This window comes from Tinamus guttatus, unplaced genomic scaffold (assembly GCF_059628265.1).
Source record: "Tinamus guttatus ecotype Peru unplaced genomic scaffold, ASM5962826v1 Tinamus_guttatus_pri_ptg000423l, whole genome shotgun sequence".
In the NCBI taxonomy this organism is placed as follows: Eukaryota; Metazoa; Chordata; class Aves; order Tinamiformes; family Tinamidae; genus Tinamus; species Tinamus guttatus.
In genome coordinates, this window is record NW_028288957.1 from 2,015,243 (window position 1) to 2,143,809 (window position 128,567).

Sequence of the window (128,567 nt, forward strand, 5' to 3'; positions counted from 1 at the left end):
CCGCCTCAGCCGCCGGGCGCGCGCGGCTCCTCCTCCGCGGCGCCCGCCCTGGCGCGGCCGCCGGGTGAGCGGGGCCGGGCCGAGCCGGGCCGAGCCGAGCCGAGCCGAGCCGGGCCGCTTCCCCGCGGGGTCCCGGCGCCGCCCCTGGGGCGGGCGAAGCGCGGGAGGGCCGCGGCTGGGGCAGCAGTGGGGCCGGCGGGGGCACTCGTGCAGCCCCAGGGCTCTCCCTGAGGTAAAAGCGCCGCGGAGCTGCAGCTGCTGCCTCACACGGTGCTGCATGGCTGCGTTTTCACCGCAGCTCCGCAACCCTCCACGAGGCAGCGGCGGAGACACCACAGAGCTGCGGCGTTTACCGGGCGGGCAGGGGGTGCCGATGTCTGTTTTGACAGACGCGTTTCAAATAAAGGGCCCCAAACAGAGAGAAAAAGGAATTCCCAGGAACCGAAGGCTAGGAAAAGGTGCAACTACATTTCTAACAGAAACCAAGACAGTAGATTAGTAAGAAACCTTGTTTGCATCATAATAATCTTGTATTTTTTCTTTCAGATTATAAATAAATAATCTTGTCTAATGAGACAAATTGCCCAAAATATGTGTGTTTTCCAACAGAGATGGACAGATTCAAAAACTCTATAGCCATATAGCCCATATAATATGTCACAACATGGCTTTTTGGACCAGTGAGAATTTAACGCCTATTTTGGAGAAGTGCAGGAGCAGACTTACTGTAGGAAAAAAAAAAAAAAAGTATTTTCATACACAAATTCTACATGATTTACGCACAAGAACAACTGGCCAAGCTAGTCCAGTAAAGCAAAAGGTTAACTGGAATTCAGTCAAGATATCTGGAGAAGTCTTTCCCCCGCCACCAAGTATTCCACACGTATTCCAGGCAAAGAAATGCAAGTGAATAAAACATTTGCTGACTTGTGAGAAGAGGCCACCTGCATTCAGGGATATCCTCCCCCTTAACCTTATCGCGAGCTGACAGTAAACAAACTTGGTTGAAAAAAAAGAAATTATAACCACATCATCTGGTGCCTCAAATAACATTGTGAGGATGTGTCAGCAGAATTTTGTTACATGTTTCTGCTATATCCAAAGGGCGCTCTAGGCTGTACGCTGCTACTGCTTAAATCCCAGGGAAATATAAAGACAAATAGCTACATATTAATACTGATATTAATAGTATTATTATATTAATAATGTTCATGCATTTAAGCACAGTGAGGAAATGTGTGACTACTGTTAATAAAATAAAAAACCACCGGTTTTATTATGAGACCATATTTTACCTTACCTACCCTTCCTTGGCAAGCTTCATTTCTGATGCCTCCAACTTATGATGCGTGGTTGTGTCATGAAAAAATAAAAAGCAAAACTGACATTTGTTAATTGTTTTATAGCTGTAAAATCAGCCTTGCCACAGCAGCTGTCAGGAGCTTGTAGTGACTTTTTAGCTTGAATTCCCATTGCCTGTGAGCCCTAAGTAACTGCCAGCTTACCAGGCTCACAGGGGGGTCTACAGTTTACTAGGACTCCTAATAAGCTGTAAACCTACTGAAGGTGATGGCACATGCTTAAAAGCAGCTTGAGCTCTTTGACACATTAAAGGGTTAAACACAGCAACTTCATCTAAAAGCTGGTTCAAATTTGCTACTGAATTTTCATACACACAAGCAAGGCATAATAATATTACTTAAAGTAAAAGATGTGCTTTCCTGCCATTACACAAGGACACACGCAAGACTTGTAAATTTTAGTCAAGTGCCTCTGCTCAAGCTCTGGAATCAAAAGAAAGGAATTTTATCTTCAAATATGTTGTGCGTTCCTAAGGAGATCATTAGTATGGAAACAAAAAAAGTAACAACAGAAATACTGGAAGCGCTGACTCTGAGAAGCCCGATTGCCATAAATATTATTTTGCTATCTTCTTCCTTTCCTACGTGAAGAGGTATTTTCAGCATGACTCACATCAGACCGTGAGAGAATTCCCTCGGTGTTCACCCATGCACACACACACGAATGCTGAGAGATTTTCTTCCAAGTCATACCGGGTCCTGCAGACAGATCTTTAGACGTAAGACATTTCTGCACACAGTAGAAAAACTGCACGCACAGAAGCGATTTCCACATTATTCTCTGCTTCATGCAGCTTCCTGTGGATCCTCTTCATTTACTTATGTGGATTTCCAGAAATGTTACCAAGTGGATAGATCTCCTGAATTTTCACTTAAACAGACTGTCATAGAGCACGTACTTACCTCCTTAATCACCTTTTCCGATTCCTTGGCATAGCCGAGGGAATCTCACAGGCCCCTCTATCTAGGAAAACATTAGATTAACACGTTGACCTAGGCCTGGGCTTGTGGCTCCTACTGTCAAGCACCATGTGAAAATAGCAGCATTTAGGAGATAACGAAAGCAAATCACCACCACAAGGTCTCCGATGGCAAGTAGCAAGACACTAGAGCTGTCTGGGATAAACAGGAAACCCCTTTTGGGAACAAGATGTGCAGATGTTAAAGAGCTGGGTGCAGTGAGGGGTCTTCTCTTTACTGCAGAAAGCAGCAGATGGTAACTAAGAGTCTGCGAGGGTTCACAAGAGAATCAGATAGTTATGTGGATGAGAACATCTGTAATGAAATACTAGATGTGAGGTAGCAGCAGCTAACAGGCTGCAATACAGTTGGAAACAGGGAAAGAAACGAGGTCTAGAAGAAATTGCCTCTGCCTGCTACCTGTTGTGCACATGGCCCTCCACCTCGTTGCAAGGCTTCTCCCTGCGGCCCTTTCACGAGGGACTCAGCAAAACAGAGCACAAAACGGAGATGATTCACATGAAATCAAGATGGATAAAACAAATGGTGGACAAATTCAGTTTTTTTTTTTTTTCCCAATTTCTGTCAATTTAGTATTATTTGGCTTGTCTAGATAGCAAAGGGTACCACTGCTAGAGGTTCTTAAAGCAGAGCAAGGCAGCTTTGTCAGGGCAAGGATAAATCCATTCCGAACAGGCTAATTTCTCAAGCTAACAGGAGTTGTAAGATCAGCATTAACAAAGGGATGAGGAATATACAAAACCTCCTGCCTGCTGCTGTTCTTTGATGGACTTTGAAAGACCAATGCCAAGAATAAGAGTGAAAGCAAATAAGAAGGAAGGGAAAAAGAACTTCCTCATGTCTATCCTACCTTAGAAAGAATCGAGCTTGGCACCCAAAAAAAAGGGGGGGGGGTGGAAAACAGTAAAACTAGGGTAAGGCCTGAGGAAGAAAGATTAGAGTGTGTTTTTCATTCGAACATTTCTAACTGCAGAAATTTGAGATACAGAAACCAGCTGCTCAACTTGTGAGAAGACAGCAGGACCAGCAAAGCAGCAGAGCCCCAACAGAGAAAGAAATCAGATGATTATATTTAGACACTGCATGCACTGAAAGTGGGCTCTGAGCTTGACCTGACTTGGATCTCCTTTTCATACCCAGCCTAGTCTTTATACATACATATATCCATACACATACAAGTATGACTGGGCTGGCAATGCCTGAGTAACCCTTTGCTTACCTGTCTGTGCATGTAGGATGTTTATGGCACCATCCTTCCCAAGTCCCTAGTTGTCAATTCTCACCTTTCCTATCCCTCCCGTGGCCTCCTTATCTTCTGAGTAAGCACTTTAGGCATGATCTATCACCACGGGCAGCTTTCTGAACAACGGGCACCTGATGCGGCCAATGTAATACAAATTAAGGCAATTTATCAAATCAGTTAATTCCTCAGACTTCTGCTGGGACAGATGCAGTCCCCAGACAGAAGCCGTGACATCTTAAAACTCTCTAAAGGAGATAAATATTCCTTTAGCAGGATTTATTTCCTAGCAACAGCAGAACTACCTTATTACCAGCTATTCAATAGGTAAAAGTCTGTGGAAGAGCTGTAAAATACAACATTTAGTATTATCTCTGTATCCTAGGAAATTTTATGTCTAAATTCAGACAGTGGTGTTAAAATGTGAATTCAGTGCTAACTGCTGTCTCAAAGGTGCTTTTGTCAACATTATCTAAATGCTGATAGTGTGATAATCCCAAATGCTGATAGTGTGATAATCCCTTTTCTTAATTTGAAGTTAGAATTTGAAGTCTCAGCCAGTTGTCCAGCAGGTGTGTTTGACAGGAGTATAATTTTGGCAGCAACCTTTTAACTGCCCTAACTCAAAGGAAAATCCCCAATATCAAATCTCTCATGCTCAGAGAGGATGGGAAAAGGAAGGGTGCCCTCCAGATCAAAATGCTCAAAATGTCTTTCATGCCTAGCAGTGCCATGGCTGTGCTCCATGGCTGCAGGCTGGTTTGCTGTGCCCGACACATCGGAATTGCTGCATCAATCCTCCAGTCAATCCTCTAGTTCATCTTGATTCAACTAGTTGCCAGTGGCAGCTGATTCAGAGGAAACTTGAAGAAACCCTCAAAGAGCTATTTTAGAATCAATAGCTGCTCCCTGGCTCCGCATTAACCCTTGGTTTGTGCTCTGCTGCACTGTCGCTCCATCCAGGATTTCACTTGCTCCTCCAAGCCAGACAACTCTGTGCTCCACGAATCCCAGCAAAAGCCAATTCCACCCTGGCAACCCAAGGGAAAGGGGCAGGTTTACAGTGGAGACATGCTCCTGCTGCCAAAAGTCTCATCCCAGAAAACAGCTCTTCTCTCAGGCCTTCTCATAACAGTGGGATATCAGGCACGGGGCAGGGAATGGGTGCCAGGACATGCTGCTCACTGTATGGCAGAGATCTAGCACTGCGATTCAAAACCCATCAATGCGGAGTGTGCATCAAGAGGAATTACACAGCTCTCCTTCTAGAGCCTCAAGCTGAATCAGCAGTGATTCCTCCTGCAACCCTGCCCTCTCTACTTGACATTCATGTGACACACTGCAAGCTGTTAAGAAAAGAAATCCATTAAAACGGCCTCATCTGCAACTTGCATGGAGTGATGACTTCCTGAAGAGAAACACTCATGGCACCCAGCTCACAGAGAACACTAGTAACCAGCTGAAGTTAAAGCTGCAGCAGCATTTTTCTCTCCTAACAAGAAATAAGAGAAACTCAGCAAGTCCTAAAATAAAGACAAAGTCACCAGGTTCAGTGTGTGCCCTTCTGTTCTTTAATGTATTCATAAACATCCACGTCCAAGATGCTATATATGGATGTATGGAAACTAGGGGACAGCATCACAAAGGTAAGCCCATGAACTATTTTCCACGCTGCCTGTAAAACTAACATTCAAGAGGACAGATGCCAATGAGCAGCCGGATGTTCAATTTATTATCTCTGAAATCTTGCAGAAGTTAAAGCTGAACTCATCTGGGGACAGGTCATAGTTTTGCTACGTTTGTAATAAACACAAAACAAAATTTGAGAAGGTAAACACTCACAGTCCAGCATTCTGATTTCTAAAACATCTTAAATGACTTTGAGGACAAGCGGATGATGTTGTTTTTAAAAGGGATATTGGCAAAACGCCACTTCCCACGTTGTCACAGACACAGGGAGGTGGCGAAGCCCTTCCCATCCTGTGTGTTCTCCAGTTAGCTCAGGCTTCCCACTTCCTCTCCTGACACCAAGTTTCTTCCCTTTCCTTCTTTTATATAGGAAGAAAGAGCCAAGAAATCCAAGTTCCTTCACCGTGGGATGGAAGGTGAGAGGGATGAGGTGGCAGACGCTTGTGTACACGCCGGTGTCATATCCTCCCTGCTGCCCCTCGCCGTTCACCCTCCAGCAAAGCAAGACAAGCTAACAGGTGGCTGCTCTTTCCTGAAGGTTCACACTGGATGCCCTGTTCCCAAACATGGGCCCTGACTTGGTGTTTGCAAGCGCTGCCTCAGCTGCACTGCTCTCCCCTGGGTTCCTGTACATTTGTTTTGGGGTAAGAAGAAAGCCCATGCTGCTTCTTGACACAGTGACACAGACACAGTTAACTGAACAAATCCCAAACTAACACAGCACTGACTAGGTGCAAGTCACCGATTCAAGCATTTCCTCACTTGCTTGCTTGGGCATTTCTGCACAAATTGACTTGTGCAGTTCAATGCTCAATTCACCTGCCAGTACATGGTCTTTTTTACATCCAAGGTTTACACCACAACTTGATCTCTGGAAAGTTGATATGATAAAAGGGAACCCTATGCCAAATTCCTCTTTGGGGTGGCTTTCAATTACATGAAAGAAACAGCACTTGAAGTTTGGTCTCATACAGCGCAGCTTGGCTGGAAGGAGTCCTGGTATGTTAGGCGATGAACCGGTCTCCGGAGGAATACTGGCTTAATGCTCTGCAACCCAACAAAAGTAATAAAACCAATAAATGTAATAAAAACACTACTTCAAATGAATTAGTAGAATAGTCCATGCCTTCCTTTTCATTAACTGTTTACATAATGAAGTGAACAGTCTGGCTTGCAGCCTTTTCCATGGGATATTAGTAGTCTGACTTATGCAACGGGCTCAAACTCCTGCTGCGCAGAACCCGATGTCCCCTGTGCGTCTTCTGAATGAGCAACAAGCTCTGGATATTTTAACCAAAACACAGAGCTCAAACGGTTTCCTTTCTGGGCTCAGTTTAATACATAGCTGATTACAGAGCAGTTTATCTTCAGTAGTCCTGGTCCAAGAAGAGACCGAGTCGCACCCAACAGCACTGACTGCCGAGGCAAAACCGCACGTTCATCTCCAGCTTCGACACAAAGGAGCCCTTGCCCTCTCTAAGATCAGAGACATCCTACCTATTGCCCAGCTGCTTTCCATCTAGCCCTTTTAACAGCCTCCAGTGTCTGTGAAAGTAAAAGCAGATATTGAAACCCATTTCAAAGTGTTTAACTCCGTTTTAAGATTTTCTATCTTTTTAGCTTTGAAGTTCCTGTCCTCTTCTGAAGGACACAGTGCTGTTGCACTGCCTCATGCTGAACGATGGAGTGAAAGGCAGAAAGCGAGAGATCCTTCACCGTGCTAGTATATTTTAAAATCTCCACATGTATTTCTCCACAGAATTTATCCCCAAATGTTTCTTACAGTTAGCAACAGTTGTGGCCTGTGCTTCACAGTCTCTCCCCCTCCCATAACCTTAAGGAATTACTTTAGAAAAAGCAAGGTACGCACTGTACCATTTTGATTATAGCTACCAAATTATTTTACCTTCTTTCTTTTGGGGAAATCCTGCTGTTCGCGAAATACCAGCAGAGGGAAGTAATGCTTCTGCCTACAGTGCTGTTTTTGCTCTCCTCGTTATGTAAATGCTCCACTTCATCGCGTGACCTTTTGCAAACGCACTTACTTGGAGAGATGCTTCTACCAGGCGGGTGCTCGGGAGCAGAGACCCCTTCCTGCAATGAGCTGTCTCCATGAGGGGAACATTTCCCAGCTGTGCCCCTGGCCCAACGACACCGACCTTCACAGCTGTGAGGGCTACATCCAGGTGGGAGTTCTAGTCCAGAGCAGTGGAGAAAATGAGGTGACTCTTGTCAACATGCTTTAGAGCAATGCAGTGCAAAGCTCTCTGGCCCTTAGGTTTAAGATTTTCATGTGTGTAGGTGTGTGGTCTGCGTGTAGTGATACATATATAGTGCTTCATGGCTGCCACTTTTACTTACCTTTGCTTAATTGCCTTGGGTTTCACAATGCTCATTCACCTGGCAGGGTGAGGTTCCGGAACACTAATGGCATCACCGGGGCTGCACTTGGGCACGTGCAACACACTGCCCCAAGCCTCTGGAAGAGAGAGCTTTCTTCCTGCGTGCTTAGAGCAGTGCTCCATCCCCTTGGGGCCTCTGAAGCAAACCCCATAGCTGCAATAACAATGCATTGATTTGTATCTCAAAATGTGCAAACGCAGAGACGATGGGATGTCCCATTTGCTTCCCAGTTTACTGTTGGCATAGCCACAGCCATTCCACCAAGAGGTAACGCGTGTTCCAGCATAAACCTACATGACATTAGATACCTCTCCCAAGTAGCTGACAAGGCAGCGCTCGGTGCCAGAGTGTTTGCGGTGAGTACAGAGACCTTGAACTGCAACAGGAAGCCCTTTACAAGAGATATAGCATAAAAATGAGAGCTAAATACAAAAACTGCATATCCATGTACTTACTATTCCTTCACCTGTGAATCCCTGGCATGAGGAGCTTGAGCCCTGCTACCTCTAAGGAAGATTAGCACCTCACCACCAGCCATGTGGAAATAGTCAAATCTCAAGCAAACTTTTCTGTGCCGACTGAAAGCTATAAAGCTAAAGACACCTGTTATGGGGAAAAGACAGGATTTGTGTCAAGTGGAAAATGCCACCACCAGCATTTAAAACACAACTTTTATCACATTCTGTCTTAAGAACTAGCTCATCCTTCTGAAAGCATCCAGGGACAAGCAGAGCCCCTGAGTGACTGCACAGCAAGCAGAGAAATTTTGGCAAGGGATCTCAGGCAGACTTGGGACTTCTGTGATCCTCGTTGCCAGAGCACAAAGGGTCTGACTGCATGAAACACTGGTCTCCTTCTCTCCTGCCCTGGCCACGCAGCTGCAGCAGGTGTCAGAGAACAACCATTCAGGTTGGTCTCCATCAGCAAGCATTTTCCCCCGCTTCCATGAGACCACTGCCTAGTAATGTGAGACAAAGACCTCTTTGAGTAGTTGTCAGCAGCTCCCGAGAGACATGCAAGGACACCCACGTATGGGCTTGCTTTATGCTTCCCCCCACTTTACAATCAGATGTATTCTGGACGGGGCAATAAGCGTGTCTGCAGCCAGCACTGCTGTCTGAATGATGTTTCTGGAGCGCAGAGAAACACTGTGTGATGATCTGTTAGTCTAGGAACAAGCAGAAAGTTCCCCAGATTTGGTTGTGTGCAGATGAATCACGAGCTGTGCTAGAATGAGGTACTGATTCCCTTGTTGTTTACCCAGTGAAGAGGTCAAATGTTAATTTAGGAAAGCTTTTATGAACTGTTTGCCTCTTGGTTAGTCATCAGCCTAGGTGGACCCCTGGGTGTCAAGCAGGCTGGGATTAACTCTGTGTTTTGTCTCTAGAGGTTTCTCTTCACCTTTGAACTCAACCAGAACACTTACTCTAACTTATTACTTGCACTCGGCTTATTATTCCACTTACTCAAATTTATCCTAAACGTGAGTTAACAAAGATTTAACAACACCAAAATACTTGCTCCAATGCAGCTCCATTTCTAAGCCGTTGCACTGAATCTCATATATTATTCTGTAGCATGGTGGCTCTTTCGTGACAACTTCTCCTTTGGTCAAAATGATTTCAAGTATTCAGAAGGCATTATATTTTCTAAACAATAAACCCTTTAAATGATTCAACCATCAATCTCCTGACTCTTTAAAATAACAATTAATCCAAGACTTGAATTTACCCTAGCTATGGATGCAAAATGAAAATGGACAGCAGACGTCTGCAGAAAAAATACATGTGACAAATGAAAAAACAGATCCATTCTACTATTTGGAAAATAATAATAATAACAGAGCTATTTTTTCACTTACAAACATTTCTCCAAATGCTCTCAAGACCAGTGCCATGAAAAGGCAGGGCAACAAATGGATTTGATCTTAAGGAGCCTCAGGAAACACTCCTTCAATCTCTTTGAGTGAGTTTTCCTATTTTTTTTTCTCTTCTCCACTACCTAAACTAAGCATGAGCTTAAAAAGAGCCCGATCCAACCCACTGGACTTAGAAGAAAGGATTTCCATTGACTCTCCTAGTCTTTCATCAGGCCCAAAAGTCACTTTTCCTTTTACGTGTATGGAAAATAAGAGCAAATTTGAAAAAAAAAAAAAAAAAAAAAAAAAAAAAGGATCTGAATGTTTGTGCATTCTCCACAATCAAGTAATTAAACCCCAAAATTAAGTAAATTGCAGGCTGAATCAGGGCTTCCTAGCTAATACAAACTCCTTTTGCAGGTGGCCACTGTGAAAGAGAAGATACTTCAGCCTTCACCACATCTACAAGGAGAGACCTTCATTGGGGCAGACCATGGACTACAATTTACACAGAAAGAGGACAGTCGAGTCTGCCTTCCAGTCTAGCTGCTACCACGTGTAAGGGCTCTGCGCCTCCACGCGGGGCAGCACAGAGTGGGTCTGCAGTCTACACTAGTCCATTCATTGCTATTTATTAAGTGACCATGACTTAAATGTGCTAAGCACTATCCAAACACAGCACAGGTAACAGAGCATGCCAACCCCTACTGCTTTTCCAGTCACCCGGCTGAAATCCATCCTCAGAAAGTACCAAGGCACCTAATCTCAAAGCAGTTGAGCTTAAGAACACGGACTGAGGATCCCCACGCCCCAGTTCCCTGTATTACAAAATGAGGATTGTAGCAAAGGCAAAGGCAGGGTCACTGGAGCCAGTCCACCAAAAATCACTGCCAACAAGCAAGTGTGTTCAGGAAATACCTAAATTGACAGTGGCCCTAAGGGAAACATAACAGTGTCCAAGATGTTTATTAAGGCATATCAACCCATTTTCTCTGAGTCCCCAAGTGCCTAAATGAGCTGCAACTGCAGGCACTCGTGCACGTAAATAATTTAGTTCCCCTAAATCTTGCCTTAGAGCTCCTAGAAATGGAGCCAGAAAGATAACAGAAAAGATAAATAAGAAAATTCTTTTGCTTCCCAGAGTATAACATAGCAACGCAAAAGGCTTTAGTGTCTAAGGCCTGAATTGCAGCTCTATTTCTCTGTTTTTTGTTCTGTTTTCTACTAATTTGGATATGAAGAGATTGGACTTGGACTCATTTTACTGTTATATGGGCCTTACTGAGCTCTTCTCTGCCAAGGAAACACATCTGGAAAAGATAAACCAGAATAGTGCATCATCTGGAATCACTGTGAACCCAGAACACGCTCAAAACACTATTCATAGGCTGTGAAGACTCCCCACAGTTTGTGCCCTCATTTCCGATCTCTCCCTTGTGCTTGAAATGCCACAGACACGACCCTCCGGAATTCGCTTTGCTGCCGAGGCGTTTACCCTATGAGCTGGAAAAGCCCGGAGTGACCGTTCGCCCGGACATCCTCATACGTCGCATTTTCGCCCTGCAGCCAGCCGGTACTGTCGAGAAGGGAGCGATGCCACCAAGAGAAGGTATCGTCTGCTTCCTGGGGAAGCTCGGTGCCATTCTGAGGGGCAGCTAATGCAGTAATACCTTACACCTGGCACAATACATCTGAGGTGCCATATTCAAGAAAGAGAAGGCCAACTAGGCTCTACTCTGCTCTCAAAATTTGAAAAAAAGCAAAAAAAAAAAATGCATACAGCCAGGAAGAAATTGCTACTTTGATTGCCTAGTGCAGTAATGATATAAATTTGTTTAATATTCAGGGTTTTACTTATTATACATGGTTCTCTCTTCCAAAACAACTCAAAAAAAAATCACTGCTTATCTGTTAAGATCTGAATTCAGTTCAAAATTCCAAATCCTCACTCTGCCAGGTGATAAGCCCCTTTTGAGGTCAAAAATAGTGTTTTCTTTCACATCTTGTTGATTTTAGGAGATTACACCTGAGCTCCCAGGCCTACAGCACTGACTTCTGCAGTCTTGGAACACTCACCTGCCACATATAAATGTGGATATTAGTAATTTGCTGATGTGGTATCTGCAGAGTCAGTTACTTGATGTTGAAACAAAACGTGATAAATGGAAAACATAGCAAAAGGGAGGTTTTCCATTAGAAAATCTCAAAGTGCTACCAACAAAATCTATTTGTCATCAGTATTTTACAATAAGGAAATGCAATGCAATTATATGACCTGTTAAAAGCTAGATTAGGGTGCAGGTCTTGTCCAATCCCATCAGAGAGACACTAGAGGAATCAAATAGAAACGTGGATATGATCCTGAAGAGCAAGTATCTGCACCTGCCTTAATTAACATGCTCGATTCCCAGTCATGCAAGCTCAAGGCCACAATCAGATCAGGTGTGCAGGCACATCCCAGTTCTCTCCCACTCCAAGCCTGAAGGCTGAGCTAAGCCCTGGCAGGTATGAGCACCACTTATGAATGCCCTTCCACTGGAAATAAGGAGCAGGCAATCTGTCTTGTCAGACTGATATTTCTGGGGAATTTCCTTTATAACCATTAAATCACTAGCTCTTTCTATGGGGCAGAGGTAAAGCCAAGACAGCTGATTTTGAGCTGGACAATTTTCTAGCTCAAAACTCCTGCCACAATAACTTAAATGACTTCCCATTTTTAGCTGTAATTACTGCAAGAGCAAAAAGTAATCCCACTTCCTCAAATCACATAATAAAACACTGACTTTATTTTGGGCTGAACTTTTAGAAAGCACATTCTTTTCATAAACAAATAGTTTTAACTTATGAGAGCAGCAGCTCCTAAAAAGAATTTCAGATCCCCCATCACTCTTATCAGGATTAATGGAGTCAGACTCCAGAATATAAATGCGAATAGCTGTATTGCTTCCCACGGAATTTACAACGTAGCTTTCAGATGAAGTGGGTCTAATATTGACAGCATTGACGTAAACCAGTGTCTTACTTTGACTAAGTACTTCGACTTTATTGACTAAAAATAATACCCTTATCCTTGAGCCTAAAGAGAAATTGTTTGCAATGCTAAGCTGCCAATTATAATCTGATTTGAGCAGGTTTACTTTTCTCTTTTTTTTCCTTATAGCCATAGAAGCTGAAAGGATTTCTGAATTGAAAAGATTAGCCAAAATTGCATTGCAGAAGGAGCTTGCCCAGCAAACCGCATCCGCTCTACGAGGAACAGCAACGGGCGCAAGGCGACACCGGCCTCCCTCTGAGCACAGGCTGGGCCCAAACCCTTGAAATTGTCTCTGCAGCAGCACCAGAGCCCCACGCAGGCCTCTTGGTGGCTTACCTGGTGGCTCCACACTCAGCAGCGTCGCCCAGACTTGGCCTTGACAGGATAATCCTGCTCTGCACGGGGACATTGGAACCTACAACCTTGGCTGCTTGACCTCTTCCCACACAACACTGGGCATACACAGCTGCTTGAAAGATTAAGGCAAGAGCTAGACAAGAGGAGGAAACCTTTAGCAGGAAATAAATGTTACTCTCAGAGCAGCTCCTTCATAGGCATTATGTTTTTGTTATAATTGCTTGGCACACTTACCTTGCAGGTGCTTCTCTTAGAAGAATACATCAATGCACGATAAATGAACCAACGTGTTCACACAGAAGGGCTGAAGTTACAAGGCACCCATGGAGGTCATCTGGACAGACTCACTTGTTCACGAAATTATCATAAAAACATGAAAATCAAATTGCATTGTTACTTACACCCAGATGAAGTGAGCAAATTCACTCACTTAAAGCAGCATTTCCTTAATGAAAATCCCTTTCTATTGAAGTGATTTGGTCTTTGGCAAAATACTTCTTTTATACTAGTTTAAGTGCAAAACATTTTCATTATTTCCTAGGAATTAATTACAGCTGAGGAGCTAGGTCGTCTGTTCAGCTGCCATGGTCCTATTTGGAAAGCTTTCCTTTTACTTTTGGTTTTTCATAACATGAAGAGCTGAGGCAAAACTACTGGCACAAGCAGCAGCTTCTTGTCCTCTTCCTTACATTACAACTATGATTATCAGCACCTAAAGCACAGCCTGGAGAGACTAGGAGAAGGCATAGCAGCAACAAGCATCTTGCCCACTTCTCCCCAGCGAGCTCTCTTATGGACTCAGCAACTTTCACCTCTTCTAACATCATGGAAATGCAGTGGCAGAGACACCTTCAGCTCTGCACCTATTTCTTGACTTCTCACTTCCAGAACAGTTTCAAAGGGGAGAATTAAAAAGACACAGGAAACTATGGGCTGCTCCAGCCATTCATGTGTACGCACGAGCCATGACAGAGGTGGGAAGTAGAACAGACCAGGAAAAAAGAGATTGCAGCTTTGAGGCAGTTTTGCTTGTATTGCTGACCGTGACACTGACAAAAACACTGAATTAAATGGATATGGCCTTACTCTGTGGTTTCATTTATTGCAGGTGGACCTGCACTCTGCTCATACCACAACTGCTACAGTGCTACTGGACTCCTAACTCCTGACCACTCATAGCCAGAGTATTTTTTAAACCCACAATTGTTTGAATAGGTATTGCAGACCGGCTGTATGAGCTATTTATCTCCTTGACAAGCATCAATAGCTGTGGGGAAAGTAATGCCATCACACAGTGGATAAGCGAGCGCTCTTCTGCTTTATTCCCTAGCTCCGAGAGGCTCCTGCTGGCTTGCTCAGCACATCTAAGCCACCCCACACAGACAGAGGGTCCTGCTCTAAGCCAAATGCTGCAAGGGCTCAGTTCTGACTTCAGCCATTTGGCACAAATGCCTAACAGAGCTGGAACCAAATTCAGGTTCTGTTACTAAAGCTTCAAGTTCAAGTTGTGTTGAGATTTCAAGGCAAAAGCCTTTAAGTGCTTTAAGCTTCAACTGATCTTTAGCAACAAAAAAAGTGTTTTCTGACTCAACTGCTCGATTAGAGAGTGCATCAAACTCCTTAAAGAATTCTTTGCAAATCAGTTATTACATTCTGCAGTTGTTATTAACCACTTGCCCCCTGCACTGCAATCTGCTGCTTAGCTGGAGGCAGAATCACAGCTAAGATCACAGACAGATACATTACCAGGGAAAGGGGAAAGCAGAATGCCTGAACTCCAAATATACCTTCTATGATTAAGCATATAAACTAAGCTTTTTGTTTGTTTGCAAAACAGTCTTCTAGTTCTGGAAAAGGTAGCTGCTGGACCAAAGACTAATCTCAATACTGTGGGATTCACTTATTATCAAAGGCACAAGCCATGTTCTAGGAGTTGGAGACTTGTAGCTGAAGGAGGGAGGAAAAAGAGAGAGAAAGGCATGCAGAGCTATCTGAATGTCTTCTGCCTTTGGGCTCACAGCTAGTGCAGGTAGTTGGAAGTGCATTATTTGTCAGAGATCCTTAGAAGCACAAAAGTACCTTAGTCACAGTGAAGTGCATTAGAATGATGCTACCACATGAGATCGACAGCGGCAGCACCAGGACACTGAGACAGAAAGACAGTGTGGCCATTACAGGCCCCTTTTATTTCACCAGGCAAGAGCCGGTGCCTGAGTTCAGGCACTTTAGGGGCAGACTGGTACAGCTTTGTCCACGGTTTTATAGTTAGACTTAGAGCAGCAACAAAGTTTATTGCTTATAACAGCAACAAACCATTGGATCTTCGCCCTTCTGGGTATGTTCTGACTTGTCTATCAGCAGATGCCACAGCCAACAAATTGAGACTTGCAGCTTGATAACAACTCGCCCTTCTTTAATGTTAGCAAAGCACAGCCCACTCATCCAACGCAACGCGGTCCCGGGCTCTTGGGCTTCTGCCTTGCCCCAAGTATTAGAGAAAAGACAACATTATATATTTTAAGAAGAGGTTTGCTTATGTCATTAGTAGTGAAAAGACACAATCCAAGACCATGTTAGCATACTGAAAGGGCCAAGCTGCTTCGGCTTCCTCACAGGGAAGTATTTCTGAACGTGGAGAAAGTCAGAAGCATTTACAGACGTGAGCATTTTGCTGCCTCTAAGTCACCTTTTCTTCCAGCCTCCTAAGCTTTGGTGACAATGCTGTCCTGCATGGGTTACCCTGCATCATCACCCTGCTCCAGCTGCTCCATTGCTCCATGGTTTGCAAGGCACATTTAAGCTGGCTTATGGCACATGAGAAGAGTCACTACAACCTCCCTACAATGCAGTTCTTCCTACAGAAAGGCTTTAGTAACCAGCCTTCCAGATTCTCCTGCAGATTCCTGGATACCTGATGAAGGAAAGCATCCCATACACAAAGTAAGCTTTTCAATCATTCCCAAGCACTTTTTCTGCCCTCCCCCCGTCAGGTAGCCATTAAGACGGGTTTAAAAGGAAGTAGGAACAAGCTGCTCGGAAGCATTCAAGTAACAAGAGTAATTAATCTTCAAAATAGTCTCCAAGGAGCAACTGATATTACTTCGTTGTAGGCTGCTGCCTTGCTTTTGCACAGGCAAATAGCATCAAGAAAAAAAAAAATCGTACAGTGAAATTAATGGCACAGGGCTGAAGCAAAGCATATATACTTCTGCTAGCTAATTCTGACTTGATTAGCTAGAAAAAATGAGCCATCCTCTTTTTAACAGGTTTCCCAGCTGACTTCCTGCAGATGGGGGGGTCAGGATGGAGGTCAATAGTATATCTAAACACTAGCAAAGTAAGTGTCTCGTAATAGATGTGTCTATTTATTCACTAAGAGCATGCTTACTTTGGTAGGGTAGTAATCCAAGAAACTGAAAAGGTTGTTTCAGAGTAATTTGTTTGTTTGCTTTTAATTTTCCGGGAGATAAGATTAGGTCAAGCTAATTATCTTCAACTTTTCTATGCCCACCATTAAAAGGAGAGGAGGTACTACAGAGCCCAGGACCTCTGGGTTAATTATCCTCTCAGATAATTAGACCAGGTAAATTTGACCTTGAGGAACCTGAAGAATATCCATCTAACCAGGCTATACTGTAGATCTTCGTATTTGTTAGGATACAAAGCAAATTTTGGAATCTGATACTGATGTAAACTCCCCACCGGCTTTTATCTGCTGCAAAAACGTTTGCACAACACCAAGCTAGACTATGCCAAAATCAGGTCCTGGTTGTACATTTTTGTTTGTCATGAAACTCTACAGGGAAGAATTTAACTGTCTTTACCTTACTATCTAGATTTTTTTTTAATTTCTAAAGAGCAGACAAATGCATTCACTATTTATATTCAAGAAGTAGCAGTAAAGTATCAGACTGTGATTACTTACTTTGCCTGTTGACAACTGTAGTCCTGAAAATCTTCTCTTCTCTTTCAAGCTCCTTCATCCAGAGGTACCATGACATGGCTAGTCAATCTGCCTCTGCATCTCTATCTATCCAGAATTCCTTTTCCTTCACCAAACTACACTGCTCTGAATATGGCATAACTTTCCAGCTGTGCTGGCATGCTAGAGGGAATATCAAAACAGATTTGCTGTGATTTGTTGCTATAAAATATAATTACAAATAAGATAATATTAATGTGACAAGTGAAAAAAAAATCTTTTCCTTTTTTAACTCAGGCTATTGCTACCTAGAATACTATAAAATGAAGATGAGTGAGAGTTTCAGTTTTGGGATAGCAGAAGACTGCAGGCTAATACTTTGAAGACTGTTCAGTCTTGAAAAATCACAAGTCTCTGAACTTATTTCTTCCTTTGAAATGCAGAATGCTACAAAATCTCCATTCCCGTACACTTCCTGATAGCACAAGTCAGAGGATGGCGTGAGCTTCAGCTCTGGAAGGGACATGAATCCTTCCTGTCAGCTGGGACAGGAACATTGCTCAAACCAGGAATGGCCCTGGGCTGCCGGGTTGCAACTAATGGTTCCCATACAGCATGAAATGAAGATTTCATTTCAGAATAAACTGTTGCTATTATTAGCAAAACACTGGGACAGAATCTCATATTCTATCTCCTGCCTGAAACTTGGTTGATTTAAGCAGAGTAGATGACACGACTGTCACCTTGCGGCCACAGCACCCAAATACAAACAGAGCGGTAAAAAACATGATTCAGCCCAATTATGCCCCAAAACAAAGAGGGAATAGCAAATATCCTCTTCTTTTCATCCCAGTGTAGAAGCTCTCCTGAAAGGAACTCAACAGTTCTGCAGCTTTTCTCCAATCAACATAGTAGCACAGCAGGACACAGAAAAATTGAAGATACCCAGGCCCTCGTATAGCAAATTATCAGATGCACAACACCATAGTGAACGATACCCTGGGAGGCCAGTGACAAGGCCTCTGAAAAATCAGTGACAAGGACACAAAAATATCCAGACCCTTCGATCAATATATTTTAAGTGTATTTTTATTTACAGAGTGGAGATGCCTAATCAATTATAAGTTTAGACACCTAACAATTCAGCTTTTTATTTTTCTGTAGAAGGATATAAATATATACATGAAACACTACCAAGTAAACATAAACTGCAGTACTTCCAGTAAAAATTCACTACCTTTCTTATACTAACAGGCATCTTTTAAAATGTAAACACTGTTTTAAAAGATAGACCTTCTATAAAATATCCCTAACGGTACTGAAATGCTGAAAAATTCTGTGCCATAAACAAGCTTTAAAAATATACTAATAAAATATCTTTGCAATAAAGTTCGCCAGGATAAAATACTGCTTTGTATCCTTGCACCCCAAAACTTACCCAAAGCAGTTGCAAAACTGCAGGAGTCATTACAAGAGTTTTTTTTTCTTTTTTTTCTTTTTTTTTTTTAATTAAAATATCTTTATTTCAGTACTTTATCACAGGTTAAGAAAGCTGCAAAAAATGCAACTTTATTAAATATTATTTACTGTTATACAAACTCTCACATATGAGTCCATTGGCTGAAGATAATAGTGGTACTGTATGAGTTAGACCTTTTCCATACACCCCATATATTCCATATACTATATACCTTCACTGGAACGATGGATAGACTGTATAGCAAAGACACTTGACAGCAACTGAAGATAACGACTGGAACAGTATTTGGCAGAACAATCACAACATGCAAGAGCCTCTCGATTTCCTCATTTCCTTATTTTAAAAGCACTCAGGATCAGTATTTTATTTCCCTCTCTGTTGTTCTTCAGCTTGGAGGTGATTCAGGACATACAGGACAACTTGATAGCAGAAAATGTACTGATCCTGCAAGGGAAAGGAAATCACAGGGCACATCAAACCAATGGTTACACTAAGCAACTCACTGTCATCTGTTCTTCATGGGTGTACAGCGCTTGGCTTCAATACTGTTTTGGAAGTTAAACAAAATAAAACACACAATAGAGAGATGTGCAATGTCAGCTTCAGAAAATATGGGCCCTTGAGATGTCCAAACCTGAGGTAGGGTTAACTAGATCTATATCATTTCTAAATAATCATAATAATAATAATCACTTAACTTGTGCTGAAACACCTGCCTAAAGGAGGTTTCTCTAACACTTCCTTTGCAGACTAGAGCTCTCATTCCTTAGCAGAACAGATCAAGAGAGCAGAGTACATAAAAAACTGCTCATAGATGTAATTGTTAAATACAGACCAACATGCATCAGTTTGCATCCAATTTAATTCTTACAACACCAGCATTGGATTAGATGACACCAAGATAATCATTATGTGATTTTAATAAGTTTCCCGGCACATCAGAAATGTGATTCCAGGTTCCTTCCTGCAGTGTGGATCTGGAGAAGCCAGACTCACCTCTGTCTGAACCATCCCGTGTCGCTGCAGACGCATGGTGCGCACGAGGTCTGAGATGTCAAACTGCCAAGACAAACAGCAGCAAATGAAACGTCCCCAAGAGACACACACCCAGGCACACACAGCAAACATGCCCAGCACTGCACCAAAGAATCCGACTGAGTATATTCAACATGCAGTAGTGGAACAAATTAAAATTCATTAAACCCTGTAAGCATTTGGCAGGTTACCAGCATGAGCCCCATGTCCCCCATGTTGAAAGCATGCAGCCCCCCTTCATTAAAATACTCTCCTTCTCTTTCTTCCATATTTCCCCTGGCTCTCCAGCTTCTTTTTAAGAGTCGATTGTGCAAAAAATTGAGGTCCTTGGCGCAGTCTAGTAAAATGCTTTTAATTTCCCCAGGAGTATGTCTAGAACTTAAGGAAGTGCTTAGAGGCCCTACTGTGCTAAGTGTAGCATGGTAGTTTACTTGCTCTGAAAATCCACAAAGGGTTTTTTGCCATGTCAGCTTCCTGAAAGACACAGGCATAAGAAAAGCAGCACCCTCTTGTGGATCACAGAAAATGCATCTTCAGTTGTGCTAGAAAATTATTCGGTTAGGCCACTGTTTTAGGCTGAAGTATTTGCACGCCTTGAGTCTCTGACAACCTGCTTTAAACACAGAAGTAACCTTGTCACTGAGGCTGGGATTCAGCTCTTTAAATAACTGAATACCTCCCCGGAACGCAGCTCAGTCAAGCCCAAAGCATGGCTTAGTCCCTCCCCTCAGGCACTCACATCAAGATCTCTGCTGATGAGCCCTAGGACAACGTCTATGCAGATGAGGGTCCCCGACCGCCCGATGCCCGCGCTGCAGTGCGTCACGATGGGTCCCGCTCGGTGAACATGCCGCATGTAGGAGATGAACGTGAGCAGCTCGTCCGGTTGCGAAGGGGTGTCGTGGTCAGGCCAGGCGACGAAGTTGAGGTGCGAGATGTGCCGTACCTGCCCTGTCTGAGGTTTAAGAACACAATGACACCAAAATGTCACACCCAAAGGAAGAAAGGGAACGGGTAAACTCCTAAAAGAAACAGTCACAGGAGAGAGGATTTGCCCAGATCAAATTACAGGCATTCTGAATGACAATAAAAAAACGGAAACAACCAGCTACACTGAAAGAAATAAGCAGGTAATTAAATAGTATGAGACTCACTGTGTAAACTGCGCTAATCTCATAAAGTAATGAACCGTCCAATGTAAATTATTAGATATCTTTCTGTTCCTATGGCCAAAGGCATCTAGGGAACCACATTTAATGTCTTATTAACATCACTAAAACACCTCCTGGACCAAGGGCCTTCTCTTGTACACATCACACGGCAGCACAAGCTCTAACGTGGAAGTTTTGCCTAATAGTAATCACCAGATAGGGAGAACCACCCCCAAGCTACAGCTCACTGTAGACATGGGGACTGAAAGCAGGCAAGGGAGAAAGGGGAAGGCAAAAATGTGAGCTCTCAAAATAAATTCTGTGCATGCACAAGAAATTGATTCACTTACTTGGATGTCCTCAAGCTTCAGCACTCTGACCACAAAGCCCTTCAGCTGCTGGAGTCTTACAAGTGCAAGACGGAGTCTATCATTTATCATGATAGTTTTATTGAGCACATCTGGCCAATAGCGCTGGCATTTGATCTTTTCCCCTTCAACCTCTTGAGTCATCATGGCAATCACAGTACAGTTTTGCTCCCAAACCATTTGCCAGAAGTCTGCTACAGTCGTAGGCAGGGGTCCTTGACACGCAATGTAAACAAACTCTTCGGTCCCTACCGGCATGCGAACGAAGCTGGCATTGATGTATCCCCCATCGATGCCGAGAGGTACCCTAGTGGTATCATCTGCAAACCCAACACAAACAGAATCAGCTGAGGCAGATGCAGTTTTGATGCAGAAAGATTACTGACAATAGTGTATATATCTGTTCTACCAAATTTACATGGGTAAAGTGGAAGAAAGCTGTCTGGCTCCAGACATTCGCATGTATCTCATCCTGTTTCAAGTAGGATGTGCTCAAACAACTGAAAAAAAAATCTTTAAATATCCATCTCTACTTAGTACATTAGTCTTTTGTTTGTTGTTCTTGAAATCTTTATGAATGTTCACTTTGCATGTTTAGAAAATGAGCAGCAGACACACTTTTTTTTGGGGGGGCGGGAGGAGGGCAACACAGCAACAGAACTAGAACTGAGAATCAAAATGTGTTTTTCAGATCCAATCCCTCAGGCCCTATGGATGGAGACAAAACAATGGCATTGAACATCAGATTGGGACTTACATGGAAGTATGTTTTTATATCTGTTTTTTCTCCTATTCTCTTTTGCTTGCCCGATCAAACACTGATCCAAAGGTTTTAACTCTTGAAGATTCTGTAAACAAGAAATTACATATTTAGTAAAATGTGCTGAACAAGAACAAACGTTATGAGCAGTTATATAACCCAGTCTCAAAATGGCAAAAAACAGGAAAAACACTAATGTGGTTATGCAAAATAACAGAACTCACAGAACAAATCTCATTGCACATAGCTAGGAAAACCCAGCATGCGGGGGAATGCTGGGAGCAGTGAGGGAGAGGGAACTGTTATCCAGTAAATACTTCAGCTCCTTCTCCCCCCAGAACAGGTGCTTTAAAGTGGCTGTTAACATCTTTAAAACAAACAAACGAAAAACACCCACTGTTTTCACATTCTCCTGTGCTGCAGCTGGGTTTTGTAGTGGCTATTTCATCTTCTCTATGTCTGTTAGCTTCATACTCATTTAAGGATTTTCCAGAAATAATAAAATGTAACACACTTCTGAATTGAGATGCAGCTCAACCTAATCGTATGTCTGAGCTGCTGGCATAGGAAGGGAGACACATTTGGAAAATAAGATTTTTCACTCCTTTGAAGAGCTGCGGTGCTTAAAGCAGTGATGAATTAACCATTCAGTTCTAACTGCTTCATATAGTTAAAAACCAAAACTTTAGAAAAAGAAAAGGACTTAAAAGGACAGACTGTTACTTACTTCAATCTCTTTGGAAGGGACACCTTGTTCCAGCAATCCTCGCAACATCCTGATGACCGACTTTAACCTGGCCCCTGTATACTTGCCTCCAGGAACCACTTTCACAGTAGGGAGTGCAGAGATGTCTTCATTTGTCACTAAAGGGCAATCTGGAAGAAGAGCAAGACTGATTGCCATGTTCACATAAATAGCTACACTTCAGAAATGTCAAGAGCAGTGCAGTGTTACCATTTCTTTGTCATGCTCTATATGGTTTTCTTGTCAGGCATGCCCAACTCATATACCATTATTACACTTTTTATAAGAAGCCATGACTGATAAAGCACCCTTGAGGAAAACTATCCTTTTGCCACTTTCTGCTGCCTCCTACCTCGAGGATCCATCTATATACCCTAGGCACTACACAGATGACCCATTTGTTCAACATGCAAAAATAAATAAAGCAAAATCAGTACATAAGTAAAATCAGCTTTGGTCACTCCAGGAAATAAAAAGGGTACTTACTGAAAGTTCCAATAAAAACATTGAAACAAACACATCAAGCTTAATCCTTTGTGTAATTATAACAGACAATTTGGATAAATATACACAAGGATGAATTCAGAACACTGCACTTAACTGCATGGCCTGTGACTCTCTTTAGCAGTTCATGTCAAAATGTATTTTAAGTGATAATTGTACTAACTGCCATGTTTTCCAATAAAATTTGGTTATATCAAAGCAAATGTCCTTCAGTGTTCCTCCAAAACACAACAGAATTGATAAACCAAAAGTCTCTGTGGTACTGTAATTCAAAGTGCCCTAAACCTGCTGACTTAGCCAAAAGACTATTTTTTTCTTCATTTAACAGTACAGACACAAATCCATTGCGTAAGAATTTCAAGAGATGAAATTTCTGTTTCAAGAAGTAAAGGCTAAATTCTGCCAAACACATCAAATAGAGCAGTATTTCACTCTGCCAAACTGAAAAACAATGGAAATCATGAGGCTAAGCATAAAGGAAAAATATCGTGTCCCGAGGATGGAGTATCTGATAGGTCAAGCATGTATCAGATATTGACCTGATCACAAACACCACAAATGATCTCATGTTGTTAGAGCTGTTGTCAAGTAAATAGTATGGAAGAATAGACAATACAGAAGAAAATCTCACAGTTGGCTTCAACTCTAACTGCACATCCAACAGTGCCAACACTTGTTCCTATAAACTGTCATAAACTGAACATAAACTGGTTTAGGCTCAGCTGTAGATATCCTTTCTAGTGGGTTGTTGAGCCGTTTTATTTCCCATTGTAGTTATCAGAATTAGACCCTCAAAGCATATCCAAGACATTTTTAAATGCATTTCTGACATTCTGTGTATTTAATGTGATCCTCAATTTTGCACAGATTATTTATTGAAGCTCTTGCCTTTATGTATATGTTCTGGGTTTATGGATTCAATTGGCAGTTCATCACTTCCCCATGTGATTTCATCTTCATCTGCTTGGCTCAAAGGAGCTTGTGGAGGTGACCTAAAAAGACAAGAAATGGAAGTAAAAGAGAGTATCTGGAGATATCCAACACATTTGGAATCCAAAGCATTGCCAGAAAGTAAGTTATAATTGGAAGTGTTCTGGACTGGATGCATACAGGTGATCTTGAGAGTCTGGAAAAAGATAACAGCAGGGGAACAGCTGGGAAGATATGGACCTTTCATTGCAACTATGTTTCTAAGTCAAAGCAGCCAAACTGCATCCTAAAACACAACTGCACCTTTCCCAAATTCACTACCTATGCATTAGAAGATCTACCTTCAATAGCAAATTTTCTAGGATTGTTGAACGTGATGGTGATCATATCAAATATTTACTTATTATAATGACATTTTTCATGCCAAGATTTTAACCAAGCTTCCCCAAGATTTAATCAAAAGGAGAAAAGGTATATGCACCTTGTCTGAAGCATTACTTAAGACTGAGAATTAGAAATACCTAGCACAGAGACAAGAATTTCAAAGACTGAAATAGCTGGCTCGAAGGAATAGATAATCACTTGGCCAGGTTTATCCTTGGTTTTCCTTATAAAAAGCCTCTAAACACTATTTGGAACAGATGGATCAATAGACTATGGGGGCACTGTGCTCCACAACCAGGAAAAAAAAACACATGAAGGAGAAGGAAGCTTGTTAAGATGAAAAATTAAGACCATATTCATGAGAACTTTTCTTCTTTTTCCTCAAATCAAAGTTCCAATTAACATTGTACTAATTAAGTTCTCTAAAATTATCCGTACACATTTCCCAGTTATTTGTTACAAACACGTGCCTAAGGAATAGATTCAGGCAGGGTACAGTAAATCATACAATAACTGACTAATATTCAGGCAAATTATGACTTTTTGGATAACAAGAGTGGACAGAAAGCAATTCAGAAAGACACTGCACAGATATTTTATGGTTTGTTTGTATTATGATATATCCCTCTTCAGAGCTTCCACATTGTATGCATTTGCTTTCAACCAGCACCAGAAAGAAAGCCTTACCTCTCTGGGGTAGCTTGTACTTCACATTGTACTTCACAATGTTCTTCACAACCATTTATGTGTGTTGGCTAGGGGAAGAAATAGTTCAAAGCACAGTAAGATGAATACAACGCTCATCCACACTATTAAACTATGTGAACAAATACAGAACAGAGTATTTCAAGGGGACCAAGCTCACTCAGCCAAAAAAAAAAAAAAGGGCAGCTCTTGGTTCATACATTAGAAATAGCTTGAACTAATTCTCTGCTTAGTTCTTGCATAGTTAATTTATCACAGAGTAATTAGACATTACCTCAAAAATAAATTTATGTATGGTGTTGACAGCTACCACGGACAAAGACAGTTTCATCAACAATGCACATAAGATTATTTCAACAAGTTCTTTGCAAATAAAGAAAATAATAATTTGAAAGGAAGTGTCCAAGAAAGGGTAATCAGCAGACAAAGGCCTACCAGCTTCTTGCCATCTCACCTCTGAAAAGTCTTCAGGTAAAGATGATCCATCACAGTCTGTGTCTTCATACTTGTCCTCCATCAGCTTCCCATTCATCTCTGAGAGAAACAAAACCAGAAGATACAGAAATATATTGTTAGGTGAAGGTTTCTAAAAGACAAGGCTTCTTTCTGCCTCCTTTCCATTCAGAAAGGGTGCATCTTTCCAGTGCTCACATAACCACAAAAACAGAAAGTGCAGGAAGGCCTCAGATGCACATTCACCCTTAAGAATGAAACATGAACAGAAGAAGGTGCTGAGCGCTTTGATGCTTATGTAAGAGATGGCACAACTTGACACACGGCTTGGTTTTGGGGAAATCTCCATGCATTTCCAGTGCAATCTGCAGTTTTCAGACAGTGAAAACTTAAGAGGCCCGGCTGCTTATGCAAAACCAAGCATCTAGACATTCATCTTGCTCACAAAAGTGAGCTACAACAGGATGCATTTTTCCCAGATTACTGAAAGCAAAATCCAGATTTACCAAATGAACTTCTCTTCTGAGCTGCATCCACACTTCACTGGATGGAGCAAACATTCATCTGAGTTCTCATTGGGAAACCCTCACCTCACTAAGCTAAATGCTTACTCAGCATCTTGTTTCAGGAGGTGTTTTGTTGCTATTGACCTCTTTTTTCCATGGCTCTCAGTACCTGGCAGATGACCATCTGATGCAGCATTCCTGAGATGCAGGAGGGTCTGGGCCTCTGATGTGGCATTATTGCGATTTAAAAGGTTCTGGGCTTCCTCATCTACAACATCCAACAGATACTGAACGACTTCATTGTGGTCATCCTCATCATAATACTCATCATCTGGAATCTCTGTCCCTAAAAGGAAATGGCATGAAACAAGAAGTTTTTACAACAGAGAACGGGGCGGGGGAGGGAGGGAAGAGGGCAGACACCAAGAAGAACTCCAAGATCTTCTTTTTAAGGCATAAATTCCATCTGTTACTATCTTCTTCCTTCACTTCCCTCCTATAGGGGATCTCATTTCTGGTGTCTACTTCCAATATCAAATAATCTTTCTCCAGCAGAGCACAGCACCTGGAGATGAGCTGCTAAAACTGACTGTCAGCCTAACATCAACTCCATTGAGCCTATTCAGCAGTGCTACTGCCTTCCTTCTCTTGTACTGTGAATTAAAAACTGAATAATGCTGCCTTGGGCACATCTCTTCTTACCTGACTTGTCACTGTGCTTAGGCAAATCTGATATCTGATTGGTAAAGCCAAGGGAAGGGACATCTCTACACCCTGTGAGATTCATTAATCCTTTTGTTTGATGAATATTAGTTTCCGTATTTGCAGGAGACACTTCAAGGATGCCATTGCCATTTACCTAACAGAGCAAAGCACAGTAAATAATAACTTTTTAGGAGATTGCCATTTTATTTTAGTAACAAGCAACCCTTAACAAACACAGGACTACTTATCAAACAATAAAAAAGAATCATAGTAATTTCATATCTGAGACAGCTTGGCTGGAAAGGGCAGAATTCCACCTACAATTATGTAGTTTTTAGGTGCATTACAACTTTTACATGAAACTGAGAAAAACAAAATTGAAGATCTAAAACACACCCGATGGAGATGAATAAGCAACTACTACCAGAGAACACATTATAGCATCTCACTTGTTATTATATATCCTCTATAAAACATACAGCATTCAGGTTTCAATGCTCTTCTTCCCCATCCCACCTGTTCTTAGAAAAGTCTGAAGAGAAAATGAAATGCAACACACTGGTGAGTGTAAAATATAAATCATCTGCAGCAACTGGGAAGAATTTTTTCTGAATCCCTGTCCTGCATCTTTCTCATAAGGACATAGTATTTCTATAGTGCAGCTCCAAGCAAAGGGAAGGTCAGTTCCAAAGACTTGTGTATTTACATCGACCACATTGGTGACTTGTACATACTGACAGTGAGAATTTGCACATTTGAAGTAATGCAACATGAGGTTTCTTTTGTTTGCCTTTTTCCTATCTTCAACTTGTACGCAGTATCTTTTCTCTGGGCAGTGGAATTGCACACAATAGAACAACACCTACCTTGGGCCCATAAGCATCAGTTGCTGTTTCTGTTTTACCACAGTGATCGCCACGGGAGCAGCCTAGACAAAAGTGGGGGGTGGTGGAAAGGTGGTGGGGGAAATCAGGAGGGAAGAAAGAGACAACAACTCAACAGCGATATTTTCACAGTAATTAAATTATCCCCATCGATTATTTTTATTAAAGAAACAAGATGTTTATATTGTGAAATGAGTTACATTTTGGTCTGGTTGCTGGGCACTGCCACTGACTAAATACTAATAGCTGGATATTAGAGAAAAATTTTGAACAACAAGAAATGAGGAATCCCAAATGACTATGGAATGACTGTAGAATGTGTTTTAGTGGAGCTTTTAGAGAAAGCTCCAGGCAATAGGTGCTGGAGCTGACCTTGGTATGCAGAGTTTGAGCACAGCAACCAGACTAGGTTGAAATCTTAAGGCCCCTACCAGTTCCTTGAATCTCAACTAACATACAAGTGCCACTTGAAATAGGTGACTAAGCAATCCTTACCGTTAGCTTTCAGTGACCATGAATTTGAGCTATCAGGGCTTTTGGATTTTGGAAGCACAGGGTGACCATCTCTACGAAAAGAAATGTTTACAGACAATTTTATATTAAAAATATAAATAAATAAAACCATGTTAGCCAGACATGCACACATCAGTGTCTGACAGTAAGACACCTAAGCGCTATTTCTAACATGAGTTTTCTGGAGTGTTTAGAACATGCAGTGTTGGAGGCAGTGAGTAGTTAGGTTCTTATTTCCAAAAGTTTAGAAGATTTCGTAAGAGTCTACTTCATGCTAGACTCTGACAAGATTTAATCTCACAGTTTTAGGATCGAGCTCAAAACCTACAACTCTCAGAACTTTGCATTTGAAAATGGAGCCTCCTCCTTGTCTCAAAACTGAGCACACATCCAGAGCACTACGACTACTTTACTAAACGGTCTTGGTGATAACTATTTCAATGTACACAGTGTGGAGTGGGGAAAAAAAAAGGAACAAGCAAAAGCAAAATGCAGAGTGTTTTAAAGGAAAGGATAATTTCACCAGTTGAATTCAAAATGTGTAAGCTCCACAAACCATGGAAGGGAAAGTACAAAAACTGAGAATGCATGGCCTTTACAGTGTCAGCCCTGAAGAATATGTCTGTTACCACCACTCTGGTGGATCAGCTATCATGCCAGCAACATGCTTTATCCATATATTCATGCAAACATGCAAGAAAAACAAAGTCACAGGCAAGCATTTACTGCCAAAATATACCTGGTCACTTTGAGCACCACTTTAGGAAAAGAGGTTTCCAACATCCTTTTGGCTTCTTTCAGAGTCATCCCCTGTGTGCTTACTCCATTAATATAATGGATAATATCTAATGCATGGAGACTCTCATCTCTGGCAGCAACTGATTTGGGGAGAATGTCACTAATATACACAACTTGGTAAAGGCTATCATGCCCTCCTGATAAAGACAGACCTGTGCAGGAAGAAAAACAAGAGAAATTATGTTCTTTCTTTGCAACTAACTTGTTTTTTGTTTCTTTCAAAACCAGACCCAGAAAAACATTCTGCATTAGAGCCAAAAGTAATATAATTTGGTATTACCCAGCTCCTCCTTATGGCATGTCAGCGTAATATCAGGCAGTAAGTGAGGCAGCACTGGCATCTTGGGCAGCTCCAAAACACGTCCCAGCACTAGTCTGACAGTCTTTGGGGCGGCTCGGAGGAAATTCACTGCATCTGTGTGACTCATGTTAGTGACATCCATGTCATTAACCTGTCAAGATACAAACACCGGAAATCTCCTAGTTACGCTCCAAGCAGTACAGTTAGTGTTATTGAGGAAATAGACTTGCTATCACTCCTACTGATGGCATTTCACATTAAACGACAAAACAACAGATTCCCCATATGACAACAGCTGTAGCTCAATGTAGTTATCCTGAGAGACAGGACACATGTGTGTAACTCAAGTGTCACAAATGAGGAAAGTAGTTCACAATCCAAATGTTAAGCATATTCAAAAGGCATATAATTTGTTCCTATTAACAAAACAAAACAAAAAAAACAAAAAACAACAACAAAAAAAGAGATGCTATCCCTTTTTAAGCTCTGAAAGCCTGACTCAGAACCTAATCCAACCTAGTAGATATTTGTCCAAGTTTAAGAAAAAAGTCTTCAAGACTTCCAAGAAAAAGTTTTTCAAAGCCCTGATTTAGCAATGACTCAAAGCCATGCCCTATGTTACGCTCATCATGAGGACTACTTGCAGTGTCTAGCAGCTCCTATGCAAATTTGCACTGCATTAGAAACTAATACTATAATTAAGAACACCTCTATTACATAATATAACTAGCTGTTCAACTCAACAGTGGGTTTTTTTTTTCCACATTTGCTTCCTAACAATACGTTAGCCAAGAAGATTCTTTTGAATCTTCCAAATTTTCCTTTTCATGCAATGCCCTGATCTGGAAATGCTACTTCTCTCACTTTTATAAGGCGGTCTCCTGGTCGCAGTCTCCCATCACTTTTGGCAGGATCCTGAACAATATCATGAATGTAGCAGCCAATGTTATCATTTCCTTTGGTCACTGTGAAGCCCAGACTGCCCTTTTCTGACTTGGTCATGGTAACTTGGAGCTCGACTTCCTAAGGGAAGAAAATAGCGCTTTACAATGTAGACAAATTGAAACAACCTGAACACTTTAAAGAAACGAAGACAGCTAGAATGATCTTCAAATAACAACAGAGAAGCTTAACAAGGATTAAAGAAGAGCCCAGTATCTAAGCTGAGTTCGATAATGTTGTCAAGGTGCTGAGGCATTTAATGCCAAGTTCCAGATGGAAGCAGCACACACAAAACAGATGTGTGTGCATCGACAAGCACATGGATGAACCCGCACGCAAAGGAACTCATTATGTAACTAATTCCAACACGCTCCAATTCTGCATGTACAATTAAAGTCAGATTTAGCCTTGACAGGCTGGGAGTTCATATTTAATGGAAATAGTGATGCCACATAAACCCCACAAGGCTGGCCAGAAAATATTTGCAAACACTTGTATGAACAGTTATAGTCCAGTGTTTACAGCTGGCACACTGTAAAGGATGTGAATGCTGTTGGTGAGAACTGCATCCTGCTCCCATTTAGAGCAAATATAACCTCCAACGATTCCATCTGCAAATCAATACACATGGCTTCTATTAAGTTGCTCCCAATAACATCCAGCCACAGCAATAAGTACGCTCACATTGCTGCAAGATAGGAATAGGAAATTACCGGTTCATATTCTTCAGTACTTTTTTCCAGCTGACTCAACAAGGTCATTCCTCCCAGGTGTGGAGTCAGCTCAGGAACAGGACTCCCATATGAGTCATTTATTAAAATCGATGTGGTTACATCAGGAACAGTTCTACAGGTTGGGATCAATGGCAACTCCAGTGGCAGATTGCTACGGGAAAAGAAAAAAAACACAATAAAAAATTTGCAATGCTTTTAGTATTACTGGACAGTCTTACAATATGGTTGTTACTAATAAAAGAATGTTTGAATCATTGTTGACTTTAGCGTAGAAAAAAAATAAATAAAAAAGAAGCCTTTGAATTTCCATGAGTAGGTCCAATAAAATGTTTTTAGCAAACACCCCCTGCAACTCCCCCCAGGGATCACTCTGAGCAACATACCTGTCCTCAGACTCCAATTTGCTAGGAGTCTCATGAGCAGAATACAGGATGGTACGAACGGCCTCTTCATGGCCGCTGCGCGTCTCGTACGGGCCGGGTGCTTGTGTCACAGCTTCATCAGAGCTTTGGCAGAGGGCAGGACTCCGACTCCAGCCAGGGCCCATCTGTGCTGGGGAATCTACCACCTCCTCTTCACCGCTCCCACTGCTGTCACTGTAGCTGTCTCTCCTAGAAGGAGATTTTAGCATTTTCTTGCTCGGATCAGTAGTTTCATTTTCATCTGAGCTGTCGCCTTGTTCTCCATTTGATGGACCAGTAACTTCTTTGCTGACATCTGGAAATACTTGCTGGGGTGAATGGATGGGTGTCTACAGAGAAGAAGGACATTTAATGCATCAGACTGTGGTTTTCATGGTAGGAAAAAAAATGCAAAGGCTGAATAAAATTACTAAACCCAGTTAATCAATGGCTTCTTCCATTCTGATGTTGCCTCAATTATGTGAACGCATCATAGCGGTTTCACCGAGCTCAGGACAAATTCGCCATGACAAGCATGCAGAACTTAAAAGCGTATGCTGCTAAGCAACTGCAAAATCATGGAAGGAAAACAAATATATCCTTGGCTTGACTCTTGGGAAGCCTGCTGGCAGTCCTGACACTGCCCAGTAGCCCTCTCAGCAATTACCCCAAAATCCTTTGCAGCCAAAGTACACTGAGGATGATTGTGGTGGAGCTGAAGTCAAAATAAACTCATGCAGAAGTCAAGCAGGCAACATTTTAAGCCAAAAGTTTAACAGACAACAAAAACTAACCTAATTTACGCAGACTGGGGAGCGTTCAGCCAAATGGTGATGTACAGTTAAATTGAGGACAATTTTGTCAGTAATCCCATAAACCTCAAAAGATGCATCATTTAAAAAACTGCAAAGTTCTAGAGCATCATTTATGATTCTACTCATCAAATTCTCATGCTTGTGTATTCACCAGTCTGTGACACTTAAGCAAAACTGTTTATTTTTTTTACTATATCTACTACTTCATTAAAATAATTCTTGACTACAAACAGTTCATTATAGAATTAGTCTTTTGTATCAGTGTTTTATGCATGTGCATATCTCCTTTTCTTGCTATATTTTAAAGTTTGTATTTGTAAATTTAAGTTTCTGTGACCATACTTCAACTCTTAAAAAAATGAACCAAAATAGCTTCACAAATTGAAGACTATTTTCCATATTATACTTTCTTTCTTTTATTAAGGAAACCCCACTTGACAGATGTGAACTCCTCTCTAAATTCTATCCCAATTCTCTTTTGCTAAAATACATACATACACACATAGATGCACAAATATATATATAAATGGCCATGGTTTAAAATACTCTAAAATTGTTTTAAATACATCTCTTTACATGTGTTACAGAAAAACCTAATTTCTATTTGAGAGAGACTCCTTTTCACATCCCTATAAAATCTACCAGACACTCTCGAGGGATTTAGCACAGGAACCAGTTTTGAGCCCCGCTTCCAACCCATCTTTCCACCTCAAGATGGATTTCATTGACGAATCCCCCAGACCAAGTATTTAAAAAAAAGACTTACCAACAAAGAGGGATCAATGTCTGGTAGTATCCCAGGTGGGGGCCGACAAAGGAGAAGCGAAACTTCTGGAGATGTTCCTCTCAGAGCGGAGATGACCTCCTACGGATGCAGATTCAGTATTAGAGACAGGCCCCAGAACTTGCAGAATTCATACAGCAAGAGTTCCACTAGCCAGATCAACAGTAGACAGCACAAACCTGCTGGGATAAACCCTTTAGCGATGCCCCGTTCACTTTCAAAATGACATCCCCAATTTCTATTTGCCCGCTTTCCGCAGCAGGCTGTCCTGGGAAGAGCTTTTTCACCCTCACAATTGTCGAGCCCAGTTGTTCGGGGGTGAGGTTGTCTTCACGGCAGAAACTGAACCCGAGGCCTGAGCTGTTCTTCAGCAACTTGACCTCAAATGTGTTCTCTGCAAGAGGAACAGGAACGGATCATTTCCTACAGCACAGTGGCTGTCACGTTTTTTATCTGTTCTCATCGAGACAGGAACAGCAGGATGTGGAAGTCCCTCAAACTCCTTTCAGCATCTCTCTCGAATAGCACCAAAGCTAGCACCTCTTACTGCAGCCTTGCTACAGCCCTGTCCTGCAAGAAAGGCGAAGCATCCTCTAGAGAAGCATTTTTCTGGAGAAACTGGGAAGCATCAAACAGCAGCGAAAGAGGAAACAGTTAACAGTAACTGAGTTACTGAAATCTGAAAAGAAATTCTGAAAACAATGCAACAGCACAAGGACAGAGACTGTATTATGTGCAGGAGTTTGGAAAAAAAATTCTAGCTCCTCTGTCTCCCGTTTTTCTTTCTACTCCACAGAAGATAACCAAGGGAAGAATTACCAAGTCTAGAAGACGCTTTTAAAGCATCACACAATTTTCCTACACAATCTGACCTGCAGTGACGAAGCTGTAGTCTTTGGCACTTGCAGCTTTGGCTGCTGGTTTCTCGTGGGGCTCGCACTGCCCCAGCTCATGCGGCGGCGTGCACTGCGGCGTTACTGGAGCGTGGACTTTGGCTGCTGAGAGCTGCCCCTTTTCCAGCAGCAGATGTACCACCTAAAGAAACGAAACATTCTCTTGTTAACTTGCACTGCTCATGGAAATGGTACCAACTAGAGTACACACTTGTTTCTAACCTGCCAGGGTCCTAAATTGTATAGTATTCTATTAACTTCCCAGATACCTCCCTCACATATCACAGAATCACAGAATCATTAAGGTTGGATATCCTTATATTGTTCATCATTTTAAAGGCTGTGAGAAGTTCCACCATGCAGAGACTGACTTGTGAGATATTTGCCAACGGCAAGTCAGAAAAGGGTTTCTTCAAATAAGGCCATGAGGGGTTAAGGGCCCAAGATGTTGGCACTGAGTTGCTCACCTGCCCAGTGTTTCTCAGTGTTTCCACCGCTTGCTTATGGGTAGCACCTTCCAAACTAATCCCATTGACTGAGAGCACGCGGTCACCTAGGAATAAATGACAAATAACTGAGGACAAATTAAGCAGAACACACTCTATAAAACATTTATGGCACACAAACACCTTCAGTTACAGACGGAAATCCTCCCAGCTCCCCACACTCTGAGGAAAGAGCAGAACTTTATAACTGAAGTGCTTTGAGACAACTCCATGTCAAAGATGGTGATCTCTATCAAAGCGATGTTTTGTAAAGTAACATAGAATCTTTAATAAAAACAAGTCTTAGCCCAATACTGGGAATCTACACGTCACTAAGGCATGGGGGCTGCCTTACAAACAAGCAAAGCCGTAGCAACTGCCCCCATTTTCTGTATCAAGTTACCCAGCAGGGCATCAAGAAGGCCACAAACAATACAAAGCCCTTCTCTCTTAACAGCTGGCACTGAGCAGCGCTCTCCATTAACACAGGTTGCACTAAAAAATAAATTCCTGTAATATATTAAGTATTTTTTTCTCCAAAATTGCAGGAGTTTTCTGTTGGCTCTGCAGTCGCTTTGTATTTTGGGTTAATATTTTCTCTTCTTCAGCTGCGGAATCAGCTACCAAGTCTCTAGCACTTAGCATTTGCTCCAAGGCTCTGTGAATTGCTCATTATTGTTGCACTCCAGGGAGACAATATTTCAAATGACACATGCAAACGCAGTGACAATGACTAAGCAAATGGGGCCAAAAAGAGTTTTGAGCTTCTAGGCCACAGTGTATCCCTTCCAGTTCCCCACAGAATTAGTCAAATTCACTCCTCTGTTTTTCACATTGAGAATGCCCACCAAGAGAACTAAAACAGTACCTTTTTCTATTCTGCCATCCGCTTCAGCTGCTCCCTTGGGAATGACTGCTTTCACATAAATGCCTCCATGCCGAATACTAGTATTTACACCACCCTAGACGGAGAGCAAGAACATGATTTGTCAGCCTTTTTGCAGCTCGAGGGCTTAGTCCTTAAACACAGTGGCACACGAGGAAAGCTATACTGAGGAAGCACTCTGGTTACTGGCGTGTACAGGCAACAGCCAAACTGTCCAAAACTAAGCGTTACACAAGGCGTGTTCTCCCATCCATGGGTCTTGCTACAAAAGAAAGATGGGGCAGGAAGGCTGTAGGAACACATTGCACCACAGTGCGGCTGTCCCCCTGACAAATCAGTGTCCTTGAGGGACAGAAATGTGTTGACACTCTGCTGCAATCTGCATGCTTGCATGCACGTGGAAGCTCGGGGATGCACGTGAGCACAGCATGCAGCAACAGCCACAGCAGAAGGCGCACACCCATGCAGTGTCCTACTCCAACTTGCCCTCTCTGATGCAACATCCAACTAAAGAGCACGGCTTTCTCTCAGATCTGAGAAGTTGGAAGGTCTGAGCTGCAAAACAACTGCTCTAGCTCAAACAGCACTGCTCTTGGAGGCTCTTAGTTTTCCTGGCTCTCAGACAGCTACCACTGCGCTACTGCTGCTTCCCCATAAACGTGGGAGGAAAGAGGAGCCCAACAACGTGTGAACATGTGCTGCCAGAGTGCACTGTGTTACATGGGAAATCGTAAAACACAGAGCTGCTCTTTTCCTCCCTGTACAGGACGGCCAAGGGTCAGAGAGGAGGCTGAAAAAGGAAAGGACAAGGGAAACAACATTTGGTCATCCCCTGTGGGAAGCCTTGGCAACTGCTGGCACTCGCTAACGTTTTCTACAAAGCCAATGAATGAGTGCAGCTGGTTGGCTGCTATTTAGGAGCTAACACCTCCTGCATCATTATGCCTCCAGCCATCGGCAACTTTAAGCTCTGCTCCAAAACATTATCAGCACTTTTAAAATTCTTCTAAGTAAATTTTTCTTATTTACAGTAAGTAATAGGCAATGACCCAGCCTACGGACCCCAGATTTCTGTATGGTAGTCCAAATTTTCTTACCAAATATTGCAAATGTCTTGCCTTCTTCCTCTGCCATACAGAAAACATTTTGTCTGATGGGACAAAGCAAAATGACTTTGGATAGACTGGGGTGCTCAAAGGAGAGAGTTGCATTTTGCTCCTCTCAGATCCAAGAAATTACATGTCACTCATGCTCCTATCTGGGTGGTCACACAGGGGAAAAGGCTGGTGTTGTTTTAGTTATAAAGCACAAAACCCACCAGCTTTGAACTACAATTAATAACTGCTCCTTGTTGTAATTGTTGGTGGTGGTGGTATTTTTTTGGTCAAATTACTGTGTATTTTGCTCATCAATCACCTAGAGATGAACTTAACTTTCTGCTTTTTATCTAGCAGAGGGAGAACTCAGAACATGGCATTCATGGAAGTGCACAGGTACCCTCAGGTAATAACTGGCACATCATGGCCTCCAAAGCCTACCAGTAAAGGTCTAATCTCTCTGTACTACTCCCTTGCAAATTCGCTACTTCTGGTTATTTGGGAACAAGGGACAAGGACTGTCCTTTCTATTTGCACTTGTTAAGTGGCTTCTGCAGGGCCTCCACAGTAAATCGACAAGCAAAAAGGGTTTCTTATTGGGGAGATAACAAAAACGGATTTCTATTAATGTTTTTCAAATTTTGTAAGAGGGATTATTCAACAGTAAAACTACACACTGAACAGTGGCGCTATAAAATACTTTGCTTCCTCGTAGCTTAGGAATTTAACAGGATGCTGGGAGTAGAGAAAAAGAGAAAACATCTCAAAACCTTGTCAAACAGTACCGTGACACTTATTCCCAAGCCGTTATCTTTTTTGGCTAGTTCAACCTCAAAGATATCTCCAGGTTTAAGAAGCGTTGCAGCAATCTTTTTAGAATTTGTTTTCTTCGCTGTATTCCCTGGAGAAGATTCCTTTATAAAAAAAAATAAATAAAAGAAACAACAAAAACGGGATTTTCTGTTAGAAAGAACTTAAAGGATGTGCTTGAAATACTAAGCTAATCCCAGAAGATATGAGAAGGTAAAAAAAAATTTCCATAGAGATAGTAACTGGACTATGACCATATTGGACAAGTTACAAGCTTGTAACTCATTATCATTATCTATAGATTCATTATCTATAGAATCAACACGAGGTTGTTAAGCTGAAAGCATCTCATTCGGGACACTCTTCTTATGAGGCCATTTTAAATTCTTTGGAAACCACAGACATGATTTTTCTGCTTTTACTTTTACACAAAAACATCAATTTATAAGGAAAAAAAGAACAGTGCATGACTTGATTCTTGTGAGCCAATTACTGCCATTTCAGTTCTTTGGTAATTCAAAGCTGTATCTTTTCCTCATTCCAAGGACTTGAAGCCCTAGCTTTTGGAAACACGTACTCAACAGTAACACTCAGAGGATTTGTGACCAGGGCTAAACTGGTGACTAAGTTATCTTCACTCCCAGCCCCTTCTCCTTACTCGCACAGCCGGCCAGCTAATTTCAGTATCCTGTGACACTTGTGGGAAGCGTTCATATGAAATACACTCTGCCTTTTTAGCTGCCTGTTGCTCCTGACTGCTGGAATACGTTGCTTCATCCATGTCAGAATCCCCCCGGTCAGAATATTCCACAGACTCTACCGCCCCAGGCCTTTTCGTTTTGGCTCGGGTACTGTCAGACGAGGATCTTCTCTTCTCGTTGGCTCTGGCGAGCCCGGGCAGGGGATCGCTGTACAGCTGAGCGTCCTGCTGGCCTCTACCGCTCGCGCGCTTGCCAAAGCAGCCCGCTGCCTGGCTCTGAGACAGGCTGGCACTCTCAGTCCTTGAGTCCTGGGAGCTCAGGCTTCCGTCCCGCTTGCCTGACAAGCCGGACAAGCTCCCCGAGAGGGGCCTCTGGTGACCTCGTGGGTGGCCGGGCTCTTCTGAAGAGGACTCTGCCTCGTTGTCCTGCACCGACGACGGCCGCCTTGAGTAACCTCTGGTTCCATTGGGAAGGTGCACGGGGTTAGACGATGCTGTGGAGCAGGAGACAAGACAGCCAACAGTAAATGTAAACATCTGCTGTAGGACAAATTCCTCAGCTCTTTGAACAGCCACACAAGGATTATCAGTTCATAACAGGCGGAGCACTTGTCAAATAAGGTACAATCAGCGTGTCCTCACCAACGTTGACTTTAACACGCTGAGTTCATTCCCAGTACCCCGTTTCAAGCAGATACAAGCTGGCATCACCTGTAGAGGTGACGAGTAAGCATGGTGTTTTCAAGCTAATGCAATTGCTTAGATAAATGCTTCCCAGAACAAGTGCTTTACAAAAGGTGTTAGAGAAGGCAGAGCACTCAAGCTCAAGGCCATCTGTAACAGTAAGGAATATTTCCCTCCATACCTTTGGGAAGCTTGTCCTTGGGCTGAGAGATAACAAGCGTCACTTCTTCAGGTGCGTTCTCTAAAATTTCTAATGCTGCATGGTGGCTCACACCCTCCAAACTCGTGCTATTCACAGATATTAGTCGGTGGCCTGAGCAAAAAGATTTATTCAGAACCCAGCAAGACAACATTTACATTTGCAGCCTTCAGTGAGGATGTGAAAGCACAAGTCTGAAAAATCTCTACACACAAGGCAAAGAATAAATAATACTGCTGCTAGAAAAAGGAACTCTAATAATTAGAAAAAAAAATGAATACTTCTTCTTCTTAAATCCAACAAGTTTTTTCCATATTACAATGTTTTTTGTGACTTTCATCACACATTTCTATCTTCTGACTTATGAAGAGAAAATACAAAAGTAAAAATCAGAAGTGAAATAAAAAACTATGGTATGAAGGTTTAAAAATTAGATTTTCAAAGCGTCCATCAAGAGATAATAGCAAACAACAACTTTTCTTTGGAGGTAATTTTAATCTTTGTTTCTTCAATTATTGATTTTTGTTTAATTCAAACAAAAACTTTTATTTTCGAAGAGTCTAACAAAGAACTATCACCATTCTTCTACAGCTATCAAGAAGATAACTAAAGGCTGGTATTTTTAAATGACACTTGCAGCCATAGATGAAAATGGCACTAAAAAAATACCTTTCCTCCCTCCTCCCAACCTTTCACATGTACACCTCTCCTTATTTACACTATTCACCTGGTTTGAGAGATCCTTCCAAATCAGCTGGCCCTCCAGGAATAATTGAATGAATAAATATTCCCAGATCAAGTTTCCCTGTCTTCTCTCCACCAATTATGTGAAAGCCTATTAAAAAGAGAAGCAAAGTATGGAAATACATCAGTTATCAGAATCTTTAATTAACACGGGACAAGTATCTCAGATAAGACAAAAATTTAGCTGGTCTAATAAGTGTAAAGTAAAAGAAAACCAAACACCTTGAAGTCCACCTGAAAGTAAATGATAAATCAAGAATTAAAATGCAGAAGTCATTTGAAAAATTGTTTTGCTCAAATCTGACAATGTTTTTTTTTTGTGCAGTCCAGGTTTTGTATAATTGCCTTTTGCTAGTTTCCAGCAAAGGCTAGAGAAGACAGCTGTGACAACAGAAACAAACATATAAACATGTGATGTTATAGGTAAATTTGCAGAAGAAATACACTTTCTGTTATAGAAAATAAAAAACAAAAAACATATTTTCTCAATTGTTCACTGCTTAAATGTCTGGCTTCGGTTTTGAGAACACAGTTTTACAAACCCTATTTTCTGTATTAAAAATTTAAACACTTGTCCTTTACAGCTGAGGCTCCCAGACAACTTCTACAAATTCTACTAGGTAAACCTGGGGAAGAATGTCCGTAATAAAAAATAATAATAAAAACTGAACTACTCAAAGCAGCAAAATAATACGGATTGTGCACTGAAGAAAAAAGGGGTGTAGATGCATTTCTCTCATCTTTGCTCAAGTCTAAGATATATACTATGATTGTGTAGATTTCTCTCATTATTTCAATTAGAAAATTGTCCTATTTTGAGTCACAGAACAAACTCCTAAGGGACATTTCAAAGAGCTTCCCTGCAGTGAAACTGATATCGAATTATTCGTTACTCATACAGAGAAAAATTGTGTGGGTTTATGACAAAAACAAGTTAGTGGTAGGAGGAAAAAAAAAAAAAAAAAAAGAATGCAATCCAAATATCTTGTCTTCCAGGTTCTTTTTAACCTCAAATTAATGTTCCATACAGTGATATTTTGAGAATAAGAACAAAAATGTACTGAGTGCCTATTGGCTTCAGAATGTTATTTGGTCTCTAAGGCCTCAAAGCTGTTGCAGCTGTGTGGTGCGCACAGGGACACAAACCCTATATCTGAAGCAGGGAAGAAAAAAAGAAAAAAAAATCAAGGACCCAACTTTAGGATGATAGTTTCATGCTGTAAATATCTCCTTTAATTTATATATGAAAAAAGTAGGAGACAGCCTTGTTTAACACCACTCAGCAAGTGAGTAAGGAGATGTGAGCAAGAAAATCTGGGCTTCAACATCCTAAATTAACATCTTGGAAAACCAGCTGCTGTCTGTACTGCTTTCTTCAGTTCTACAATAAACACCAGAAGTAACAGGAAAGTCTATTTTACTTTTGGCTTCCTTGTGCAAGACTTAATAATAATAACAGAAATAATTTTAAGGCAACTTACCTAAACCCATTTTTTCATCCTTTTTCAAGTTCACCAAAGTGATTTCTCTTTCTGGTGTCGAAACTCTGCTCTGCACCGCTTGCAGCATGTCACCTGAAAAGCCAAAATTTCACCATCAGACTCTAGCTCAGTGCATTCATGAGGTTTTAGGTTTATGCTTAAGTTCTACTCCTCAAATTGAACTACTACTCTGAGCAGCAGGTTCAAGTTTAATCTTCCCAGGCCATATCCAATTTTAACATCGTTGTAACAAAAATTTCACAGATGCAAAGTCTCTCCGCAAAAGCAATGCAGAACAAGTGAATTTTGTGTTTAAGGGAAGGTCCTGTCCTACAGCTAGGAGAGGAACCTGATTTAAGACTACCTAAGAAATAAACGAAATTGGTGGAACACGGGAGCACTGTCTTAAGTACCAATTAAAACATACTGACTGAAGTACTTAAATAGATGATTTATCAACTTACCATTGTCTTTTAACGGTGTTGATGATGGAAGATTTCCAGAACTATTCATGCTCACGCCTGGGATATGAATGCAAATATTAGACACTGCTAGTAACACTTCTTATTTGTTTCTATTTAAATGAAAAGTATCGAGAAGTATTTCAGGCTTTACACAGAATATATATGAGCTAATTCTTAATACTACGCTCCTTATTTGTTTAACAATGAAGTAAATACCAAAGTAACTTTGCTTTAGCAAATCCTTATTATTCTTGGACTCCAAACAGAGCTGCAAGTCTAGATGGATGCTAGCTCATACAAAAGGCAAAGAAATAAATCAAAGGCAAAGACTTGGCTTTTATGACCACTCAACTTCAGATAAAATTAATGGAGTCTTAAGAAACCAGATAAATCAAAGACTGACATGACTGGATGAATACACCTGATTTAATGAACCAACATCAAAGGTAGCCTTGCAAGACCTTTTGCAGTAATAAATAAGTTTGTACAGTAACAAGAAATTTGCATTAAATATCTCTACTCCGTTTAGTTTGTATAGAGGACAGAATTTTCTTTATCATCACCAATGCCAAGGAAATATGTCTGTATGTTAAAGAAGATGAAATAACTAATGTAACAAATCATGGAAATAAATGAGGTAAAATACTTCAAGAGTCTTAGCAAAGCAGTCATGGACTTCTCAAGCCCTGATGCTCACCTCTAAATCTTCCATCTGCCCAGGAGATTAGGGCTAAGTGTGTAAGACCGCTAATTCCAAACCTAAATGCACAGGATAAATGGCTACAAGCAGTCGCTACAGAGACTGCGTTCTTCATCTCACTTCTGAGTGGCTTATGCCCTTCATGCTGAAAAAACACAGGCCTCAAGTCAGCATCTGATTCACAGGTCGTTTGGGGCCAGTGGAAATTGCAGCAGGAGCTTGTAGGCCACTGTGTGTAGTTATTCCTTTAAACTCATGTCTTGCACTAAGTTTTTCTCACATTTCATAATTATTCAGTATTATGATTTTCAACACACAAATAGCAAACTGAGATTCCAGTCCAAGGTTCTCATTTCTGGAACAAGTATATAATCAGAGAATCTCCTATATAACCAGAGAACTAAGGCATACAAACATTAAAAATAACATACAGGAATTGAACAAGTTAATTTAAGCGTTGCTAGCTACTCTGGAGTGTGTGTATTGGTGTGTATATGTATGTGAATACTGTGTGTGCTTACTTAGACCATCTGTGTCCAAGCTAAGAATATTAAGAGAATGATCATTTTTTTCAGTGCTTTACAGAGTGTTCTTGTGAAAGATGTGATGCACTGCAAAACTCATACCCAATTCATTACATCCAGGTAAGAGCAAACCCAAGAGCACAGTGGCAATTCCGCTCAAAGCAAACAGGCAGTAGCTGCTTTATGCCAAATGTCCAAAAATCAACTCCACTCCCTGTCAAAATTGACAATTTCATAGCAAACTAAATAGGAAGACAGGCAAATGATTAGGAAATTCTTACAATAAAATGACACCTCTAAGTGCCAAAACGGAACATGTTTTGTGGAGCAACCTTTTCTGGGTGAGGTGCTGATACTTTCAATTCTTGTGTACTGACTACTTTGTTGCTCTGAAGGAGGATTTTCTGATTCATTGAAGCATTTTTTTCAGTAACCACAAGCAATTTGCTTGGATTACTTTAGCATGTGATATTTGGTTTCCTTTGTTAAGTCAAAATATTACCATCAGTTAGGAACTATATTAAAGTATTACAAAGGAAGCAGTTTTTGAGTGTTAGTTAGTAAACACAGTATTTTTTGCATGCTGACCTACAACATAGGCTTGACCGGTGTCTTCAAGGGATGATGAGTCTGATTCATTTTTCTTTTTTTCAGGGCTTCTACTTAAACCTGCATGAGATTTTGAACTTAAAGGGGAGAAGAAAAGAAGGAAAGCCAGACAGAGCGAGAGAGAGACGGGAGAGGGAAAGGAAGGATCAATGTAATAAAATAATGGTACAAATTACAAAAAAAAAAAAAAAAAAGATGCAAAATGTACATCAGCTGTACACAGATACTTCAGAGTGTTTAGAAAGACTCTTACTTGTTCAATTTTAACGCTCCTGCTGCTGATCCAGTGTCAAATTTTGGCATTTGCTGAAAGACTCTTCCCATTATGTCCTCTATTTTTTGGGAGGAGGAGTCCAAAGCGGTGATCATATTTTTCCGTGGAGGATGAACGGAGATGTGGCTCTGAGTGAGATCATGAAACGACTTGCTCATGACCCTGGGCCTTTCCTCCCATGAGCTCTTCTCGTTCTTCTCCTTCGAAGAGCCGGGAAGCGGTTGGAAGAGGGAGAGCTCGGAGCAGGAGAGCCTCTTCAGAATCTCTGCTTGCACGGAGAGAGGCCGCACGGCCAGCCGGTTCAGGGTGCTGCTCGCCAGGCTACCCGTGCTGATCGCTCGGCCCATGTTAAAACTTTTGACAGACTCAGCCTGAAGGTTGAGGCTCCTAAACGAAGCTCTTTCTGCAGAATTATTAAAAAACAAAAGAAAACCCACAGAGATAAGTTATACAGCACTCTAATGTGATCTTTATATAAAGCATGCATTTTCAATAAGCAGCTCACACAGTGTGCATTTTACCTCAATCATAATGCTCAAGAGTATGAACCATCATCAGAACACAGTTTGCTTAGGAGGCAAAGTGCAGGTTTAATGACAGGACACTAACTAGACCATCTGCTCTCTTTAAGTCCATAAATGCCAAACAGTTATCCCACTGGGAGTGCAAAGATTGCTGTTCCCTGCTACGCCTTTACAGACAGACATCACCTCTTTCTGCAAAAGAAATCATATCCCTACTCCCACTCAAATGGAAGAGACCTGGAAGGCTGCTGCTCTTTCAGGTTACTCTTCTAAATCTTCTCCAGATTTCTCCAACAAATAGCACACTCACTCTGTTGCTCTTGGGGACTGCCAGAAACATCCTAAAGGTTTTAGCACAGAGCTGACCGAGCTGCATTGACAGGGGACTGCCAGACTTTCTGACTTCCCAACTCGCAACCCCATAAGGAGCAGAAACAAACAGGTTTGGGACTGCAATTCAACTGCTCCGCCAGTCGAAGCGTGGGAACAGTCTGGGTGAATGTTCTTGGCTGAAAGCAAATGCAAGATAATAAAACTTGGTCTAACGCTTTCTCATTGAGAGTGGAGCTGAGCAGTGCTCATTTCTATGAGCCTAACTGCCTCCCCAGGCTAGCAGTGCAGGACCTTGGCTCCCACGCAGCAACCTTTATCAGACTGTGGGGCAACTTGTTTGTTGGTTAGAGCCTTTAAAGGCAATCAGGGTATCTGAAGCCTTCATAAACATGGAAGTTTTGGAGCAAGGTCCTAGGGAAGACTGAGGAAAAGCAATCTCAAACCTTCTATATGTTTCTGACTGAAGGTTACCTGGTGTTGTTTGTTTTGTGCTAGCCTTAGAGACAGAGAAGATTGAAGGTTTGGAAGGCATTTTTGATGCTTTTAAAGGTGAATCAACAAACAACTACTATCTTCTTGAAGACATCAAATAGCAAAAATACTACCAAAACAAACCTCTCATTTGTACTGTTTATACTTTTAGTGATCAAGCCTCAGGGAACAGCCCAAAATATGACTCGTTTAACTTCTACTTTCCAGTGATTGCTGAATGCCGAGAGCTCTTAACTGAAAGAAAATTGTATTGCACAGAAGCAAACTCTTGTTTTCCAGGATCTCACCGCATAACATATCCTTCATATATAACATCCTCCAAATTTGCCTGAAAAAGAAAGCTTTCTGTGCACTGCTTTGCTTTTCGGGATAAGCTGATGCTAAGTGAGAATACAGTAGGAGCACCTCAAGTCACCTGGTCCTATCTCCTTGGGTTAAGTCAATTTGGCCTGGCAGAATATGGCAGAATAGAAAGGGTAAATAAATGTCACAAGCTTTTTTTTTTTTTTTTTTTAATATACAATTAGAGATCACAAGCTCCACAGTGATGGGCTCAGACTCTAATCGCAGCTGCGCTAGCGGAAATCTGGATTAACAGCAACTGGAATGCAGACAGATAAACACACAGAACAAAGGAATAATGAGCAGGCAGGCTGACCAAAATAGCACTTTTGGGTCTGCGCTGAGGGTCAGCCAGGCAAGTGGGGAACCAATCAGCACAGAGACCTTTTTTTTCCTCCCCAAACACTGCTCTCTTCAGAAAATATTTTGTGCTGAAAAACTCCGTTGTATTTTAAATTGTACATACAAATTAGTTGGCAGTTCCTATCACAAAGGAAAATGCCTAGCCTCAATTTTGGTAATTTGCTAGGTCCATCAAACCTTTTAAGTAGAATAGCTATCCCAAAACTTTACATATGCCCTAGCCCGATTTCTCCATTTTATCTGTAATTCTGAATTATTGAATGAACTCATTCGCATTTATCAACAAGCAAGGTGATATTAGAAAGTTATCCTTGAGGTTTCTTCTGAAAATAAAATCACAAGCAAATAATAAAAATACAAATTTATTGCTACTGAAATCCAAACATAACAGTCATTACCAATGTCCTGAGTGTCTTGGTTGCTCTGCCTGGTTCTCATCTGCAGCTGGAACTTATGCTGGGAAGAGCAGAGATGCAGAAGGTATTGGCAAGTCTTACTAGTGTCAGTCTGAAATGAGTGCTTGATACCATCTGAGGTGTTCTGCAAAGTAATTTTCTTCTTCTACGGGAAAAGAAAAGGTAAAGATAGTGATTTCTTTTAGCCTACAAAGAATTTTGCATTTTCTTGAACACAACAATTGCAGCATTCAAAATCTCCTGAAACAAAATGCATTAATGAGAGATTTCTGTCTAATATATCAGCTCAAAGTAACCTGAGATTTATAAAGTACCACTTCAAAAGTACTTCTAGCTAGCTGAGAAGGTCATCAGTTATTATCATTTAACAGTCTCCGTTACTGTTACTGCTGAATAACAACTGCAAGCCCTGATAGAGTTTGGAGAATGAAGATTTCTAAAGCCTCCAAGGAAATTACAGTTCCTAAAATCCAAACAAATATGAAACAGGCTCTGGCTTTCTAGTTATCAGGGAGACTAAGAAGTATCATTTGCACTATGTGTATTAGAGCAAGCATTTGAATTTCAGCACCTGGTTCAACACTGACACATGACCACGGGCTTCAGGCATACCCATTAAGTTGGCTGGCACTGCCCAGATCAAATGCCAGCCCCTGCCATCCATTCTCACTTGGCTTAACTACTCTTGCAATTATCAGAGCTCAAAGACAACACAGGTGTGTCTCCTAACTGCACCAAGTAGCAGCATCCATGTCCCATATGCCCTTTTGGCCAAGTGACCCGAAATGCAGAGTGTTTACAGACCTCCTCTTCATGCTCAGAGGACACTCTGACCTGCCTCTGTACGAACGCTCTCCTTAGAGGGCAGGGAAGCCAGAGGTCAGAGCACCACAGATTAGTGTACTGTGCAAAGTGTACACTAGTACACTAGTGCAAAGTGTATTTCAATATGCAGGGGCTAAAATCTTTTCTGAAGCCGAAAACACAGCAGCATGGTGTCTATGCTAGCAAAAAAACCCAAACAAGAACAAGTTTTTAAAACATCAACATTTCCAATATTATCTCATAACACAAGACGACTTGGCCACACAAGAGGTGGTCACAAGTTATGCTGGAAAACATCACCTTAAATCTGCAGATGTAACGCACACAAAGAAACTGTCACGAGATAAATATAGGCTCATACACATAGAGGGAGGGAAAGAAACAGACTGACTTACACTAAAAGATATTTTCTTCGTCTCTCTCCATGGAAAACGTAGTACAGGTGAGCGGACCCCATTGTGCACTTCAAAAACAACAACTCCTTTGGAACATACGCCCAGCAGGATGCCAGTTTGGGATTTCTTCTCAGGCAGCACATGATGAAGATGAACACCGTATTCTGTGAGCCTCTGACACATCTGTACATACGAGTGCAACAAAGCTTCTATGAGAGCCTGAAGCTGAGAGCAAGTCCTCACAATATGCATGGAATTTAGAAAAAAAGATTGATTTGTGCCATTTATACAGGATATCAATACTGTGACAGCAGAGACAGAAGCTACAAGTGTAGATAGCTATAGGTCTTGGCAATTTCTCTTGATGTGTCCAACTCTAAAGCAAATTAATAAAGCACTTATGAAATTGAACAACAAAACTATGAATAATAGAGATCTAAAAACAAATCCAAAGCTTTCCACAAACCAAGTGCTAGCAATGAAGTGATACCAGTCAGATGCATTTGTTAACACATTTCATAACAAAGAGTTAGATTCACACCTTAATTCTGAGATCACTTTATCCTACCACAACTGCCAAAAGAAGCAGTATCATGCGCTTTGAACTTCCAGTCATTCATTCTTGCTGTCTCTTCTGCACAGGGTTTGATGTCAAGAATCAAATGAGGGGATCTAATTGTTCCCCCCTTCCACAGTCTATCCCCAGTCAGGTTAGGTTTAACCAGCATTGCGTCTCCCCATCTTGTTCAGCATGACTCCTTTATGTGAGAAAACTCTGCCAAATGAGCAAGAGTCTTGGAATGGGAACAGGCAGTCTCAGTGCAGCTGTGGCACTAGGGTGCAATAGCTATCTAGGGTCTCAGTGGCTAACTCTCACCTAGGAATTCATTTTCAGACACTGTATCAAGGCAGGACTTCTTCATTATCTCATGGGAAACCGCAGCAAAACCGATCATTATGTATCTTAGTGTGTACTTTTGAAATAATCCGAATACACATATGATTATACTTTCCCTATCATCTTACTCTGGTATCTGCAAAGGCAAGTCTGCTTGGTGGTATTTGCAGCTTGCTTCACACGCAATGTCCCAAACAGCATAAACAGCATTAAGTCTAACAGAACTTTTCATTATTTAAATTCTTGGTTCACAACAGAAAGAAGATTCAGGGAATGAAGGGTGTACTGGATCATAATCACAGCTTCCTTCAGAACAAGCACAGACACCAATGGTTGCTCACAACCATTTGTGTTTGAGTCAAGCAAAAAGACAACTCATGGCAAAAAAATTGCCTTCCTCCCCACCTATTACAATTTCTTTCCACTTTGCATGATGCATCTTTTCAGAAGATCTTTCCAGATTTCTTCTTCTGTTTTCATTTGAAATCCAAATATTTCTATGCAGCTAGTACTCTCCCAAAGAATTTGAGAGCACGGCACACTAAGGATGTGAACCACTACCACTTACCTTCAAAAATTCTAACTCTGTCTCCTTTTCAGAAGCACCCACATAAGTGCTATGCAATTTGGGCAGCTCTTCTTTGACGTAGGACAGATCCAGTTTCTCCATCACCCTTGCTGGGAGGTAGTGCTCTAGTCTGAAATAGGACATGCCGTGTACCTACAACGTGAAACAGGTTTGCGGCAGTGTCACCATTTTAAACTCTTTTGAACCAAATTATACATCCCAAAGTATTATACATCCCAAAGTATAAGTAAGCCAAGTAAGCAATAGTATTCAGAATCTCAGCCCGGAACCAGAGCCAAACTTCATGTAGGTTTTCCTATTCAAGCCTAGATGTACTTCTGCTACATAAAGAGGGTTCAATACCCATATCTTCAAATTGATTTTGCAACAGCCCTGTTACTATTCTCTCTCTGTCAGACTATAAGCTGCAAGAGCGCATTAGCTCAGCTTCCAAACCACACCAGGACTGTCAGGCATGTAGGGCATCTTGAGAGTCCCGTCAGTCACTGAGTGCAAAGAACAGAGTTTCCTGGGGGTGAAATTTGTGCTGTACCTCTGCCTGGTAATCTCCATACTCAGCTTGGAGGGCTAGGGATGCTAATAATAAGGCTGTCTCGTCATCACAGTGCATCCTGTCTTCCAGGATGTCCTTCCGCAACTGCAGATAATACTGGTGACAGGTCAAAGTATGCCTAGGGGGGAGAAAAAAATCATTATGATTATTCCACCTCTAGTACCTGTCCATTTAGCAAGTACAGAGTGTTTAAATTAACATCCAACTTCTGTTCATAAATTTAGGGCTTAAGAGGTTAAAAAAGTGGTCATACACTCACTGTATAAGACTGACATCATCCACAAAAAACTTGATGCGAAAGAAGAGAACAAAGTTGACGGGGGGCTTGTTCTTTTTCTTTGATTCCTCTTTCCATCCTTCTGGAGCTACTTTACTTAGCTTTATGTCAGGATCAACAAAGAAAAATTCATGGTCTGCCATCAAGTGAAAGGAAAGCACATGGATTAAAAATAATAATAATAATAATAGTAATTAAAAAAATTATTCTAGCTAGAGGATTTCCAATTCTTTGATTTGGTTTTGAGCAGCAAGTTTTTTTAATGACTCACAGAGGCTTATTATCGGAATGGCTATTAAACAGAACATTCAATAACAGCAGAAGAAATAGTTTTCCATTAATCCCAAAGGAATAGTCCTGAGGAAGACATTTGGCCTTGGTACAAAGGAGTGTTTCACCAGCGCCAAGCAGTCTCTGCTTATCTAGTCCCAACACCATGCAGTTAATTTTCAGTATTCTGCACATCATCAGCTCTAACAACTCAGTGTTCTTGCCTCTTAATGTAGCCAATCCAAACAAGTGGTGCTCCACCAAGCCAATATGGGCAACGACCATATCGAAGACGTCTTTACATATCGTTTTGGTGTCACAGGTCAGCTCCAGTTTCTGCCCGCTGAGAAGCATGACATTAACTTTTCGTCTGGTATCATCGTTCTTCCCTTTCTTTGTCTGCATTTTGTGAAATAAAGCATCACGACATTTAAGGTCATGGTAAAGATGCATTTGTTGGTTTAATGTGTTTCCCCTGCTATTAATCACGGAACAGTTCCTTTCTTACCAAGATAGACTTTGGTAGATCCAAGGAGATGAATGGCTCAATAGTCATTTTCACAAACTCCGGGCCAAAGAAATTCTGCAAATGATAAGAGTTAGGAATGAAGACTAAAACAACACACAGAGGGACAGTTGCACAGAACCTCATTTTGCCAGCATGCCAAACAAGACAAATTGATTGGCTAGATCACTGATCACATCACTACATACTGTATGTTTTCCTTTTCCAGGTGTATTCATCATCTTCCCTTAAAATGCAGGACATGGGCTGGCTACTGGGGTTATCTCACTAATGAACAGCCAGGCACTGGTAAGGCCTACTGCCAATGCCACCTTTACAAATCTCTGATAGTGACACACAAGTTTTGTCACCTAAATGAAATGTTTTGCCGCTTCTTTAGGAAGAGGCTCTGGATTGGCCTCCTAAGGGGAAAAAAAAAAAAAAAAAAAAAAGGCAGTGGTCGCAGCGTACTACCTAGGGTGGGCACTGGAAATAATGCACTAGATATGCAAGCCTCCTAGGGAAAAAAGACCAGCTGGTTAGGGCCTGTGTGAATGAGGTGAGTGCTATGGATTGGAGGGAAATACAAGAAATATTACATTGGATTAGGGTAGGGAAAAAAAAGTACAGCAAACAGAGGGGAACAAGCTGTCACCTCTCCAAAACATCAGCTACTGCATTGATGTATTTCTCTGTCTCCATGTTTCTCCGTAAACTTTCTCTACACATCATGATGGCTGGTAAAGGAAAGAGGAGTTTGGAAAGTGATCCACTGACGTGGATTAGGAACTAGCTGGATGGCAGAGCTCAGAGGGTGGTTATCAGCAGTGCAAAGTGTAGCTGGAGGCCTGTAGCTAGCGGGGTCCCCCAGGGGTCAGTCCTTGGTCCAGTCCTGTTCAATTTATTCATCCATGACCTGGATGAAGGCACAGAGTGCTCCCTCAGCAAGTTTGCTGATGACACGAAACTGGGAGGAGTAGCCGATACCCCAGAGGGCTGCGCTGCCATCCAGAGGGACCTGGACAGACTGGACAACTGGGCGGTGAGAAATCTCATGCAATTCAACAAGGCCAAGTGCAAGGTCCTGCACCTGGGGAGGAATAACCCCAGACACCAGTACAGGCTGGGGACCGACCTTCTGGAGAGCAGCTCTGCAGAGAGGGACCTGGGTGTCATGGTGGGTGACAAGTTGACCATGAGGCAGCAGTGTGCCCTCGTGGCCAAGAAGGCCAATGGAATCCTGGGCTGCGTTAAGAAGAGCGTCTCCAGCAGGTCGAGGGAGGTGATCCTGCCCCTCTACTCAGCCCTGGTGAGGCCACATCTGGAGTATTGTGTCCAGTTCTGGGCCCCACAGTACAAGAGGGATGTGGAGCTGCTGGAGAGAGTCCAGCGCAGGGTCACAAGGATGATCAGGGGCCTGGAACATCTGCCCTATGAGGAGAGGCTGAGGGAGCTGGGCCTGTTCAGCCTGGTGAAGAGAAGGCTGACAGGGGACCTGAGCAGTGTCTAGAAGTACCTCAAGGGAGGCAGCGAGGAGGATGGTGCTGGTCTCTTTTCAGTGATGGCCACTGACAGAACTAGAGGTAATGGCCACAAACTGAAGCATCAAAGTTCCACAGGAACTTAAGGAAAAATTTCTTGACAGTGAGGGTGTCGGGGCACTGGAACAGGTTGCCCAGAGAGGTGGTAGAGTCTCCTTCTCTGGAGATCTTCTAAACCCGCTTGGACACAGTCCTGTGCCACGTGCTCTAGGTGACCCTGGGTGAGCAGAGGGGGTTGGACTAGATGAGCTCTAGAGGTCCCTTCCAACCTTAAGCATTCTATCATTCAGACACATCTCTATCTTAATCACAGAGGAACAAATGCGAATGGAAATGTTTGAAAACACAGACTTGAAGATAAAAATGCATCCTAATGAAGTGAGGGTGCTATACGGTTTGAGAAGGAAGTGGCTGAGAGAAGCAACTTGGAGTCATGACTTGCTCTCTAATTTTTGTCTTTGGATATTACCTTAGGCTACACAGCCACTAATGCCACAAAACCTCAGAAATCTACTGCGTGAGATTAGGTCTTTGCTATCAAGACAACACCAACCACCTAGTACTTAACTTGTTAATGAGTATTTACTAGAGAACTCAGCTTTAAAATACCACAAATTTGAATTTCAGTTGAGACATGGCTCTGTCTGAAAGGAAAGGAGAGTTCACATGAGGTCAGAGCTTTACCCTCAGTTTTCTTTGGGTCATGGCCGTTTCCAGGGCAATTTCTCTCAGCGGATCTCTGGTGATGTCAAGTATTGAGGACCTGATTGCATCTCCCGGGTAGAGGTTAGGTCGGGACTGCCTGAGAGCCATTCTGGCTTGCAGTTGCAGCATTTCTTCTTCCTGACGCTTTAGCATCACTTCTTGGCTTATTAGATTGCCTTCAAATGGTGCCTCCTGCTGCCTGTCGTGGAGTTAGGGAGGATGAAAGACATTACTGGCATGCCAAAGAGGCTCTTCTGCATTAAAATATTATGGTTGAAGGAGGAGTTATAATAACTTATTTAAGTGGAAACCCAAGAAACAAAAATTATCCAACATAACATACTACTTGAAACAGCAACCAGGGAGTGTTTCGATTACCACACTCTACAAGCCATGCATCAATATGGAAAACAAGTGGACCATGCCAAGTTTCCACAACTGCTGGTCATTTATTTCTCTGAAAATAAACCCTCAACTGCAGTCCGAAAAAAAAAAAAAGACACTACAAAACTAGTGAATCAGTACAGAACTAGCAAATCTACAGCAGGAAGAAAATGCTGCTCTAAAATGCTGAAATTTCTCTGTTCACACAGAGACTGAGACACAAATGCGCTTCAAAAGCTGGCATTTAAAAAACAAAAACAAATAAAAGTTTGTCCTTTATATAGGCACATATTGCTTCAATTACTTCTTCTACAGCATTTTTTCATCAACTTCTTGTCCAGCACCAGGAAAGAAATCCATGCCCAATTTTGGACAGCAAAAGCAAGAACAAAAGACACTGTTTTTTAAACCTAAAAATTGGAAGTTAGGAAAAATATAAAAATAAATAAAACTACCACTTTGCTTCTCTTCCTCTTCTCTCTCTCTCTCTCTCCTCTGTACTTATGGAAAATGACTTCTAAACCAATCGAATCATTCATCTAAACACACATTTGGTACTTCTAAGCTAAGCGTTAACTTTTGACAGTACATTAGAATAATGAAAAACATGAAAGAGGAAAGAAAAAGTATTTGAAATCTTGCATGACATACCACAAACATGCTGGAATGTGCAGAAAGTCCTGACATAGCCATTCATACTGAAAGCTCACTTACAGACTTTTAAGGACATAACAATCTATATACTTAAGTTTTTTTAAAAAAAAAAAAAAAAAAAGAAAAGAAAAATCAGTTACAAACCAAGAGAAAATGCACCTGTCCAGACCACGCTACTTGTGTGCATGATTTATTTCCACTGTTTCACACCCAAGTTTCTAACAAATGCCAACTGTATGAGCAGTGCACTGCATTGCCTTAAAATTTCTGACATTTAAGTAGGTTCTATTGGCTAGCATACAAAAAAAAAAAAAACCTCTTCAAATAAGAAGAGTGAACGAGCCCAAATGACAACATACCATTAACGTGTCAAGACCTGAGCAAAATTTCCCTGAGGTTCCTCCAACATAATTTCAAGGAAGACAGACTGTAGTTCCAGGAAAATCTATTCACATTGCCCATGGTGCTTTCTGCTGCACTGGGCTTCCAGAGCACTGCTCCCCTTCTCCCTCTCTGCAACAGTCTTAATGATGTGCACACAAAAGGACAAAATAATTAGAAAAGGTCTTGGACTTGCCAAGGCTTGTGCACGTTTGAGCTTTTCACAGAGCAGAGGCTCATTAAATATCGGCGTATGTGGGCATATTCACAGGGAACTACGTTAAATACGCCCATGAGCGCTCTTAAGATCAAGGTCTGAGGATGGGCTCTTAAGCAAAACAAAACAAACAAACAAAAAAAACTTTCTGAACATAAATGTCTATGAATTAGCAAAGGAGATATGGAGAAGACACAGTGCAACTGGCCATACCTGGAAACACTTGCTTATCTGAAAAGGCCTAATGATGAAAAAATTGCCTTTTTACTAACAAGCAGAAAGATGTGTGCAATGGAGGCAATCATAAATTGTGTATTTTTGTGTAAAATGCTATCACACAGCTGGTTTATCTTCTTAGCTCACCTGTGTCAGCTTTTCTGAGAAGATTCTTGATTGCTCACCAGAATCTCACAGATACTAATTAACCCACAGAGGGCAGGTGAGCCACCAAGTGGGAACACTGACTCCTGTGAAAGCAGCAAGCAAATTAACTCCTCGCCTAATGTACTTACCGAGAAACCACCACGCATTGGAGCGGAGAAGGAAGTTGGAGGAAGGGAAGTAGCAAACACCACAGTGCAGGGGAAGACCAGGAAGAGGCTAAGAAAAAAAGGGATTTTTTTGGTAGGGGAAGAGAGATATAAATAGCATCCAGTGGATAACGGAAAGGAAAAGGAAACACAAGGAAGGAATCCATGTCAGCTGCTGCTCCTAGAGAGAAAAAGGAAGAAGCAGTAAAGGAGGAAAAGAAAACCAACAGGACGAAAAATAAGAACTGCAAGAAGCAAAAGAGGAAAAACAGGCACAAGCATCCATTACCATGATGAAAAGCATGCCAAGAAGCCTAAAGTACAGCAGTCGCAGAACACGAAAAGGGTTTGAGCATGCTGTTAAACTACTGAAAGAAAATCAAAATGAACTAAAAATAAAAATCAATGGCTTCTGCTAGTTTAAGAGTAAGCTAGTCTACCTCAACAGTTCTGTAGCTGATAAATCTCAACAGCCTTACCCATCTTTTAACACTGGCTGCCAATTCCTGGAAATGGGAATGGGACCCCTGGGTCCACAGCTCACTTCACAGCTAATTAAGCAGACTCCATCTAAAGACATGACCAAAGAGCACTATATTTAAAATGATTTTATGTACAGATGGTATCTCTAAATAGAGGGAAAATAATCTATATATCTATATTGCTATATATTTATATGTCTAAAGCATCATCACTAAAAGATGCTCCCAAGCGCTCAAGGGATCCTACTTATGCATTTAGTCACAGATGCTTTCCCAAACCCTGACATCAAATGACTCTTCTTTCAGTAAAAGCAGAGGGGAGCACAAGCCAAAATTCAGATTGAAACTACTGAACTTTGGAGTAGGACTGTAGAGAACAACATACAGCTTGTTCCATTGCTAAGCAGAACAGGCGATTCCTCGCTGCACTTGCATATACAAATTACTGCCATTGGAAGGAAACAGTCTTAATACGTTAATAAAAAATGAGACAATATGAGACAAATCACAGGAAACTCTGTTCTCACAGGTTTCCCGAGGCATTTTCACTTGCCTAATAGGCCTGATTCGTTTACACCACTGTGCCTTGTTTACAGACCGCGTTCTTCTTTCCAGTTTCCCAACAACTCAAAAATAGAAAGGGAACTTCATTATCAGCACCCACCAGTGACTACTGTTTTGCCCAGCATAGCTAAGGTGTTGAATTGCTGAACTGCTTTCTGCCCTAAAAGCCCAAATCCCCTTGTGTTTGGATGGCTAAGACTGCCTGCACACTGCAGCAAAATGCTGCTCTACAAATTGCCACAGTACCCAAAGCAGGAGGATTCCCACCTGGCCCATTCTGCAACACACAAACATCCTAAAACACAGAGCACAGCAGCAATCCTTCTCCTGATCTCCCCCAGCCAAGGCAAAAAGTTGCTGAGAAATGGTTTTGCTGTTGTAAGGGGGTGAAGAGAAGAGAAAAGGGGGAAACAGATACGTGTATTTTTTTCTGCTCTTTTATTATGCAAGAGCTGTTCCAATCATTCTGGTCAAGCATTCCAAGGTGATTCAGCAATGGGCAGAGATTAAAAGAAGAAAATTTTCCACCTAAAAGGTCAGCCTTCATAAAAATTCTCAAGCATTTATAACACAGTCACTCAGGTATCACTAGAGCAGTTACCACTACACACGCAACTGCTAAAAGATTAGGCAAAAAGCACAACCTGTTTCCAAAGAGCATGCTGACCAACAGCACAGCAGGTTTATGAAGAAAAAAAATAGAAAAAAAATACTTGTAATATTCAAATACATGGCATGAAAAAATATATTTCAGAAAGCATAAATCAGTAAAGTGGCCTACCTGATCAGTGTGGAGCTTTTACATGAAGGGGGAAAAAAAAAATCCAAAACCACAGCAATGTCAACGCGAATATTTGCCAGAATAAGCAACCAAATGTAGGGCTTTTGGCTTATTTCAAAGCAATTGCATGTTTTCATTTCCCTTTAAAAATGAATATGTTTCAAAACAATCCTTTCTAATACCAACACTTTCCAAAACACTCCCTTAAAAGACTATTGACTACACAGAAGTTGGAATCATAGTGAAAAACTTCTTGCAGATCTAGAATAACTTCTGCTAGAGAGACAGTGCACTTTAAAGAAGTGTGGCTTCCATGTGGCTTACCTTGCCCGCTGAGAATTAGCTTGACTCGATGTGGAGATATCATCAGCGCCTGGTAAAGCACCACTGGCATCATCTCTCTTGAAACCTTCATTTCTTCTCACTAGCAAATGAAAAGACAGATTAATACTTGACCAAGCTAGAAAACATCGACAGAAAACCATTCCACAAGGTAATAACAAATCCAATTGTCAAGAGGGGAGTTAAGAAGCCACTAAAATGCTGAGCTCCTGTGTCTAATTGATCCTTTGATTTATCAGATAGAGACTACTACTACTTTTTGTAGTTAACATGTGCTATCCTGCTCATTACCGTCCTCTCCTTGCCTCATATGCTTTCCTGCAACGACACCTGCCATGTTGCACACAAAGCTCATTTTTCCCAAATATTCACTTGGATCTCTTACTGTCCCAAGGTCAGTGCACAAAGAACCCGGATGATTATCCACGTGACAGCAATGGAAGAGGGCAAACTGCTTCCTGCACTGTACAAAAGGATCTATCTACCCTCTCTCCTTTCACCATTTTAGTACTTCTTAAGAATTAGAAATAAAAAACAAGAAGCAACGGCAAAAAAGCTCCCAGCATCTTCTTCCAGGCTGTGCTCCCATCCCATGTGAAGAAAATCCTTCTTGTCTTATAACCAGCCACCAAAGCATCACACCACCTCCTTCAAAGTCACTAATTCTGGAGAACCTTCTTCAAATTCATGTCACTAGTAACTTGCTCTATTTACTTGTTTGCATTATGCTTATATCTTGGGAAATTTTTGGCTTATGTATTATCAGTGTTTTGATCCTTGCAGCAATGTTTGCGGAAATCAAAAGAATCAAGCCATAGAACATTTCACATGAAGCTTTTGCATTGTAACATAAACAGACTTCGTCAAAAATTTATTCATTTTTGTGCCTCTGGAGGTTGCACAAGGCATTTAAATCAAGCGCTCCAGTAGCAAGTCAACCATTTCCAGCTTTTCCTCCCAAGCTTTTTTGGGAGATAAATGTTGAACTTGCTTCTGAGCAGATTGCCAATTATGGTGACCTCCACACATACTGTAATTACATGAGATCAGCTTACAGCTTCATATTACTGGTAATTATCCAGTCTCTGACTAAAGATTTAACTGCCTTCTTGTTTCACACATCTATTTTTAACCTTCTATTTCTTTTTTTTTCTGTTTTTAAGAACTATTAAACACAGGTCTTACCTTGTCTGAAATCTGGTTCTGAAGAAATAATAGACGGACTTTCACTCGAGGTGCTATAGACATCACTGTGGTAAGATTTGTATCGTCTCAAAGGCTCTGAAAGGTTAAAGAGGGGGAGAAGAAGAGTCAAAGAGAAGCATTTCTAGGACAAAAATCAAACACAGTGGGACACTGGAAATCTGATGCTTTCAGCATATTTAAGCATTTTTTGCCTAACTTTGAGTAGAGGAAGCCTGTGAGCAGACACTGTGCAGTCCCATGCGGTCTCTGCAGCCTGTTGCTCTGCAAGTGGCCACCCTCTCTAGGCTGTGCTAACAGATCCACTTCCCTCTCCTGAGGCAGGGGCCACAAACCAACAGCTGAAAAATACAAGAGCTAACACATTTGGTCCTTACCTCACTTGCAAAAAATATCAGGGCTCAGTCCCTGCTTCCTTCACTTTGAAGTAGCTAAAATCCCTAGAGAGGTAAAGACCTGGTAAATTAAAATTCATTCAGCTTGACTTTGACATCTATACTGGTTAACTTTGATGAACCAGAACAGTTCAAATGGTTTTCATAAAAGCTGTAGATGCTATAGATGAGACTGCAGGAGAACAGGATAAAAACAACCAAACCTATGTGATCAATGAATAGACTTGATAAATAAACAAAACTAACTATAAACGATTCTGTAAAGACAAGAAAAAAAAATAAAACCTGCAGCCAGGAACCCCCGTGGCAGAACAGATACAGCTTATTTTCTACTCAAACCAGAGCGGCTGAGGACACGGCTAGAGAACTAAGGTCACTTCAGTCACAGGCAGCGTCTGCTGCACAGACGAGTCTCACAACTTTGCTTCCCCTCTGCAGAAGGAAGCTGTAAAACCAAAGGGTAGGAAGCTCATACAACCTAATCCACGAGTAACAGTTCCATATAACAGCTCTGCAGGCTCTGCAGCAGGACAGGTCTTCTCCTTGCACAATGACAGCCTGCATTGGAAAACATATTTGCCTTTCTAGCCCGTTAGTTGTGGGGACTTGAAGGAATTGTTAGGAACTGCAGCATGCTAAAACCTGCAGGATCTGAACAGTTTTCAGCTTACTTTTATCAAGAAACATGTTTTAAGTTAATAAGTGACTTGCCCAAAACTATTCTCTGAATAGTTTAAACTATGGAGTTTAAACCCCATCTATCTCAATTTTTACAAACGATTTCAGGCACCGCAAAAAGAAAATCAGAGCTTATATCTTCCGAGTACCAGGAAACAAAAGCACCCAATGGAAACTTCTGTAGAGCAATAACAGCAATAAAAAGTGTGAGATAAGTGGTCAGAGTTCAGGCAGCTGACAATACTACTTGCTTAGACTTCTTAGAGGAGCAAGGAAAACTTTAAATAGGAAAAAAGGCAGGAGAAGAGATTATATGATGCTATAGACCAAGACTAAAGGCAAGTTCAGATCAACTTTGGAATATGTGTTTCCAAAAGCTCCTTCCAGAAAAAGAGCCATTTTGGTTTTTGCATTTCTACCAGCTTACTTGGACAGCACTGCTCTCTGCTGCCCCAGGAAATACAGCAAGATTCAGTGTGGAAGCTCTTAAAAGCAAGCCAAGCAAAGAACCAAAAAACCCTCCAGGCTGCGTGGCTGGGAAGGAACTGAAAGACGAGATGCACAGAAGCTAATGCAGATGAACAACTTCTCTTCCAAATTTCCCCATTCTGCATGAGATTTCTGGATAGTCTGGATATTTTTTAATTTATGGCGACTGAAGAGACTTCAGAATTGACTTGCTTTCTTATAGTAGTATCAAGAATGTCGTAGTAAAATTTGTTCAACCCATTACCCTTCTCACACATTACAGTGTTTAGATCTCAGCATCTTACAGGAATATTTCAAATTATTCTCTATGTCAGTAAAATAACCTGAGTTGAAATGCTTCGCAATTTTAGCCTACAACTAAAACTTACAAATAAATCTTGTAACAAAGATGTAAATTAATGTTAACCACAAACACAGAGCTGAAGGAAATACCACAGCTTGACGAAGCCGTGGTCATACCGCTCAGCGCTGCCCTGATGCTCTTGCAGACTCCCTGTCAACGCCAGCCGAGCACAACTCGAGAGGCACCGAAGGCAGCGCACAATAACCAAACTCACTGTTTACACCAGGCAGCAGATGCAAGCCCAGGCAGGTCACTCGGAGAAGGCGTCAGCCCAGCCAACTTCAACAGAAATTGGAGAAGGGTGTTTAGCTCCGAGTTTCATTAGCCTCAGCACGACCTAAAGCATGGTTTTCAAATGCACGTTATTACAGAAATCCCTGGCTGTACAGAGCAGGGAAAGGACAGAGAGGGAGGGAAGGAGCTCAAGCTTGTCCCTTGGGGCTTCTTCTTGTTTATTTTAAGATGTGTCTGTTACTTAAGAGTTTGATTAAAATACCATTTAGAAGACATTACAGATCTTCCAAAAGGGACTGGGACGTGCTTCTTTCAGAATAGTTTAACCAGTAGCTTGGAGTCGTGCTTACTCCTTCCTTTTCATCTTGTAAAACTGAATTACCGTATATGAAGTAGTGCAGGGATAAGTACATAAGTAGCATATGCAATTAAGAACCAAAATAATAGCGGCCGATGCCACGGAATTTGTGCTTCATTGAAACCTCACAAATAGCACTCGCATCCTCCTTGAAAAGCCTACTTCTACCATCTCAGTAAAATTAATGATTGGAAGTTTTCCATCTAACTGGCAAAACAAAACCATTCTTTTTTCTCACCTTTCTGCTTCAGGAATTTGAACCCTAAACCCCGTCCTAGCTGAACCTTTCCCATACCAGACATACCAACCGCGTGACAACTCGTTTCCCTACCACTGCATCCAAGTCATAGTGGAGCCCGGCGACCATAGGGCATGTGTAAACAGGGTTGAAATTTGCTTCCACATGCAAACAGTCTCCATCCTAGTATATGACTCGCACTTCCTCTGCTTAAGCTACACAGAAATTCAGGGCATATAATTCAGCTGAAAAAAGAATGCACGCGTTTCATGGAAATTGCAGAGAGAAATCCATTAAGCAGATGTTTCCCTTTTACCCTGAACCCACCTCTCCAGCAGCTCCTGAATTAAAACCTCAGGGGCTTCATTTACCAGAACACATTCAGTATTAGGAGCCAGCTGCTTATCTAGAGAAATTTCTGCTTCTTGGAAAATGCAACTTCAAACAAAGACAGCCTTTAGAAGCTGGACGTTTAGAGCATCCCAAATCAGCTGCCCACCTAAACACTTGCAGCTGTGACATGCAAGTTATACAGCTTCCACGGGGTCGAGACGGGCTTTTAGGCTCACTGATGAATTAACATCATTTTCTGAGAGAAATACATGCAGAATTTAGGAGGCAGGGGCTGACCTCACTGAACACAAGTTCTTGCTGACTGTCTCAAGCAGACGAACAGGGAAAGAAGACAGAGGACCTCATCTTTGGGTTGCAAGCTGAAAAATCAATTCACTAAATTCACTTTTCATTAGACATACACTCACAACAGGGATGAAAAGCTGCCAACACAAATAAAGAGCAGAGTTTTGCACAAAACTGCCATGGGACAGCAGTGGGCCACACTAACGCACCATGGGAGGGTAGGCCCGACATGTAAAAAATCAAGTCTGTTTCTGCTTCGTAACTCTCAGAGACAAAGAACAACAAAAATAAAACAAATCAGCCCACTCGGCACAGAAAAAGCGCTTGGTCTTAGCAGGTTATAACTTCCCAGCTGTAATCAATGTGGCCAAAGATCACAGAACAACACAACAAAACCAAGAGTGAATAATAACAGTGGAGATGCAGAACTTGCTCTTCCATCTCTTGGCAAAATTAAAGCCCATTTTTGGAGCCTGCTCTTAGTGCTCCAACCTGGCTCCCGGACACCTGAGCCCCAGGAGCATCTCTGCCTTGGCCCACGGACTGTGACCCCGACTTCCTTCACTATGCAGCACATAAACAACCACAACTCTGAAAGAAGCCAGTGGAAAAACATACAAGACAGCGAGTTCATGAGCAAGGCACTTAAAATGACAGCGTCTTTGGAAGCCTTCAGAGGCTAAATTTGAGCCCTTCCGAAAGGGGATTATAATGCAGTTTGGATGGTCTGTAGTTTATTACCAACTACCCCATTACAGTACAGCTGTAATTAAAGCTCTGTCATTCTTTCCACTATAAACCCTACTTCTCATGAGTTTATAATTTGGGTTGTAAAAATCTGTTCCGAGTGAAAGTGTGGCATGCCAGAGCCTCTGTGTGGGACATTTTCCAAGACAGTCAACTCCTTAAGGTTTTAGGAATAACAGGACAGTTTGCCAGTTTAACCCAAACTAAGTTCAAGTCGAAATAAGCCCCCTGTCACTCAAGTTCCTCTGCAGTATGCAGAGAGGCCAATGCCATTTCACAATTTAAAAAAAAAAAAAAACACAAGCAGTAAATAGTTGAAAGCAGATTAGTGCAGCTAATGTGTAACCTAGACCCGCATTCCACTGAATTTAAGGAACCTCCAAGCCTACCAACAGGGAAGACAGATGTTCTCTACCAAGCCCCACAATCCGCCTTGTTCCCACAAGTCCTTGTCCATTCTCCCAGCCCAATCTGAACAGAACTCTTACTTCTGAGCAGAGCAGCTCTCAAAACACCTTCTTCTCCCCCAAAACACTAGCACTGAGGAAAAGGAAGAAGTCACATGAAGCAGCAGAGTTGATGTATTAGATATTTTTTTGATTTTGCTCCTTAAGGTGGAATAAGAAACTTTCAATCAAGTTTCTCAAGAAATCTCAAAGTTTCACAGGACACTGATGAATTCTTCTGCGAAAAAGCATTCCCCATCTTACTAATAGTCCTTAGAACTGGCTCTCATTAACGACTGACAGTCACAACCACATTTCAGCCCCAAACTTTTAATTAGTTAGCTGACAAATAAATGGGAAAACCAAAATAAATGGGAAAACCAAAACAAATGGCAGAGAGCATTGCCTCCAGCTTCTAAGAAAGCATGGAACGTACCTCCTTCCTCGAGGAGAACTCAAAAAAGGCCCGAACATCACAGCCCAGCTCTCTGTAGAGAAAGTATCTTAGTATTTTGCACAAGCAACTCCTGCAAATCGAGGAGGCAGGGCTGTGAGTCACCAACCATTGCCTAAGTCTTGTCTAACAGACTCTTCACTGAGCTGCTGTACCTCTGAGGCCCCGCTTCCTGCTTTACTTGAAGTGCACTTTCACCCATCCCTTACAGGAACCCAGGAGTCTCACCCAGCTCAAGTATCTCAGCTTGCAGGGCACAGGCACGTTAGGCTTTCTGCAGCCTCCCCATCTCTGTGAGTGGGAATGATAAAGCCTTGCTCATCGGTGAGCCTGGCCAAACCTTTGCTTCTGCTGTTGTGCAACATAAGCCAGCACGAAGTAGCTCTCCTCAACAAGGCTGTTTATCTTTCCCAATGCAGGGAGTGGCTGTCTTTGTGAGCTGCCTATGTCCAAAGATCCACATTGACTCATATTCTTGATATGGTCCCCTCCAATTTCAGACTCCCAAAGCACAAAAAAACAAAAAACAAACAAACAAACAAAAAAAACTTCACCCTACCCCATCAGACCCCTCAGTAGGTAATTACAGGCTCTTGATAAACCCTTTTTGATAAACCATGCTTATATTCCCATCTACCTTCATTCCTTCACTTGATAATGTCACACTCATCAGAAGGTGCTCATTTCATAGCACAGAACAATCCCAGCTTTCTTTTCTGTACAACTGGCACAGGAATAACAGCACCTTTTCAATATGTGACATGCCATTTCAGTGCCATGCCTGCTTCCTGCAATAAAAGGATTGCATCAGCAGGAGACCAAGAACATAATTCCCATGACTATTTCAATGTAGGAATTTCTGGATGGCCACAAGAGTCATAAACAGAATGACTTTTCAAACCCAAACACTGATAAAAGGCTTTAATAACTCTCCCTAATATTGCCAAGGAGATGCTTAAGCTTTAGGAAAACTAGATGGAATCTGAAATTTCACGCAGCCTGTCACACAACAGCCAGACAACAATGAGTTTTCACAAGCATGGCTTGGAAACACATACAGACAAATGACCCAGATAGGTCTTCTGGCATAGATCTTAGAGGAGTGATTCAATCACTTGCCCTAAAAATACAAGACGAAGTGAAGACCTCAGCACTGACACAAGTTTCTACAAGAGAACTTAAAATTCCTGAGGAGAAATCTGTTTAACAACTGGAGTTACCAGAACATCCAAAAACTTTACTCACCTTCTACATTCATGGCTTCCCGCAGAAGTTGCAACTTCTTCTGTCTCTCTCTTATCCTGTCAAAGGCACTGGATATTGCTGCAGAAGTTGATGTCTCAGGCCCATGACGTGTTTGGTCTAGTTTTTGAGGTCCAAAGACATCCATTGCTATGCTCCCATCAGAATACCTTGCTTCCTTGTTTCTGGTAGGAGCAGAAGTCCGTACCATAAATGTCTCACACTGATGACTGTGCCTGTGGGAGTCTCCAGCATGGTCTCTCTCAGCTGCCTTGTCACTTGTGCAAAGCAAGTCTGTGGAGGAAGCCCAGATTTTCCGCTTGGGAGTAGCATCTGTATGAAGGTGACCTTTTTTTTCAAAATCACTGGTTTTACATCGATGAGGACAGAAAGTATCTTCCTGTCCCGCCTTGTAATCTGTGGAAATACCTTGGAAAAACTCCTCCTCGCGTTGCGTTCCTCTAATGGACAGAAATCCCATAGATTTGCTAAGCCCTTTGTTAAGTGTGATCTGTTGGGAGAAATGAGGCTTGTGTCCATCGGATGCATCGACCATCAGGTTTTTTCCTAGAACAAGAAGAAATTATCACATATGTAATTTTGCAAGACATATACAGCTGTGCAACAGAGGTTACTAACTTTTTCAAGTGAATGTTGAGCACACATTTCAGCACTGACTTTGCCACTCAAAATATTGGGATGGTTGCTTGAAGGGAAGCCTCAGTCAAAAAAGACTAACCCTAAATATTTATATCTGACAGGCAGTTTATTTCTGAAGTGCTCAGGAAACAATTTATGGTCTAGTGTAATTCAGCATTAACATGAGAAAGCTCACATACATGTTGGAAGTTGTTTGCTCATTAGTTTAATTTTACTCAGTCTGGACTATCACCAAAAGTACTGCTTAATGATTAATTTCAAATTAATCCATTCACCCATTCCTTTCACCTCTCATACCAGAAGCACAACCCACATTTTTTATTGTCTTATGACAAGTCCATGTTTGCTCTCCAGACTCAGATGCCCCACAGTAGGGTGAAGGATGACTGCACAGCAAGGAATTTTTAAAATCCTGAGTCTTGGTGCAACAACTATTTCTGAGGATGACAGAATGACTCTGAGACAAAGGCTGACAAAGCTTCCAAGGTCAAGGTGATTCCATGAGCCTGTTTATTTCATGTCTGCATCTGCCCAAACTGAGGATCTATACCTACATCTATATCTACATCTCTCTCTCCCTCTCCCTGCCTCCTGAGGTGAAATCACTTTCGGGATAAAAGAAACAGGTGGAGGTAGTAAAATACTAAGGAAATACGTGCTCTGAACAAGATTGTATCGCTGTCACTGGAAGAAAATTGATGCTAATGCAAGTCTTGGGATAAAACTTTCTCAAAGCATTAGCCCCATTGTGCCTTTAAGACCCTCGAGAAACACAAGCCTTAAAAATAGCCACGCACCATAAAGCTCCTGTTTCCTATTCGATGCAGTGTGCTAACAGCAATTCTGTAAACACAAACTTCACATTCATACACATATGTATCAGGGGCAGGTATTTTTAAGCAAGATTTTCGACTCAGGCAATAAAGATGGGGATAAAAGCAGCAGTAGCTAGACTAGCCCAAGGGCCAGTGCGTCCCATTAGGGCAGAGGCTGGGAAGACCTGAGCTCCATGCCCCAGCTTGCAAGGGATGCCTTCTGTTCCCCAATCAGCCATCCCCTTGGATCCTCCTTGTGAGGAAGGAGCGAATGCCATGAGCAGCCCCTCACCGGAGCGACTGGGAGAGGCCTCATTGCTGCAGCTTTGCCGCTCGCTCAGTTCGCTGGACGAGGAGCTGTCCCAGCAGTAAAGCAGGCACGAAGCAGACGCCCCACGGAACAAAGATATAAACTAAGAGCAGGCAGAACCCTGCTCTTCCACTCTGCTGAGTGGAAAGGTCTTCCTCGAAACCATCTTCACATCGACCTGTGCTGCCAATGGGAGCTTTTGGCAACGGAGTAGTGCGCACATCCATACTTAACACCTGTTCAGGCCAGCTGGTCCCCATTGCTCTTTATTTCCCTAAGTACTTCCATAGACTTCAAAAGACACAAAAATAACTGTTCGGGATTTTTTCTTGGATGCCACTGAAACACTACCATGGAAGTATTTACACTAAGAGCTCGTAAACAACTGCAGTCCTTTCATACTGTGGCCTTCCCAAAATAAAGAAAGGCTTGCATTGTAATGGAAACTCAGTATCTATCCAAAGTTTCTTGGCTCCACTAAAGGCTTTAAACATCTCCTTTAAGGCCACACTGAGCTACTCCAGGTTTCAGTTACAGAATCACAGAACGGTTAAGGTCAGAAGGGACCTCTAGAGATCATCTAGTCCAACCCCCCTGCTCCAGCAGGGACACCTAGAGCACACGACACAGAGTGGCATCCAGGCAGGTTTTGAAGATCTCCAGAGGAGACTCCACAACCTCTCTGGGCAGCCTGTTGCCCAACAATAAAGTGGAACAGAGAAGTGCTTCCCTAAATCCCAGCAACAGTGGTAATATAAGTCAGTAGCAATTAATGTTACTACCTAAAGTATGTAAGTGCCACCAAGAAGCAAGCATTCCCCTTCCCCAATTCCTTTCCTGCTGAAGTCATCTCTCTTTTGTGCTCACCAGAATAGTATCTTGCTTCCTGATTTCAGGTGGTGCCCTTGGGTGTTTATCCTCTACCTGATGTTAGATTTCTGCAATTATTTATAATTACTGTAAATAATTCAAATGCAATTATAGTAATTGTATGATTCCTAAGTACAATATATAAAGAGAATACATACAATAAGAGAAGCAATTAATCACCGAGGGTTCACAACAAAATCCCTTCTGGTGCTTAGATGAAACTCCACACACTTTCAACGGGCAGAAGTTAAATTCCCTAAATGGTCACCAACCAACCTACTTCCTTTTACCCTTAGGGTCTTCAGCTGTGATATAACTATGTGCTCTTTGACAGCAGCAGTATTCACAAATCATCTCCTCATCAAACTGCCATTAATCTTGTTCATTTTCTCCAGACTGAAACTGTTGCAATCTGATCCTAAGCACATGCAGTGTGTCTGCATTTACCCGTGTGCCAATCTGATCATACAGGCAGTTGAGCCAGTACCTCTCAAGTGCAAACATTGCCATTGCACCTACAGACTACATCTATTTTTACTGAGTAAATGTGGCTCGAACTCCTGGAAACCCTTCCTCATCCTCCTCTTGTTTTGTTCACCCAATACAGAACCTCTTTTTCAGCTCCTGGGCAACCTTAGTAATGCTTACAGATGCATAGAAGGGAGAGGAGGTACTAGCAAGAAAGCATACACCAGCAGTGCCAGACTGGAAGGTCGGAGAAGAGGAAGTGTTTATACTTCATTTCAAAAACATCTCCCACACCATGGACATGCAGAATACAGAAAGGACAGAAAAATCATTTTCCCCAAAGTGCCTGGTTTCCCAAACACAAGTGGGTGGCTGATGCAGAAGTTGGATTTGCAAATCCTTCAGGGCAGGCTAAGAGCCAAAGGAAAGATAATGGAGCCAGATGTGGCCCGTGGGCTGATTGCTGGAAATGGCACCTCCTTCTTTGTCTCAGTCTTTAGTTGCTGTTAAGAAATCCCAAGTTCAGACTGAATTGCATGGAAAACAAGGCATTTCTTGTGGGACAAGTAGTGAGCTAGACACAAGGGCTGTTCCAAGTGCTGTGCATTGCAATGGCAGGGCTGGAAATCCTTTGGAACGGTACGTGTTCTGCTCGGCACTGGCACAGCTGCCCTATGAAAACAAGGAACCCAGCATCTTGTTCAGAACAGTGGTAGTAGATGCAGCCAAGCAGCAGTTCATAAATCTGGCATTTCACCTCTTCTTTTTTCCAAGATTTCTCTACCAAAAGCAAGTGCACGAGGGCTCTTTCTCACTCAGATTATTGGGCTGATTTATTTTCAGTCCATATCTCTGGAAATAAGCAAAAGGACCACCCTGTTATTCTGTTCTTGGATTTCTGCATGCCCCAGGAGAAGCTCAGGCATTTCGGCACAGAAGCAGCATTTTACTTCTCTGCTTTGTTCTTTCTTTTTAATTCCACTGACTTTGTGCCCCTTCTTTTATCCCAAAGATTCTGAGTTTCCCTTAAGCAGGCTCGGTAAAGAAGCAGTAATGATAACCTGGGTTGACAAGATCTCTCCCAATACAGTCCACTGTGTCTGAATACAAACAGAGAAATGCCTGTTGGCTGAACTACGAGAAAGAAGTTTTTGGTTTTTTTTTTTAATCTGGCATCCAATTTGTTTTGCTGATCTCAGGAAGTTATTCTCCACCTACTCAGTTCTGTGTTTTTTTAAATATGGAGGATGATAGGAACAAAAAGATGATATTGCCAGATGAGAGCTTTCCAAATCAATAGAATCAGGTGCTCTGCTGATTTTTTTCTTGTTGTCGCTCAGGGAAAGCTACGTGCTTGGATTTAGCAGGAAAATGAGCGAGTTTTCACTCATTTCACTCACAAAGCAGTTTCAGCTCTTACACTAAAAGCCATTTCATAACAGTTCAACAATAAAAACAATAACAATGAAAATCTTAGCATTTTCAAAGGCTGCAAAAACTTCAAGTAGCAAGTGACTAGTGTCCAACTGGGAGCACATCTCTCTTCAGCTAGACCATCCCTATATTCATGCATATAGCATGATATATCAAGCAAGCACAATTTAGATACTACTAATATTTTAATACTCATACTCCTAATAGAAGCCCTACTATAAGTTGTTTATTTTGCTGTATGAAAGATATTCTGTTCATTCAAAACCCTCTTTAAACATGATTTTAACCCTGACTACACCAAATTTCACAAAACAATGTACATCTCGGTGAGGCTTCCCAAAATTGCCCCCAAGCTAAACTTGGCCCAAAACCTCCTCTCAGAGGAAGGGAAATCAAGCAACTAGGAGAAAGACGTTAGGTGTAACGTCTAACTCATTATAAAGTGAGTTCACTCAGTGCTGTAACATTGCCTGGTAACTTACTACCTCTGCAAATGTATGCAATTCTGCAGTTGCAAAACTGGGAACATAATTAAAGTATAAATAGCTGAAGAATATTAGGATGTCAAAGAGAGGGGAAGATGATTCAGTGCTTGACCTAGCTTTTGGTTTCCTTTCTCTTCTTTTGCTATTGCTAACTCTCTAAAGCCCTCATCTGGCCTTCTACTTGTGGCTCCTCAGTTTATGAGATTATCATCAGTCTAATTAGCACTACATTCCACAGCTCACTTTTCCAGAAAGCTAAAAGCTGTGCCCCCAGGATAGCTGCTCTGTGTTGCTATTGACAGGATTAGCAGCAGCCAACCTGCACACTGCTACAGAGGAAGGAATAATAAAGCATTAAATTGCCTAGAATCAAGCGTGAGCTACCAGTCATTAATTATCAGACACCCCTTTCATTGACTAACTTTCCAAAAGTTAACTCAGCAGATATAGTAAATGGAATTGGAAACAGCCAGATCTGGGTTAGGTAGTGGGTGGGGATTTTGTTTTCTTCTGTTCTGTCTTTTCTTACAGTTACTCTATATTCCTTAAAGATTGAATGCAGCAGGGATCAAGAAAAGCATCTAAGAGGGACAAGGAGATGGAGTTAAGATGGTGCTGGGAAGAGGTACCAGAGAATGGGCCCAACTCCAGGAACAGGGGGGCACAAAGGCTCGGGAGAGCACAGAGGGCTGCAAACACTCTGCAGAAGACAGGCTACAAGTCCCTTGGGCAAGGCATAGAGGACACGGGAGAAAATACAGGAGAAAAAAGACTGGACAAATATAGAAAATAAAGAAAAGACTCACTGCATGTTCTTCTCTGAAGGCAAACTCAAAATACCACAAAACAGTAACAGGATTTTCTACTTCTATCTCTAGAGATGGGGAGAAGATGGAAGGGTAACATCAAACCATCCTAAAATTGGACAGGAGCTGAAAGAAATTTTTGCTGGCTCACAGTTCATCTTCACAAAATTGGAAAAAGTATTCCAGACCATCTCTTCCTTCGGGAGCAGTGCTAGAGAGATGCAGACAAATTATGCTTGCACTGGATCATCATGCACAAACATTCCCTGTGCTGCTATCTGTGACACTCAAAGCATGCAAGCACTTGCACAGAATACCAGAGGAGCAGGAGGCAGAGGATGAAGAATACTCAGACATCCTCAGTCTTGGAGCTATCACGTACACGTCATTTCACAAATATTTGACAGGAGATATTTAATTAGGACTCATGAAACAATGTGATGTTTCCTAAAAAGGGAAACGCATCACTAAGTGGGTACTGATATACTGGGAGACCATTTCAGACCACATATTGAAGTTGCTGGTTAACAGCAGCTGAGTCAAGCAGGCTCCTCAATCTCAGAAGAGCCCTCGGCCCCGGTGACCCCACGCTGCACATGCGCAGGAGGGGACCTGCTCCACTTGGCACCGAGGAAGCCCCGGGCAAAAGCAGTAGGCAAGTGAGCAGGCAGCCAACTGCAGCTGCACAGGGCTTCAGAGCTCCAGACACTGCAGCCTCAATGAACTTGGAGTTAATTAAAACGAAAAGCAATGCCTTTCAACCATCTCAGAGCTTTAATCAGACATACTGAATGATTCAGAGAAAGAGTAAGAGGAAAGATTATTTCTAAAATATCCTTTTCAGAATCAAGTCAGAGGATGCAGAAGGAAAATGACAATAAGATCATCTGGTTTTTACCCTGTGAATAAAAAGCAGTGGCCCCAGGGAATTTTTCAGGCATTAAACAAATAATATTCACCCTAGTACTAAGCCAGAAATCCATGGAGCTACTGGCCAGAGCAAATGCACCAATCTGCAAAATTTTGTACAAGCCAAACAAAGGGCTGTTGTTAAGACAGTTAGGACTTAGGGGATGTATATTACCTCTGGGAAAAAAAAATCTGCTCAAAAGATGAGGCAGAAAATTACAAGTGAAAAAATAAAACAAGAAAACCTCAAAGTATACAAATACCTAAGAAAGAGGAGAAGCTAAGGATTTTCATAAGAAAATGAAAAGAAGAACATAAAAGATCTTTCAGCTGTACTATTGAAAAGAACAAAGAAAAGAAAATCCAATAATGTTAATATAAAGAGAACAGAGTTTAGAGATAGTCTTACCATGGCTCCAAAGCTAAAATTCTTAAAACAGAGAATTTATGATGATCATGGGATCAAAAGCAGAAGAGCTAATGGGGATACTAGCATGGAAATAATCAAGACAGAGGGAGAAGCAGATTTTCACATGCTCCAATCAAGCTTTACAATGCTGTAGAGCATATTGTTAATTAAACTGAAGATACTGAGGTTCCATTTGAAAAGCAAGAGAAATGCAAGCTGAGGAATGTCAAAGAGGTTAGCACTGGCACAAGAACAAAGGTGAGTAAAGAAACTGCGAATATGACTAAACGGGAAATTAATAGGAACAAGGTTGAAAAGGAAATTAGGAGTGCTTTAACTATCAAGAACAATAAGCCACTGGAATAACTTTTATAGAACTGGGGGAAGGAAAAGGAATTACTTTAAAGGCAGAGTTTAAGGAGTTCATAGAAGAAAAGCATGAGTTTGTTTACAAAGTAAGAGGACAGCATTCAGTGCCCATCCCTGTATACCTAGAGATTTTCCTATTGCTACAGAAACATTCTAGAAAAAGAAAAAAAAACAAAAACACACACACACACACACACCAAGAAAACAATAACAACCCTTGAGGACATCATCAGAACAGAGCATTTCTTCAGGAAGATGAGAAGACAGCCTGTATCAGAAACTGTTCCTAAGCCTACTCTGCCAAGTTGAGAGAAGAGGCAATCAGTGACGTGCCAGCATAAACCAGTATTTTAAATGAAGAAGGATCCTAAACTGGGACCAATCCTCAAGGAGTCAATACAGGAAGCGCAGCAATGTAGCGCTGCAAATACAGAAGTTGGTGTCATATCCAACTTCTGTATTTGCTATTGCCTTTGACAACTCTATTGCAATTCTCTGCACAGCTGCTTGTTTTTAGAAGACACAAACCTAAAAGGCAGCAGCTCAAGCTCAGCAGAATGTGAGGCTAGAAGAGTAAGACAACAACTTGATGCGCAAAGACTGGAGCTTAGGGCTGCCCAGAAAGCCGGGGAAGAGGCTGTGGCAAACAGAGCTGTGAGGAAAGGAAGCTCAAGGAAACATTTACCTGTGGGGAGACCTTTTCCCCTCAGCCTGTCCCGAATAGCCTGGCTCCTGTCTGGCTGCAGTTTTCTATCTCCGTTGCAAGAAAGTTGATCCACCTGCAAAACAGGCAGGAACACCAAGTAAAACATTAAAAGAGCTCACACTAGTGTGGAAAACACAGGTTAGTACCAAAAATTTCAGTACAAAAGTCACACTTTCAGTACAAAAGTCACACTGGAAATTCTTTTTTTCTTTTTTTTTTTTTTTTAATAAAAATGGGGGTGAGGGTGAAGAGAATTATCTATGAGAATTTCTACTAGAATTATTCACACTTACATTACCAATACAACATTTTTCAGTACACATTTGCTCTAACCTTTTCAAATAAATGTATATGCATATAACAAACACAGCTGCCAACAAACTAGAAAACAACACTGGAAAACTTCCAACAGAACATGATTGGTCTGACAAGTTTTCCACATACCATAGAAAGCTATATTGTATGTGATAGTTTCAGACAGATAACTCACACAACTCATTATGCCTGTAATAGTTTATGCATTTTTAGGAAGTCTTTTCTTTAGTCTCTCAGGAACAGCCTTTTTTTTTTTTTTGTATTAGGTATTACTACAATCATTAGTAAATTTTTGTTATTTTTTTTTAAATCAGTCCAAGTGATAAGCATAACTTTGGCACCGGAGAACCACCACTAGTTCTGCCCTCTCATGATTGAGGTGGTATAGAAGACATCAGTCCCTGGATTCGGTGTTCATCTAGACTTCAGGGTACACAGCTGGGCTGCTACTACGGTGTCTAACTTCATCTGTCTCACTAACCTCAGACTGCTTTTGAAAGCCTGCTAACAAGGACAAGGTGAGAAAAAGCAGCAAGTTTGCTAAGCAGGCAAGACCAGCAATAATATGGAGTCTACCGACTACCACACTGGCCTAAAGGCCTAAATCAGGATCTGTATTATTATTATTAATTTTAAAACATTTATAGGCCTCTATTTTACAGAATCAGAGGGTAGTTCCTTTTCTGCATTTGCGAAAAGTCAAAGTATTGCAGTTAGAACTTCATTGCCTGTCAGTGTGAGCTTCTGATTTGTATTAGACCAATACAGAAACCTTTATATTTGTATAGGAACTTTCAAAAAATATTTAGGAAGAATCTCTTTGACAATTAAGCAGTCCTGAGTTCATCTTCCTTTTTTTTTTTTTTTTTTTTTTTTTTTCCCCCTCCCCTCCTTCTTACTTTTTCTTCCACTGAAGACAACCACTGCTGAAAATGACCTTCCTCAGCAAGAGCAAATGTAAAAGACCCCAGGAAGAACCATGAAGTGTCCAAATTCTCAGCAGTGCAAAAGAAGTAATTCCTCCTCTTCCAATTTCAGAATTTTTCCTTTTAATACTCCCCCTTTATCAAATAGCAATCAACAAAAACAAGAGGAAGAATGACTGAAAAGTGACCCAGAATAAGCACCTTTGCTCTGTTCCTGCTCATCAGCCTTACTGCTCAACTGCTTTTAAACACTTACCCCAGAGAGGCTTCCCAGAACAAGTCTGACCAACTGTTTCACGTATGAGAAAGAAGGAGCACAGTTACTGTTCCTTATGTGGGCACTGCAAGCATCCAAGACGGTCCGCACGGATACGCGGGCATAAATGACGTCTTCGCACATGCCGAGGAGGATGCTGTTGAGATGATCTCCAAGTTTGATAGGCTAATTGGAAACAAAAAATGGAAGGAGGGGGAGAATCAGTGCTAACAGTGATGAGAAGTACACAGAAATAAATAAAAAAAAAATCCTCAGCACTGCATATTAAGAAGAGCGTCTCCAGCAGGTCGAGGGAGGTGATCCTGCCCCTCTACTCAGCCCTGGTGAGGCCACATCTGGAGTATTGTGTGCAGTTCTGGGCTCCACAGTACAAGAGGGATGTGGAGCTGCTGGAGAGAGTCCAGCGCAGGGCTACAAGGATGATCAGGGGCCTGGAACATCTGCCCTATGAGGAGAGGCTGAGGGAGCTGGGCCTGTTCAGCCTGGAGAAGAGAAGGCTGAGAGGGGATCTGATCAGTGTCTATAAGTACCTCAAGGGAGGGAGTGCAGAGGACGGGGATGGTCTCTTTTCAGTGGTGGCCACTGATAGGACTAGAGGAAATGGCCGGAAACTGAAACACCAAAAATTCCATAGGAACTTAAGGAAAAATTTCTTAACAGTGAGGGTGACAGAGCGCTGGAACAGGCTGCCCAGAGAGGTTGTGGAGTCTCCTTCTCTGGAGATCTTCAAACCCGCTTGGACGCAGTCCTGTGCCACGTGCTCTAGGTGTCCCTGCGTATGCAGGGGGGTTGGACTAGGTGACCTCTATAGGTCCCTTCCAACCCTAAGCATTCTATGATTCTATGATTCTATGATTTCTTAGACTTACAGTCTACATCACTTGAGTGCTTACATGAAAGCCATCTTCTCAGTGCTGGAAAAACCATTACACCTTCATATTTATTACAATCCCTGTGACAAACTTCTACCTGCAAGGCTTTTTTTTCTTTTTTTTCCCCCTCTCTTTTTTTCCTCTATTTCCTCTCTTTTTATTTCCTGTGTTATCAAAAATCAACACAGAAGTAAGGATTAAAGTGGCAAAAAGATTTGTTAAGGAAACAAAGCCTTGTATTACATAGGACATCCTCTGTGCATTTGAAATGATCTAGGTTTAAGTAGCACCACTGATGAGATGAATATTTAAAAAATAAATTTACTGGAAAGCTTCCTTTTAGCATGTTTAGTGAGTGCCAGTCTCCTTCACATGCACAAAAATGTAGCCACAAGAGGAATGGTCCTCTCTTTCAAGCTGACAAGATGAACAACTGCGTGCTGGAAGATTTTAGTGGAATCAAATCTTTCTGAATTAGATCATCTGTTATAAGTGATACATGATCAAAACCTCTGCAGCATTTTCATCATGCCCTTCAGACCAAACCAAAAAGCCCGAACAATCAGCACACCACAAGAAAAAGCCCCAAGCACAGGAAAGACTCGGTGCTCTTCAGGCCCCAGAATGATATTTCGCCTTAGTGAGACCAATGTGGCACAGGCCACACAGGCTAGTCTGAAGCTCTAACACTAAACAAATCAAAACTTACTTGGCTTTGAGGAACTTCATGGTCAGCTCCCCAAAAAAGTGTCATACCAAGAGAATAAATATGGATCTGTAATAAAGCACAGGATGTTTGTCAGCTCACTGAACTAACTCCATGTCATTTTGCCTATATATATTCTCAGCGTTCAATCCAAACGGGTCTTCTCTTTCAGATTTTTCTCCTTTGTCACAACAGAGCAGCAAATCCCGAGACAAAAAGTAGTGCATCTAAGCACTCTCTAATTTCTCTGCCTCTAATTAATCTGCTCAATTTTAAGTCTTCATCTCCAGTTAAAGCCAGGCACACATGTAATGCAGCTGATCCATCTTGCATTGAGCCCAGATTGCAAAGCTCCTTAAAACTTCAGTCCAAAGGCAAGGCAGAGCGTAGTAGCACTCAAACACTGAGCTGCACTGGCAAGAGATTTCCTTAGACGGGGGTCAAAGGGAAATAAGGCAATGAACATTAAAAAGACAGATGTATAGTATGAAGCAGTCACCATAATATATCATCAGCATTTTAAGATACACATACATTAAACATTACGTGTATAATTAACAATTAATGTCAACATGAAAGATATGCTCTGTCCAGGCCTAGGTCCTTTGTATCCAGCTTTTAAAGCTGTGCATAAAGTGGGTGTACAAAGGTAGTGATGAACTCAACAAAACCTGTGAAATGAAGACAAATTCTTCTCCCTATAGAATGTATACATAATTGCTAGAAGATGAAAACGAGATAAAATTCATCACTCTAGTGAAAATTTCACCGAAGACAAGAAGATATATTCTAGAAGAGGAAAAAAAAAAAAAAAAAAAGATAAAGCATAAACACTTGTTTTTTTAGACCAGATTGCATGGATGACATTGTAAGACATGACACCACCCACACTAGCCTGTTCACCCCATCAGCTTTGTTTGGGCATTAAATCAAGCTCCAGTTGTATGAGATGATGTCACATGCAAAAACTAGGCAAAAACCATCTATACAGAAGTTGTGTAGATAACAGCCAGGAATTTAGCTGTCTCAAACTATGTCACTAATCAGTGCTTTGGTACAGTACAATGCAACACACACACACACCTCTCACATTTCTACTCTTTTCTCTCTCCAGATGAGGTTGAGCATCATCTCCGATTCAAGCAGCAGCAATTGCCACCTCTCACGACTTGGACCATTTGTTAAAAAAAATTTTAGTCCACTTGTCAGTTCCCCAATACAGAAATCAACATCAAATTCATTTCTGGAGCTCCAAATATTTGCTTACTGTATTGCCAATAAGCTTTTAATTACATTAGACTTGTTCTGTATTGCAGTTGCCTAAAAGTCATGGAATCAAATGGCCATTCACTGACTATTATTTTGTCTCATGTTTTTCACTGAATACACTATTTCTTTGGGTTAAGGGGGAAAAAAAGAGTCATAATTCAGAGAAAAATACAACCCTGTCATTGCCTGGTGAGAGGCTGTAACAAGTAGGAATCTGTTCTGCTTTCAACAGCTTCCAGACATGGTCTGATTCCAGAACCAGAGACAAAAAGAAAAACGTCCAAGATTGTCAATGAATGACTTTTATAAACTACAGTGAGATCTAACAAACAAACAAACAAAGTTTAAATGAGGTAAGGCTTAATGTAATCAGCATGTGCAAAGTAAGACCTAAAAACATGAAGCTCAAATAACCAGTGTACTGTCCTACATCCTACTTAATATAAATGCCAAGGGAAGCAACCAGAAAAAAAGGATATCAATTTATCACAACATTCTTTTTTTCTGCTGCATGCAACCAACCCGCAAAAATCAAGCACTGCTCAACCAAAAAATAGGTTACTAATTTCAAGCTCTAAATCTAAATCTTCAACCTACTGCTAAATACCACAAGTGAAAGGGCTTGATATAGTTGCTATCTGGCTGTATTGCTTTGAATGAACACAATGATGATGAACACAATGACGCAGACAAGTGTAATCACCCAGAACGACAACATGCGATCTGGTCACAAATTTACCATTTTCAAACTTTTTTTTTTTTTTTGGGCACATTTTATATCTTAATTTTAGAGCTGACACTACAGGCAATGTTAACATTTTTAACAGAGTTGTCTGTCCTGACGAAAGGATTGAAATAGCAATTCCAATACGATGACCTCCAAGTCTGGCAACTGCATCCCACTTTAAAGGTCCTGAATCTTTCAGTGATGTCATTGTTATTTTTCATCAGTTCTACTCAAACTTTCATCTGACATCTCCCTGGTTGCTTAGTCCTGTCACAGATTAGATTAGATACATGCTTTAATTTATGATGAATTCCTGTTAGGCTGTAGGGTAAAAGGAGATCTAAAGGTCTGTGAACTCAAGCAACAGTTCTTTTCATTAGCTAATTATTTGATATGGTTCCAAAAAATCCTTTATGCATGAGGTTCAGAGCAAAAAAAAAAAAAAAAAAAAAAAAAAAAGAAACACCAACCTCCTGCATGCACAAAATATTTGACCCACTGAAATGTGTTTTGACAGTCCTCATCCACGTAAGAGCAATCCATGCCCATAGCAGTTTCCTCTGGAGAGGGAGCATGTTGCTCTTCTTCCTGTAGCAGAGCTGCATTTGTTCTCACCTTATAACAAGGCTGGCTTCCTTCTCTAACCAGTATTGATCCAGAGAAGACAAGAAGCTGGAGGTACAGCTCAGTTTCCTTCTTATTCCCACATCTAGATACCTTTGACTAGGCCAAGGGGATAGTTTTCTAGGGAAAGTATTACCATTGGCAACCAAGCATAGGAAAACATTAGAGAAGTTAGTAACTTTGACTGTGCATATCAGTGACCTGGAGCAGATCACATACACAACCTGACCTATGTGAACATCCACCCTTAGGGAAGAAGAGGAGGAAACTGTAAGGGAAGGATGTTGCATGCAACTGACAATTCCATACATTAAGTAAAACAAATGAATGTTTTCTTTATGGCCAAGAGGAAATACACCTTTTAAGTCCTGCCTTGCTTAAATAACTGCTCTGTTTAACTCTCTAATTTGTCTCTCTGATGAACTCTCAAATGGTTGATGTTATTGGAGTCTTTGAAAAAAGCAAGGAAGGTTTGCTTGTTACTGGAAGTCACTCGGTGCAGACATTGCCCAAACAGCTGCTACTAGAAAAACATACCAGGGGCAAAAACGTAGGCAGCTCCTCATAGGCACCTGCAACTACAGTCACTCCTCCACTTTTCTGAACACAAGCTCAGTAAGAGCATCCATCCCCTTAACTGTTGAATATTATTTAGACAATTAACTGTTGAAGGCAAATCAACAATTAATGACACAAAACAAAAACTTGGGGGAGATAAAATAATGGTTTAAAGCTACTTTGTAAAATACTTGACAGCCAAATAGCAATAGTCTTCAGCAACAACAAGAGACACGGTACCTTTTCAACATCCGAGAGAGACGAGAGCGACTGGTTCTGCAGAACCTCCGGTGCTGTGAAGGCTCGCAGGTCTTGCTGGGAAACATTTTCGTCGGTAAAGGAGATGCTGCCAGAAGGGAGTAGCAGCAGAGACCACGGAGAAATAATGAACCCCAGAGTGGTAGGATCTGCTGTGTTTGAAAGGAAAAAGTGACACAACAGTAAAAAGAAAGAAGCGGATGTTACCAAAACACAGAACTCCAGAGAAATGTCTTCAAGGGTTCAGTCAAAAAAGAATGGACTTGAATTCTGACATGTCTTATTTGCAACTTCCAAAACAAAAGAAACGCCAATTAGTTCACTAGAGTTGATCAGTAAAGATGAACGTAAGTATCTCTTGTTTTAACTTAGAAAACAAAAATAGTACTTACCTAGACTCTTCTAAACACAAGAATATTTCTTAAAATGATCTTTAAAGATAAAACAAATACAATAACTTTTTTGACTTATTTAGAAGTGAGAGATAGTGGCACAACTACAGCCAATATCACATCTACTTTTTTCTACAATCCAGAACAAACGTAAGCATTTTCAGCACATTCATGTCATCATGTCAAGGAATCTTCTTTTCATTGAGGCTGCCAATGCAAACTTTTGACACTATGATTTTCAGCTGACTTTTAACACAATCTCTCTACGTGTTTTAAGCGCATTCTAAGACTTCTCGCCATTAACTGGTAGAAGTTACTTACTCAAAGACATGATTAATATGAGTCTATGTATTACTCCTGGGATAGAGAAATACTTTCCTTTCCCACCTGTTCTGCTTCATAACCACAATAGCAATCCCAATTTTAATCACACAATAACACTTGCTTATTTTTGACATTTCTGTGCTTTTCCTCATACCTACAAGGTAATGACGAGCCTGCTAAAGTCTCTCCTAGTCTCTCCTATCCTCAGGTTATCTTATTTTTAAGACAGAATTGCCATCTAAAACGATCACTTTCCTTAGGATGCATACCATTAAGGCTAATCCCTACAGTAAGGCTGGAGTTAATTGCTATGGTCTGTAGCACTGCTGGACCAGCAATGGTCTAAAGACAAAATCTGTGGGGAGAGAAATTACTCCTGTATTAAAGATAGCTGGTAGAACTGGAAAAAAAACAAAGTTTGGGGGACGAAAAACCCTTTTCAAGCCTAAAGAAAAAGTGAATTCCAAAACAAACAAAAAAGTCTTAGGCAGCAGCAGAAGAGGGCAAAGTATAAATTTGCAGTCCGAGTCTGATCTTCCATTCAGTCTATTTTGCAAGGAGACAGTTGCTCTATCATTTTCCTACATTATATATCAAAAACACACGTGAAAAACACATTTGAAGGATAGGGCTTCCTTTCTCCTCTATACAATAACCAACATCACAGTGTAATAATCATTTCTTGTATCAGCTCTACCACTAAGCACATTTTCCACTCTCCTATCAGCTCAGAATGTTCCTCCAGTGCTGGCTCCCAGGCTGTTCAACTATCTGGTAATCTAGAATTTTCCCACCTCCTAGGAAATGTATTAAGTTACTGCAGGCCGATATCAGCTGTAAAAAAAGCTACCAAGCAAGTCCTTCAATTTCTTTGACTCACCTTCCTCCAAAGGTAGCTAAGGAATTGGTTTTAGACTTTGACAAACTGTGAACCCAAAGCAAAAATATTTTAAGAATTGTTACTCCAATTATCAAGAATTATACCCTCAGCTTCTAGTTTTTGAGTCTCAGAAAGTTTCCCCTCCTACCAATGTTTGCAACAAAAATCAGTCTATACATATGTCCATAACTCATTTTCCTTCCATTTAATACAAACATGCACATTATTTGTCCTGCTCCTTAACACACTGAAGATAAAGTTCATGCATTCAAGAATCATTTAAAAGACTCAAAGCCAAGAACACCTGGGATGGAGGCTGTTTTGTTGTGCTATGACTCATGTTTCTTCATGACAGTAACTTGCCATAAATCTAAAACAAGTTTGCTAAAATATGTGCAATGGTTTTTAAGAGGCCAGTAGGTTATGCTGAAAGCCAAGGTGATAGGCTTAGCACTCACACGGCACAACTGGTTTTCCCCTGTTCTCCTGCTTTTTATGGCTCAGTCTTCTTGCCTCAGGGGAATGTTTTTCATTGCTCTGGCTTTCTCCTCTGCATCCGAAGGAAATAAGTACTTGCTGCAGAATGTATCTCTGATTCTGCAGCCTAAACCTGCCTAAGACTTCATACATAAATGCCAGAGTTCACCATCAAAGCCAAAGCACTCTTGTCACAGACTTAAACAGCTAAACTGGCGGATTTCAGGAGCACAGTTTTTCTGTCATCATCAAATTGCGTAAAAGTCTCAGTGCATTTGTTAAAAATCGGGATGATACCTCTGTGGCAGCACATTTAGATGCCAAAAAAAAAAAAAAAAAGCAAAAAGGTGAAAGGCCCCTTCTCATTCTACATGAATAATATTACATTCTATAGTAAGGCATTTTTAGCAAGCAAACTTGAGTTGGCCAGAAAATTCCCACAACTATAAGATGCCTATAATCACTGGCTTGTGACTACAGCAGTCCTGTATATATATATATATCAGTGATATAAATGTTTTAAAATATTGCAAGATATTGCAATACAACCTTCTACTCAGGATCTTAAGCCAGGACATCCCTAACTTAGCCATTTGTACCACAAACACCTTAAATGCATGAACTCTCTATCATCTGAAACATAGCACATATTGAAGAGATAAATGATAGGTCAGAATGCTATTCAGTTTCCAACAAAAATAAAAACAAGACATTTGGTGTGAGGTCTTGCACTTATGCTCAACACAGCCTGGAGTATGCACGTGGCACCTACAGATGATCTAGATTAAAATATTTCCTACCACACACTACAGTCTTCAGGAACTAATAGCTTGTGCAATATACATTTATGAATGTAAGATTTAAGATTTAAAAAATACTGATTCTTCCAAGCTTGCTTTGTTGACATTTTTTTAGCTTCTACTTTACTGACTTTGAACTAGTATAGCAGATCACACTGCCTACATCACATTTTTCAGAATCCAGTCTACCTTTATAAAGAAGGAGAATAAAATGATTCATTCCCATATTACTTCCGTAAGAGATTTATCTCAAAGCAAAAAACTCCAAACTCCTCCTATGCAAAATTATTCTAAGAGAATTTTAAGTACTGTTTTTCTCCTTTGTTTGCATCTGTTCCATGGCGAGAAAACAAAACGAATCCAATAGCTAGGGAGCAAACTAGAACAACTGATAGAAAATGCCAGATATAATGTTCATATTATCTCCTGTTTCATACTTCCTGAAGAATTTGCAAAAGTGGTGCATTTCCCTCCCCTCCTTTCACCCAAAATACAAGGGAAAATTACAGGGGAAACTGAAGATGCAAATCCCTCTTTCTGAAAGCCCAGGAATTCAGGGTATGGCTCCTGGTCAACTTTATATCCAGGAGGCTTTCAAGGGCCACAGAGCTGCCAGCCTTCTGAGTTCACTCACAAACTATGCAAGCCCGTAACAAAACACTTGTGAGAGCACAGTTTATCCGGCAGCGCCAAGACACAGACAAATAGTGCGGTCTCATTTAAAAGGAGACAGTGAACTGGTTTTAAAGGCAATAAAGAGCTAAAAGATTCGAGAGCTATGTGGAGCCTACCATACAAATAAACACACTTTAAAAACTGCCCTTCACATGGCTTAATGGCATATAGGTAGTCAAAATCAAAATGTTAAAAGATACTGTAAGTTCAGGTAGCACTTCAAAATTGACCCATTTTACATCTTGACGGTTGTTAATTTGGGATTCCCAAACCTTACCTCCAGTTCAAGCTCCTTCAGTTGAATCTGCTCCTATTTCTCATAGTTATTAGGAAGAGAAGTAACATATGTTTTAGTTCCTTCAGGATGTTGCAGCTCCCCCTTCCCTGGCTTCGTATCTGACACTGGTGACACTGAAGTAACAAACATTTTTCCTAATACAAATGATCCTGAGGTTTTTCTGCTTAGGCCAAATTGGTGGCAGTCAAATCACCTGCACATCCCTTGATAGGCCAAGGTTATGCCAGTGCAGGGGAGCGGTGACGCCCTAACTCCCGTACTCCTTATGGATGCAGCGTGTCCCTGCACCTCCTGTGGGAGTCCCTTAACCTCCCTCTCTGCATCCCAGCTAACTCTACAGTTACCAAGACACACCATTAGTCTCTATCAGACCACCTTACACTTTGTCTTCTTTCATATTAACTTGAGCTAAACAGGTGCCACAGTACAAGTCTAGACAAGATTTACTGGTCCCCCCCCCTCCAAACACATCTTTCTTCACATCCACTTTTAGATTCTATCACTTCTCTTTACACAAATCATTTCCCATCTACATATATTTGTCCAGACTCTCAATCTCTAAAATGGCTCTTTCTTTACCCAGCTGCCTTTTTGTTATGAGAATCTGATTTTGCCCTTCTGTTCCCCCTCCTCCCTTCAAGCACATTGTTTTGCAACACAAGATCAAACTATTTTTAAAACCCATAGTGCAGGGATGGCCTAAGTGACATACAAAGCTTTTCCAACCTTCGTGTTTTGATTATTTTTTTCTAGCTTAGCTTACTAAATTAGAGGAACGCCTGGTTTATTTTTTGGAACAGCAGGGAGCACAGCACGGCTCCTTACACTTATACACTCGTATTCAAGATGCTTCACTTCAAAGACTTGTTTCGTTTGACCTCAGAGAGCACTGAATGCAAGATACAGCAGGTCTGAAAGAGCTGATACACCCTCAAAACAACAAAATAGTTATTGCAGATAATTAAACAGATGCAAGAGAAGGGCAGGTCTGGTATCGGCCTTTTCAAATCTCCAGATTAACTTGAACATCGCTACTCCGACTGATGTCAGGACTGCAACTTCATGAGTACTGAATTGCTTTTCTCCTCTGTTTAACAGCTTACGAAATGCTGACAAGACAGCTCTCAGAGTTGTTTTTCTAAACTAGCGATTAGCAACTGGACATTTCCAGCTTATCTTTTCATTACCTTGTAACGACAGAAATCAATCTGTAAAGAGTTCAACACCTGTGAGAGCAGTAAACATCAACCAGCACAAAACCCCATGTATTTATGGATCAGCCACTGCTTTAGACATCATGTGAGCTGTGATCAACAATTAACGCACGGCTTTCATTCGGCATTTCTTCTATTCAGTACTTGCACAGATAAACATCTGAGACCTGTACGAAATTTTAGAGCTCGTTAAAATCAAGAAGCCATCAAAATTTCTAAGAGAAGCTTGTGTTGGCCATTTTCCCCTAACTTTATGGAGCTAGTCTAAATGACAAATTAATTGAAGGAAACTTTCTCATTTGATTGAGTGACAGCAAAGCTTCACAATGTCAAACAGATGAGACTACCAAAATTACACCAGGATTAAAAATAAATAAATAAATAAATAGTTACTTGGGTAGGTAATTCACTTAAAAGTGTAGGTCATGGCTCAAGTGGTGTGGGAAGTTTGCTAATAGACACTATTTTAAGCGATAACAATATTTTTAGATTTTTTTAGCCGCATAATTTAAAAAGAGGTGAACTGCATACTGTTACGTACGATTTTTTTTAAAAAAAATGCTATAGAAAACACTCAGAATTGTTTCTGCAACTGAACTTGTGTTTTTTCTCAAAATAATTTATCTGGGGACTCAAGAGCTATGTGAAGAGAAGAGCATCTTCAAGAGTGAGCACAGCTGAGCATTTAGCGACCTTTCAGAAGCCCTGAACCTGCGCTGACATCCTCTGCCCACGAGTGGAGTTTTCTGCAGTCCCTCACAGATTAAAAGTCCTCCCCAAAAAGGGACCAACTCGAGTTAGAGAAGGAGGCCCACAGGAACCCCTGGTCCCCGGTTCTGCAGCATATCCTCCCAGGTCAGCACACAAACTGATACTCCAGAACACCAAAAAAGCTTCAGTGAAGTAAGCTTTTATTAAAAAACTGTTTGTCTCTCCTAATTTTGCTGGGAGAAAGTAGATTGCCTTTGTCACCAGCTGTTATATGGAAAAGCACTTATATTTGAATATCTTTTAAAGTGCATTTTACCACAGGGCTATATCCCATGTTAATTAGTAGCATGTGACTGAAAATAATTTGCTGAGCTAGCAGAAAAACAACTCAATAAAACAACTTCAACTTGAACAGGAGACGTATTCTTTTAGCACTGATTTGATCTGCAGATGCCTTTTGGTCTTCACTGACAGAAGATCAGACTCATTTTCTGCTATCTTCCTCAGTCTTCAGATAGGCTTTCAAAGCCATCGTCGCCAAGTGCCAAGGCAGAGATTTATGTTGTGGATCTCGTCTCCCACTGAAGGAGAGAGCTGCTTACATTCTCATTTTCAGGGCTTGCATGCAGCCTTCACACTCATTAGGACAAGATTTTTCTGCACCACTTTGAGGCTAAGGAACAAAGAGCTCATTTTCAGGGCAGACTTTATGCGCATGGTATCTTATGTCTAGATTTTTTTTTAAGTAGTTCCACTACTATGCAGTCATACTGCCTTGTCAATGGGCAGATTTCAACATGGAGCTCAAGGTGTTGATTCTGTAATGTATAATCTATAATCATGCAAGATACCTCTTCAGTCAATGCCCAGTTTCTGTTCCAACCAACCAATTAACCTAGAGCTTTGGAGTAAGAAATGACAGCCACAGAGTTTATCAGCACGGTATTGCCCCAAAACATGAGGAACCTCTTAGCACACTACTTTGTATGGCCACGTATAAAGAAGGAAATGAAAAACAAAGGCTTAAAAATTTCACGGATGACTCTATAAAACTACTCTACGTTTGAAAAGAAACAGCATGACTGTATTTGAGGCTCCAAAAACACATGCAGAAGAATATCAATATTTTGAATTTTGTTGTTAAAAGCCTCCACAACCTAATCAACATTACGTGTTAAAGTGTCCTTCCTTTAAATGAAGGCACACATCTGCGCTGTGTAAACAGCCAATATTCTGTCACAGTAGCATTGGCAGTGGTTTCTTATTTTTAAGAGTAAAAACATAAGTAAAACTTTTTTTTGCATCATGACAGAGAAATTTTCCTCTGACACTTAGCATCCTAACTCAGCTAAAAACGTGTTTTCTAAAGACACTCTCCAACTGATTCTGCAAATTGACACGCAATTGAAATTAACAGGAAAGCTATCATGAAAATTGTGCCATTTCTGGTAAAATCACGTCACAGTTCTGTGACAGCTTCCTCCCAAAGCAACATAGGCACTGCATGGGACTGAAGAGGCACACGTGTGCTGTAGTATAAAGGGAGGGTTGAAAGAATCCTGTGGGCTGGAGTTAAGACAATCCATCTACCCCAAAAGATAAGCCAGGAACAAATCAGTACGTGCCTACAAGGAATAATGGAGCTGACTTATTTGACATATAAACCATTTTTTTTCTGGTTCTATTTAAGAAAGAAGCTTACCTTTTCTGAATAACTCCTGAAGGCTTTCTGCACTTTGGTTCAAAATAGCCCATATTTCTTCCTCTTGTAATGGACCCCCCCGAACCTCCAGAGCCTCAGCCAGTGATACATGCATGTTACCTGGAAAACAGAACAGAACTGATTGCAGAATACCTAACAGGTACTTTCTCCTTGCAAGCAGGACATATATAGCAATAACTGATTTTCCAGTCTCAGTCACAAAAACTTCCTAACGTGAGCAGGCAGCAGCAGAAATACACACTACAAAAAATTCATTGCCAGCACAAAGGAACTTAGAGCATTCGCTGTTATGAAGAAAAGCTTTCGGGAACACAAAAAACCCACAACTCTCATTCATATTACAAGCTACTAAACCAGTATAGGCAACATGCTGGTTTTTATCCATACATTACGGGCAAGACTTCGCTTTGTTTAAAAATTTGACAGACAGATTAATAGCTTCAGCTGGTTTACGTTAATAAACTTATTAATGTTGCTGTGACAGATATATAAGCAAGGCCAGCTGCTATGAGGCAAAGCAGGTCTCCTCCTCCTGCTACATTTCTTTATCATCTCACAACCAAACAACAAGATGCAGTGCCTTCAAACAAGATGGCCAATTCTAAACTAAACAAATTTATATCTGTTCAGGTCAGCATTTTCAAGCCTAAAAGAAGAACAAAACCAGTCAGCAATGCTATCTGTGTTATATTCCTAGGGAAAAAAGAGAAACAAAATTCTTTTCCCAGGTAAGAGTTTGAGGCTTGACATCTTACAGTAAGTTAAATCCTTTCTTTCACCATACCACAATATGGTGTCCAGCTGTTCAAAAACACAAAACACGAAAAATTTGGAAAACAGAAGAACACCTCCCCAGACATTCCCACTAAGTCAAAGATTCCATCCCCTGCCTTCTATAAGATGCAAAAATCACAACTTCTAACCACCAGAGCATCGCTGTCAGCACACAGTGCTGGCCCACATGCACAGTCAGGGAAATTAACCCCATAATTGGAATGGAAAACAGGCTGACTAGCTACCTTTAGTGTCTCAGCTGTCTGTAAAGCTTCAGATTTGCTGTGTGTTTTCATCTTTAGCAAGCCAGCCTCATATGCATATCATTATGTGCAACCAGAAAAAGAAGGAAAAGGCTGAATTTCTCCTAATTTCTATCCAAAAATTAGTACTACCTAAAGCCTTTGTCAGCTAGAAAGCTACACTTCACTGCTATTGAAAATTACACATCCTTGGCTGCATTTCATTGCTTATTTTTCCTTACTTTACATCTTTCCAGTTTCTAGTACTCCATTACATGGCATACTTACTGAGCCTGATATATTTTCTCCTATTGCTGCTAAAAAGTCACTAGATGAAGTGATAAGGGAAAATATTTTAAGGAAGGATGAAATCTGAAACTCTAAACAGAAAAATGTCTATATCTTTCAAAAGAGAAAAAAAAGAGGGACCACTATAGACGTGCAGTCAATGGAACGGAAAGCCAGGACTAAGCCTCTTCATAGTCATTCTACATTTCACATACAGTCCTCACCAGGGAATTTTGTGATGTCATGGAACTGCCTCAAATTTCAGTACCTAAGCCTAGAATCAAACTGGGTTATGCAGTTTAAGAGACAGTCTTTTTCTAAGGGCTAAAAACACATATATCTCAGCAAAAAACCTGCATGTGCTAAGTATCATAACAGAAGTAGACCGAACACTACAGCAGCAATAAAAACAAAAATCCTCCTCTGCTACTCTCTTTTTCCCCATCCTGAAAACCCTGACATCTTTCAGCTGTGATTAAACAGGACCACATGGGCTGTTCTGTAGCAGATACAGCCTATCACCTATTTAACACCCTTACAGAGGTCACCAGCATGTCTCTTCAATCTCCTGATATATTGCCTCAACATATGGGAATGCCACAGAAGACAACTTCTCCATTACAGAGTATGTGAATCTCCAACAGGACAGGCAGCAGTTACAGCTGTGTCACCCCAAAGATCTGCCTGAGGAATTACCCAGAGCAAGAAGGGGAAGCACTGGCCGGCCAGCGCGTGCCTTGAGTTCTGCAAGTGTACAGCCCACCTGGTAAGGGCCGGGCTGTGATAACTCAAAGTAAAGCTGACGGTTTCGGACTCACAGCCCATGTGTTCCCCTTGCAATGGGCATCTTCATTCCAGTGCCCCTTCCTGCCTCTGCCTGTGTCACTCCAGAAGATCTTCCTGTTTTTCTGCGGCCCTGTCATACTGAAGTTTTGCTCTAGCACCATCTGTGCCCTTTTCTTTTTCAGTCCCTCTTGCAGGACTCCTATTTTGTCCACTTGTTGTTATTCCTGAAGGCTTGAAACTTTGCAGCTGTTCATAGTATAACACAACAAAAGCAAAAACTTATGCAGGTTATTTTCTTTTGCTCTTTCAGAGGACCAATGAGATGATAATCATTTTGGGAGTTCCCTGCTTCCCTTCCAGTTGGGATGACCTACTTAGATTCTTTTGTAACCCTTGAAATGTTCAGAGCAAGAACAAAGCGTATGCAAAAGTGCATTTTGAACTCTCCGGGGTCACTGTGCACATGCTCTGCACTCAGTGTTTTGTGGGTTTTTTTTTCTTTTCCAAAAAGAAAGGAGGAATCTATAGAATGATACTGTGTCGTTCTCCCAAAATAGCTGCCTCTCCATATTCTGAGAGTCCTCTATAGTATCTGATGCTTTGCAAACACAGAATTTGGAGTTGTAAATGCTTAATCTATGTAAAACTCATTTTTGTGCGATGCTTAGGCATTTTGATAAAAAGCAACATAATGACCATATAAGGTATATGAGAGGAAAACACACAGAGCTCTTGTAGAATAACATATGAGAACTGGAGGGACTGTCCAGCTTCACATCTTACCTCCCTTGGTCTACAGGATTCATTTCACCATAAAAATAAATCTCCCTTCAATACGTATTTTCAGATGGATAGGGCTAAAAAGCAGATGAAGGAAGGGAAGTTAGGCAATTGCAACAGGACAAAAATGAGAAGAACAATCTGTTCAAAGGTAGAAAAAGGAAGAGAGGTAAGGAACAGTTCTCATTATTAAAGGGAACATTCTTAGCTCATTCTCATTATTTAAGGGAACATTTTTAGCTCATCTCAGCGGCCATGAACGAATGGATCTCAAGCAAGGTGACAGCACCCAAAAATAAAACAAAGGAAAAAGTGCTTCTTGTACAAATGGTACCTACTAGTCTGCTTCCAACTTCTAATATGCTTCTGGCACTGTGTCTTCCACAGTGTCAAGCTGACTGTCAAAGAAATCCAGATGCATAGGTCGAATTCCTTACATGCTCTTAGTTAGGCTCCTGTCAGGCCAGCTTCTCACAACCACTCCTCTTCTCTCTGCCGTCTGCTCATACAGCACAGCAAGGTTTGCTGTCCTGGCATCCTGCGTCCTGCTCCCTTGATGCGTTGGGGAAAAAAAATTATCAGCTTGAAGAACACAGAGGTGCTTTCTAAGGATGGGTTCATATCGTCTTTCCTCAGAGCAGCATCCAAGCATGAAGCCACACAGTCAGTGTGCCGAGATAGAATTGGCAGGCTGCAAAAGTAAACGCATCCTGCTCCTGTACCTTGTTCTGCAAAGGCAGATGTCCAGGTGCAGCCTAACCAGGCAGGATGAACTCTGCGTGAACCAAGGGCGAGCGCTCTTCGGGCACCCAGAACCACACACAAAGAACCAGGCCGCAGAGCTGCATTTAAAAGGTGACATCCATGCACACAAATGCAGGGAGACTATGGATCTGTTAAAGCCGTTGATGGGGGAGAAACATATTCATGAATATTAATTTCAAGATACTTGCTCTGAGATGGAATTTACGCCTAGACTATACGGGAGTGTAATTTCCACAGGAAAGCAGTTGCATCATGCTGAGACAGCTCTCTCTTGCTTCAGGACATGAGAGTAAATTCAGGTGTAAATCATTTGTATCAACAAGCCCTGAGTGCAATTTCTCATCTCCACGCCAGTCAGCCCTGAGCCGCGCAAGCAGCACAGTTGGGTGAAAGAAGGCTGCCCAGACCCAAGGCCTCTCCCCTGTCACAAACCCTTCCTCCTAAAAGCCTCCTTCCCTCCTGGAGGCCAGCTGCCAGCTCCTCGCCCAAAAGGGAGACGGCTTATACACTTCCTGATGAGTGGGATGGGGAATTGTGCCTCTTCCCTGCAAAGCAGGCTCAGCCACCTCCCTCCCAGACACCGTGGCAGCCAGCCCAAGAGCCCCTGCGCAAAGCGCAGCGCCTAGAGCAGCGCCAACACGGAGCACCTTTCTCAGGGCACGGTGAGATGCCACGACCAGCAGACAGGGCCTCTTCGTCCAACACTGCCCAAATGCCCCTCGGCTTGCAGAAGGGCTGTGCACTTTCTCTGCTTCCTACAGCCTTGCACAACCTTTTCCAAATATACCTTGCTTTTTCATTATTTCATGTAGGTGGCACAGGAAGCTGACTTCTCAAAGCTCTTGTTACTCTCCTTTCCCGCAGCAATTAACCTTTCTCCTTGTGAGTTTTGAATTTGAAACTAAAAGCCTCCCACATCAACTGAGAACCAGGGAAAAACTTCACTGCCTAGTTTTTCCGGATTTTATTGACCTCTTTCCAGCTGAAATAATCATAAGCTATTTCTGCAGTTGTGTTCTGTAAGCACAATGATATGAGCGATTTGGTCAAAAGGTTCCCAAAAACTTTAGACCGAAAGGCAAAACACTGAACAGCTTCAACTCAGCACTACTTCGTGTTTTGATTGTGGTTCGTCCAATGCGCTGCAAGCAGCAAAACAACCTAAAATTTGGAAATGGTCTCGAAACCCATTTGCTGTATTGGAACAGTTAAATGCCAAATGGCAATTTCTGGAAGGCAACTTTTCCTTAGCAGCTAAGCAGGGAGGCTTTCTCACTCTGTCCTTAGTAGATGCAGTATTTGAAAGCAGCAGCACCTTGAAAAAAAATTCATAGAATATTGCTATCCAAAAGAAGACCTGAAAAGACAGATCTCTAAAGCCACAGTTAGCTGCCTAAATACACAACACCGGCTTTTGGGAAGCCCTCAATCTCTGCAAATCCCTGAGAAGCTCAACTCGGCCTATACCTGCATGGCTTCGAAATTCTGGCCTCTCCTCTCCCTCCCCTGAGCAGCTGGAGTTATTATCGTGCCCTGTAATTTATGAATGCTGGCACCTATCCTATTTATTTACATTGACCCACATCTTACGTCCCTGAAGAGTATCTGGAATGCATCTGTCATTTAGTTTTATCCCCAATAATATTTTTGCTGAAACTTTCCTTACGCAAGGAACCCTGGAGCGAGAGAGAAAGTTGGAGGCGCAACACTCTGAGTCCTTATTTTCAACATGTGCATACTTAGATGTGTGCACGTAGAAATGTGGCTTCCTATAGCTGCAGGTCCCATTTGCATAGACGGTCCACAAAATAAGACACTGTTTGCAAATATCCAAGTCAAGCACACAAATACAGTAAATATACAAGCTAATCAAGTCAAACTATGTTTATATATATATTTTTAAATCTTATCCTTAAGAATTAAGGGCAGTAACTTAAAGTTCCTATCTATTTTCTTGAAAATAAAAGAAAAACACGCATGTGCCATGCTTACTTTTTTCACCTCTACAGATGTGGAAAGACAGCAACAGAGGAAAGTCCCCCAAGATGAACATTAAACACGCTTCAGAAGGAGTCTCTCCTCCCACCTTTTTTTATTTAATATTTTTTAACAGTGTAAATGACTTCCAGGAGCTGAAAGGATCACAGTTTTCACGATCACACACATTCTTGCTGCTTTTCGTGCTATCAGCTACCTAACAGTATAAACACTAGTTTCTCCTCTGTAAACAGAAAAGTAAATAGTAGCAAAACAGTCCCATGCTCCAGGATAATCTCTCTAAAGTGATGGCTTGCTGCTTTTTAGCTTGCTTACTGCTAAACCTCCTAAGGAGCAGAAAAATAAAGACAGCAGTCAAAATTGGTGGTAGAACAGATGAAGACTGAGGCTGCACACACCCCAAAAGCATAAGATACTGCTGAGCTTTCTCTCCGATCCATACAGTGATGCTCACACACTCCCTGTAATACATAAAACATAAGCATTTCCTTCCAGTGCCTTAAATCAATCCCCTCTTCCAAAGAATGGATGGCAGAAGAATGTGGTGTATTTAGGATTTTGGCCTGTACCTCCAGGGCAAGCACTGCCTACTTTCCTCAAGAAGCACTTGTTTTCTTTCCTGGAAGGTGGAAAGAAATCAGCTTTCGCCACTGGACTGAATTTCCAGTGGAAAACAAGCAAGAGTTCTTGCTGACAATACATTCCCTCCCTTTCTCTTCCGTCTCTCTATCACCAGAACCAGATAAACTAGTTGATCTGAGGCTTCATGCAAGACGAACTAGTAAATCCAGTCCAAAATGCGTAATGATAATCATGAAAGTCATGTTTTCTAGTTCACTGCAGGATGTGCCTTTATACATCAGGGTAGCTGATGTTTCACATCTGATATTACAATCATATTGAGAATACTATATAATTATCACTACAAAGTAAGCTTAATCCACATAAATCGGGGCATGACTCTTGGATCCCTCTTTTGGTGTAATTGTCAGTGTAAGATCCTTGGGCAACTCCCTTATTTTGCTGTTGATCAGCTCCACCTCGGAGAGGCATGTCTGCTTAGTGTGTTTCTCAGACTTGCAACTTTCATTTTAATTGCTAAGTAGGAACAGAGCACCTCTGACTAATACCAACCTTAGAAATGGAAAAGCAGAAATTTCAGGACTGCAGAAAGAGCTTGGCAGTAACAACCCTTTTCCATTTGTGGACGAACCCATCACCTCCACGCTTGCACATAACCAAAGAAACTATGTGCCCAAACATACACTGCAGCTTCGTGAGGTGGTGACGAACCGCGTATCATATCGGTGCCGACGAACCATCTCGAGATCATGCAGCAACCTCCTTATGGAAGGGCTCTTCCGCAGCACCCTACCACCTTGCTCGGCGCGCAGCAGCAGTCCTGCTCCTCACGAAGCACGGGGCAGACCGCAGCAGTTGCTGGGCCTACGCTGCCGACACGTACAGTCACCACGGCAGGGACAGACTATGCTGCCACCTCCAGCTTTAGCCCAGCAGTTATTTCATTGTTGCACGGAAAAGCCCCGCATTCCTTACGTGCTAGGCTGAGGCCGTGACCGAGGGCTGTCCCTCCTCGCCTGCAGCTCTTCGCGCAGCCAAGAGGGAACGTGAGCTATTGTCAGAGGAGTGGGAACAGCGGGAACAGCACCGGGCGCGGGATTTAAATGCGGTGGCCTCACTGGGAGGCTTTAACTCCACAAGGCTGTTTTCAGCCTTGTGGGATATTTTGAAGGGACCCGTAAGTAAGACGAGGCTATGATGTAAGCAAGTAGGGAAAACTATATGGAATAATCAGATAACATCAAGACACAGATTGCCACAAACTAAAAACTGATTAATTCTCTACACAGTAAGTTTCACTAATGTAAGAGATACAATTGAACCAATATCACTAATCAGATACATAGCTAGTAGACATATTTATTCTCACATGCCTTTTTAAAAAATTAAACCTTCTCCTCTGTTGAAGTGATGTGAATGTTACTATATTAGATTTTTTTTTGTTGGCAGTGGGGGGTTCAGAACCTGTTAGATAAGAATCTTTCCATTCTTAGTGATGGGAAATGCTACTGTGCTTTACAAACACCTCTTCTCTAGGACAGCCTTTTCCAGCAAGGTAACAACCAGAGTAAATGAAGGCAGCACAACTGGATCAGCAAGGACATAAGTATGATATTCCAAGAGACATAAAGTCTTCAGATTTCTTAATTGCAGTACTAGTAAAAGAAAGTTAGCTTCAGGAGCTCTACATGTTTTCACTCTTCAGTTGCTGACTTTCAGAGAGGTTTAGAAATATAATGACATTAATATCTATCTTTGTAGATAAGAAGAAGGATAAAAGTTAAGATCATTGCATATTTATGGAGTGGTGTTCATGTCAACAAGCTCATATTAAGACTGACCCCCCCCGCCATGGGTTATTTCAACATTAGATTTTACATCTGTATATTGACATCCTAACGTCCAACAAATGGATTTGTCTTGCTGTTGTTGTGGGTGGAGCACCTGGTTCAAGTTCTTTTTTAGATTTTTTTTTAATCCCTCTCTTTTTTTGGGGGGGCGGAGGGGGAAGGAGCGGGGAAGCCATCCTTCTCACTGTCAAAAGTCTGAGCCCCTGAGATATTAGCAAGAGAGTTCCTTGTACTTGGGTACCAGAACAGTCTCCCTGCAGTTAAAACAATCTGAAATATGGTACTTATGCGTGTATCTGACACATATGGTACTTATATGCATTTGGAGAGCTGTATGAGTATCTCACACAAGTGTGTTGTGCTTCCTCGTGACAGTTTGAAAGCAGCACCTTTGCATACTGATTAAGAGAAGATCTCCTGGCAGGAACCTACCCTGAGTGCTTAACTAAGGTAGGTCTTTAGTATTCAGAGGCGCAGACCATACTAACAGCTACTTGCCATCTCCCTGGAAAGAAAACAATGTTCGACAACAAGGGAAAAAAAAAAAAAAAAAAAAAAAGCTAGTACAAGCTTTAACAGTCTGAGAGTATCCAGAGGGCCTATGCTGCAACATTGCTTCACTCTTCGAGGCTCAAGACAGTAATATTAGCAATTTCTTGAAAATTCAAGCACCTTTTCATGAGTTCATATGCTCTAAAAGCACAGGCAAAACCAGAGAATCCCATGGTTTGCAGCAAGGGGTGCTGCCTTTACAGAGGTATGTGCTTGTGCTGTTCATTACTGTCTGGGAGGGAAATGGCAGGCAGGTATGATATAAGGAGTACAACAACATCATGAGTTCTGCTGCTAGATGGGATTACCGATAGCTGTTATCTGTGAACTCACCTGTCTGGCAGTAAAGCTATTGCTCACACAAGAAATGACTAATTCTCATTGTGAAAGCTTGAATTTCTGCCCTGAAAAACAGGCAAGACGGAACATAAACTTACCTTTCAGCTGTCAAAAACTATATACACAAGGAGTTCTGCACTTTTAGGACCAAAGCGAAAGATGAGACACTCTTGTCCTATCTATCTGTAAGCAGAAGAAAACACTAATTCAAGGCTAGCATAATACAGTATGCAAAATTTAGGGAGAGAAATACACACACATGCATGTATATATAGTATGAGGCATGCCTCTTTTCTTAGTTTCTGCTACAAAATGGGAGAAAAACCATGAAGAATAAGTGAAGTTTTTAAGGGGGAGGAAGCCTGGCCTGTTTTTTGAGGGCACCAGCTACTACCTGAAGACTTTATTAGAGATTAGCTTATTAAGGGTTTTGACCAAGACAGCTTTAGAGAAAGGTCTGAAAGCATTTTAAAAGCAGATTTGTTAACAGCAGATGGGCTGCAATTGTAGAAACAGGCAGTGCTCTATCAGGAAACAAGCTTTTCATCCTACATGTATGATACTATTACTGCAACACGTCTTTTTGGAGACACATTTCAATGGCATTCATCATCTGTTTGTACTTAAGAGACTTCCCAGGAAGTTCCTCTCTAAGTGACTAATATTCCAGAGAAAGATGCATCTATTTAACTACTACTCCTTGAAAGCATTTAACTGCTGTTAAAGTAATACAAAAGATGTTTCCTTCCCTAGAGCTACAGAGTACACTACTGGGAGTTCATCCCCTTGATCCTTGAACTGGACTCTATCTCCTTTCGTGACTCTGAGAAGTAACTGAGAACCTCACACTGTAATATAATTTAGGTGAACTAGCAGTAAGGTCAAAGTATTAAACATAATTTGGTGAAGCCAGCTAAGGAAAAGAGCAAACTGGATAATTTAGAAGATATCTGTCCTCTCATTGCAAGGTGCACAGTGCAAACAGGGAGACTACTCCATGCTCAGCCTGAGCACACAGTCCCTGAGAACTAGGGGGATGACTTGGTTCTCTCAGATTGCTGTTCACTTCTTTCTGCATTTAATTCCATACTCACACACGGAAATTAATTTAAGAACCAAGGTGTACACGCTGTGTGCACACACACGCCATATTCAATAACCCTTCTGCAAAGTAGATCATAAAAACCCAAAGGAAGAGAGCAGACAACGTGCAGCATAGACTTCCATGTTACAAAACAAATCAATTGCCAAGTACAAGGAAGACATTCTGTATAAGAAGGATATTACTTCCTATGGTTTCATTATAGGATTTCCCCAAACTCTGAACATCTGCTACTGGGATGATATTCCACTGTTACTTGAGCTCTCAAGTTGTCTATGGTCTCTACTACATCTAAACTGAGCAGGGTTTCCATGCAAGTTACTTGCCACCATCTTGAAAATATCGAGTAAATATTGCTGTTTTCAAAGGCAGATGGTCTAGAACTTACTATACACAGTTCATCTACTTCTGCAACTTAAAACATTTACATCAGGATTTCATACCTAGTGCTTGACCAGCTTCTTAAATGGTATTGAACTCTGTACACAAAATATAAAATAGAGAATGGTAGACAGTAGAATAATTACCACAAACTTTTTCAGTAAAATGTCTAAAGATACTTGTTTGTTGAAAGAACTTGCACAAAATACTTTTTTTGTTTTTTCCCTCCCAGCACAGATACCTACATTTAAAATCATCTCTTTATGGTGGCCAGAAGCTTCCTGAGAAGCTTATGCTGTCTAGATGAAATCCTGCAATTAGAAAGCTTTAGTTCAAAATTAATTAGCAGACAAAGCCACTTGAACACTTTGAGTGGCTATGGTTAGGAAATCATGATCTTACCCTAAAACATTAGCTGACCCACCACACAGGGCTCAGTACTTAATTATTTAAGTTAATCAGAACCAGAGTGGGTAGAGTCCCTCGGCCTGTCACTGTTTATTACGTTTCAGAAGAGATAGATAATTATACACTGCATGATTCAGTAACTTGATTACAACTTAGTAGTTGTTCAATTGAACAAATTTAACCCTTTGCCCCTTGAACAAATTTATAATGCACACCCCATTTTTGATTCATCTTAACATATTATGCATGCTTTATGCAGTCCTACAGACATGATATTTTTCAGGTCTTAACTGTCCTCACTGTCCAAGGAATCTTTTTTTCACCTTTTGAAAAGATGTTACTTCTCTTCTACTTAAAATATTCATTTACCTGCTACTGCTGCCCACCTTCAAATCATACTAGGTTTGATTTCTAAACTAAGAAATTGAATGGTGCAAAATAAAAACCATCATCACTATGAAGAATAGCTTCAGCATCATGTGACAGCAACATGAAATAGCTGCAATTATGATTTATGTAACTCTTAACAAGACCATCTGAACAAGACATACTGCGTGACGCCTCGTAAAAGCACGAACAGCAAGACAGTCAACACTGAACAGATCTGACGTAGTTTTGTGTCCTTTAACTAGTATTAGGTTAGACTAGAAAGTACAAAGACTTCATCTGACAGTAACCTGTGCTCCACAATATTTTGGTACTTGGAAAGATTACAGGACAGAACAAGCTAAAGATGGCATTGCCAAAAAAACAGGAAAAACAAGATAGCAGCACCTCCTTCCATGACACAATGCCAAGCCTGCTGTCAGAAGAAAAAAAAAAAAAAAAAAAAAAAAAAAAGGGCAACTTTGGCTTTATCTGGATTATAAATAATTTCATATTAGGGGATTTAAAGGGCAAAGAGCCATATTGCATCTTTGGCGGCATAGCAAGAACAAACTAGCACATGTTTTTTTTTCCTTTATGATCTAGAAGCCATGAGAAAAAAGGAAGTCACAGCACCATCTACCTTCTAACAAGGTTCTTATGAACAGTATCCACCATTACTATGAGACAGGACTTAGGACACACTTCCCGGTACGGGAATGGAGCCAAGGGAAGGCTGTAACAACCACTGAAGTCCCTGGCCTGATGAGGGATTAAGCAGAACGAGAGGAGGAGGATTTTATAACATCCCTGAGAACCTTTTACAGTTGCAGCTGGACCAGGGTGAGTTAGCTCAATGAAAGAATCTATCAAATTTTGCTATCTTCTGAATTATTTTGCTAATTCAATGTGCAGCAACTGTAACTTCTGTATTTCACAGAATTCCAAAGAAAACTAACTAGAAGAACCCAAAATAAACACAAACACTGAACTGATGCACCCTTTATTGATCACATTAACTATGGAATTGGGCATACTACTGACGGAAAAGAGCAGGACAATCTCTTGTTTTATAACAGCAGTTATAACAGATTACAGTTATCTACAGACACCGCACGGCATCAACTTCCACATGTCTTGATACCTGTTTTCATGATTTTTATTATGAAACAACAGCTGGTCCAGTCCTACTGGTTTACCTCAAACTGCATACACAGAATGGGAAAACGAACCCAAGACTCCTTACTAGACATGGAAGAAGGAATCGAGACTTCATCAGAGGGTACAGAGATAAACAAGACAAAAAAAGCATGCTTTTGTAAGAGTGTGCAGATACTGTTTTAGCCAAGGAAGAAATAGCCGATTTAGAGGCAAAGTGGCAGTTTATGGTACCAGCAATTTTCATCTTAAAAATCCATATGGATGCCAAGGCTTGCTGGCAAACCTGAGGCATGCTGTGAATTACTACTAGCCAATTAACAAGGGAGAAACATTTCTTCCTTGAGCAATTTTTTGGGAATATTTTCATTATTTGATTTACATTTTCAGCCCTTTTTCACTCACCTGAAATTTGAAAATTAGCCAATCCTTTAGATGGAAACAATTGCACAGAAGTATTCAGTGGCTGCGTTTTAACAGCTAGACATGAAAATCTGGAGAGTTAACAGAAATATTAACTGAAGACACCTGGCACTAACCTAGCCTTCACCATCCTAGGACAGAGCGAAGAGAAAGAAAGGAGAAGGAAATCCCCAAAACCTTTCTGAATCACAACTCACTCACAATTTATAGCTGCTCTCCAAAGATCCTACTGTTCACTAAAATAGTTTGTCTCACAGAAAAATCAGAGTTTCACACCAGCAGAAAAAGAACTGTGAAACAGTGTTAACAGCAGTGTTCCTCAGGGTTTGAAAACTACTTTAAGTATCCACTCCTATTAGATGCGTATTAGTTCTTGCCACAGCATTCCCCCCCACACCACTTTTTAAACTTCCTTTTATAGCGTATCATTGAGAATACATCATAAGCCTTAAAATGAATGCTGTCTACATAAAAAGAAAATTTTTATATAAATTATTGAAGTCTAGACAGGCAATAATTTCTCCTCCACTTCTCCAAAACCACTGAAGAGGGAAGCAGAAGCGGCAAATTTTGCATAATCAGCAACTTCCCGATTTGCAGTTCACATTAGGGTGAAAAGTTAAATTCTGTGATCCAGAGCTCTTTAATAATATCTGGGTGAGACAGTTCAGTACAAACCAGTACATATTTAAAGAGCTCAGTTAATATCAGCACAAAACCTATTTTCTACAACACTGCATGCTGTATTCTTTACTGTGAAAGGCTAGGTGGAGAATTCCATATACCACGTGAAATTCAATTTATTCTTTCTGTTCTGCCATTTTAATTGATGAAAGACACAAAGACCATCACTGTCTGACAAAAAAAAAGGAAATAAATTAGAAGGATTTTGTTTGAAAAAAACTCTGTGACCACCATATGCTTCTTTCAGCATATATTGCAAAAAAGCATACACAGCAAAACAGCACATACACGACTGCCAGCAGAGAACAAGGATCTGATGCTGAGGCAAGCAAGAACAAAACACACATCTTTTATCGTTACAGAATGCCCTTCAGTTCTTAAGTAACATGTTCCTGATCTATTAAAAAACACACACAAGATACATCTCTGCAAGTTGTTCTTTTTATTTGCTTGCTTATTTAAGCTTGTTATTTAAACTACTACCAAAATCATACAGCTCTCTGTAGGACAACTGTCTTTGGCAGAAATGCCCACTTTTACTACAAAAAATTCTCTAACTGTGCAAGGCAGATTGCAAACTCTAAGATTCATAATGCTTTATGGCTTTAAGCAAGATGCATGTGGTATCCAGCAGAAAAACCAGACTAGATCCTACCCTCTTATTAAGTTAGTGAAAAGAACCTATGGCCCAACATTTCCTAGCTTGCGTCTACCTGGAACTGAATTAACACATATACAGTGATGAAGAATAAGATTATTTGTAAGTAAAATCATCTTAAGTGTCAGTATACTGCACTCATGCGTACATATCCTCTGACGTGCTAATCAGTAAGAGTTCATTAAATTTTAGGATGGCTCATCAATTAAGACTTTAGTAGTTGAGCTTAAGTTTATTTTTCTGAATTCTATCTCTCAACATTTTTTCCTCACATGACACCATTTAAAAGTACAATTACTTAAATCTATTATTCTTATTTCATTAGTATTTCACTTTCCTCTTCAATAATACATAATACTTCAACAGAAAGATTCTGATGCCCCAAGCTTTGACCTGGGGTGTGTGTGTGCACGCGTGTGCGCGTGTGTGTATATATATATATACACATTTATATATACATTTTTATATATATATATAAAAAACTCTTTCTCCCTCCACATGAGCAACATGAGCAACTGTTTTTTTTTTTACCTCACAGAGTTCAATATGTGGCAAATAACTCCCACGATTACTTCAACACCCTTTATTTGACCCCTTTTTAAGGAACCTGAGGAAAAAGGAATAGAAACCTAGAAGAGAAGATAGAGAAGAATGGAAAGAAAAACGAAAGATGGAGAAATGGAGAAAAGATGGAAGAAAAAAAAAAAAAAGAAGAACTGCAGCGTGAAGCGTGAACCAGATGTCTGAACATCCTGTTTATATTTATTCAGCTATGGTGCAAACATCTCCAGAGCTATGACAGCTGCTTATAGCCCAAACCCAGAGCACTGACCTAACCTTTAACTCAATACCCATTTCAGTGGGGGAAATCAAATGAATTGAACTTCAAGTTTACAGTAAAACAGGAAACAATGGCTCTCTGCTTCTATTTGGATACTTATTAAAACACTTCAAAAGACTGTCATACAGCTGAACCCCACTTGTCCTAAACGCTGCAGACTACTCCTACCACCTCTGCTGCTCCAGCGCGACCTTTACAAGGCACTGTTCTGTCATATATAAAAAAGAAAATGTGTCTTCAGCGAAATAACTCAGTACTGCAGCTAAAGAATATGCCCTGCACTAGCAACACGCTGCAGAAACGCAGCCTTTCACTAATCGGGACAACGGGGCAGTTCCAAGCATTTGGCTTCTGCGTGCTCGCAGGATCGCACTTCGTGCCAGGAAGCAAGTCTGTGCACACGCAGTGTCTTCAAGTGCAAACTACAAAACATTTCTTAAGCTTTATTTAAAAAAAAAAATAAGATGTTGAGAGAAGCTCTCCGTTTGGAGGTGCTACCTACTTTATTTTGTATTCAGGAGCATACCCAAAGCTGAATGTAGCGATTGCCAGGCTGGATCTAACCTTCCCTGGCAATGGGCAGTTTATTGAGCTTCTAAGCTAAAGGTTAGAGCTGCATTTTCAAGTCTAATAGTCACTAATGGCTTCTGTTCCATTAATTTGTCTAATCCCTTTCTGAACCCATTTACACTTTTAGTCCATAGTATTTGGCTGCAGTTAACACAGCTGTACTTAGGCACTGTGTGAAAAGTATACATCATTTTCCAGCCTAGAAAATATATTCTATTTTACTGAACAGAAACCAAGCAAGTAAAATAACAAAATAATAAGTAAAATAACAAAATGATAATAAGCTTTTTAAGGTCTCCCTTACTGTTTTATAACAAAACAACAAAAAAGCAGGGTTAAGTTTTTCCTCTTTTAAATACTGCATTCCTCAAATTCACCAAGGATGGAACTGCTCCAAGAAGAAAGGAAAATGAGAAAAACAGCAAGAATAGTTCAAAACAAAGTAAGCAAGCAACATTGCTCACAAGAGAAAACAATGGTATCAAAATCTATTTAAAAAATGAAATATACCTTTCGCCAACACCACTGTCCTGCAACAATATTGTGCCTACACATATTTTGATTAGACATCAAAGAGCTTTGCAGAGCTATTTCAGTAATTCAGTTCTATGCAGCAGCCCATGTGCTAAACCCATGCTGGCTGTTCCACACATGTGATAACTGACCTGCAAAGCCACACAATTAATGAGTCTAATAGAGATGATGAAACAAATATTCACCACTGGCAGCTAGAAAATCTTTATCATCAGATAACATTTAAATTCATTATTAAGGCAATTCAAAGGACTGCAATTGCACTGAGAAATTAAGCTGCTGAAAAGCTAAGGTTCTCAGGGATAAACCTGTGTTCTTAAGTACACGCACTCACGGGCAAAGAGCTTCAGAACAAATCCCTTGAAGGAAACCAATTCTGACCTTCCATGTGTTTCCCAAGAAGCGGCGGTGCCGATTGTTTGCAGCCTCTTACTCAGTGAACTGCTGCAGTTGACCCCTCAGGCACAGGTCGGATTTGGGGAGCTGGAATAGCCTCCTGAGCACCGGTGGTTCAACAGAACAAGACACATCAAACACTGCTGCGCCTTCCAAGGACCCAGTTGTTACTGCTGAGCACTGGAAGGCCTGAGTGCTCATCCCTATCTGTATCAAGGCAGGGCCTGGTCTCACGAGAGCCTCCACCACCAATTTGTGAGAGGACAGGGATATGCCGCCCATTTGCCCAAACCAGAGGGAAAGGAAGATTCCTTAGCACACCACAAATGTGCTCATGCTTTCTAACAATGTGCACTGCCAGAAAAACAGTCCTAATACAATTTTAATCAATTCATACACACACAATTTTTCAAAATTTCCCAGGTGTTGTAGTTGGCTTGTTAAATCATTTGTTCCAATTCCAGTAGCCTTTTTAAACACAAAGCACTAAAATATTTTACATTTCAGAACTGTTATTCTTATCAGGAACTCGTGATTTTTGGTTTTCTATTTTGTTTTGTTTTCAGTTTATAGGCATTCTTATGTATACACTGAATTGTGAAAGGAAGTGTTAAAAACCCTTACTGACAAATGCAATTTCTGGCTAATGCATGCAGACAGGTAACGCTCCCTTATTTCCTTAGTAGCCCAATTAATGAAAGTAATCCAAGCTCTATTTTGAGCCCTAGAGAGGATGAAAGCAAACTAGCTTCAGAACAACAAACAAGTATGCATATCAACCATTAAAAGATAGTTATAATGTACTACCTAAGACATCAGAAAGAAATACAATAACGACAAACCCCTGAAGAAGAAAACAGTAGTTATAACCCTTTGAAACACCCTATTCAAGGAAGTTTACATACAGTCCGTAATTAAGCTGCTGGAGGGATAACTCCACGTCAACTTAACTGCACAGCTGTCCAGTCAGCAACACATACTACAGAGATCGTCCCTCACGCATCTGCAGTGAGGCATTGACATTCAGAGGTAAAGAATAAAAGTAACACATGTATCACTGTATCAACCATTTGCTTGCCTGGCATTCAAACCCCGGGCTAATTCAATGACGACAGATGCAGCTTTATATTGAGCTGGGATCAAGTGAGCTACTATTTCACTGACCACAATCTGAGCACTAGAAATGGATCTTCCACTCACTAATTACATGGGAAAGGCAGAGAGGCAAAACAGTCACTCCCCTTTCCTTTCTACCTGAGGAAGGTAAAAAAAAAACGTCAAGAACTAAACTATGAAAAGAAAGAAACATCCTCCAACATATACATTTCTACTTACAAAGACCTCTGAGATTGATGTGCATTTCTGGCACACTGTTAATTAAAGTGATACTGCAATGCAACTATTTCAAGATGAGAAAAAAAAAAAAGGCTCAAAGACCAAATAAATCCTGAAAATACTTAATGTTGTCGCTTTAATGTTGTAACTTTCAAAGAAAACTCTTACTGACAAATCATCATGGAAGAATTAGAGAGTCTTTTTTATTCGGTTACTCTTATCTCCAAAGCTCTGAGACTTTTTTTTTTCCATTTCATTCAAGTCAGTAATAATAAACTGCTACAGTTGATAAATTACATCAACAGAGCAGAACAAGAAGTAGCACGATACTATACAGTATTGATATCTTGGTGAGCAATCTCTAGGCAGAAAATTGCTATACTGCTTAACTATCTACATACGACATGGACAAAAACCTAAATATTACAATTTTAAGGCTCCATTGCTTCAGGCAATGAGCGAACCCAAATCACTGAAATCAGTCATGACTTCGCTAGGAAGCACAAGCACAAATATTTCCAGCAGTTAAAATATGTTTCAAGCTTTAATTTAGTCCCCTCTTTAATCCATTTGATCTTTTAAAAGTAGAATATATAGCAGCAGTGGGCAGAAGAACTCGACAGCCTAGCAAGAAAGTTAGATCACACTTAACACCAAATAAAGCTGCTTACAAGTATGAAATTCTGTAGTTAACAAGATTTCAACAGCAAAGTCCTGCAGGGCCTCTGAACACTGACTGTGCAGCAGGCATGTCATTTGAAAGCCAAGTCCTTTTAGCTTTCTTTGCTGACCCTCTCACAGCACTAGGATCACAACTGTTCCAAGTTTATCCGGTTTTATGCCTTTCACATAGTTACTCCTGCCTACATGAAACTGGTAGATACAGCAGTCAATCTGCATACACTAGTGAGATGCTGAAGAAATGAATATTGAAGAGGGAAAAAGGTCCTCATATGAAACATAAAATTAATCACTGGGAACCAATTCCACTGCACTAACAAGGACTTGCAAATGAGAGTGTCTATAATCTCTTGGATCACGAGATAAGCCATGTTCTGTCTGTACTGAGTAATAACTTAGGAAAGCCTTTATGCTCAGTTCCTTAGGTTTTTTTCTCTAACAGGTTTGGAGGGCCTGCCCACTGCCAGAATGTAGCACTAGCTATTAAATGGAGAAAAATAAAGACTAGAGAATGGAAGCAATACTTGGAGAGGTTTGCATCGCCAACTATGTGGCTTAGGCATGAACATTACTTTGATGTAACAACCAACCTCTTGATGCTCTTCAATTTTGCTTCTAAAATAGCAGTGAAGTTGAGACAGAACATGCAACAATTTTTATAGGAATCTGGCATAACTGTAGGATTACAAAGAACTAGAATCAGTAATTTTACACTACAGCAAACAGCACTGCTCCTCAGAGAACAACATAGAAGGAACCGAGACTAGTGTAATAAGGCTGCTAAAAAATACAACTTGCTCCTACATAAGATCACTGTAAAAGCACACACACGTGTATATATTTATACCGTTTATATATAAACATATATACACATAAAATTTTAGTGAAAATAGCTTTTACAGTCTCTGAGATACTGAACATAAACCTGAAGGCACTACCCATCCCGTTATTATGACCACTTTCAGAGTAACTTGCAAAAATTTCATGAAGCTTGGTAGGAAGTTACTTGCTCTATTCATCCCAAAGACACAGATCAAAGTTGTTTACTAAGACAACATTACAGGAATCAAAATAATTCTTGAGCCAGAGCTAAGAGAATGCTCCCCCTCTAAAACATGCCCTTCCTCTGACAGAAGAGAAGGGCAGGGAAATTGAAAGCCTTGTCACCTACTGAAAAAAGTGATGGGTGTTTTTTTCTCAGGGTGTTTTAACTGATGCACTGGACAAGCTTAAGAGGCTTATGTTCAATTCCACATTCTGACACTTACTTTTTGGTCATGTTGGGGTCAGTCACACACATCCCTGTTCCACTTTTACCCATGAAACAGCACGTAGAGCTCCATACCCTCTGACAATTGTCATTTGCCTCATCTATTTTGAGGGTCAGCTGTTTGGAGAAGGAACCATAAGCTGACACAACACCTAATCCTAAACCTAACATTATAATTCCATCTACATTCTTGTTAATAATACTGAACACCCTGCAAAGCTACAGCCTTCCCACTAAATATCAGCATGCAAAACGAGCAGTTCTTACAACAAGTCTCCTTTGCTCCTTGACACACAACTTGCAGACACTTCTGTGGCTTGCTAGTCTGACATAGTAAATTTACACATAAAAGATAGAGAACAACAGATGCACCGTGAGAACAAAGCCTTCTCACCTCTGTGATTCTTCTAAAGAAATTTCATAAGTTAACTGGAACAGATCTCTATCCTGGTCATTGGTTTTCAAGTTCACAAGGTATATCGTTGTCCCAAAGCAGCCTATTCAATTCATTACCTTTTATGAAAATATTTTAATGGATAATGAGGCATAAAGAACATGCCTAGTTGCTCACCAGGTATTTAACTAGCACAGAAGCAAGAGAAGTCTACGCAAAACAAAAATGGCACCAAAGAGTCGTCTTCTGCCCATCCCATCTGTAAATGCAAGCTTCCTTCTCCACACTTGAGGAGGAGGTGGGGCTGGGAAACTCTTCTTTCTGAAGTCCCACCCTTCTTTGCAGATGGACAGATTTCATTAATAGTTAACTGGTGACATACAGCATTAACTTACTCTGGCATTCATAGCCTTCCATCTGCGCTTGGCCAAGAAAGTGACAGGCCAGGGTAATTGTTTACTGGTATTTTCTGTACCATGACACACTATCCCAAATCGCTTTTATTTTAATGTCTTGTTGTTTCACAGGTTGTTTTAAAACAGTGAAAGTACAGTTTTGTTTTGTTTTTCCAAGTAGAGAAACAACAATGACTGACAGAGGCTCTTAACCAACCCAACTATCTCTCTCAAATATTCGAAACATGCCAGCCAGACCAAACCATACTATGTTCTTAGGTTTGACCAGCCTTTGGGGAAACTACATCCAGCTTAACAATATCACTGATGGAATAAAGGTTCTAGCCTCTGCAGATGGGCAAATTGGAAATCTCTGCAAAAGAGAATCTTTCTTTCTCACATCCCATCTGATCTGTTGTTACCCTTGAGCCTCAAAAGTGCTCTCCAACAGCCACTAGAAAGACTCCTCAGATTCCCTGACTGTAGAGGCCTTGGAACAAGAGGGTGCCTATGTGAAACCATTCTTCTGGGCCATATTGTTACATATGTGAGCATATATTTGAAGCCATTTAACACATGGCAGTATCCAGAGGCTCCAGTGATACAGAGCAGCTTTGTCCAAGCGCCTGGCATTTCAACAATAAGCGTCATTTAAGATTTTGCCCAATCCTATTTTATCTATCCAATTACTTACCTCTCTTGAAGGAACAGAGCGCTATTAGAGTTTGCTGATTAAGATTTGAAGGCACTTTGAAGATTTATAGTGCTATACAACTGCTAATTATTATTGTTCATACCTGCATTTGGTTGAGAGCAAAATATCAGTGCCAATTTATTTCAGAACAGTAACCTGCTTCACATATGAAAGTAAAAACATTTGCTTTGTTTTGCTCTTTGAAAAGTGCAATAGATAAATGCTAACAGCAACAAGCTTGTAATCCTTCACTGGAATATTTATTCCACTTTAAAAGAATATGGTGAGATCTGTCAGAGAAGCAAAAGGAAAAACATCAAAACGACAAGGTCAAACATAATACCTTCCTTACCATTGAAACAGGCAAATGCAACGATTGTACCTTGATGGTTTCCCACCTTCAGGAATCAAATCTCCTCCATTTCCTAGGCTCCCTCACTGCCTGCCTTCAGGGCATTCAGAATGACAGTGCTGAACTTGGGCTATGCACAAGTTACCATCATTGCAAGGTGACTGGTTCTGGTGGTTATTTACCTCTCATTCTATCACCGGATGTTTCAGCTTTCAAGGGCCTGTGAAGTTGCTAACAGAATACTAGGTTCCACCACCTCCATTCACAGTTACCCCCTGAAAAACTGACACTCCACACTCTTTTCTGCCTGCTCCATACTGTTCAGCCCATTCTTCCTCTCCCACAGACACGTCGCTACTTCATGCACGCTGTTCCATGTGCTCAAGTGTCCTTGATTCTGTGGTTCTCATAGCTTCCAATTTCTCTCAACCACCACCACAGAGCTAAGCTGCTTTAATGATACCCTGTGATATAGCTGGCTTCCTACTTCTTTTCTATCTGTTGACTTTTTAACCCTAATCCTCCAAGTTAACTAGTATGTTCAAAAGTTAAATAAACAAAAGTTAAACAAAATAAACAAATAAAAAATACATTTCTTGATCACCTTAATATGACGGAAGTGTAAATACAGACCCTTCACGACCTTGCATGGCAGCTTAGCCTGAGACATGCTAAGGAATACTCCCCAACATTTAAAAAAACCTGTCCTTGAAATTGATGTACAGATACTTTCCCCATGGAGCCTATAACTATAAAATGAACAGAGTGTGAAGTATACAACCAATATTAATACCTTTAAGTACACAATGATTTTTCTTTTTTAAAACCACACAAGAGTGAAAAATAAGCTCATTGGAGGAAGCATATATTATATGCTTTTCCAGTCATCAGGCAAAATATTGTGTAAAAAAGGAAAGAGAAAATCTACAACTCAACTTTATAAGATAATTTCTCTCATTATTATTTTTTTCTTACCTTAAAATGCTGCTCAAATGCAAAGACTGTTTACGAATATGCTTGTTAACAGGAAAAAAAAAAAGGCACTCCATATAAAAACAAATGCCAGACACAAAAGCTGAAAAGATAGTTACATTTGATAGCATTAGGAGTGGTAGCAAAATCTGTTGCAACTGCGCTACCAAACAAAAGATGGTAAGACCAGATTTACTCTTTCCTCATCACTATTTCTTGCACAAGAACCTAACTATTTAAATTGTACTCTTTGTAGTATCTTCATCCTGCTGGATTCTAACGCTCGCAGAAACCCCTTCATATTATTCAAACCGAGATTTGCCCTGGCAACTGAATCGGAGAGCGGATACACAGTTTTAACATGGAATGTGGGGTCATTATTTTCAGTATTAACTATGTCCCCTTTAGCAGCCTGAGCACAAATGGTGATGTGGGAGCCGAAACACCCAGGAACGCATGCAGTCGGTGACTGCTTTCTCACGTGACGTTGAGCCCTCGGGTCAAAATCTGACCCAGTTCTGACCCAGTTACACCGTGCGGTATCGCAGAATGTGTTCTCTTCCCATTGGGGCATCACAAACCGACTGATCCTCACGACTTGGGCCGCTCCAACATTCCCTCCTCCAAACCTCACGCCTCAGGAAGATGCCCAGGCAGCGATTACCTGTGACAACCAACTGTGCAGTTTCCATGTCCCACACTCGCTCCAGATGCCACCTACAAAACCAAACCAGTTCCCAACAGTTTCCTGGGTAAACAGGAGGGGTATAGAGCAGCTCTTGGCGGTTCCCTATGAAGTCACCGTCTTTGTTGTTCTCAACACGCAATTTAAAGGGAATGACACAATCTAGAGTAGCAACGAGATTACCCTGTGGTTTGCGGAGGTGTCGATTGCTATGAGATAAAAAAGCCAGCGAAACCTATGCTATTTCTCATCGCCAGCCAATACGTTTCTACCTCGTTTCTGTTCCTCCAAAAGAAAATTACTAAAGCAAAAAGCCTGTCTGGCAGTTCAGTAGTTGGGGGCGAGCGCGGGTGCAGAGGGAGGCGCTCAGCTCCGTTGTGGGCACAAGCCGACGCCAGCCCTCCCCCGGCGGCAGACCCAGGCCCCGGCGCGTGTCCCGCGGTGACCCGCGCTCCGGGCCGCGCGGGAAGGCCCAGGGGAGCAGCCGACGGCGCCCGCGGGGCTTTGCGCGGCCTCTCCCCGCGGCTGCCGCCCGCCCGCGCCTCACGGCCGCCGCCTTGCGCCCCCCTCCCCTCCCCCAGCGCCGCGGAGGGGCCGCGCGGCCAACGGCCGCCCGCGCGCGGGACCCCCAGAGGCGGCTGCCTCCCTTCCCCTCCCCTTCCCTTCGCTTCCCTTCCCCTCGGCAGCCGAGCGGAGCGGCGGGGCTGCGGCAGGGGCGGCCAGACTTACCGGCCGCTCTAGAGCCGCCGCGGGCGCTCGCAGGGCGGCGATGGAGCCGAGGAGCCCGAGGCTTCGCCCTCCCCCGCGCGAGGCTGTGGCCGGCGCCTGTAAGAGAGCCCGGGCAGGTAGTGAAGGGGGAGCAGCAGCAGCAGCATCTCCTCCCGCCGCCGCTCCAGCCCCGGCGCCCCTCGTCCCGCACGGCGTGAAGAGGGCGGGCACGGCGGCCTTCCCCGCCCCGCCGCTCCCTCCTGCCCGCCCCGCGCGCACGCCCGGCCCGTCGCCAGCAGCCGCCCCTCGGGCCTCTCCGGCCGCCGCACGCAGCCGCCGGCCCCGCTCGCCCGCTGCCCCCTCAGCGCCGCCGGCAGCGCGCGGAGGCGGCCGCTCCCTCGCGCCCCCGGGGCGGCGGGGAAGCTGCTGCCACAGGCCCGGCCCGGCCCCTTCCCGCCCCCGCAGCCGGGAGCCCCGCGCCTGAGCCCTCCCCGGGAGCGACCTCCGCGCCGCGGCCGGTGCGCGGATCGCCCGCGTTTTGGCGCCTCCTGGGGCACCAAGGCGAGGGGGGCGCCTCGCCTCAGCGCGGGTCCCCTCCTGAGGCAGCGTGTGGGGAGCGAGGGACCCCGGCGCCCAAGGCGGCCCCAGCGCCCCTCAGCAGCCTTGCCGGGGCGCTCGGACAGACAAACCGCCACACACCAGGGCCCTCCCGGCCGCAGGGGCTGCTTATTGCGAGCGTGGCAGGAGGATGGTGGGGAGGGAGAGAGGCTGCCCGGCGGACTGACTGCCAGGGCTGAAGGCGAGAGGCGCCGCGCGGCCTCCGCGGCAGCTCCTGGCACCGGGCGGGCTGCGGCCCCGGGCACGGGGGTTTCGGCGTGAGCTCCCTCCTCTCGCCAGAGGCTGGGAAAGGAAAGAGCCACACAGTGCGAGAGGCGCCCACCAGTTCTATAGCCCCTATCGGTCATTACAGATGTGGGCCCCCAGTCAGGCTTGCTGAAAAATACCCACTTTGGGGGGATGATAGCCACAAAAAAAGTTTTTGATTCTCAAAAACATTTTTTTTTTTCTGGTGGGGTAACCATTGCTTTAGAAGAAATAATCAACGTTTTGCTTTAATTGTTCCCCAACTATAGAAACCCTACCTTGTACCCACTGCAGTATGAAGAGCTCGGCGCAAAAGTGAGTCGTCCCTAAGTATCACTGACTTTGGCCAAGTCATAATGAAAATACAGAAGAGTGGTAGAACTAATTAAAGTTTTAAGAGGCTTCAGTAATCTGAGATGCTGTTAGTTATGTAATTTAAATATTGTTTTCTTGTAATACTAGTTCCTTGACTTGATAAGTATCTATTTACATTTTTAGGTGAATTCAGTACGTTGGAATCCACACTGGCAACAAGACAAGAACTCTTCTTGGTCCCAGTATACTTATTTATACGTTCTTTGGCAGCAGCCCACCTCCTGTTTCTACAGGTTAGTGTCTTGCTGGAAGAAAAATTTGAAGGATACAGAATGAATGTTGAGGAACTGCAGTAGGTTTTACCTTCAAACTATGTTTTCATGCTTTATATAGTTGATATCACCAATGTTATGATATGCTTGGCCTTTTTTACCTGTATTTGGAGACACAGGGAAAAAGCTCTCTGTAAGGATATGCTTTTTGCAGAGTATTACATTAGGTGCATTTAATGAGTAAGACAGGACTTCCAGATCTATCTAAAGTGCAAGCCACATACTAAGAAAATATTATCTTCTTATACCAGAGTATGTCTTTACAAATAGACACCTCCTCTGAAATATATATGGCACCTCTCTCAAAAGATTACAAATCTGATTTTAATTTACTTTCCAGTAAATAAGATTTAGTTCTTTGTGCTTCATCCTACTAATGAGCATCTGTTTTGGACAGTATTTTCCTTAGCCTTGTAAAAGTATGTGAATGCCTTCAAAGATATCTCATTAGACTTTTTTTTTTTTTTAATTAAACATCTTAAACAAGGAAACTGGGAACTTAGGATCGTTGAAAGAAGTTATTTCCATCTCCACCTATTATGCATTTTACAGCGATGCAAATACATGGAAAACATGGCCCTAACTTTAAAAACTTATTACGTCACTGACTGAAAGACATAAGATATTCTGCACAAAGACTGACACCTTGGATTGTCTCCACTGTGGAAAAATTAAGTGGCTTCTGCACTGTGTTGTGAACACTGTGTCCATTTGCTGCAAAGAATAACATGCCAGTGCTGTAACTTAATAGATTCCCCAATGAGACTTTCTCCTTAGCTGTTCAGAGGTAGTTTCCATGCTAACCAGCCTTAGAAAACTTTAATTTTTCCTTTGCAGAGAATGCTTTGCAACTAAAAAGACTATACTTACTCCACCGTCAAAATCTTGAATCACTGACTCACAACTTTTACTCAGTATGGCACAGCTTTGCTTTGCAAACATGTCAAATCATGGTATTTTCTTTTCTTTTCTTTTCTTTTTTAAACTTCCTTAATTAATAGGTGTGACTATGTCTAAACTGGGGGACTCAGGAACACCTGCAAGTTCCTGGTTTGGGATGCGTGCCTGGCCACACCCTGACAACGTATTAGGACAAGACCTGTACATAAACTAGCACCCTCCCTTAATCTCATTCTTGTGGGTAACTTAAAACCTGTGTGCCACACTGCTGTGTATGTTTAAATGTCAGTTTAGAGGAAGACTGCAAGTTTAAATCCTCATTCTATGGAAAAAGTATAAATAAAAAAAAACGACTCAGGTGCATCTGTGAGTAGCTAACACACAAGATCTTGGCCCATAAAATGCTTTCTTTCTGAGTTAGACTGCATTATGTTGTCTTTATTTTACCTGAAAAACATTAAGGAACTGAAGTGACGGGTTCAGAAAGAAGTAGCAAAGAGAAATATGTTCCCAGAAAGATTTAATCTCTGAGAAAGATCAAGACTTGAGAGTACAGTGACTGTCTGGGATTTTCAAAAGCGACAATTAATTTTGGGTGTCTCCTGGTTTTGGTGCCCAAACAGGACACACTAAGTGGTGTCTGAAGTTTTGCAGCTGGATTCACAAATCTTTTTTGATATGTTAGCCATTTTTGTATTCTTTGGCTAAATGACAGTCGAGGAACAGGGAGAACACTGCCTACAAACATTTGATGAGGCTGAATGCCAGCAAGAGAAAGAAAGTATATTTGGTCCCTGTCTGCAATGAAATCCTTTTGGCAGACTGATAACAGTGAGGCTTTGAGTTTACTCAATGGTCTATGCAGGTTACAATTGTAGAAATGAGGCCTGAAACATATATGGGAGTGTAATTACACTTGAAGCATGTAAGTAAGAGAAAAAAAAATAGAGATTTTACTAGGAAGCTTTTTTTCCAACATTAAGACTTACGGCTCTCCAGGATAATCTTCAAGAAAATCTAATTTGGAGGAGCTAATTAGCTTTAGATACTTAAAAAGACAGACTGGTTGAAATAGTAGTAAATATATGGTAGAGAACAATCTTGCCCAGACAGAAACTACTTGTTCAAGCAGGTCTTTTCTGCATTCAGCTTTGGAGTTTATCTTAATGAAGGTTTTGTTAGGGAGCACTACAGTCAAGAGTTAAATCATAGAAGCGGAAGAGCGACATTAAAATGTATAGTGAGAGTAGGAGAAAAGAAGTTGTTTTTATTTGAGATTTGAAATGAGATGAAGGGTCACTGTGGCTGGGAAATACACAAAGGCTGTCCCAGACTACAGCCTGTTTTGAAGAAAAGACTCTCACATCAACAGTAGCTGGATTGTGTGGAGGGACAGAGCAAAGTGTAGATGGGGAGGGATGGGGAGAAGAGAGGGACTGTTTTCCAAAATTGGAGAGTTTCTGTAATTCCGTAAGTGACAACTCTCAACTGACCAGATTTGAAAGGCCAGACAAGACAATTGGGATTTTGAATATTCCTTTTCTGTAGCTCTTTGAAATCTAAAAGCATTTTATATATCTTCAGCAGATCTGGTGTTTTACTGCTGCAGTGCAACTCAGCATCATCCCATGTGCAAGTGTGAGTATGACTTTTGTTGAACAAGTAAGAGCTTCCTCCTTCACTTCAAGTGGAGCAGGATCTCACTTGTATAAATGACAGGTTTATATTTTGTAATGATCTTCAGTATCTGAAACCCACATGCTTATCCACTGGTAAATTATACACTGTTTGGGGGATCTTTCCTTGCTTGTGTCTTAATATCATATACAGTAAAGGTTGTACCCTGATCATGTCAGTAAATTAATGTCTGCAGTTAAAAAAAATAAAATAATAAAACCCAGTATGTAGCTCCAAAAAAACATTTAAGGTTCAAGCTTCATTTTAGGAAGCCTGTAAGCTGAGCTGTTGAAAATGAACGAGGCAGTAGCCACCTGAACTTTTTTGCAAAATCACTTAGCATTTTTCTAAGCAATCATGGAAATGTGTGGAAACTATTATTTTTATAGTAATCCTTAAGACTAGCATGTTTTTGCTTTTTGGCTAGTCGATACACATCCATGCATGATTTTAAATGTAATTGGAAGCAATGGGAACTGAATATATTCAGTGCTTTCATTATAAACTCATTAAAAATAATAAAAGAAATGCAAAACAATGTATTTTTTTTTCTTCAGAACCTTTTCTTTTTGCTACTGATTCTCTTTGTTGAAGCTGAATCGCTGTCTAAACTAAATACTGTCTAAACTAGATACTTTTTTTGCAGCTGCTTTGTCCTTGATAACATTCACTCGGTGACTTTGATGGTAGCATTAGTGTAGCAAAATTCTCCCTGTCAGGAGATTCTTTTTGGCATTTTCTTTTTACATGCATGGTGCCATATTGTCAGGGACAAATCTAGGCCATTACACTTTTGCCAACAGCAAGGCATACATAAAGAGATGTCTCAGAAACAGGTGGTGAAATGAGACTTTAATAAAAATGAAAATGTCAATGGATGAAGAGATAATGATAGAAAATATGGATGTAAAAGTTTCTGTGGAATCATTATATGTTTTGAAACAGTCATCAGAGAAAGGTTAAAGATAAAGGGAAATGCAGTGAGAGAGTCACAGAGTTAAAGAGGTGGAATCCCTGTAAAAAGCTACTGGAAAAGAGGATTCCAGGATATCAGGGAGACAGTAAACAAATTCCTATTGCCTTTCAAGTACTCTACACCTTCAGGTGGCACCGGAATTGATTTCTCTACACAGTAAAATCATAGAATCATAGATTCTACATGGATTACTCTACACAGTAAAATCTCTTTTATCTGACTATGAATCTCTTAAGGGTACAATTCCAGTCACCCAGCCTAGTCCAGTGGAGTAAAGCCAGAGTAACTACATTGAAATCTGTGGAATACCTCCAGATTTACACTGACATTATATTTACTAGAATCTGATTCTGTACAAAACAGTTCGCCCTATTTGTACTACACACTACTCTTCTCACTTGCATTTCTATTCACTTTTGTTGTGAACAAGATAGGAATTCATGTGGCCAAGAAACTGCTTTGTCCCTAAGAAATGTCTCTATGACATATAAGGGTTATTTTAGGATATTTCTTCACAGTTTTTGTACAAAGATGAGCCTGTAAAAATCAGCTGCATGCTGGGCTATTAGATATTTTTATCTAATCCGGCAAAATTGAAGTTGTCAGACTAAAGGGATTCAAGTTCCACCCCAGAAGCTACAACCTTTCGATAAAATGTTGCCCACTGAAGTGAGTTACTTTTCATGTTGTTGGAATAGCAGTACGTGCCTGTGCATTTGTGCAGGCATTTTACCTAGGACTTCAACTGCATTTTTAATTGCTTACTATCACCAACTTTTCATGGTAATACTACTTTTTTTTTGTGATCCATTACTAATCAGTTTTGCTGTCATGACTTTTAAATCAAGTGTCTTTAAAGAAAAGAATCCCTCACGTAGAGTAAGTGGCAACCCTTCATTCTGGTAAGTTTATCTTCAGCAATATATATGCCACTCCAGCTCACTTCTGTGTGAATTGCATGTAAACATTGGTAGACAAGTTTCACATATATTTTAGTGATTAAAATAATATTAAGTAATTTAAGATTAGAATATAAATATATTTCTAACTTTGATCAGTGTTGGAAATTTCTTACCTTGTTCTATTTTGCTTTGTTACAGTGCATCTCTTAATGACCTGCTGCTGCTTTATTAACTGGAAATCATATTTGATGTATGAGGCAGCATGCCAGACAGTTTTTGTTGTTCCTATGGCTGTTTTACTACATATTTCCACAACTGCAAATCTTAACAGAATATGTAACAGTCATTAGCCCTAAAGAGAAATTTCTTTAGTATCCCCTGATCATAAATTACTTTTAGAACAAGCAAAGACAGAAAACAGCTTGCAGGAGAAGCACACCCTTGGAAAAGTTTCCTGCTTGTAAAAGAAACATTATTGCTCGATACCCTACAAAGGGGAGACGTTACAATGTGGTCAGGTGTTATGAAATCCTTCATTTTCTATTCCAGCTTTAAATTCTTGATTATGTGTTTTCATGTGTCATTGCATTCATGATTTCATGATAATATTTTGACATCTGCAGCTTTTGCCTCTTGAAACTTTGAAAGAATGTTACTATATTAGTGTGCCAAACCTCACAATATGCATGGAACGGTAATATTAGTTACTCACATGACAATGCAGAGAAGACTGAGGCATGACATGACATATTCAGGGTTATGCAGGAGGCTCGGTGCACATTTCTGGAAGCAGAGAGCCGAGGTTTTGACTCCCTATCCCACACACTTCCTACAGACGAGCCAAGAGACCAGAGGGAATCAGAATCTTGCTTTGTCTCCGATATGTGTAGTCAGCAGAAAACCTAGCAAGAGTCATTCATCTATTTACATTTCACTACCATTCATAAAACATCTTGTACTATACTGAATTTAAATCATACTCTCTTCTTCCTGCAATTTTGGAGATCATTACATAGAAGACTACTCATATAAATATCAAAGGGCTTCTTTGTAAACTACTTCCGTATGGTGGAACCACTTGTTTATGCTTTTAAATAAAATGTTTACTCGGCACATTTAGAAATTACATGCAAGAAGTTCAGGATGACTTTGCAACAGAATTTAGTGCCTACAAGTCGAATCAGAGTAAAAATGTTCCAAACTTTTGAGTAACTTTTGTTCTGAACTTGAAACTCTCCATCTTGATACCTCTGTAACTAGTTTACCAGTGCTACCCAATCATCACAGAAAGCTTATCTCATTCTCTTTGTTTGGCAGCTTGTATTTTGATGACTACCCGCATAAAATATCCCATATACTTATCACATGACTAATGACAGCCTTATACTCACAGAATGCACATTATGCAGTCAGTTGCAGTCGCTCCTCATCGTTAACCATCGTTAGTGGTGACTGAATCCCTTACTGGGAGAAATGACAACCCGCAGCAGCGTGCGCTGGTCCCTTCCTCGTCATAGCCCCATTAATTCCCAGCGAATGTTTTGACAGGCTACGGAGCACGCCGGGAAGCTGCCGGACACATTCCCGCTTGGCGAGGACACCCGAGGCGCCCCGCGGCCTGGCGCGCTCGCCGCAGCTCCGCAGGCAGCCGCGCACGTGGCGGCCGCGGCGCTGGCAGCGGGGACTCTGCTGACTGCAGTGTCTGCTGCGGGGCCGGGCAGCCCGGTCTGCGCCGGGACAGCCACGGCAGGGGAAAAGGAAGGCTCCAACGGTGACATTATCGGGCTTTGCTACCAGTGCTACCAGTTATAGTTAAATGGAAAACATCTATTTTTTCCCCTCATGTCCTCGTCTCTGAAATTTGTCACATTGCAGGGGGACAGAAAATAATACTGCCCCAGGGAAGGCACACTCATCACCAACACAAAATGTTTCAGAGGGGTATATTCAAATCATGCAGCATGCCATCCTAGTAAGTCATAATCATGTCACCAAAACTAGAGGAGGGAGAAAAAAAAAAAAAAAGAGAGGTTTCCATGAATAGCCTTCTTATTACTTGGACTGCACTATTACATATAACATGGTTAGTCCCCTGTGACAAACAAGTGTAGATCCAGTTGAAGTCAGACTGGGAAATTGTCAGTATTTGAAGAGCCAAACAACGGCATATGTTTCCCCACAAGATTTTCTGATCCTCTTGTACCAAAGCATGAAGAAATACTTTGACAGCTTAAAGAACATCAGACTTTTGCTGGGCTTGGAAACAGTATGATAGTGTATTTTCTCCTTGTTGTAATTCCTTATCTTGTTAAAGAAAAGCTGTCACCACCTATAGTCCTTGTGCAGAGTAGGACCCTTTCCAAAATGACTCTTATTTTTCCTGACGAAGGTGCAGGCTGGGATGCTCTTTTTCCCTCATCTCTCCCCAGCCATGAACTTCACATTTAGGTGGAGATAGGTACTTTTCCTTTAGCAGAGAGGCTTTAGCTATGAGGCTTCCCAATTGTTTGCTTGGCAATCTGGGAAACGCTGGAACTGTAGGAGTTTCAGTGAATCATTAGAATTTGAAAACCACGGGGAGAGATCCCTGACCTGGAACTCACACAGATGGAGGCAGAAGCTGGCCAGGTTGCATTTAACCAAGAGGAAGAAAAAGAGAAACATTAGGGAAAACAAGCAAAGAAACAAACAAAACAAACTCCCAAAAGAACAACTGTCCAGTACCTTTTATTAGTCTCCTGGTTTGGAAATAGGTATTTTCAAGACAGCGCACCTTAAATGCACTGTGACCACATCTATCACTAACCTTCCTGGTTTATATGACACTTAAAACAAGCTTATGATAAGGGGGTTTGGCATGGACCATTCAGTCAGATTCTGGCCAAAACCCTTAGCTGGTTGTGTTCAGGAAAAGGTCTCTTTTCTATTACAGGAAACAATTTGCTGTTGACTGTTTCCTTTAAAAGTTTTAAGTGCAGCCATGGTCTCAAAGGCAGAGACTTGAGAAAGCAAACACACATTATGTGCATGCAGGCACCAAAATATGAAGGAAGATAACTGATATCTTTTAATCTGAATGACCTTATCAATATATAACAGTAGGAATAACATTAGATATGAAATTAGCAGAGAAAAATGAGCTCTAAGAGTGTGAGTAAAACCTGAATTATGGAAAACCAGTTTATTTGTAGATCACTGAATCTGAAAAAAAAAGGTATCCTTTCACAATTCCTAGGAATAATTAGTATATTTTTTCCAAATAGTCTTAAGATCTCTACTTGCTGCTAGTAAAGAGCAGCATGTTTATATAAGTAAGCCTGACAAGTTCTTTTGTGCGAGATATCTACTTTTTTTTTTTTCCAGAGTCAATGGTGCAACTATCACATTGCTTTTTTTTTTTTTTTTTTTGCTTTTTCCTAAAGAGAAGACCACATGATATTACTCAATTTCCATGTGAAACGACTACCTGCTTTTTGACAGTAGGCCAACCTGTGTCAGGAAACACCTGTGTCCTGGTGAGTGCAACAAGGCTGAGAACCAAAGTTATCTTCACTCACACTACCTGAAGTATTTAGCTGCAGAAATCAGCCCTCTCTGATTTGTGACTTGTCTGCACATAGATTGTGAATTTATATTGTAAGTGGTCTGATTAGTAGCTGTGGATATGAGCACAAGCTGGAGATGGCTCGTGTTTGTTCAGAGCAGGTAGAATACAGACTGTGGGGCCACACTGCCCAGCCAGATGCTACAGCTGCTCTACCGTAGTTGGACAGCCCACATTTTGGAGCTAAAAGCAGGTGCACCTTGCAATTAAGAAAAAAACAAACTTTGCTTGCTGGGCCCTAAATCTGAAGACCTTTTAGACGGAATGTCTTTATAATATGCATAAAATTGTACTCAAAAGTATTCACAAACACACACACACAAACAAAACAAACATAAAAGGAGGACCATAGCAGTCTTAAAACGTAATTTGGAAAGAGGGAAAAAAAAAAAAAAAAAAAAACGAATTCCATCCACAAGTGTGCAGGAGGGTATTTTTTTCTTCTCAGAATCTTTTGTAGTTGCAGTTGCCCTTGTGCTTCATAGGATTAAATAACAACGACATTGCAGGAAGGAGATCAGAATTTAAAAATGAAACAGCCATGAATCAAACCACTACTCACTTAGGTTGAATAAATTTACCTCCTCTGGACGCAATCAAATCCATGGGAGAGGTTTCTATTCTAACATTGCACATGCAGTTTTCTTGCCCAGTGCACAGGAGACTTCGCTGGAGGCAGCTGACTTGCAGTAGGCGCCCCACATGCAGAGGCAATGAGATCTGCTTTTGTGACTTCTACTCTCCAGAAAATGCATTTATTCTGTGCAGTAGCACATTGCAATGTCCTGTCTTGTCAGCCTGATGCTGTCCTGCAGTTACCATCTATCCTGGCAGCCCTTTACAGCCCCCTCTCTTGCAGCTTTCCTAAAACATTTCAGTTGCAGGAAGGTTACAGTTCTGTGGCAAAAGCACCCTCTTGCTCCAGAAAGCAGGATGAGATAACTTTACTCTTAGTCTTTCTTACCATTTTTAAACCTTCTAAAACTTGCTGTCCAGGTGTTCCTAACTCCCTATGGACTTGTTTCACCCACTGACTTGGAACATCCTGTACATTTCTACCCACCTGCTTATCTCTATCTTTTTTTCCAACCTGGTCTAGCTGGGAGTTGCTTTTACAAATATGGTGCCAACCACTTCATTTTTTATCCATAAAATCTCATTTTTAAACAGTTTTTTATTTAAGTGCATTAGACTATGCCAATGTCAGTGTAATTCTTCTGTCTTCCTAGCTTCCAACATACAGACACAGAAAGAGTAACAAAAATCACTTTTTTTTAGAAAATGGAATGCATTGTATTTTCGCTCTGAAGGGAGTTGTTGCAAGTGAGCTCATTCACTGATACTGCCACAAATACACCCAAGTCCGTGCAGCTACACAGGTTAACTCTGCCTGTTAAAACTCAGAGGAAAGTCCTTACAGCCACTGCTTGTGTAATTATTACCGAGGAGAAGGTCTAGAGGCTATTTTTTCTCATTACATTACTGGAGTGCTTTCTATACAGAATACTAGCAAAGCAAGAACCCAAGGGCAAGTGCTTCGGTACACTTCTAACGCTAAAAACAGCTTTGACTCTGTGGTTTTATATCCTAGGAACACATTAGTGCGTACCTCCTCACTGCTGCACAGATGGTTTAAGTGACTTGTTCAAGGAAACAAGTCTGAAAACTCAGCTGACTGGGTTAATGTATTCTTGTCCATGCGGCATAACTGGAATTGTGTTCCTTACCCAAGGGACTGTGCTCTGATGCTCTGCTCTGCAGAAAACAAAGAAAATGCCTCTTGCCCTGGACTTGCTTCAACTGATAAAAGAAATAATGTACAAAAAATCATATCATCTGAAAATGCACATAAATTTACCACATTAATGAGCCTTTGTGTCTATCTAATGTTTTGCCAATGGCATGCTTGGAGGCATTAGATTATACTATATTTCATATAATATTCTTTATGTACCTTCAGCAGTGCGGTACCTTTTTGGCAGAGCTGTCATGCCTTCGGCATGGAGCCTTTGACAAAAAGCTCTGACTCCTTCAAAACACCAAAACAGAGCTTTCTGAAAATGGTATGTTCCTCCTGAAAATCCGAGTGGCCAGAATGCTACTTATAATATCCATAATACTGCCTGGAACTCTGGGGGCTACCACTAAGCAGAAATATACTTCAAGGAAAGCACTAAATTGCTTAAAATATCCCAAGATGCACTGTCTTTAAATCAGCCAAACCTGTAGCAGACAACCCATTTTTACCTCTTCTTCCATTGGGCAGATTTATTTATTTATTTATTTTTTCACTTAGAGCAAAAAACCCGGCAGATTCCTACACTACTGGAAAATATTTACAGATGTATTTTTTGTATGTTTTTTTGCTTTCTTTATAATTAACCTTCTCTCTGCTGATGTCTCCTGCACAGTATAGCACTAATAGATGAGTTAAAAAATGTAAAATTCCCTTAGCTCCGTTTCTCCATTTTGTAACAATACAAAGTATCTTTTTATCTTTGGTAACACATTAATAGTCTGCATCACAGATTATTAAAACAGGGAGGCCCAAGCAGGTTTCATTCAAACTGAATGTAAGATAACAACAAACCTGCATCATCACCATAATGAAGGTTCCCTATCGTCTTATTGTCATTAATATGCAATAACCATGAAAATATCTTATTAGTGATAAAAACAGGTGGAGAAGAGAGAAATGATTAGATTTCTGCATATGATATTGTATGGAAATGTAGCCCTCCTGGCAGGTTCAGCTCTGACAAATATTGCTAGGTCTTCTGACTTGAGTTCTATCTATCTATGACTTTGAGTGGCAAATTCTTCCAGTCAGAAGTTTTATCTTTGCTTCTCTCTGCTGAATCCATAAGGTACTCATTGGAGAATAAACTGCTATAGAGCTTATGGGACAAGGCAATGGAGTCAGCTGGTCATCACTCTTGTCTCCTTCCATCTCATTTCCATTTAGGCTGTCCAAATAGTCTTGTGAGTCTTCTGCTTGCACTTAAAAATCTTGTCAACCTAAGCTGATGGGGGTACACTGCATTATTTACCTTAGAAAAAGAGAAATTAATGTGATCCTAAAACACAGCTGGACTCAGGTGGACCTATGCATTTCCCTCCAAAACACCACTTTCAGGCCTCATAGAAAGACTGCTTAGACCTCATCTATATTAAGAAAGATTTAACAGCTGTATGTGGAACGGAGACAAGCCAAAAGAAATAGTTAAGACAAATCTCTATTATCTCATCAGCAATTCAATGTTGGTATAATCCTACTGCGTCTCATGAATCAAATAATGCAGCAACTTAAACAATAAATCGTTCCGAGCAAAGATTTCTGCTATCAGAGACCTTGGATTATTTCCAGAATACTTAACTCCAAAAGGAGAACAGTCTTCAATGTCACTGTGCCTCTTTCTGAAATACAGCAGGAAGTTTCTATGTATGTCTTTAACCCTTCTGGACTGGTTACATATTAACATGATTAGTTCTTGATTTTGAGATTTGTCACAGATTGCTAGGGGGATTTTATCAAATAGCTCCCAATAAAATGAGCTGAAAATGGACAGCCAAATCCCCTATCACTCTCCTTAATGGGAAATGCCTGTCAAAAGCCCCTAGGCAGCTCCTGTAATCTCAGCTATCTGTTTAAAGTTATCAAAATTAATCCTTAGCCCTCACAATCATCTTTCTACATCTGTGCAATTCCTCTTGGGAGAAGCTAACTGCCATGCAGGCATTAATTATTTTCTCTTGCAACAGCCTGGAGAAGGAGAGGGATCAAATTCCCTCGGGTTAACAAATTTATAGCTAAACTGACATTTTCAGAAAGTGAACTTCAGTCCTGGTCCAGTGATTATTTTAAGAGAATTCTTGCAATACTAGTTCATCCCGCTTTCTTTGCGGCATTACTGGTGAAATACTTGTGCATATTTTGCATACTAATAGTATACATGGCATCGGATTTAGAAAATACACTTTTTGAGGCTTAGAGTGCAAAAAAAAAGAAAATATACCTTAACCTAAGCGAAATATAATCTCATGACTACCCAAATTTTTATTCCAAATGATTAAAACACTTGCAGGGCATATAAGAAATTTCTTTTTCTTCTTTAATTCAAGAAAACATTAACCTGTAACACCTTGGAACTTCGAAAAGAATCAGGCAGGAGGAAAAGGGGATATAAGACATGATCAGGCTGGCCCAGGTCACCTTCCAGAGAGCCTTGCGCTGATCACTGCACCTTGCACCTCACCTGCTCCTGCAGCCTGGGCCATCCTGGGCGGGCTCCCTACAGCCATCAAGGAAACGCAGGGACAGGACGGACTGGGTGTCCTGGCAATGTTAGTTACTAAAACCACGGGATACTCTGTGGCTATGCTCTTTGGGCCTGCCAACTTGTTCATGACCTAAAAGAAAAAAAGGTGCAAATCATTTTATAGAAATCTAATGTCAACATCCAATGAGTTCTGGCCTTTGGTGTTTAAAACCTGGTTTTGTTTTTGTCTTCTGTGAAGAAATATGCCGATGGTGTTAAAACTTCACAATACTTCAGGGCTGATGTTGTAAAGGATCTGAACCATTAGCGCAACAGTTGCAATCAAAGCACTAAGACAGGTATAGCTCATTTCTTTACATGGTCCTTAAACACCAAGATATTTGATTATGCTTCTTTAAAAGAAAAAACCAACAACTAATTCTGGCAGTATATCGTGTTCTAGCACAAAGGATTATATTCAAGTCTTGTTTTTTCTTTTATCAGATGCGGCTGAATATGATCTATCACATTATATGCTTACCACTCCCCACAGACTGTCTGCACAAAATAGAAAATAAACATATCCAGTAGCTCTAAATGGCAAGGCAAAATTTCTTTTTCGTCATCCTCCATTTGATACTAATCACTTATTTGATGTTAATAATGATAATACTCCAGCAAAGGCAGAAGTTATGAGGTGAAAGAAATGTATGAAGCAGTCCACATTCATTCTGATTTCAAAGACATGTTTTTATTTAAATTACATACACAGAGTATTTATTTATACAGAGGAATTTTAAAATCTTGACTTTTAGTTTTTTGCTTTTTTTCTTTCTAAAAAATTATAATTAGTTCAGGACAGGAGACACGGGTAAGTCATTTCCTGAAATAGCCATACTTTTCCAAAAAGCATGGTGGTGGCAAGCTGAGAAGGGAAGGGGCTGTCAGATCCTACACTGCGTTGCTGTAGAGCACCCGGGCATTTACCTCCTCCTGCCACCAGAACAAGATCAGTCACAAAAAGAAAAAAAGGTCACAAAAACTAACAAAAAGAAAGAAAAAGAAAAATCAGGCACAACAGAAAAAAAACAAGCAAAAAACTAGTTTGTTTATTTTTTTCTTTTGTAAAATAAGAACTACATTTGATCTCAGCAGTTGGCCACGTTTGTTATTTGTTCTCCACCTCCATCTGTTTGAAGCTTGGCCTTGACAGAGACCTCCTCATCCAGCCAAATCTCCTCTTGGTGGCAGAGCGGGTTTGGGCTGAGCAGGAGCTCTAGCACTGGGGCCTGCACTAGTGTTGTTAGCGAAGGGCACCGTATGGGCGCGCTCTGCGCTGCAGGGGCGACTGCAACCCTGCTCCTGCTGAATTTTGGCCTGAATGGGGATGACCAGATTCCAGTGCATCAAGGATGTAAAGGCAAGGGGCTGAGAGAGATTTGTACTTCTATCACCTTCATCTTAGTTCTTTTAACTCCTATTTTAAATCCTGTGCACTCAAAGAATCATCATTTTTCTTCCAGTGTCAGGAGCTGTCTGCCTCCATTTTTTTTTTTAAAGTGTGCAACTTCCTGGAGGAGTAGGTCAAAGCAGAACTAACTACTTAGAAAAGGCCTCCCACGGGAAAACCAAAGACTAGTTCTTAGTCCGTGTGACAATGAACATTCCAGCTCACATTCCCAAATCTCAGGGAAGACACCAGATGCCAGCTGAGGCCCAAACCGCAAGCTGAACTATTTGACATCAGAGGCCACAGTGCCCAGAAGAGCAATTGCTCCAAGGCACTGTGCAGAAATGTAAAAGTCCTCTTCCCACGGACAGAAAGTGTGGGGAGGCCACTGCCTGGGCAGTGCCAAACCAGCACGTCCCTGTGCACGGCTGCATGCGCTGGGCATCCGCAAGCCCTTCCTCCCTGTACTGAAGTGTGTGTGTGAGTGTTTGTGCTGGGAGTAATTTTCTTACACTAGGTCACAAAAGCCTGACCATCCAACAGCACCCAGGGTTTTGAACCTGACTTCACCCCTGGGCTGCAGGTGAAGGTCTAATTCGGTGTTAGTTCTACCCTTTGGCCTTCAGGTTGGACTGTTCCCGATGAGCAGGGACCGCTTTGCTCTGTTGTGCTCGCTGCACGTGGTGTTTTCCTGAAGACTGATGGCCGCAACCAGAGCTGCTCTCAGGCGCTCAGTGAGCGGCCCGCAGCGCCCGGCACGGCCGCCCAGCCGCCTGCTCTGACGTCTGGGAGCGCATCCGTTCGGTACTCCTGGAGAATCGTACGGCTTCCCTGAAACTGCTGTCCCACCTGCTTGGCAACCACCTTTATTTTCTTTCAACATGGAAAAACAAACAAAGAAACAACCCCTCCCCACCCTGCCAAAAAAACCCCAAAATAAACAAAACAAACAAAAAAACACCTAACTTGGGTAACAGAAAAAAAGCCGCTATAGGAGATGATTGTGCTCTTACTACTTGGACAGCTGCACCCCTCAGAACGTAGCAGGCATGAAATGAGAAGAGCACAAATTGCCCCCCTGCACTGCAGTGTCCTGGGGGGCGAGTCTATGGCCGGATTTCAGCACTGTATTGTTAAGGGCAAAAGCAGGCCTTTGTGCCGGAATGCTTCCTATGGATACTTCCTGAAAAGCCCACACTAACTGAAAGCTCAGCTGCTGCCTGCGTACAATGTAATTTACTTTCTAAACAAGCCTATGACCATGTTCAATGTTGTGCTATGGCCGACATGCACATTTATCACAAACATCATAGAAATCCAAAAACAGGAGTACGCTGCACTCATTTTGAAACCTCTGTCTTCATAACAAGAAAACCACCTGCAGTGAGACTACTGCTTTACCATCATGTGACTGATTTTCGCACTCTCTACAAATGCACATAGAATGTGCATAGTCCTGGTATAGAACAGAGTGGGGGGGGAAAAAAAGGAGAGGGGGGGAAAAAAAAGGAGAGGGGGGGGAAAAAAAAGGAGAGGGGGGGGAAAAAAAAGGAGAGGGGGGAAAAAAAAGGAGGGGGGGGAAAAAGGAAAGAAAAGAGCTTCAATCTGCTTTGCTAAGTTAAATCAGAGATGTAATAATTATTGAATAAGCACTGAATTATTGAGTCTTCAGAAGAGAACTCCATTGATTATCTACTGAACTGACAGAGCAGCCTCTAATAAATAAATGCACTAAAGCTTAAAGCAGAAGATGGTAGACCTATGCAAAAGCGATGGTGTCTGGAATTTGATATGCATGCTTGGTATGCATGGGAGCAGCAGGTTCAGTTGTACAGATCTACAGGAAATATTAGCTTAAATCAGTATTACTCACAGTAGAGATCTCTGCCTCATAATCACTTTGAACCTAAGCCTGCCATTCTTGACTTTTTCTGCTGCTGCAAGTAGTTGTTGGTGGAAGCAAGGACTAATTAATACTATGACATGGTTGATCTTCCTATGATTTAGCAATCCTAGGAATAGCCAGCATTTGTTCCTCCTAGATTACAAGGCAGAAATGACTACCTTACACATCATAGTGGATGTGAAACGGTCTGGCTGTAAAGCCACAGGAAACAGGGACTCAATGATAGAATCAGATTACAAGGCAACCTTTTGTTGTTTTTTTTTTCTCCCCCCTCTTAGAAAACAGTCACCTTTATAGATGCATACTTCATTTTTGTCCAAAGTTCACTACCTTTTCTTTTTTTTATCCAACCCAGGAAGCATAACTGGAATGGCCCGAGAGAGCCCACGTACCGCCAGGGCAGAACCCAGGGTAGAAGAGGAATCCTCAGAGAACAGGAAACAGAGACAGGGCACACGTTCCTGGTTGGGAGCTGCTTTGTGGTAAGTATAGCAACTGAAGCAGAGAAGAAGGAGTTCTGCAGATTGCCAAAGGTCCTGGAGTAAGTTAGAAAGTTTTGTCATGCTTTTAATACTATTGAAATTATGGGAAGGTGTATTTAAGGTATGGCATCAGAGAATGCCTTTCTATTAAAGTGGACATAAAAAGATTCAAACATTTAGAAGTCAGATTTATGGGGAAAATAACTTAAAAAAATTTCCCTGCAAGGTAGTGGAATCCTATTTTACTGCTGTAACAGCTGAACTAAATGGAAGAGAAAGCCTTGAAGAGCCCGATGGTGGCCAAAGCTACCCACACACACAACTGACTGTCATGCGTGACTTAGGGATAATCATTTGAGAATCTGTCATACCCAGTGGTACGGGGAGGGATTGAACAAACTTTCTTTCACATGTACAGTTTGTTCAACTCTAACAAGGGGGTGATTTGCAGGCTGAAGGGTTCGCTGAATTGTGCTCTTGGAGAAGCCTGCAGCACTGTTGCCTTTAGGTGGCACTCCTGGCCTGTATATGTCTTCCTGGCTAAAAGC

At 41.4% G+C, this 128,567-nt stretch overlaps 1 protein-coding gene across 1 annotated transcript; it reads right to left on the reverse strand.

Annotated features, from left to right (window-relative positions):
• Positions 1–18,337: 18,337 nt before the first annotated feature.
• PTPN13 (protein tyrosine phosphatase non-receptor type 13) lies at positions 18,338–110,457 on the reverse strand. The gene is made up of 48 exons (XM_088531632.1): positions 110,374–110,457; positions 86,369–86,488; positions 78,878–79,047; positions 75,463–75,528; positions 73,861–74,046; positions 72,343–72,436; positions 64,126–64,689; positions 57,842–57,937; positions 56,639–56,738; positions 52,301–52,520; positions 50,079–50,153; positions 49,795–49,969; positions 49,283–49,436; positions 49,003–49,141; positions 48,450–48,602; positions 46,984–47,166; positions 45,746–45,908; positions 43,273–43,696; positions 42,999–43,096; positions 41,187–41,243; positions 40,723–40,815; positions 39,225–39,332; positions 38,480–38,611; positions 37,645–38,108; positions 36,875–37,018; positions 34,990–35,083; positions 34,104–34,189; positions 33,616–33,778; positions 32,923–33,137; positions 32,726–32,824; positions 31,127–31,494; positions 30,723–30,894; positions 29,932–30,090; positions 29,047–29,218; positions 28,708–28,918; positions 27,951–28,021; positions 27,438–27,499; positions 26,569–26,725; positions 26,036–26,212; positions 25,362–25,441; positions 24,890–24,957; positions 23,777–23,880; positions 22,367–22,515; positions 21,637–21,727; positions 20,862–21,199; positions 20,100–20,315; positions 19,322–19,384; positions 18,338–18,769 (listed from the first exon to the last, which is right to left on the reverse strand). The coding sequence occupies exons 2-48, from the start codon at positions 86,481–86,483 to the stop codon at positions 18,689–18,691; spliced, it is 7,569 nt and encodes a 2,522-aa protein (XP_088387758.1). The 5' UTR covers positions 86,484–86,488; positions 110,374–110,457; the 3' UTR covers positions 18,338–18,688.
• Between the last annotated feature and the right edge of the window lie 18,110 nt (positions 110,458–128,567).

Excerpts from the sequence above, each read along its gene's own strand:
- PTPN13 (XM_088531632.1), bottom strand. The coding sequence starts at position 86,483 with ATGCATGTATCACTGGCTGAGGCTCTGGAGGTTCGGGGGGGTCCATTA. Across the intron at positions 30,091-30,722 it reads GTACTGAAGAATATGAACCG|GAAGTCGAGCTCCAAGTTAC; the intron begins GTAATTTCCTAT and ends TTCTTCCCTTAG. Across the intron at positions 27,500-27,950 it reads ATGGTCACTGAAAGCTAACG|GCTGCTCCCGTGGCGATCAC; the intron begins GTAAGGATTGCT and ends ACTTTTGTCTAG.